The sequence below is a fragment of the Passer domesticus genome, chromosome 6 (assembly GCF_036417665.1).
Source record: "Passer domesticus isolate bPasDom1 chromosome 6, bPasDom1.hap1, whole genome shotgun sequence".
Lineage (NCBI taxonomy): Eukaryota > Metazoa > Chordata > Aves > Passeriformes > Passeridae > Passer > Passer domesticus.
Genome location: NC_087479.1, coordinates 55753579 through 55865607, shown reverse-complemented (window position 1 = coordinate 55865607; position 112029 = coordinate 55753579). Strand labels below are relative to the sequence as shown.

Below are 112029 nucleotides of genomic sequence, written 5' to 3'. Positions count from 1 at the left end.
TTGTCCTTTAATACTAGAAATTCCTTGTAACAGTCTGTCATCTTTTTCCCATTAACCAGTGGAGCAGTTGTTATCTTTGTTCTGTGCAGAGACTTTCATGGACCCCATCACTGCATTGAGTACCTCCCAAGCACTCTTCTGAAAACATCCTGCTGGGATAGGAAAATATTGCTATCCTTATTTTGTAGATGATCAGCTGAGATATTTGGTGATCTGCCCACAGCCGAGCTCTTGAAATCCGTGGGAGAGTTAAGAATAAAACCTGCAGTCCCTGCTCACTGCCTTTGCTAGCACACAATGCTGCCTTCTTTTTTTTTTCTTTTTTTTTTTTTTTTTTTTTTTTACCAGATGTGAGCTTCAATTTCGTGTTTAGGAGATGATGTTGACTTTTCTACATCAATGGGTTTATAATTTTGTTGCTGCTTATTCTTGTATATAACTTTTTTACTTTGTTTAAAAGTTACAAAAAATCCTGGAACCTCTAAACTTCTAAATCTACTTATTTCCTATCTTATCCAAAGAGGGGGGAGGACTATTGCTGGTTTGCCATCTTATTTATAAATATGTAGTAGGGATGAGCTGAGGCTAGCACATGTGCTGGAAGTTTGGTGAGTGTGAGGAAACTGATAGATTCTAGTTATTAAGTCACTACTTCAGCTGTACAAACGAGAAGAAAAATAGAGGATGACCACCCTAAGCAACAGCTCCAGCCTTCTGTCAGACCTGAAACATACTTCAAAAATGCTTTTAGCCTCATCTTCCTTTGTACTTCTTGTATTTTGTTCTTGGAGGTGAGTAAACAGTCTTTTTCAGAGCTGGTGAGCGCTTGTAACATAACACTGAATTTGGAAAATGGCCTAGGAGGCCAATTGCCCTGCAGAGTCTCACTGGCAAAGGATCATCAGCATTTAAGAGGGTGGAGATTCACGTCAAAAGAGAAAATTGAGTGCATTTTTAAGACCAAGTTCTGCTATCTATCAGGTGTGTGTGTCTGTGTAAGGTGAAATACAACCTCTAGTACAACCACAGGTTGCTGGGCTGGATGCAGAAATTACAATTTGATTTTAAGGACTGTGTTACACAGCCTGTCACATTAGGTAAGACCTGAAGGGATTTTGATTTTTATGCTTAAAATTAGGGTTATAGTGTAGGTTTCTGGCTAAAAGCAGACTGGATTTGTTAGCTCCCAGGAAAGAACTGCTGTTTTGTGTCTGCTGCAAAACTAACACTGTCACATTGAGCTGGGTGGTGGTGTAACCATGGCCTTGTACAAGGAGCATCCTTCTAGAGTGAGCTGGGAAGCCAGTCTGGCCCCTACTGCCTTATGTTAAGTCTCCTCGCCTTTAGGAGTGAATTGGTTCCTCACATGATATGCTGAGCTGCTGACAGTGCTCTTTTTTTCTTTTTTTCTTTTTTTTTTTTTAATAAGTACTGCTCTTAGAAAGTAAAACTTGAGTCTTCCCATACCTGTTCAATACCAGTGAGAGTAATCTTGTATTTCACCAAAACTACAAATGTTCAGTTCCCAGCATCCTGGATAATGGGTGGTTTCTCTGAAAAGACTTGGAAAATTGCAATAGGAAAATGCCTCCAAAGTTCCCTGTGAAGTCAAAGGTGAAGGTGTTAAGCTCAGAGAAAAAAACTTAGATCAAAGTAGCCAGCAGATGGGGCCATAGAGGAACAGGTTGTCCTTTAAGCTTCACTGCGTTGTGTGAGGTGTCACCCCTCTCTTTCTGTAGTCAGATTTCAAGAAGGAAACAAAGCTATTCTTCCCTAATACAATTCAATCAGAGCCCTCAGCTAGATAATCAGCAGGAAAAGCACCTGCCTTCCTTGCTTTAGATTTTGTGATAGACCCCAGTTTTTGATAGGAGTTGGTTAATCCATAATCCAAGCACGTGGCCCACGGCAACACCTGCCACGCAGGTGAGGTTTTAATCTTGTTAATATACAAATATAGATTTTTGTATTAACCTCACACACATACACACCCCATAGTAAATATCACGAGTAGGAAAATTTAATAAAATGAGATTATAAATGTCTAATGGACTTTTTGTTGGGCAATAAAGTTGCCCACATGTTGTAATTGAGGTCTGAAGTTAACTTGCTTGCTGAGGCCTCCCTGGGGTAGATTGCACAGACTAAGAGAGCATGTGAAAAAATGTTTCTAATGCTCTGCTTTTCTTCCTGTTTTGTCCACTAGCCTTTGCTCCTTAGCTCTGTCTTGGGTTGGTGCCCACTGTAATATCTACTGCCATCAAACTCAGCACTTTAAAATTAGGCACATGTTTGAAACATCTGCTTATTTGAGACCCTCCACAGTGACTATTAACTTTTGCCTCTGACATTTTCCAAAGCCCTTGGTTCTCTTCTCATCTCCTGAATGACCCTGATGCAGTCCTCTAGAGATCTGTAAGGCAGGATCCTCTACTTCCTAATTGTGTAGACATTGGAAAGTGAGGTATTGTCGCTCTAGGACATGAAATACAATGACGAGGACACTGGAATCTCCAAGGTAAAAAAGAGGGGAAGTTTAATTCTGACTCCAACATTTACAGATTTACAAAAGTGACAGTGGATTGGAGGATGACAGTGCCACCTCTCCAATGACACTGGACAAACCAACAGTCCATCAAATTTCTCCTCCTCCATAAAAGAGTGCAAAACACTAAGTTATTTACATAAAGCCTGTGAGAAAGTTCGTTACAAGAATGTAAACATCAGAAGGCTTAGAACTACTCAGAAGAACAGGGTGACAAGGTATGAGGAATGTTTGAGTTCAGGCTTAAATATCCTAAGGCTCATATGTGTGAGTACCCTGGGGAGGCATCCCCTAAGTTAGGGAGGCACAAGAAGCTCCCCTCAAAGCTGTTTGACCCCATTGGCTCCTTTCCCTCTTCTATGTCCCTGAGCCACTCCCTGTTCCCTGATTGACCCTCATCGTGGTCTGCCCTGAGACCAGGTTCACCACCCAACCCCTGGGGAGAGAGAAACGTGGACCATCCATGTGTATGTGCTCTGGACCTGAACATCTTACCAGGCATCTGTGGGTACCATGCAATGGCCCTTTTTGCTTCTTTACCCTGGACCCTACCAGCTGCTACTCAGGCTGCAACATCCCTGCATTGTATAGGTGGACCTTGCGAAATGCAGGTCTGAGGCACCTCACGTGCAGTTCTGCACTGAATTTTCATGTGTGTTGTTTCTGATCTGCACAGAGAGGTGCTACCTGGCTTTTCACCAGACGCTCGTGACCAGGTGTTTGGGGGAGGACCACATCCAGCGCATTAAATGAGGAAAAGCAGAATTAAATCCCAGTCCCACACAGATAAAATGGAGGTTTGGATTGAAAGGTTTGTGACCTGTCAATGTGTGTCTGAATCCCACTTGTGGTGGTGTTCTGGCTTAAGTAGAATAAGTGTTAAATACTACCATTTGAGCTGGGCTTACCAGTGGGGTTAATGGAGCCCTCTGACCAGCAAAGGCTGCTTTGCCACTTATGCTTCAGGTCATTTTGTAGGGTTGCTGTTACAGTCCTTCTGATACAGTATCTTCTTGTCTGCTTAATTGTGATGTAGGAATTAATACTCCCATGCAAGGAAGTGGTAGGTCAGACACAATGCTCTCAAAATAATTTTGGAAGAATTTTAAAAAACTGGATTATCTGACCTATTACAGAAAGCACAGAATCTGCTCTGTAGGCTCTTTGGGGCAGAAATCCTCTCTCAGAAAATTGAGATAGATAAAGAGAAGGAACACTTTCCAGTGAAGAAAATGAGCACAAAAATTCTCCTAGAACTGGGGACTGAACCCCATTTGCCACTCTGTTACCTCTAGTAGACCTTTCTCCTCAGTAAATTTGACCTAAAGTTGTAATTTTGGTCCTTCTCAAAATACATCTTAATTTGCTACTCTGATGGTGTATTTTTTCTAGAAGTTCTCCTTTTTGTACAGACTGATTAGTATTTGATCACAGTTACTGTCCTCTTTGTGATCTGTTGGCAGTGGTTAAGAAGGAAATTGTGCAGGACTCATTTGCAGAGCTTCCCAGGCACAGACCAGTGTTTCATGGGAGCAACAAACAGTGGAGGTCAGGAGTTTTCCTTTCAGGTACTGCAAGATCGCTTTGAGATGCCAACAACTAAAAAGATGAAAATCTCTAAATATGAGATAAAGATTATATTTATTTTATTTTTTAAAGTTTTTATGTACTTTTTTAGGATGTGAGAGGTTTTCTTAACTCTTTAGCTGTGGCTTTAGCCAGCAGAGGGAGTTCAAGCCCCCATCTTAGACTGACGGTGCAGGCTGGGCTGTGTGATCAGCACTTCTGGATGTACTTAATGGAACATTCTCAGCATAGTTAAGTGCTGGGGCCTGAATCAAGGGGGTTGGAATACATTCAGGTTTTGTTTTTTAATGGCAAAACATAAAAAGGTATGCTTTGAGGCAGAGAATTATCAGTAATACATATCTGTTTGTACCATAGATGTTTGTATCTGTAACACTTCTGCACTGTGCTTGGAGTATGAAAATGTAAGGGTAAGAAAGTGGCACTTCTTAGAAAGTGCCATATTCAGGGGGTTTTTGTCTCATAGTTAAATACCATTAACTGTTAATGAGCCTCAAAACAATCTCTGATCTTTTAGAATCCCAGAGAGCAGCAGTGGACAGAATGTTTTGGAAATAACTTCTATCTTTTAATGCAGTGATCAAATATTCTTGTAGATGCTTACTGGGAAAGAAGTTAGTACTTCCTTCCTTTCAGTTTTTAGTGTATTATTCTACAACCTGTATGTTCTGGTGAGAGGAACATCCTACTACATCTTGTGTGCCAAAACAAGAATAGTAATGAAATAGGTGAAAATAAACCAAGAACTGCTGGGCTTCCTTTAAAACTGTGCTTGTGGTTCCTCTGTGACAATAAACTCTTAACTGAGTGTTCACCCCTGAGCAGTCAGGGTCTTTTATATCAGCTCAAGTTGATAACTGATAATGTAAACTACATTTTAAAGTAAGTCATTGTATACTCTAGGCTGACAAATGTTAAATTATACTAATTTGAGCAGATGCACATGTTGTTGCCTAGAATTCTGGACAGGTTCTTCAGAACTGAGCAGCTTGTTCTTGTGTGCAAATACATATTGACAAAAATTGCTTGCCTAGTTTCTTGCATTTCCTTAAACTGGCACTATACAAATGTCTATTTTTACTGCAAGGAAAGCTGAAGTGTTCAAACTTTTGAGGACTTAATTAAATAGGTGGGGTGACCCTAAAGACCCACATTACAGCATTTCCCCTTTTTCACTTAAACCTGACAGGCTACCACTTGTGTTTATGCGGCATAGCAACCTAAATTTAGACGTAGTAGTGAGGACTAAAACAAATTGCGCTTTGTCAGGAGGGTGAAGAAAGGAACTGAGCAATGAAAACAGTGCGGGGAGTCAGCGTGTCTGGCACTGACACAGCGCTGCGAAATCAATGCTTTGATGGCCTATAAAGCGTAATAATAGCTGTGTGAAAGGTCTGCTGTGCTTAGCTGGAATTATCTCTTGTGCACAGGAAAGTACATTGTAAACCAGTAAAAATTAACTGCCACTGCACAACGATGGTTTTGTGACTGGGAATTCAGATAAAGTTTTGCCGCTGTTGGCGGAATGATGAAAAGGACTGGGGCCATTTGCATACAGGTGAGGAGAGGTGGTGATGTCCTGTGTTCCCAGAGGCCAAGGCGCCACAGGTATGCAAAGTGCTCCAGCTCTAAGTGCTGCCTTTAACTTAACCTGATTTTTTTTTAACCTTGTTGTAGAGTAGGAGAAAAGGGTCTTGGGAAAGGAACAGTCCCAGGAAACGTCATTGGGTGGCAGCAGAGCATTTACCACTTATCATGGCATCCCAGGAAAATAAAGCCAGAAAGACTTGCAGTATTCTGCATGTCTGTGGTAGAGGTAACTACAGATGAGATCTCAGAATGGTATTTATGGTGAGACAGCCTTTTGTGTTTGAGACACAAAATTTCTCTCCAAAAGTGTGTTTTCATGTGTCTATATGTCTGTATATATATAAAAATATATATATTTATATATAAACATGCATATGCATGTAAACATAAAAGCTATGTGTCTGCAGGTGAGGTTTGCTCTGTGATAGTGAGTGAGGAGCTTTAATGTGATGACTGCAACTACAAACTCCCAGATTAGATCCTATATCCCTGGCAGACCAAGCTTGTTCCCAAGAGATACTTCTTGGAGCTGGTGTGAATAAAGGATATAAAAGTTCTTAATTAATTATTCTACTGGAAAGAATCAAGTGGATCTGTGAATGTTGCCAGAACAAGTGATAGTTTTTATTAGTAATTTTTTGTTTTCTGTAGTAAAAATATTACAAACAGGACAGTATTTGTTATCCTTTTAAGAAGAAGCTAACCTCTCCTTATTTATTCTTCAGCGTGAGTTTGCCTTTTTGGATAATGTAGATAGTGCTTGAAAGGCTTCAAAAATCTGTCTTATATGTGGATCTAGGAGCTAAGAGTGTTTTGGGTGTGTTCATTTTGGTGAAGAGGTAGAGCATTTGGTTTTCTTCATTTTGTGTTTTCCTTTAACACCTCACCATGTAGCTCACACAAAGGATTGTGTCATGGCCTTAAGAGAACACAAACTGCAGCAGGCATACATACAAACGTGCCTGTTTCCTTTATGGACTTACATCTTTGTTTGCTAGCTTTTTAAAAATTGTTTGTGAGTTGCTGCTATTGTAAGTAAATCTCTTACTTTCCAACTGCCCATTCTGCTGTCACCACCATGGAAATGCCATCAATCTCCTACTTTATGGGCAATGTCGCTGCAAATGTGGAAACTCAGTGACTGGAAGGAATTTAACATCTTTCTTTTGCTACTTCTCCTGGGAATAAGAAAGTTAAAACTGTCCCCATGGACTTTCTTCAGGCATCAGGGACAGGCTGGCTTTGGGAATTGTTTGTCCCTGAAATAGGGAGGGACCTCTGTGGTTCACTGCTCATACTGAGCACTGGTACCAACCCTTGTCTGGCCTGAAGATCTTGCCTTAGTAATGCTGAGATTTTTCTGAACTACACTGATTTTTGTTTGGTTCAGTCCCAAGACCCACAATCCACAGAAACAAGAACAAGCTCTGAACAAGTGCTGTTCTGTTTTGAAGCTCTCACCGAGCTCAGGATTCAATACTTTCTTCTGTATCTCCAAAAGTTATGATCTTGCATGAATAAGAGGTGGGTTTTCTGGATCCCAGCTCCCTGGGAGCCCTAAACCTCTGTTTGCTGGTGGCATATGGCTTCTTCAAGGAATAAAGGCTTTTGGCTCCTGCGGAGCTTAATAAAGCCTATTTTTATACCACATGTGAGTACTGTTGGGAACTCTATGAAGAAAGGTATGTCTAAAATTATATTGCTATTTTGACTGTTCCAATTATTGCAAAAGGTTCTGGACTGATGTCTCAACTTGTAGTGACTAAGACATCAGATGTCCCTTGTCTTGAAAAGCTTGGAAAATTGGGCAAGAATCAATGTGAGAAAAGAAACCTATTCTGTCATAGGAAGGTTCTTTGTATTTGGACCGGATGTAATGAAATTATTACATTAGGTTATCTTGGTTCTGTCTGCAGTGATTTAACTACAGTGAATTGACTTAATTCCTGAATTTTTCTCTTATTAGTTATTCCCTTGTTAGTTGTTGCACCCACACAGCTCTGGGATTGTCTTTATTTGCTTATACGTGGGTGAAATGTCCCTTTGTGCAGTGTTCCATTATTTGCTTCCATGCTTTGTGTACCTTTTGCAGAACTTTAAGGTGGTAGACAGGAAATGATGGGAATTGTGGTACTGAAGGTCAAATGTACACACTCTTAGGATACCCCACTTTGGCACTAATGTCTAACCTAGGAATGCAGTCATCAGTGATAGTGTGATGGTAGAAATAACATCTGAGCTTTATATTTGTAGGGAATTGATTAGAAGCCACTTTGGGATTATGGTGGAGGAAAATGTTGGTGACTAATGGGAATGTTCTCATTTTTTCATCTGCAGTACATGTAGCAGAATTCTCTTATTTTCTTTTGGGCAAAGACACTGCTTGAGAAAAGATGCTGATACTGGAAAAACTTACTTTATTAGAGAAATACTGAAGTTCTAATACTGAAGTTTCATGTTCTGTTCAAGGCTCTGTGCTGCTTCTGTCTCTTTGAGGAGTCAGCTCTTTAAATCTCAGCTTTATAACCCTTAGTTAATTAATAGTTCCTTGGAACACACTGCCTCTGGCTTTCATTTTCTTCACATTCAAGGATTTGCCAACCTGACTGCAGAAAAATCATGGTGCTTGTTGTCCTGTGCCTATTTTGCATGTTGACAATGGGAAAACTTGGTTTTCCCACAAGTTTGCAATGACATCCTCATCTTCTCTAGAGGTTACTTCAAGAGGATAGCCACCATTTCCTCCCAGTTCAGCTTCCCCATGTCAAAGAAACTTGATCATTTCCAGTGGGCGGAGAAGGGCAGTTCGCAGGCTGATAATTCCACATGTACCTGTTTCAAAGGATGTATCTTAGGGCGAATCTCCAAGAGGCATGAAACCATCACATTAACAAAATAACACGAGGATCTGTAAGGTCAGCACTGACTGTACAGCCCTTACCCTCAGTGACTGCAACCAAAAGCCATTTCTGTTGGTAACACTGGCAGGAGTTTCTGGAGGTGTCTTTAGATCTGCTGTGGATTTCGCAAAAGTGCATCCAAATCTCACATGTTTAAAAGGCTGAATTTTGGGTTCAATGACTTGCCCATTTTAATGAAAGTTTGTTTTAGCTGGAAAGCTTCAGAATGTGCAATTAGGAAAGGCCCTATACAAATTCTTGAGCAAACAAAGAGGAGAGAAGCTACTGCCATTGTGAAGGAGGGCACCTCAAATCATCAAAACCTTCAATGCATTTTTTGGATGCTTTGTTACAAATTAGTGGTTTACCCTCATTTCCAGAGTACCAGAGACCTCTGGAATTTCATGTAGCCCTACATAAAAGGAAATCATTATGTATTGTTCATAAAATAGTGTTTCAATCATTTTGTCTGTTTCCCTCAATTCACCAGCAGAGGGCTGAAGGATTGATCACCTATTTAATTTAGCTTGAATTCACAGCTGAAGTACTCAAACTATGCTGTTCCTGCCACAAACCAGAATTTGTCACTCTGTGCTATCTGAATGCAAGTTATGGGCTGCAAGCCTTGCAGAGCCTGGAGGTCCATCCTCTCCAGAGCTGAGTAATGTTCACAGCAAAATTGTCAGATGTCCCTTCTCAAGGAAGTGTGGCATTTTGAAGCATTACTGCTTTACTGCAGAGCTGCCAAGTGGATGCCTTTCTGGAATGTGCAGTTTTGAGCTTTTTAGATCTGACTGATGGTTTCTGATCTGTGTGAGGGATGATGATTAGATAAGGTGGCTGTAATGGCCCATCTTGATCTGAAACTGATGTCTCCACAGAAGCCTTGGCTGACTGTTGGCTCCTAGATCCACCTCATTCCAAGCAGGGAGCTTGGAATGAGATGATTTTTAAGGTGCCTTCCAACCCAAACTATTCTGGGATTCTATGATAAACACAGATTTGCAACATACCTATAGCCTAACCTCTTGGATTTTCAAGAGCTTTGCCACTGAGAAAACGAAGTACGTGGTTGCTGTAAAATTATCAGTAAAAAAATATTTTGATGCCAAACATGTTCAGAATCAATTCTTTAATGTTTTTGTGGGTGTTTTCCTGAGTAGTTTGAAATATTTCTATATAAAATTATGGTCTTTCATAGGAAAATTTTTTGCAATTTGAATGTTCTTCTAATTGTATTCAGGTAGTTCAATAAAAAGAAATGGGTAATTCTGAATAGGTAAAATTTACGCCTAAGTACCCTGAAAAGATACATGAACAACACTCAAAAATAAAATTTCCACCTTGGTTTAATATTTCAGAGATGCACAGAATAAATGTAATTCCATTTCATGCTGTAGAAATTGTTTAAAATACATATTTTTCAAAAGAACTGGGGATATAGGTTCTATAATGTTTGGCATGTTTGTTATGTGCTTTCTGGGGTTCCTTTTGCAAAAATGGAAAAAATATGTTTGATATCACTCTGGAGAGCATTTACCTAGGGCAAAGGCAGTCTCTTTTTATTCTCAGTTTCTTATGGTAGTGCCTTGAGGCTGGTTAAGATCCAGCCTGTAGTGTGTGAGTACACAGAACAATAACTAATCCCTGTCATAAAGAAACTAACCTAAAAAGGCAGCATGAGGAGAGAGGCATAGAGAGAAGTAAAGATATAATAAAATAACATTAATTCCAGTGGATTTTTTTTTCCTGTTGAGATAAGGTATGTTCTGGGGGAAACTAAGAGGATAGGTGGAGGAAAGGATCTGGCTGAACCTTCACAGGAGATAAAGGATGTTGGAAGGAAGCTGAGGTAAAAGACTGAGAAAGGAGGGGAGAAAAGTGGCTCTAAACTGGATGCACTGGGATGAGTCTGAGCCTCTGGATAAGCCCTGATCAGGAATGATTTCCTTCCTGTTGAGAAGCATAGGATGTTTTGCACATATATTTATGTGTACTCAAGAGCAGACATCTGCATGAGCTTCACTTGTGGTTTCTCAGGAAGAATACCTGTTTAAATATTTAGCAACATTCTTATCACTAGGTTTTGATGCAAAAGTTATAAAGCCTCTTCAGGTTCTCTCTGTTCCACAGAGCATAAGGACACATAGAAGCATAAGGAAACATTTGGGTATTAAGCATTTTTCCCACAGCAATGAAACAATGTACATTTCCCTTCCAAAGATCACATTCACTTATATCCTCTTCATTCCTGTAGCTGGAAGGTGAAGCTTGGAACTTTTCCAGTAGCCTGGCTGCCAATTTGCCACCATTGATCATTATCAGGAGCCATTTGGCTGGGGTGTCTCAGGTGTAGCAAAGCATGTTCTTGCTGTGTGTGATGTATTTATTACCTGGGTCAGGTCTTGGGGTCCTGCTTGCACTGGTTTTTGGAAGGATTTTTCACTCCATACCTGGCTGTAGTTTGCTAAGAGGTGGCTCCTATGAAATAATTAAGTGCTAGTGCAATGACTGGTTAGGGGGGTGTGTGTGATGAAGCACAAAGAGTTTGCTGGCACCCACACCATAAGCAGGCCTAATTCAATCCCTTGGCACTCCGTGGAAGTTCAGCTGTTGAATTCAATGAGAGGAGGTTCCTGCCCAGTCTCTTCTGACTTAATATGCAGTTCTGCACCCCCAAAGTGTTGCAATGTCTGTTAAGAAAGTGATGAGATTTTCATTCACATAGATTCGGTATAATCCTCAGTTAAGTAGGAACAAAAAAAAAGGGAGGGAGGTGAGGGTGTAAGAAAGAAAAACCTATCAACAGCTATAACTTCAGTTGCAGAGAAATCAGATTTTTACCATGTGAAGGTACCTGACAGTATTTACTGCTTTAGGGTTTACCAGTAAGTGACACTGCAAGAGCTCATCATATCTTGATATTACACAAAATGCTGTAAATGCTTTGCATGCTGATTTATTTCTAAACCCAAAATATCATCCCAAGTGTGATTTAATTTTTTTTTTCTGTGACAGCTAAACACTTAGACTCAGCATCATGCTTTTCATCAGTGCCTTGTTTTAGCAGTGTAGCTATTAAGCTGAGATACAGGAAAAGAAGGAGTTTTAAAAAGTCAATTGATCTTCGTACTTTGTGATCCATCTAGTGATGCTTGTTGCATGCATTTTGAGTTTTTCAATTCTGTGTTATTAGCATTACATATAACATATGAGAAATTGTGTAAAGATAATTTTTATTGAAAGTAAAATAAAAACTGGAAATTTTTCTGTTAGTCTAAGGTTTTATAACAGCTTGTTTATTCAAAGTATAAATTCAGAGACAGATTTGTCTTGTACTTTAATAATAGCCTGAGAATACTGCTAATAAGTGCTGGAGAACTTGTCAATACTCAAACAAGCTTGAAGATATTTGAATTATCTGCCAGACTTGGCAATCACACTGATGGAGTTTGGGCTAGAATGTATGTTCTAGATGGCTGATCAGTTATTGGGTGCCAAACAGCTCTTCTTAGTGTTTATAGTTGTCTATGCTTCTTTGACATTTTCATAATCTATTAATCATTATTAACCCTTTATAAACCATTTATAAACATACCCTGAATTAAAAAGTGTGACCATTCAGGATTTTTTTCTCAAGTTTAATATTAAAGGCAAGTCCAAGGTCAAGATGGGCACAGGGAGGCTTTAGGGAGCTGGTGTAGTTTATATTTTGGCCAGTCAGCTGAGGAACCACGTGGAACTAAAATTAGTAAAGTGTGGGCAGTGAAGAAAGTTCACACGGTGTAATATGCTGTGGGCAGTATTAATGTTGATTTACCCAATCTGTTAATGGCATGGTCTGTCTAGACCTTTGGAACATTCCTCAGCTCCTTATTTAATGTAGGAGGAATCATTTCTGAAATTAGCATGTAAATTGTCCAGAGTCAGCAGCCCTTTAAAGCAGTGTTCTACCCTTGTGTCATGGCACAGTAACTGTTCTGAAAAAAAAAATAAGTTTCCCAGTCAGGCATGTTCTCAGGAAGAAGCTCTTGACTTTACATTGCATGCTGAAAAAAATGCATAAATCTGAGAAAGTTCATTAAGTTTAAAATGGGGAAATGGTCGGGATTTGATTTGGTTAAGTTAGTAATGTTAACAGGGTGAAGTGGATTATGATAAGGAAACACCTGGCAAGGTTTGTCCGTGTAGAAACCTATGTGTATGTAGTTGAAACTGCAGGCTTTTCTGACTTTGACATCAATTTCTTTTTCCTTTCCTTGGTCTTCCACATGACTTACATACAAGCCATGCTTTAGGGTGCACTCGTCCCAGGGTTCACTCTGACAGGCACTCATGTGAGAACAAGTCTGCTCCTGGTACCTGGCACTGGGATGCTGCCAAAATAAGGTGCCAGGAACTTGATGGAGGCAAAGCCTCCTCCCTGGCTCTTGTTCTTTTGTTGCATCTTCTGAAATCATCTACTTACTCCTTTCTACTTTAGTTGCCAGGAGTAACATGCAGCACTGTCTTCTAGGTTATCATTTTCAAGGGAAGATAATAAAACATGCATTCAGCCTGGGAAATCCTGCAGGAGCTGGGAACTTGATTTTTAGAAAAAGTAGGTGTAGCCAGAGATGAAAAATAAAATGTCAATATGATGTGGAAGGTTTATTTGGCATGAATCTGAGATGATCACACTGAGCAGTGAAGCCAATAAATCCTTGTACTAGGAAATCATGTGTTCTGAACATGCCATGCACTTTACAGAAGAACTATTCCAGGAATGTTGCTTGAGATTTTTATATGTTTATTTGGTACTTACTTTTTGTCTCCCTTGCTCCAAAAGCCAGGTGCTTTAATCATAATGAAATTCACTGCCCAGGTCATGGGGGAAAAAAAAAAAAGGGAAAATAATGCAATTACAGCAAGTCCTAAAAATTATCTAAAATAACATTTTTATATGCAACAGAATAATAACTTTAAGTTGGAGTATTTCCTTACCTCCCCAGGGTTAAATGGTGAATTTCTTACTGAAAATGCCTTATTAAAAAGCTTTTTTCCATTCCAGAAAAGTATGGCTTGTGGCCAGGAAAACCTCCAAGATGCTGGATCTTAAATTTGTCATAGTCCCAGTGTCCATCCTGCATGTTGCCCTAGTATTCTGAAGAAAACATGTATCACAGGAGAGGGGGAGAGAAGTTGTTTTGTTTTTTTTCCTGATTGAATAGTGAAGAACTGTTCAAGAAGGTTAAAAAAACCCAACAAAACAACAAAAATCGGCTCCCTCAAAACAGTTTTAAAAAAATTTACTTTAGAAAAGCAAAGCTCATGTGGGTAAACACAGGAGTACTGATAGATACATACTACGTGCAGCCAGCAGGGTTTGTGTTCTGTGCTAGAACAGGGAGGCCTTGGCTGGTGTGTGTGGGCCCTGAGCTTGACACAAAGCAAAAATCACAGTACAAGGTGACAGGCAGAGGGTATGGCTTGAGGGGGACACGGGGGTTGTGGCCTGTGTGTGGATGTTCCAGCTGGGGTGGGATGGGCACGCGGAGCCTTCCCTCCAGAGCGGGTGATAGCAGCTATTTTGTGGTGTGAGCTTAGCAGCCCAAGGCTTGCGTGTGTTTCACAGGCTTCAGGGTGTCTGACCCAAAGATAACCGTGCTCAAAGGTGTCAGAATGTACCAGAAGAACCAGTGCAGGCTCATGGGGGTAGTGCTTGGGACAGGCAGGGATTTGGGGAGGTGCTCTGCAACATCTCAACGCACTTCTCTGCTGTAGCTCCCGGGAGCTGCCTCTGCCAAGCTTGGGGTGGTAGCTGTGCTTTTGAGCAGTACCACTGAGGGACCAGACTTGGGAGTATTTCAATAAATTTGTGCCCAAGTCAGCCCCAATTCTGTGACGCAAAAATGTGGTGTTTGTTGGGTACAGTGTCACATTCTTATGGTCTGCATTTGTTTGAATGTCCCCAGAGGAAAAAGGGTTTTGAGTTTTCTTATCTGTGCTCCTCTGATATTTTGTAGCTTGTGGTAAAGCATGTATGCTTGTTTTTATGTTTTCCCCTAAAATATTTCTGCTTCAGTGGCACTTTAAATGTTTGAAGGGTTTCCCCCTCCCTTATTACTCAATTTAATTGGAATTATGGTGCCTATCAAAAAGTATTACTGCAAGGTGACGTGGAAATAATAATTTCCTTTCATCTATACCAAACATTTGAAGATCATTAAAATGTCACAAATAAAAAGAGTCTTAGTCACAAAGAAATGGTTTTATATGAGCACAGTAAAATATGAGATTTCATTATATACAAAAGGGCTATGTTTTGTATTCCTTGTTCACAGAGGAAACCTCCAACACATGTGGAATGCATGGCAGGATGTAGGACCCTCTAAGGGCTGTATACAGATATGCGAAGGGAAAGAGGAGGGGGGAGAGAGGGGAGAAAAAGAAGCCCAACAAAAAAAAGAAGGCACAGTGGTTCTAAGGAAACGACCCCTTCCAGTAAAAAATGGAGCATGTGCTCTGGGTCTGCGGGAGGATTTGTGCAGGGATCTCACTTTGCATGTGCGCACATTCCTCTGAATCAGACAGGTGTTAAAGTGAAATGGTGCCCAGGGGACCCAGCACCCTCCCGTGCTATCAGCAGCCCAAGCACATGACGGATCCAAAGGCAGCCAAGCACAACTGCTGAGGGCTTTGCCAAGGGGTTTAGATGCCAAATGCTGAGAGAGAGTATCCTTGCCAGCCTGCCACCTTTAGGCCATGTGGCTGCTGCTGGCATGGAGTTGTCATTGTAATGTGCTGGAAGGAATGGAACCAGAAACTGTCTTAATAGTTCCGTGTGAATGAAGCTCTCTTATTGTTGTGAATATAAAATATTAATTACCTTACAAATGTGTTTGAGTGGTTGTACATGACTTTGGCACCTGGCCAGACTGGCAGTGGTGAAATCAGAGGATTGCCTCCTGGCAGCCAAATTTATTTATCCCCCTGCCCCTCCCCAGCATCACACTGTAAATAAGAGGGGAACTATTTGAAAACAGTTGACATCTGGGGGAAGATGTTCATTGGCTCCTGGGATTTGGATCAGTCCCTGAGCTGGTGCCTGAAGAGTGGATTTAACCCATGCTGTAATCTTCTGGCACCTGTTGCAGTTTTTGGCAGTGGCACAGGACAGCTTTGATTGCACTGAGACTGAAGCAGTGAACATATGCCTAATGCCCATCCCAGAAAGAATGACTTAGTGCCCTTAATGCCTTTCCTATTGTTTTCTTTTCCACTTTCTCTTCTCTTATTCATCAAGCTGCTGTTAATAGTTATCATTACATGCAGGCAAGCACCCACCAGCATCTTCAAACAAATCAAGGATAAAGCAAGAGGCAGGAGCAGGAAGAGTTCCATCCTATCAGAATCCAGCTACTTTCTACATTTCATTTTCAGGTGTTTGTCTGGCCTTGAATCTTTAAGAAGCATGGTAAATTAATGACTCCAGGAAAAATTACACATATGCCAGTGTCTGAGATGTAATCAGAAGAAGAGTATTTGGTTTTCTAAACATGCTAATTGAAATAACCAAGTATGTGTCTTCAGGAAGAGAATTCAGATGACCCATGAAAGGAAGTCTCTGCCTCCATGTCTCTGTACTGATTGTACATCTGTAAATGGCTGCCATCCAGCAAAGCTCTTAAGTGCATGCTTAGCTCCAGCACAGCTTGGCTACGGCAATGTTGCTAGCTTTGGCATGTTTGCGACATTCACATGCCTGCTGAGAGGCACACGCTCGTGTGCCCTTCTGGATAACTAACTATTCCTTGTGTCCTACAGGCCTGTGGCCAGGAGTGTGGGTCCAGTGTCCAGTTCCCATAGGAGGTATTGAAGATGGCAATAAGGTTGCACTTCATCTGCAGCTCCAGGGTTTTTATCCTTCTCTTGGAGAACACTGGAATACAGAGGTACAGAGTGCTGAAAAAATGGTCTGAAGCCTACCAGCAACATGTGTAACTTTACCTTGCCTGGTCCTTGTGTAGAATTTAGTGGTGTTTATTTAAAGTGACTCCATACAAAGCTGCAGCAAAGACTGAGAGCACAGAGGAAAAAGGTCACACTCAGGTATCAGACAGTTAATTAAAATCCATGCTGCTGCATCACAGTTATGGGTGTCTGTACAGAGGGATAGCTCAAGGGGTGTGTGTGTTAAAATTTATCACTGTGTTTGGTATCTTGTGAAAAGTCAGTGTTGAGAGCTGGGGTGATTGATTAGGTTTGAAGAGAAAGTCCTTGTATACTTTTGGTGGTTCTTGGAATTACAACATGGCTTGTTTATCCAGGGAGCCAACAGAAGACCTTGGGCTTCTTATCTACCCACAGATAAACACTGGTAAAGGCTCTTGAGTTATAATAAATGCAGATGATTTAATTAAATATAATCTGACCACTCACTGAGTACCTCTGAGTACATCTCATTAAGCACCTCTGCCAAAATACCTGATTTAGGGGAAAAAATATAAAGGGACAGGAAAAATTCCATCAGTAACAAACAACTGTACCCATAAAGTGCAACTCATACAGTAAAGTCCAAGCAAGCAAACTCAGTGAAATAGTCTTGTGTGTGCAGTTCATAGTCCACTCAGATATTTTCCAGACTGTCATCTGCATCAGAAATTTGCTGGACAAATAACTCTGATTCTCTCCAGTAGCTTCTTGGTATGTCTGAGGTGGAATTCCGAAAGAGGAATAGCTGGCAAGTTGTGTTTTGTTTTTACCTTCACCAAAGCCTGTTTGAATTACAGGGATCATAGTGCATCTCTGGTCATTGGAACCTGCACTCTTTTATTTTAAGAATGTTAATTTCTTCAGGATCAAAAAAAAAAAAAAAAAAAAAAGGATGGAGAGAAGCTATCCTGTTGTGAGAAAGTTCTTATCTGCTTCATTGCAATAATTGAAAATGGCTTTTTAAATAGTCTAAAGGAGTTCACTTGTGACTAAGACCCAAATTTCTTGGGGAAAAGAAAAGAAGCAAATGTGAGAAATATTTTACGAGATCTTAGTCCAACTTTTTACCCCTGGAGGAGGGAGATATTGAGAAAGCAGCACATGTGACAGATGCTGCTCAAGATGCTCAGCACATTACTTAAAGATGCTCTGTGACCATCATGTTGTGAGTACTAAAAGAATGTGACTGGGATGGAACAGTCCACATGTACTGTAACCACATCTGTAGCCTCACCACTCTCACGTGGTGGCCAACAAATTCCTGCCAGTTTCTGGAGTATCCCTAAATACATCTGGGCAGTGCAAAACAGCACTGGGCTGGGGAGCCCTCTGGTTACCTCCAAGTGAGTTGGCATATCTGTAGCAGTTTGCCACACAGGGACAGCAGCGTCAGAGCCAGAAGCAGTAATGCTCTGTTACTGCCATACATAGTTAATTAGCTCGGGTGTCACAGCAAACAAACACGGCTATATTGCTCCTGGTTCTGCAGCAAAGTTAATTGAGACTGGCTTGGGGATCTTTGCCCCAGTGTGTGGTGCAGACATACCCAGGAATGCACTCCTCTTGTTGACTGAATACTGTATTTTCACATAAATGTGGCAGGAATATAATTGCAGGGTGTAAAGAGAAGACCAGTATACATTCACTTCACTTTAGGAACCAAATTAAACCTTTGACTTAACTCACTTCTATACCAGCTCCCTGCAGGCATTTCTACAGGCTTTGTTAGAGCCAACCTAGAGGCCATGGAAAAGGTCTTACAAAAGACTAGCCAGGAAGCCAGTCACAGACCCAGATCCTGCTGCTACAGAACACAATCTGCCTCTTGGCACCTCGGGCTTGCAGCTGCCAGGCACTCTCCTTATGTGGTCACTGGTATTGGCTCAGAGGCTGGGGCAGATAGATGAGGAGAGCTGAAGGGGAAACACATTCATCACTGCCAGCAGCGAGAGGAGGCAGTGCCAAGTCACTATGTAACCAGGCACATGTGCCAATTTGCTCAGTAATTGGATTGCTATTTGAAAAATTAAAGTGCTGTCTAGAAAATTCTAACCTCTGCATTTATGAAGCTTGCGACTGAGAGGCTGAACAGGAAGAGTGGAGGGGGACCAAGCAGAGGTGTTTAAGGAGAGCAAATGTAGGAAGTAATTTGATTACTTTCCAAAGTGTTTCAGCAGCTTCAGAAGCAGCCTGTCTGTACCAGAGAGACAAAGAGCAAGACACAGTGCAGTGGAAAGCTGTGACATTATGGACAAGCTGTAACCCATTGCTGACTATGGAAAATCAGCAAGGACTAGTCAGCTGAAAGCAAATTTTATAAAGGACACATCATTGGAAGACAAGGCTTGATACACTTCTGTCACTAATCACTAATTTTTCCTTGAAAAGAAAAGAGTTCTTAAAAGGGATTATTTTGTATTTTCAGGGTTTTCTCAGAGCCTGTGAATAGTTGCTTCTGTCTACTGTATATATTGCTCTCAAATACATTTGGTGAACAAATTCCATTAATCATAAATGATACTGAATTATGCAGCTAGAGGGAGAATTTGTGATTCAGAAATACACCTCTGCCATTAATTATTTCTGCTCTCATTGCACTCAAATTCAGACTTTGCTTTGACTCCAGCAGAAGTACAATTACAAAAATATGGTTACACAAGTAGTCCTTCAAGCATTTCAGTAGTCTTTTTAGTTGAGCTCACTGGCCACCCTTATTCAGCTGAAAACTTCGAGCATATGGGGATAATTGATTATAAATTGTTCCTAAGATAATATCTGTAATTTAAAGTATAGTCCAGTTTCCAGTAGGTGCATAAAAGTGGTGCCTGTGTTCTTCATCACTGTTTAGCGGAAACTCAAGCTGGAAGCTCTGTATTTAAAATAATAAAAAAAGGAAAAATCTATGGACTCATACTGAGGAAGAGCTATTTGGAACCTCTGTGAAATGTCTGAATATTTCTCGTGCACTCAGACCTGGTACAATGAGGTTAACACATGTCAAAGCAAAGGCTAAGGAAATTTTGAGTCACATTTCTGCCCCTAGATGGAGTATTCTGCACAGTGGGTTGATTTTTTTATATATATATTGGGAGAATGGAGCTGTGTTAGAAGACTTGAAATGCCTCTTGTTCTGAATTCCCTTTACAGTGTATCAAGTGCTGCCCGTTGGGACTAGACTAACTGGGTCCCAGAGACCATTTAAAAGAGAAAAATCAAAATAAGGTTTGTTTGTATAATTGATTGAACACTATAAAGGCCACTGCACTTTCTTAGTGTCTCCTAGTTGTACGTGATAGAGATGTGTGTTAAAATGCAAGAAGCCTCTGCTTTACAAAGTGTCACTAATTACTATGAAACATCTGATATTTGCAGCTCGCAGTGCTGGATGTTTCTGTGATTTTCATGGTATTGCCTTCTAGGAGTACACTGTGAATGCCATGGTAACCTTAGCTGCTTGTAAAACATTTTAATAGTGACCACTGTATTACAGTGGTTGTGTGCAAACAGCATGCACCACTGCTTCAGAGGTGTTTGGAACACTTTGTTTGGGTCACAATTGGAGTAAAATGTTGCCAGACTTCAAGAACTGAATCCTAAACTTGCCAAGCAGGGAGCTGAAAGTAAGGTCTCCTGTTCTCCAGCTCCTGTCTGATAATCTCTGGAGTTTCATTGATACATTCCTGCCCAGCACTCACATGCTTAGTGAACCATGGCTCCAGAAAGCTCAGAGTTGCTTGGGAAAAGCACTTGGCTGCAGGCACTGGATTTGAAGGGGGTGGGTGTCAGATTAGAAGCCAGCTTTTGAAAAAGCTCGCTTGTTTTGTGTGTGTGAGTGAGAATTCAGCTGCAGGCTCCTGGCTCAGGTATGTTCTCATTTGGGCTTCTGGTTTAGGCCACTCTTAACAGGAGGGACCAGAGTTTGTCCGTGGGAGCTGAATTCCTGCAGAATCTGAGATTTTCATTGGGACCTTTTTAGATATGATGTAAATGCCAGCAGCTTCCTAACAACTGTTCTTGAAGCTCAGAGCAGAATTTAGAACAGACTCTTGTGAGTTAGGGAATTGCACAAGATATCCCTTCTCAGAAGGGAAAGAAAAGGCCCAACAAAACCTAAGCCATCTGACTGGAGTCCTGAGAAATGCTTTCCAGCTTTCAAAGAAAGAAAGGGTTTTAATTCAGAATGCCAGAATTGTCTAATTAGTCCCTTTAATGCCATGCACCTTTATAGTCTGTGCCACCGGATTCGTCCTATAAATGAGACGATGGGCTAATTCATCTTGGCAGCAGTAAACAGACCTTGTGATTGTCCTCCTTACAAACACCGGCCTGATTTTAGGAGAACGCTTTGACCAAGCCTGTGTCCCTGCTCCCTCCCCCGCGACGCCCCCCTCTTTTTCTGAGCGCTGCCTGTGCTTCTTGCCCTCCTTCTTCCCCGGCAGCCCAGCCCAGCCCGTCTCACACACAGTGACATACCTCACACATTTGCCACTGCTAACAACAACCTGTCAACTCTTTCTTTGCACCGTGCTAGGCGCCTTTTGTTTCTGCAGCCCAGCAAGCCTTGCAGCTGTTGTCCAAGGCCTGCTCCGACAGCCTGTGATCAGTCAGCTGCAAAATCCTCCCTGAACAACTCGGTATTCACAGCTCTAATCGGGCCAGCGGACTGTTTCCTCCTCTCTCGCAGTAAATCTTTATCACTTGCGCTCTGCTCGTCAGTTCGTGGCGCCAGCTCTTTGGGCTGGCTCTTCGATCCCTTTCCCATACTCTGCTGGGCTGTGTGCTCTGAATGCTAACTCCAGCCTTGTTTAGGCTCGGGGCTTGCCTGGCTGCTGCAATCCACATGTTGGGAAGGTCCGAATTCCGGCTCCCCCCCACCTCTCGGTTTTTAAGCTGCTTGTGCATTAAGTTTGCATCGCTCCAAAGGTGAAGCTGTCAAAGGCTCCCTTCCTCTTTCCCCTCCCTCGGCCCGTTTCATACTTTGTCCATATAAGTTAGTTGTGTGATTATCTTTGTGTTTCCTCCCAGCAGACTGTCGTGCTTCTGTTTAAGAGCTGTCTTTGGGGAGGAGATGGGGGTGAGCTGCCCAGCCTGGGGAAGCTGCTGATGGCAGGGGAAAGCCTGGGGGAGCTGGCACAAACCTTAATTTGCTCGCATGCCCAGGGCTATTAACCCTCCTCCTAATGGTCCCCCCACAGAGGAGTCGGAAACACGTTTTCCTTCATCCTGTTCCTTACTTGATGCCATCACAGTCTTTTAAAAGATTTACATCAAAGATGTTGAATTGTGAAGCAGATTTCTAGGAAAAAAAGAGGATCAGAGTTTGCTTCCTTAGTATCCTCAGCTGAGCTGAGGAACGTCCTTTGAGAGTTTAGGGTGGAGGTTTCTGTCAACGTGGAGTTCCTGAGGATTTATTCTGGTGGAGCTGAAAGCACCACTTTATCTGTGCCTGTTGCCTCTTAGGATTCAGCGTGTAAACTCCTTCTGCCTCCTTTGGGAAAACGTTGTGGATTTTATTTCCCTGTATTTGGGCGTGGGATTGTAGATGATAGTCTAGTTAAACCTCAGTTAAACAGCACATTTTGCAAGGAGACTCAGCTAGCTCTTTTAGGTAAAGCTTGCTGGAGACCATTTTTGAAAAAAAAAAAATTATTCAGGAGGGTTATTTCAGTTTATAAGGAACCTGGGAAACTCGTGTCTCAGCACTTGCATGAGGGACAAAAACTGATAGGCTTTAATGTTCTCTGAAATGGAGTCCATCTTTGGCACTGGAAAACCCATTTCTCTTTCTTCATCAGTTTTCCCCACCTTTAAGTCTTTGTTTTAGCCGTTCCAGGTGTGTGCATGTGCACGTGTAAGCAGGGGTGAAAATTAACCAAATACAGAAAGTCCTTCAAGAATACATGAACTGGCTTGTAAAATGTTGCTTCTCTTAGCTTTTTGAGGCAACTGTGACATAGATGCCCCTTGGAAAATCTAGGTTCATTTCTATTCAGACTTTCCACACCTCAATTTCTCATCAATACAGTATTTGCTTAGTCAAAGATAAGCACGTGGTTATGAGATCCTTAAAATTTTGGCATTGGTGGTCAGTTTGAGTCAGTAGAGAGATGCCATTGTTGTAGGGCTCTGTTGGCTCCCACTGATGTTTCCAGGTGGGACATGTTTTGTCTCTGTGTAAACAAACAGACCTGTAAACACCCTTTAGGCTTCATTTGGGAAAAATGGCTCAGATTTTGCTGATATCTGCTATCAAAGTGCCCTTCTGGGTATGTTCTTTGGTGAAACTGAATGTGTGTGAACAGGATCTGAATATTGGCTCTTTTTCTGTAGGCTGTCCACAAGGGCAGCAGTCAAAATCTTCAATAGTATGGAGCATCCTACGAATAAGCTGATTGTACCAGTTCATAGAATGGAATCATAAAGCAGATTGCAAGAGACTTTTAAAGCCATTTTTTTTCTGTTGAATAGGAAGCTACTGGACATAGTTATTTTGTGATATGATTGACTTCTATTTTGTGAAACACTGGTGCTTCACCATGCTTGGGGAGAGTGTGATGGGCAATCCACCTGCTGTCCCCTGCACAAAAAGCAGTTGATTTTTAATTGTTCTGAAAGAACTTGATATCCTTTAAACATCCTTGTATATCCTAATTTTTTATTTATTTGTTTACTTTTCAGAAAACTCATTGATAGCTAGAATTTACATGTTGCCTGATAAGGTGGAAGGAAATATTTTGGCTTTAAACTACAACGGAAGATTCTGGGAGTCTGAACTGAAAGTGAATGGAACAGGGAGAGAAGACTTTCTCAAAATTATTATTTTTTTAATGAAAGCAACTCAAAACACAAAATACAAACAGTATTTTGAGTCTCTTCATGCAGAAGTAAGCAAGGATGTGCACGGCTTGTCTCAACTTTCCATAGCAGGTTGCCACTGTCCACATGTCCTGATTCTCCTCACTTGCTGAGGTTGTGCCCTGAAGTGAGGAGTTTTTCTGAAGGATGCAGTGGGTGCTCACCTTGGTATGGTTGTAATTCTGTGGTGGTTGGTGATGTGGGCTTAGAGTGGTTAATTGGGAAAATGTCTGGAAGTTGTGATGTGAAGTTTTTATCTGTTCTTTTCCTCAGAACTTTGTACCATAGGGGAAGACTGACAGGAGGCAAATATTCCTAATGGGGAATGTATTGTTGTTTTGAGAGGTAAGTTCAATCCTCATTTTTACCCAGACCACAATGAAGGCTCTGTTCCTTTTTCTGCTGGGTGGCTGCTAGGAGAGGGCTCGTTCATGGCTCTCAGTTTCAGATTGAAACTGGACTTGACTCACTTTTCCTGATGCATATATTGGAGCAGAATTTTTATTGCTCTGCTTCTTTATTTTTAAGGAGCAATGTCAACTGTTTTTTCCTAGCTCCTCCCATATCTGTCTTCTAAGAAGATCTCAGGTGCCAACAACTTTCTGTTGTTTGATTTTTTTTTTTTACAGAGTTGTTGATAGTATACTTGCACAGTAATTCCATTTGAAAATAGTATTTTAGACTAGGAATTTTCTTGTCTGATTTGCCTCAGACTTGCCAGAAAAATTCTACCTTGACAAAACGTTTGCACCTGTGGAAGTTCCAGGAAATCTGTTTACCTTTTGCTTTGTGAGGGAGGGATTCTGCCAAAATTGAGTTTCTGATGAAAGACTAGTGTAAACATGGATAGACTGCTTCCTTAATTATTAGGTAGTATTAATGTATAATCAGTCTCATCAAGAAAAAATATGACTGTGTGGATTTTATATTCCTTATAAAAATGATTTTTTTCTTTCTTCTTTGGCTACTCAAGGTAAAATATTTACAACTAACCTATCATGTTTAATTTTGTGGGTCGCTTTTAGTGTGCGCGTTTCCTGTATATCTTGAACAAAACTGAGCAAAAGATGAGTAGGGAATAAGGGGGAAAATTATAAATAGATCCATGTGACTGCCTCTTCTACAGACATTTTTTTCTCCCCTTACTTGAGAAGTTAAGAGGGAATGCAGGGCCATGCAGTGTTTGTTAGCGCTGATGGAATATCTTTCTCCCTCTGGGTATCTCTTTAATCAATGTTTCTTTATATCATTAGGTCATCTCCTCTTTTTCCATGGCTTTTTTTTAATTCTGAAGAAGCCTTGTTTTGTACATTTCCGTACATCTTGACGTTTATTCTAAGAATTATGGCCTGATCACTTCCTCTCTTTTCCTCAAAATTTCTGCCATTTTATCTATTTTAAGTGCCAGAGCACAAAGATAACCCCATCATAGTTCTCTCATTTTCCCCAGCAGTTCCCCCCCACTGTCCCTCCCTGCAATGAAAAAATGAAAGGTCTCATGGTCTTACAGATTTTCTTTATGCTTATTTTGGCCCACTTGCAACCCAAATACATCATCACACTATAAGACGGCTCTCTAAGGCTCTTGGATCAATTAAAGTTAGCCCTATTCATTGCCAGTACAAACCTTTGCCTATTAACTCTTTCAAAGGGCATTTGTCATCACAAAAAGCTGTGGAAGCTGTCTGGGTTCACTGATAAAAAAAAGGTATTGTTTTAAGGCTGCTGAATATCTTAATTAGTTGTAATCAGAGAGGAGCTTGTGTCTGTAAAGTGATACAGTTACCTTTCACCTACTTGCTTTATTTTCTGAATTGTTTTTTGTTTTTTTTAATCTCAGAGGTACCTCAACATGCTGTTTTCAGGGTACAAGAGGAGTGCACTTGCTGATCAAGCTGTAACTTACAACATTATTTTGTAAAGCTAAATATTTAACCCAGAATGCATCTCCTTGGCCTGCGACCAGCCAAGAGAGTCAGTGGAGAAGCATTGCTCCTTGCCAGCAGCTATTCTCCTTCTCTTCCCTCAGAAATCCTGGTCTGTATCCTGGAAATGCAGAAATCCACCCCAAACCTTCAAGCACTTGCATGTGTGCTCAGCTCAAGCCCATGAAGTATCTCTTAATGCAGAGTGTACACAGCCCTGTTTGGCAGGTCAAGGTAGAACAAGGTAATATTTTTTAGACCAGTAGTTCATTTGCCACAATTGTTGTCTCAAATGATTTGAAACAGTTTATTGATGTGCTCTAAATCTCTGGGAAAATGTCCTTTTCTGCTGTTCCCTGAATCAAAACTTGCAATAGTTAATCATAAAAATTTGTTTTTTATTCAAGGAGACTCTTTTGAAAATGAAAATCAGCACTTCTCCTTGGTATTCATGCAAGGTTTTTCGTTGTGCTTAGTGTTTTCTTGGTTTATTTTTCTGAGCAAACAGCATAGTTTATATTTAATTTAAATTATTTTGTGCAGATCAAACATTTTTTTAATGTGCATTTAATGGAGGCATTGAGATATAGACAGAACCCTTCCAGTCACATGGCTTGATGGTACAGCAATGGCTTTCATCATCTGACCCTCACTCTCAGAAGGTGCAATTCCAGAGAAGAGGATTTGGGAATATATTCTTTTCTTTCCATATTTATGCAAATATTTTCTTACAGGGAGGAGGAAACACTTGACAAAAAAATAAGTGTAAGTCACACTTGATAAAACACATGCTTTTTTGCTTTAATAAAATACTAGATACAGTGGTGATAATAAAAATAGCATTTAATTTGTTTCATCATGGGAAGGGGAGGGGATGCAACTGGTGTCTAACAGGGACTCCTTTTCTGGGAGAAAAATTTTGTAGAAAACACCTTGTATACCAACCATGGATATGAAATGGCCCAAGCAGTTTGATCACTTGGAAAGCAGGACAGTGCCGTGGCGGGGAACCACCAGGCAAATGAATCCCCAACACTCACACTCAGCTGCTGGTTTGCTTGATGAATTTTGCTATAGGAAATGCCTGCATGCACAGATTCTCAGAGAAATATGGCAGAGTCTTGTAAATGCAAGTGGTACTGTCCTCAGTCTCTTATTTTCCAGTGAATAAGTGTACTGGACAATGTATGGCTTGAAGTGAGAATATGTTTGTGATTTACCTAATTTTCTCAGAATCTAAGATGGTACATGCACTTCTATCACAGGATGATATTTCTCTATGTGTCTAGATCCTGCATGAAGTACTTCTTGTGAGTATTTTATCTCATTTTTAAAATTTTATTGTTACAAAAATGCTTCAAAAATTTAGGTCTGTCTGTCTCCAAACTGCTGGGCAGTAGGAGCCTAATATTATCTCCATTTCACAGACGAGGAAAACCAGCCTGAAAAAGATTAAAGTTCCAATTCAAGGAGAAGCAGAAGCTTAAGCACATCTTTTAATGTTCCTGTGATTTTGGCATAAGCTATTATGAAGAGTTTCTCTGGGATGCTGTCAGAGGTGAAAACAACAAATGCTCAGAGTTGCAGACAGTACCTCAGCCACAGTACTGCAAATTTTCCTTGTTATACTTGATAAAAAACATGATGCAATGGGATTGTCATAGAGGAGAGAGATTTATTTTTGTGGTTAGTTTTTCAATATATATACTATGGTATTGAACCTCATTTTAGCATGGAGGTCAGTGAAATTCTAACCTTTTCCTTCAGCTTTGTAGATTTTCACAGAAGTGTGTAGCATCTTTTCTTTGGTCAGGTGCCTCAGAAGTCTGAGAAATAAATCTGCACATTTCTCCTGTGGCCGTGATAAGCATATGTATTTACATAGAATGGTATTGTGTGTCTTGCTCTCTGTAACATTTTTAGGTGTCTGTACAAGTGGGAGATTTATGAAGTGTAACTTATTTTTCCTTCTTCGCACTGTTCCAGTGGAAGAGCTCAGACTGCGATGAGAAAAAGTAGTACACATTATTAAGAATTCTGATAAAGTAGGCTGAATAAATTTGTTTTCTTTGTCAGCCTTAATCCTGTGTTGTATTGGCTTCTTGGACATGGCTAATTTATTTGGAATTCCATTCTGTTCCCGACAGCATTCCTGATTAGCAGTTTGATCACCCGGAGCAAAGTTACATACCAGCTTTCAACTCTTGTAATCTAGCAGTGTAATTTTTTCAAATGGACTCTTTTCTTTCCTTCTTTGCCCCAGCTCCCCTTCTTTTTGTGTGCAAAGAGACTTTAAAAGTAAGTAGGATAACCTGTTAGTAGAATGATAAAACTTCTTCAAAACACAATGTAGTTTGCTGAAAGCCCGACTTTCATTTTTGAATAGAAAAAATGAGGTTTGGAGCAGTGTCAGTGCAACATGTGAAATGTTTGCCTTCCATCACTTGTAAAGGGTAACAGTTCTTTTCAATAACTGCATTTTATGAGTGGGTGATATAATCTTCAAGTCGTTTCCAAGGTCTGTAGTTCGCCAAAGCACATTTTGCTTACGGTTAGTTTTAAAAAGTTTGAATTTTTCTTTAGTCGTTAAGTTTGTCACATGGTGGACCTTGCAGGAAAATGGCAGCTTGTGGAGGCCCAGGGGTCTACCACTGGAACTGTAACCTCAGGGCAAAGGTGACAAGGTCAAAGAGAGACACCCCTCTGAATGCCATGGGCATTTGCAGGCTCATGTTAATGCAGCAGGTTTTGTTGGTATCATCCAGTTCCACTGCTGCTTTTTCCTTGTGTGTACTCCCCCGAGAATGTTCTCCCCTCTTTTGTTCCCTATTGGTCCTGGCCTACTGTATCGCTCCACCATATAAAACCCCGTGTCCTCAGCCCCATTTTGTCTCTGTCCCTGGACCCCTGAACCCTTTGGAGTTCCACACAAGTTTCCCTCTTTGTGTGGAACTCCAAACGATAAACCGCGTTTATCGCAAAGACCCGTCCCTCGCCTCATTCGTCAGCAGTTTCAGCAAGCTTTAAGCAACTGTGCTCTGGGTCATTGTGTGTCACTGTTTGCTTCTATCTGTACTGGCTCGTGCAGTCAAACAAAGGATGACCAGGACACCCAAATTTAATTGTAAACCAGAGGCACGTTTGGGTCTGAGCTGTTTTTGGTACAGCACAGGCAGAGCATAATCCAAGTGATCTGGTCTGCCAAAGACATGGAGCTGCAGGTGAGAGGGAAGTGAGTTTTCCATCCTGTGACATTTCTGAAAGTCCCAGTCTGGTTTTTGTACCGTGAAAAGGAAACAAGGATCTTGAGTGAAGGGAGGCTTGGAAATAGCCCAGAGACAGGTGACCACAGCACTCGTCAAAAGGCTCAAACTGTGGTTTTGTGCATGAGTGCCTTGACTGCATAATGGTTGAAGACTGTGATCTGTCTGGTTTGTACTGATCTTGAATTGTAGGGCTCTGGAAAGCAGCTCTTGACAAATACTTTGTCAAAACTGAAGCATGTTATGCCAGTTTTCTGTGTTTGAAAAACTAGCATTTTGTTGAAACGTTGTTTTGTCAAAAACAGTACTCATTACTCTGCTGTATTGATGTGAATTCTGTTAATTCAGTGGGGGAAAAAAAATCTACTGATGGAAGCAGAGCACCAGAAAAGATTGGTTTAGGGCTAGATCATTGTGCCTGGTGAAATTTGGTGATAATTCCTTAATTTCCTCAGCAAAAATCCCTCAGGTTCTTTCTACTCCAAAAATTAGGCATCTAGCTGAGTGTGAAAACTTAGCAAATTGTGTATGGTTTCTCTGATCACTAAGGAGATAATAATTACTTGATAACATGCTGCTCTGAACTTTATAAAGTAAATTTAAATATGTATCCCTGTTTTTTTTCTGATGAGACATGAAGTATTTTTGTATTTTTTTATTTATTCACAATTGTGTGGACGTTTTGGACATTGCTAATCTTTTAATTGTTGGGTGCCATTAATGTGATCTATTCTGCTACTGCTGGGTCATGTTCTGATCACATTCCTAGTAAGACATTCCCCTAAATGAAAGGGAACCAAGATGTCTCCAGCTGACCATTGCCCCATCCAGCAGCACATGGAGGTTGTCATGGAGTGACAGCAGAGGTCTCATCAAGTATTTTTGGAAATACTGATGTCTTCGTGTAATCATTTTAAAGACTGATTTATAAGGTTTAGTTTCATTTCCTTCTAGTCCTTTCCCTTCACTTTTTATTGCTGTTTCCTGTGATTTGTGCTCTCTTGCTGCATTCACTTTTGACACCTTTGAGGCTGAGCTGGGGTTTTACTAATACTTCTGGTTTTATGGAGGCTGAAGTTAGTCTTAGGGGATGAAACATGTAATAAATGAAGTATCTTCTGTCTGTCCTTGTTGTTCTTGATCATGGAAATGGGCATACCAAGCTGACTGCAGTGGGAGGAGTGTGTTTGCTGGGGATTTTCCAGGAGAAAACCCGTGGGGCAGGTGTTGACTTTGCTTTGACTCAATACAGGGTTTAATGATTTTGATATGTGCATGTTATCACAACTTAGGTGGAGCAATAATTGACTCTGAATGTCAGATTTTGTCCTCTAAAGTGGTGACGTCTTGATCTGGCTCTTTTAAGTGGTATTTTGTTTTCAGTGTGATGTGGAATGCTTGCTCAGGAGGTTTCACATATGTAACCTGGAGCAAGGTGCCTTTTTGACTTTGATAACTGTAGAAGGAACGTGATTCTGACAGATAAGTGCTGGTCTTGAATTTTTCCTTTTTTTTTTTTTTTAACAAAGAAATCAGAACTTATTAGCCCTGCCAACACCTGCAACTCTTTGCTGCTTCCTTTGGTAGTTATCCCGACTTTTGAATGTGTGGAAAATGCCGTAAGTCAAATATCCTACTTTTTAATTCTAATTTACTTATATTTTGGGATATATTTCAAACTGATGATAACAGTGGGTGTTTTAGGATTATTGTTGTATTGTCTGCTTTGCCACTTGTAAGTTTACTTGATATTTTAAAATTTTGGAAGGCAGTGATATTTTAGGAGATTGCTTTATTAGAGAATTAGAAAATGAGATGTGAAATCTGTTGCCTTACATTTCAAAAGTCAACAAGATTGTGTAATATGTACTTTTTCCCCCCTAAACTACCCTTCAATGGGCATTTACCAGGACAATTAATTATGTGATAATTTAAATGCAAAATATGAAATTTGTCTTGGAAATAGTTTGACATTAGAGGATTTTAATAAATATTTATAGCAGAATAGTGTAGTAATATTAGTTGTGTGAAGAAAGCACATGTTAGTAATAAAATACCACCCGTCAGAAATACTGTTCTATCATGTCATTGTTCCCTAGAGAGATGACTAGTTGAAAAATGAGTTTAACAAAATAAGCTTTGAACAGAGAGGATGCTTTTATGGGTGATACAGAACACATTCTTCAAAAAAGGCACATCATTAAAAATGGTGCCAGACATTAGGAACATCTGTTGTGTGAAAAAGTAAATTTGGGAAAATCCAAATAATAATGCTCAATGTATAGGCTTTACACAGTGCTTTTTCTCACTTATTTCAAAATACTTTGCGAAGGGGAAGAACAACTACTCATGTTAAACTTCATTTTCTAAAATCCAGCCACGCCAGTTTTCATCTGGCATTTAAATTCGTCTTGCTCATGCTGTGCCATTAATTTTCCGTGGGAGGAAATCTGTCCCAAGGAGTGAAATACAAGCAGGAAAGCATGTCCTTCCATTTTGGGCAGCATTCCTGTGTGTGAATAAAAGCGGGGTGCCAAGCTGACAGCCGTGGCATGTGGAGCCAGGGAGCTGCCATTGCCCAGGCAGCTGGCGTGGAAGCTGCCCTGGCTTTGTGTCAGCCTGTCCCGGGCACATCCTGGTGCCAGGCGCCGGGGATGTGCCGCCTCTGTTCCGGCTTTGACACCTCGCGGGGACCGCCGGAGCCGCCGGAGCTGAGAACCGCTTGTGAGCCCAGGCAGGGAGAGGCACCTGCTCCCTTGGCACTGGAATGAACCCCCAGCTCATCCCTGGGGTGTGCCCTTAAGTAGCCACCAGGCTCCTCAGTGCTAGCAGAGTGAGCTGGAGCTGGGGGCCAAGGCATGGGACGTGCTGGATTACGGCTAATGCTGAATTCGGTGGTTTTCAGCAATGCTGCTGGACTACAGACAGCTGCATTGCACCACGCTGGAGGAAGAGGGTTGTCACAAAAGATGCACCTTCCTTGGAGCCATCCAGATGGGCTGGTACAAAGACATTGCTTCTCTGAAAAAAAAAAAAAAAAATCAGGTATCATCACCTCAATCAATAATTAATTGTACAGCTACCAAATGAGCCAGTTGCCCAAGTGAGTGTGTACTGTGGAGCCCCCGTCTTGCAGGGGTTGTGTTGCAACACCTAGAGGCACTGAACAGTTTGTCAAACTGTTTTTCTTGCTGAAATCCCTTTCAGAGGAGATGATGATTTCCTTTCTTCTCATCTCTGTGTGTGTGTAGGTCTTTTAAAAGAAAAGAGCAGGTTAGAGAAACAGCTGTCAGGAATGATGTAGTTGATTTTGCTTTAGGGCAAGCTGGTAGACCTTTTGGGCCCCTTTTATCCTTTTTCCTGTAGCTGTAGGTGACCCTAGTAACATATGCATGTGTATTTATCTGTTCTCTCCAGCCTGCTGCATTTTTTCAGCAAAGTCTTTGCTAGTTGAAAGGAGCAGTCCCTTTAAACTCAGCAGCTTTTGGAATCTGTTGGTATAAAAAGACATTGTTTGGTGTGCCTCCTCAAAGATTCTTCCTTAATCCTGATTTTGTGTACTCATCCCTTGGTTGAGCCTTCCTGTCTAGAGGAATTTGAGTTGATTCCCATTCCTTCACAAATGCATGCAGGACAATATGTCAGACTTTCTTGCCTTTTAAGCAATCTGATCAGTTCTGACACTTTCCACCTCCATTAAAGAATCCATGTGGTAGTTGAGAACACCCATTAGTGTGAACGAACTCCTGAAACCCCTGAAAGTATTTGCTTTGCTCTGCCATTTATCTGTTTACAAAGCCCAGGGCTTTGCTTCTGATACACATTCAATAAAAGGGAACAGAATATTTTATTTAATTTTTTTCATTGCAGTGTAAATGTGGTTTTGTTGGCTGTGTAGTAGGCAACATATTGACTTTCATGAGGTTACCCCAATCAAGGACAAATTTGACCAGAAAGTGATACTTCAAGAGGATACAGACAGTCAGTATTTTGGTATGACATTTGGTTTAATGCAGAATTTTTAAAAATCAAGGAAGCAGCTCTCACACAGGGCTATTAATCAAACCATATCCAAGTCATTTCACTTACTGCTGATCCTTCCCAATTTTGCCTTCATAACTCCACATGTCCAGGCCCAGGCAAGGAATTGCTTAAACATCAATAAAAGTTCCTTGTTTTCTTCTGAAGTGAGTCCTGGAGTTTGTGCTAGTTTTAATGAAGACTTGTCATCTCCAAGGATATTATTGTATCCTGTAATCTCAAGGTATTACTGTACCCTGAATTTAAGGGAAAAAGAATGTAGAATTCCCAAAGCCTTATATCTCTGAATCAGGCTTTAATTTCTTTTTAGACAGAAAGTGTGGTTTCTGGGGAAAGGGATTTGCTAGTTAGTAAGTCTGAAAAGATCTTAACAGTTCCAGTAATTACTCATTTCATCAATCCATCCATATTTAAAGTGAGCTAAAGCGAGTTCTTTCCTATAGTGTCTACTTCAAATAATGCTGCTTTACATTTGGAGAGCCAAATAAGGAAACAGAGCATAATCTTACAGGAGTTTCATTCCCTTTCATTTTGCATGGCTCAGACTTGCTGTAACAAGAGCACTTCTTTCTATGGAACCTTTTTAACATATTCGACTAAACAAACTATCTCCTAAAGAAAGTAGGAGCATTTTTTTTGTGTTTGTGTGTGTGTATGCCTTGGCTCTTGAGGACATTTCTGCATTTGTCGATGTACTAAATGAGCGATGCATTTTGGACAGCTTCTGTGTTCTGATTTGTTTTCTTGTGCTTTTTTTGTGTCCCCCTCTTCCCCCTCCCCTTCTTCCCCTTTTCATTTGTCTAGGGGAAAAGAAAAAAGCTCCTCCAGTGTTGTTTCCTGCAAAGACCATTCTTAAGAGCTCGTTGGACAGCGCAGGACTCTTGAAGTGATAGCTAATTGGTGAAAGAAAGGCCTTGATTGTCTTGAGGGAGCTGGAAAGTGCTGCGTGTGCTGCTGAAAGGGACTAGGAAGAAGGTGCCTGGTTTCGCTGAGCAGCTGCTGCTGGAGATGTTTGGAGATTACATCAGCATTGGAAAAGAGGGGCCAAAAAAAAAAGTCCAACTTCACAGAGATCGAGTTTATGGAGGTTTTTTTCCCCCTTCCAAAGGTCTTCTGACAATGCTGTCATTGTCAATATAAGAGTTGTTAATTCTTTATGAATAGCACATGGGGCCTCTTGACTAAATAGTACATTACATGTCCCAAATCTGTCAGCTGGACTCTTCTCTCACATGCTAGTGAGATCACTTTGATTGGAATGTTAGAGGAATTGCTGGGCTGGCTGTACAGAACTGAATACTGCATTATATAATTAGATCTCCCAGAGGTTGTTTTTTTTTTTTTTTCACATTACCTCATTATTCTAGCTTAAGTATGGAATCAGTCCTTTTGATGGTTTTACTGGTTGTAATTATATTAATACGATTCATTTTGTGGTCCTGTCTTAGTGCTTATATAGATTATAAACTGTCCCAAAGGTTTCCTGACACAAAAAAAGAGGACTAAGAGACTTCAAAAGGCTCATTCAGGTTTGAATTGACAATGGGGAGAGCTGGGTAAGGTAAATGGAGCTAGAGCAGCTTTTACCTTGGGATCTGATGAGAGAGAAATGACCTGTTGAGACTGCAGCTGAGTGAAGATCCTTCAGAAAGCCTCATGCTGACAACTGATTGAGTCAAATGACTTCCTGTCCAACTTGGGCATGAATTTGCTGTTGGGAACAGACTTGTGGACTTCTGCCAATTAAATGATGTGGACAGTCTGGAAGGAACCCTCTTGCTGGGCAGTCCAAGAGTGCTTAGTGTCCACATGCCATGCTGTGGGCTGGCAGGAGTGGATTTTTACCTGACTGTTTGATTTGTTACCAAATTCCTCATGGCTCTTCCCAGCCAGTCAGATCTAAAACTGAACTAATGATTTTAGCTGACCATAACCTGCCAAATATTCACATTTCTTAGCAAGTGATGTATATGAGTGCCAGTACAAGGTGGATTCCACTGGAATAATCTCTTCCATGGAAGACAGATTTGTGTCTCAGAGATTGTGTGATGGACCCTGGCTGTGCTTCAGCACCAACAACGGGTGGGGTGGCACCACAAGTGAGTTTTGATACCAAAGCCCTGCAAGTGACCTTCATGTCTAGCCTGAAACAAGCACCCTACTAGGACACTGGAGGATTTGAGTACTTGCCCAAGGACAAAGTGACTTGGGATTTCTTGGTTAATTTACCTGGCAAAACGAAGTAATTTTTTTCAAAGGAACTGTCTTCTTTAAAATAGGTGTTAATACAACAGTCAAACAACCTAAATCTTACTGCAACTCAGCGTAATACTGTCTTTTAAGAACTGAATTTTTCTACAGTAACGATAGGAAAATTGTATCACCTTGCCCAAGAAATGCACTATCCTTGGCCTAGTCACTCTTTAAAAAAAGGTTTTTTAAAAATCCTTTTTTTTCATCATTTTCTATCTCATGAAAGAGAAGGTTACCACTTCATGTACTTATTTTTATATCTCTTGGTAGCTCACATAATGATATCAGAGTCCAGCTAGGTAAAAGCCTACATTATTCCCATACAGAGTTTCTGGCCCATTCATGACTCACACACTCCTACAGGCTTGTCATTAGTAACTGCTCATCAGCCCTTGTAATTTTGTCTTTTAGACTCTCCTAAAAGTCAGACATGAGAGCTGGTATGTGCTTAGGCAGGGAAGCAGGGTAAATGTCAGGTCAATTGATTTCAGCATCAGATTTTATTTATGGTGGATGACCAATCTACAAAACAGCTTGTAATGCTTGAAGGTGCATGTCATGGGCTTGAAATCCTGCCAGACAGCAATAAATTATATGCAGATGTAACTAACTCCTTGTCTGTTTCTCTGATTCTTAATTTTAATGATAGTTCTGTCCTTTTTTTGTTTTCCCAACCCCAGCAAGCCACAAAAGGAAAGTGAAATGTTCTTGATGTGCAGACATACCTTTTATAATGAGTAACTGGAAAAATAGTGATAGTGATCCATTTTTCTTCTTTCAGTTAATCATCACTATTCTGAGCTGTTGTGTGCAAAACAAAGCTTGTGGAAAATTTGATAGTGCCTTTAAGAAATAAATCTTCTAATTCTTTATTTCAGTCCTATTGAAATTGCATTTGACAGTATGCTGTTTGTATTAATTGTTTAAAAGTGTGGATGTAATGAGAAGACATACAGGTGAACTTGTGGTTTACTGCCTTTAACATTTGGGGATATTGGAACTGACACCAGTGTGGAATTCACAACTTTCATTTTTTTATCCCCGCAGGGCAGCGTTTCAAGTTTTCCCTGTAAATCAGAGCTTGTAGTCTTGTTATGGACCATACCCTATGGACTGGATCCCTTGGTATTTATGTACCTAAAACATTTGATTTGGACCTTATTTTAGTCACGTGAGTTGCACTCTGATTATAAGAGTGGTCTGGCCAAATATTTTTTGGCATAATATTGCTCTTTGTCCTACAATGGTAAAACTGGCTGCAAAACCAAGCAGTTTATTAGAACATCCATGTTTTGAGACACATTTAATTAATTTAATAATAATAAAAAATTTGACTGAAGAGTTAATTTAGATCTTGTTGCCTACTAAACTCCTTAAGCATTCAAAGTGGTTTTAATTTTGGTTAATTTCTCATTGCATTCATATTGTTGTTATCCGATGCTGCAGGATGTGGGAAGCCATCCTCTTTATCCTGCAATACAAAATTAGGACTATCACACTTTCAGGAGTGCAAAATATAAAGGAGATTGAGATCTTCCTCTTTACCCCCATAGGTATTTTCCCTCTCTCTTTTCATGGAGATAAGAAAAATCTAAGCCCCTTAAGTGTGGTATGATGTGAAAGTATCCACTGGTATTTCCTGGTATTTCCTATGGAGCAGTGTGCTGACATTTACATATTTAAAAGGTATTTGTACCCTCTTGGTTTTTTTGCATTTAAGGGTGTATTTAAAATTAAACAAGTGCTTAATGTCACTTTTGAGCTGTGGACAGAGTGAATAAAGATTATGGGGTGGAGCCCCCTTTCAAGACATGAAACAAAGGTTTGTGTAAAGAAAGAGAAAAATAAAAGTGAAATAGTGTTATATTAATATCCTTTCTAATGTAAAGTCATTTTATTTTTTATATATTGATTAAAATCTACTGTATATAAATATATTTGGTACTAATTTATATAATTTACATGCTAAGCAGTGGCCAAAATTACCATGTAACCTACTGAGAAGAAACCCCACTCTTTGCCTGAAGACATTATTGTAAAGAACATGTGAGATGGGGGGAGATATATAGATATCTATATCTATCTATATGAATATCTAGATTAAATAGATCCTATTTATACATCTAAACCAAAAATAAAACGGTATGAGGTATGGATGCAGAACTGGTCTGTGTTAGGACTGTGCTAATTTATGGTGACCTTTTTTCTGGTACCAATAGTACCAATAAAACCAAATTTACTCCCAAAACAAATAGCCATTTTCAAGTTCTACAACTGACACTTTTTTTTTTTTTGTTGGTTTTTTTTTGGACCAGGGATAAAACATCTTTCTGAGCTGTAAAAACTCAATTGTTTAGAAATATCCCAATCACCTGCAAATGCAATTCCCATCCCACATCATGTAACGTGCAAAAAGTTGGCATTTTACAGACTGCATTATGGTATGGGGAACTAATTACAACAACTCACAGTCATCTGAACATATAATTATATTTATTGATTAAAATAATGCCACGATTTCACTTTGCAGTGCCATTACACTGGTACCCACTTAAACAATTCCTGTCAAACCATGTAAACCGGATTGCTGAACAACTCCCTTAAACGGATTTGGCGATGCAACAGGTGGCCTAATTACTTTAGGTGGGCCCATTACAGCCAGATTCGGGGAGGAGAGGCTGAAGTCACAAGCAGGGCTATGACTGACTCTTGCAGGGGGAATCGGGACAGCTGGGGGCCCAGTCCCAGCTGTTTGCCATGAACTGCTTCCTCATGAACTGGGGCTCGGGGGAAATCTCACAACACGCGTTCCTGTTCCCCTGGAGAGTGGGGAAGCGGTGAGAGGGTCGCGCTGTCAGGGTTCATGTAGGCACCAAATTGTTGGACAATTAAATGGCAGAAGTGGTGTCTCGGTTGGTTGGCAGGGACGGGGAGTTACTCCAGAAATGCAGTGGGGTTATGCTTGATTGTCACCAAGGCGGGTGACCTGATAGGGTGGCCCTTTCACTGCAGGCAGGGCTTGTGACAGCATCCACTGCTGAGGCTGCCAGGCACTTCCTGCCCTTAAGGCCTATTTTCAGCTGTTCACAGCTTTGTCAAAGTAGCTTTTCAAAGTAAATTTTTCCATGTTTCATTTGGTGTTCTGCCTCCGTCTGAATTCTCTTCAGAAGGTTCCAGCCAGAACAGTTTAATGTCTTCCAAGAACAAGACTAGAAAAAAATACATTGTTTTTCCCATGCTACAAAAATGTTGGATTTTTTTTTTTTTCTGAAAAGATGTAGTTGTCCCACTCTGGGAGATAATTTTTACTCAGCCTTGTCAGGGATATGTAATTTTGTTCACATCAAGAAAATTATGTAGCTACCTACCACAGATTCAAGGGGTACAAGATGAGATGTGATGTGAGGAAATGAGGATAAGGAAACTGGCGGAGAAATAAATTATGGTGAGGTTTTAGTTAAAAGAGGATAAGTGGGCCATGCATAGTTAATGAAAAGCAAGCTGGACTGCACCATGTAAGAAAGGGAATTGGCTCCAGGTGTGAGTGAGAGTGGAGAAACTGATGAAATTAGGATGGTTTGACTATCAGCAGATAGGACAAAAGTGGAGTTGGAAATATATGACCTACAACATTCTATGATTCTGTGACTCAGGAGGCTAAGACTTATTTAGCAAACTGCTTTGAACTTGGAATAAAGAGTCCAGGGAACTGTCAAAGGGATAAGAACTGGATAAAACATTTGCTGGATCACTATCCTTTTAGAATATTGGTATAAATCCTGGAACCTAAGTAACATCCTTTTTTTGGCTGTCAGCAAATTTCTGGTTTTGCTGGTGGAGCATTGTAGGCTGAGCATTTACTGGGCTCTATTAACCAGATGTGACAAAGTTAATACATTAAGAAAGTAATAGAATCATCGATTTATATGCAATTTTTGCTTTGTTCCCTGAGTATCATGACAGCTTCTTTTGCTCATTTGTTGCACAGGACAAAGTGCTGTGGGACTGAGGCTTGCAGGAGCAATGCTTTAAACGTCCCAGAAACTGAGTGATAGTCTATGAAATGCAGAGCTCCAGGAAGACTGCGTGCACTGATGAGGAAATTAATTCTTTGTCAGTCATGGAGTCTAAGTGAAAACACGTAGAAATACTTATTCTTTGCTTTGTGGCTGTTTACCTGAAGATCCTGGGCCTAATTTGCTTATTTGCTAAATTTGCTATTTGCCTTTGCCAATCACCATAAACTCCAGATTGTCAGTTTAACTAATAAATTAGTACCAGTTTAACAAATTAACAAGTACACTGAAAAATCAAATTCTAAGAATCTGAAGTACGATGTGTAAAATAAGTAGATTCAAAAGGAGGAATTCTTCTATAGTTTGTTTTTTTAATTACAAAATGAGATAATGCAGATATATGCAAAAATGTTAATCAACATCTGCAAAACACACACGTTATGGAGGAAAATTAGGAGAAAATTAATAATTCCTACAATTCAGACAAAGTGCTGGTAATGAAGAAAACATTACAATTTATAAAGCAACCACTGTCCATCCTGTCCAGCAAATATGGCAGGAACATCTGGGAAAAATAATCTGCTTGGCAAATGAGTATAACAAAATGGAGGAAAAGTACCTTTACCTCCATGAATGAGAAGAAACTAGTAGTTCCTTCTCTCTAAGGTGCTGATGAGTGCCCAGATATGTGTAATTAATGTCCAGGCTCTTTTCACAGTTGACTATCCCACAGATGTGGAGCTTCCAGCTCGGAGATGTGAGTGCTCTGGGTATATGAAGAAATTAAAAAAAAAAAAAATTAGAATGAAAACATTCACAGCATTTAGGTATGTATGGGAGACTTTTAATTTTGCGTGTTGACCTTAGATCCCCAGACTGCATATCAGTGGCACATATCTAAATTATTTTTTTTAAAGGCCCAGGTGAGTTTGAAACCTGGATCCTGTATTTAAAGGAATACTTGAACCTCCATCTATAGCATGTGAGTTTAAACCCATTTCCTGACTGCCTCCCCTTTGAGAACTGGCAGCCTTAAAACTCTTCATCCAAGTTTCTAACTGTTACTTGTGAGGTGGAGAGTCCCTATTTTGCTTTTTCAAGAATACCTTTTTCTTTGCTGTAGGTTTTTAAAAAACTCCATATAATTGGTGCTCTTTTCTGAGAATTATTACCAAATCATAAAATGTAGAATTAGTTGTTTCTCCTCCATAGTCATTGTATGAAGACAAATTCATGGAAGAAGGATTCATCAAGGGCTATAAAGCGCAGGAAATCCTTGTGCTACAGAATGCTGAGAGCTGAAAAGGGTATTAAAGAAGCATCACTAAATGCTTGTCCTATTCTTAGTCTCTTTGAAGACATGCCCTCTCATTATGATGGGAAAAGGTGCAGAGTTAGCTGATTCTGCAGGGTTCTTCTCTACTGGTCCAGGACACAGTATTTCTCTTTGCATTTGAAAAATAAGAATCTGTCCGTGATGGTACTTAGAAGAAATCACTGGGACAGATGTTTTGAGAGGTCTGGAAGAACTGGCTTCAACTGTCTGTGTCCTGGACAAAGCAGTGCCATACAGAAAGGGTGGAGAGGAGGATGGCAGGGAGAACTGGGAGCTGCCTGCAGACACGTGACTTCCACACTGTCTGTGCTGATCCCAGAGCAGGTACTTCCAGGAGCATTCCTGGTGGTGAGATATCTGGTTTTGTGTCTTGCTCCCTTGTCTCTTTCCTTAGATTTTCTTTCCTTGGCGGGTGCCTCAGACTGAACGCAGCGACTTCCAGTTTTTCATTCCCTGCAAAATGTCTCCCACCACACCTACATTTAAAAGGGCACAGGATCCAGCCAGCTAATTTGTTCCTAGGCAGTTAAACTACTTCACATGAGCTCCAGACCCTGGCCCTTGACATACTATTTAAAGAATAGGTGAGCAGTGCTGTGTACAGGGACGGATCTGTATCTGTCTTAGAGCGATAATCTAATTGGAGGTAGTCATTTGTGTAACCCTGTTAACATTTTAGACTATTCTGGGAAGCCCCATGGCCCAAGTACTATGGAATGTAGTTAGGAAAAACAGTGTTTTCTCAAATATTTCACATGTGGAATATTTATTTTGTAGCCAGAGAAACTTGTCACCAAGCAACTGACCTTGAGTAGGATCCACTGCCAACTTGAAAAAAAAGGAAAAAAAAAACCTGCTTGCCTCTCCTCAGGCTGCATGTGAGAATTACAATGCAAGGAGGAGAAATGTATTACAAAATATCCATCTGACAGGATTCATCGTTAGCCTGCCCCTGAGTCATATAATTGACAGAAGCAACTAGTGAAGGTATTGGGGCAGGAAGCCAGTGATTTCAAATCCATCCCATTTTGAAGACTGTGATTTCAAAGCCCCGCATATTGGGGTTTGATTGTGCATTCTTTGCTGGCCCAAAACCAGACGAGGACGCAGCTCAGAATTCTGCTGAGATTATTTTATTAACTGAATATATTTGCCTGAGCAGGCTTCCAGGTATTATTAGCTTTTAGAGTTCAGGTACCCAAGCTGTTTTTTAGGAGGAGGTAAAGGCACTCAGCCTGCACACAGTGGATGAAGCCCAAAATGGGACATAAATTGCTTTGAAGGAGACTTGGAGCAATGTGGTGGTAAGTGCTCCACACAAGCAAAGTATTCCCTACTGCACAGATTTGTTGAATGGGGAGTGTCTGACTGGGGAGATCTTGGTAACTAAGCTGCCCATTTCACTGGATGCATCTGGAGCAAAAAGTCATTCTGGACTAATTCCGATGTCATGGAGATTCATTCTCTGCAGTGGGAAGGGCTGTGATCAGTGCTTCCACCTCTGCTTCTGGACTGAGACCTTACCAGCCATACTAATGGGGGAGAATGTTCATTAACTGCTCTTTTGAAAGATGAATGGCCTGTTTTGCCACAAGTGGGCACAACAGAAAATATAAAGAAGAGGATATAAAGAAGAAGAGGAGAACATTGATGTTGCTTGATACAAGAATCAGGCTTGTAGTGAAGTTTTATAGGGAAGTGAGTCACAAAACTCTAAAAAGAACTGTGAATTTGGAGGGTTTTAGAGCAGTCTCTGTGGTGTTTCAGAACTTTTCACAAGATATCTGAGCACTGCTTTTCAAAGCATGGCTCTTCAGGGGTTTCCCTGAAGCAGGAAGGAAGCCCCTGTTTATCTGTTTATCCAGTGTGTCTTGGTTTCTCTGCTCTTTGCTGTGTGGACAGTGCACTTCCATGCTTCACTGCCAGCTCTGGAGATGCCTCTTGGGTTTTTCTCCTAGGAGGGGTCAGATATCAAATTCTTTCTGTTTCTGAGCACAAGAGGAGCTTGCCTGTGAGGCTGCTGCTCAGCCTCCCAAAGCTTCCTCTCCAGCCTTGGCTCTTCTTTCCATGTTGTCCCCCTCCTCCTGTCAGTTGACCTCATTTAGCAGGCAAGGCCCCACATGGTGGCATCACCTGTTCTGCAGCTTGGTCTTCAACTGCTGGGGGAGATCATGTGCACACATGGTGGCTTGGTCAGCTTCAGTGACCACAGATCATTTTAAAATTGCAGTGTTGCATCAGGCATTTTCCTGGCTCCTGAACTGGAAAGTTCAAGCTATTTAAAATATATTTCCATCACGCAAGAGTTTTTATTCTTCAGTAAGACAGGAAAAGATTTACTGGATGTGAAGATGAAGATTCTTACCAATTTTCTGGTGTGCTTGGGGGAATTAGTCTCCCCAAATTCTACTCATGATATTTTTCTCTAGCTAAGAGTATGTGTAACTTCTGTGCTGATTAGTTTGAGATTTTTATTAACATACTTGAATTTTGGGAAAAAATTTGAGGTTTCAGGCTGGATTCCAAAAATGTTAATCAAAGTATTGTTCTCTACCTTAAATCCAGATAAATTTACCTTTGGTGCAAAATAGTGCATGATTATTAGTGATTAATTCAGTTTCTGTCATCTGCATGTTACAGTAATATTATTAACAATAAAATAAACTCTACTGATAATATATACTGAAATATATAACCATTTTGATATAATTATATGTAGAAATGGATATGTTCTGAGTAATCTGTGTCTCTATCAGTGTCTCTAGATCAAGACTGTAAAGACATGTTTGGGAAGTAAAAGAATTTTTTTTCCTCATAAATATTAACATTTTTTCAGCAGAACTGGGGTCATTGTTCTTTCCAAGTTCTCCCTCAGCCCATTCTCTGGGAATTTTGTCTCCCAGAAATTCCTCACTGGCTAGGATCAATGCTGCTTGTGTTGTGTGTGAAAGGGAGAAACCTTTCCTGGATGTATTTGTTTCCCTGTCTTCAGATCACCCTGATTTAATTTATAAAAGAGCTGGAAATCCTGACAGTTCTTACTCAAATCATAGCTCACTGCAATCCATAGGTGAGCAAAATTACTAAAATATGTGGTCTCCTCAGTTGTCAGTTACTTCTCAATATTTATTTCCACCAGTGGAAAGCTTTTTTTTTTTGTTTGTTTTGTAGTACAGGGGACATAATTTCCCAGATTTAGTCAGGTGTTGACATGCCTATGGTTTGTAGTAAGTATCAGAATTTCAGCTTAGCCATTTAGCACCTTGACCTCAACAGAGTGGATGCCACTTTGCACTTTTTTTATCTATTAGTTAATGGACCTGCTTTCTCCTTTTGCATAGAATTTAAAGTTAAAAGAATGCTAAAGAATACAAAACCTTTTTTTTTTTGATGACACAGGATGTCAGTTTATTTCCTGCAAACATTTTTTTTTAATCACTAAGAATGGCAGAAATCTTAAAAATAATCTTCAGATTTTGCCTGCTTAAAGATCCACTGTGGAAATACTGTTCTGTCATCTTGTTGGCATCACCGAATAGTGTGAGGAGGGAGCAGAGGCAATAAGATCTGGTTTTGCTGTCCAGTCATAAACAAGGGTAACAGCTGATGAAAGTATGACCCAGTCCAGTGCTTTGCCCAAATCCATGGTCAGAAACACAGTTGCACGTTTGTTTTATTTTAACAGATAATTTTGAATAACAGATAGGACAGGTTTTTGTAAGACTGGGAGCTACACATTCCCTCTTTGATCCCAACAGCTACTGCAAACAGTACCAGCTGAAGCTTTCCCAGCTCTAACACAGGCACGGTGGCCCTGGTCCTTTGTGCATTATTTTGTTTGCAAACCCTGTGTACTTTGTGCTCTCACTACGTGCAGTGGCTGCACAGAAGGTCCTCATTACTCATCCTGGCCGGGGCTCCTGGCTGTGCTGTCGGAGGTTTTGCTCTGGGTTTGCACCACACAGAAGTCACTCTGTGAGAAAGGCAACCCTCTGCTGCTGCTCTCTTCCTGTGCTCCACAGGCTGCAAAGCCATAAGTGTGGCCAAAACATCCCAACAATGCCTGAAACCTGTGCCAGCTCTGAGCCCCTGACAGCTGATGGGAAGCAGAGCAGCTCTGAAGATGCTCTGCTTTCCCCTGGGGTGTGACCTGGAGGAGCCTGGCAGTGTGTACCTGCCCTGCCTCCACTCTGGGATATTTTTGCGTGGTTTGAATGCTGCTCAGAGCCTGGCTCAGTGGGTGTGTGCTGCCTGTGGCAAGGCTCATGTTTTCTGAGTGCTTTCTGAGTGCTGGATGCACTTGGCCTGTGACTGGGGCTGCAGTGGATATATGTATAAGCCACAGCTGGTAAACAGAAAAAATAGAAGTGAGTCAATTAGCAGAAATGTCTTTTCATGCTTCTCATGATTTGCAGTTAAATTTTATTTATTTGCAATAAAATACCTTGATGCAAAATACCTAATGCAAAACAAATATATACTGCTGAAATGCTGCTTCTGCTTTTTCCAGGGTCAGAAAGTACTCAAGTATTTTTTATTTTTCACAAAAGACAGTGTTTGAGGGTGGTGCTAGGTCATTGCCAGATACTTTTAGTTACTTTTTTTTGTTCCATTTTTACTTTTTCTGTCTTTCTTGAAAAAATGTGCTGTGCAGCCTTTGGTCACCTGTGGAATATTCAGAGCAAAGCGTAATATTCTAAGGCTCCACTTTCCCAAGGTTTCCTGAAGTTTATCATTCAGCCTGCAGCGCCTGTATTGGGTTATGCCAGGAATGTGGAAAGCTATATGGGAAAATCTGTCAGGCTGTGAAAAGGTCTCAAGCTTTGAAATTTTATGGAGCATGCTGGCTAATGCACATTCCATATTTCAGGGTGTCTGGCTCCCCTTGCTCTGGGTAAGGATGTGACGTGGAATATATGGGCATGTTTTCTTACAAGCACTGCTGAGCTGATAAACAAGACCATGGTGCTGGGGAAGTACCAGAGAGGAAATCCCATGAAGGAATAAATTACAGTGACACCTACTAGTGTTGGTACAGCTAAAGGTCAGTCCCCATTTACAAAATGTGATCTCTAATAAGGCAAGGAACACTGGTCCAACTCCTTTTCCACCACAGCTTTCCAGTAAAATCCCAGTTTAGGAGTGGGACCCACATTTTTCCTATAAACAAATATTTGAGAGACTGATCTACAGCTTAGAACTTTAGCTGCTGTAAATCAAAATCATGCTCATAAAGAGGGTTTCCTTTCAGATATTTCAGCAGGACCTAAATTTGCAAATTACCAAATGTAGTAAATGGGACTTGGATCAAGTGCCCTGAGCAGTGGTGTGTGTCAAGTACAGTGCATATTTCGTGTGCTTTGTGAAATAAAATAAAAAGAAAATTCTTTACCCTTTGCAGACATAGTTTCAAAAGTTTAAAACTGTGGACTGTACTGAAGTGACTTTTCCTTGAATTTTAACTTCAAAATGCCTTGTAAGGTTACCTGTGAACCCTGGTATGATAACTTAAAAATAAGACAAACAAGCCAAAATCTTGGGGAATGGAAGGAGCTTCCAAATTAAAAAGCTGCAATGAAAAACATTTAAACACTCTATTATTTTCCCCTCTCTGCTGAATGTAGTCGCCAAGCAAATCAACCCTCCTGACTACCTCTTAAAAAAGGTGGGATGTTAAGAAAAAATCTGTTGGAGTGTGGTTGACAGATTGAATTTTCTCTGTGCATGGGCTTAGAGAAAGTGAGGCACAAATTCCAAAACTGCGGGAGTTTGGCTACACAATCACATCCAATACTGGTTCTACAAAAAAAAGAGTCTAGGTTTAGAGGTGTGACATGCAGTCAAAGCCAGTCCCCCAAGTGGTGCATCCAAAGCCATTTCAGTATTTTATACATCAAATCAAAGGTGGCAAATCTGGCTTAAAAGGCAGCAGACACCCCATTCACATCCAATTAGTCCTGTAGGTTCAGGGAGAGACTCTGTGTAAAAAAATACTCCTCCTTACATGCAACAACAAAAAAAAAATCAGTTTGTCTGCTTGATGGAATTCTGTGGCCTGGTTTATGCAAATCAGACCGCAATGTTGTAATTTGACTGTAGAATGACTTGATACTTTTTTTGAGTAACTCTGTCTTCTTTGTCCAGCAGCTCCCTATTTCAAATACCAGTAGTTGTTTAGAAGCTACTGTGGCTTTATTAAAAAAAAATAAAAAAAAAAAATAAAAAAAACCAAAACAAAATAACAAAAAAAGTGCTTGTCTGGGCAGCCACTGCTTGCTTGGGAAGACCATCCTGTAGCAGACATGGCCTGGGTTAAACTTGATGAGAGTTATGAATCTGTGCTGCATCTGGGTGATTGTTGACCAGACTGAATCCCTACCCACACCTAAGCTTGTGCATATGGATCCATGGATGCACTAAGGGTGATGTGTTATGGACATCTTCCCCTAACATTTGTATTGTTTTGTCAGGCTTATGTCCAGACCTTAGCAATATTCAGAACTCATGCTTTTTTGTTTAAAATAAGAAGCAAATGCATTGTGAAACTGATGTATTTGCAAATAATTTTGTCACCAGGCAATTAAAATATCATGTGCTATAAACATCTCTAAGACATTTTGAATGGGAAAGTTGCCAGTTTCACAAGTCACATTGCTTTCAAATGTAAAATGAATGTACAGTTCTCTGAACAGTTCTGGAAAGAAAAGTCATTTTCCAGCTCTTAAAATCCTTTTATAGCTTTTTGCAGTCCTCTGAAGTCAAATTATGATGATTTTAAAGACAGAACTGTTAAGTGCCAATGATTTGTCAGTACTGGCACACTTAAATTCATAACATGGTTAGGCCCATGCTTAGTATCTTAATTGTGCATATGAAATTCCTTTAAAGTGAAGCTGGCCAGAAAATGCATGCTTCTTATATTAAAAAAAAATAATAATTCACTTTTTTATATTAGAAAAAAACCCCTTCAAATAGGTTACACCTTTTTATTTCAGTGTTGCTGTTTCTGCTTAAGAAATATGATTGTTTAGACTAGGATTTTAAAGAGGAGTCTGTAAGGGTTGACTCTTCTGCCATGATTAGGCACCAGACTATTTTCCTGGCCTTTGAAAATTGCATTTCTTGTGGCTTCATCAAATTGACTTCAATTTATAAAAAGTGAAAAAGCATCTCTTGAAATTGTTATCTTTAATATAAAATTCTGTGAACCTGATGGCTTGGAAATATAGTTGGAGTTCTGAATGTGATGTTGTTAACCAAGTTCATTAATCAAAATGTCATGAGCTAATTAATTGTAATCTTCACATGGTCAGGAAGATCTTCAGTGCAATGTAGTGGGGAAAAAAAAAGTAATAACACTTCATACCCTGTAATTGCTACCTGAAAAGAAGGAAAAACAATGTAATGACCAGCTGTAATGACCAGTCCCAAAGTAATATAATTTGCTTTAGTCTATTGTTGGTCATTAGGAACAAGAATTGCAATGGGAATACCCCAGAGGAGTGCTAACAATTGGAAAAATTTACCTAAACAATTAAGAAGGCTGTCTTGAGTAATGGAGTTACTTAGGAAGTCCAGCAGGCTACAGATGCTGTAGGCTGGTGCTTTGAAGACACACACTGGACAATGTGCAGGAGTCTGTCTCAGCCCAGGAAAGGGGAATAATTTCTTTCCCTACTTCTTCTTCTCTACTGATGTACGAACAGCAGAGCAGACATTCAGGCTGAGTTTCATTCAGGCTGAGTTTGCAATCCTGACTCAACTGCAGCCACAATCTCACCTGATGGGGCTGATTTGGGGCAGTGGATGAAGCAGGAAATTGCCTCTGGAGAGGCAGGGGCACAGTGAAAAATCCAGCAATGGGCATCCCTCCTCCCAGCCCTTGGTCCGTACAGCCATGCAGCATAACTGACTTTCAAGGCAAATTTTGAATGTTTTCTCAGTAAAATGTATGTATATAAAATGAGAGTATTTTCAAACACAGGAAAGACAGCTCCAAAGTCTTTGACAAGGAGATGCCTTCTGAAGATGCCTGTTTGAAAACAAAGACTTTGTCTCCTTTATCTTACCTAACCTCTCAGTTTACTCTGCTTTGGCAGTGAGAAAGGAGTGTCACAGTGAGGATGTGCTGTTTAATTTAATTTGATTTAATTTAATTTAATTTAATTTAATTTAATTTAATTTAATTTAATGCTGCTGCTCCTGGTACTACGTTGCACTTCAGGAATGATGTCAGGAGAGATAATAAAACTGAGAATCATGTAGGTATGGATGCATGCTGGAGGAGATTATTGTATCCTGATCTGCAGTATTTTTGGAAAATTCTCTCTCAAATCTTTGTTGGAAATTATATGTGGAAAAAACCCAAAGCAGTTATTTCTTCTTTTCTGATGCTTGGTAATGTGGTATATAAATATGACCAAAGCATGTGATTTCACTGGAAGTGCTGAAGGAGTAATAGATGGGAATTAGCAAAAGAATAGGAGGAATGAATGGGGATATGCACTGAGAGTTTATTCTCTTTGAAAGATGATCTCTTCCTGAATTACTGAATAGCTAATGGCTCATACAAATGGTTGCAGGTATAATAGATTGCCTCAAGATTGATGGCTGACTGTTGTTGGTCTATGTTTTTAATCCAGGCTTCTGCTGAAATGCAAAGTTCCTAGCTCAAGATCAATTATCCAAGGACATCAAGAAGAAAAAGACAGTCACAGTATTTGTCTGCTTCTCAAACTACCCAATATGTGAAACTAGTTTTGCTTGCAGTGACATGCCTGCTAATGCAATGTAATACTTTCTTATTACAACCCTGTGCTTGCAGTTAAATGTTAAAAAAAAGTTCTGAAACACAGCACCTTCCTTGCACTTTTTGATGCTTTTGGCGATGGTGTTGTCTACAAAGATAAATCCTGGGGACCTAGGAGGTCACAGCAACAAAGCTGAATGTGCCTGAGTCACTTGGGTTGGGCAGCCTGTCAGTAGCTGTGCTCTCCATCTGAATTCATTTCACCACACTGGAGAAAGGCCGGGGTACAACAGGGGACAAAGGAATTATACAGTAAGCAGAGATGGGCCTGAGTAGCTGTGAAGGAGGCACTTCCACAGAGTTTGTCTGAGACACATGCCTGGTCTCCACTGGCATTAATAAAACAGGCTGGGGCAGGGAATGGAGCTGGGTAAGAAGTCCAAACCCACAAGCCACAGAATGACCATGAAGCTGTTCTCTCAAGTGCAAGTGGTTTCTTACAACAACACCTGTTGAATTTCCTTTGATTTTCCATTAACTAAATACCAACCTGGAGGTACATGCGTAAGGAAGGCTGGGAAAAAGATAGAAATATAACATTTTATGGGGAATTTTAAAAAATGGCAACTCCAAAAGAATGCATGCTATTAATTCTATCTGCTTTTAGGTTCTCATAATTCCTCTAATATACAGAGCATGAAAATTAGATAAATGCTTTGTGCACAATTGTATGCATCTAATTTTGAAAATGTTTGCTTGTTTTTCTTCTGTGAAGAAGAAAACATTTCTACTTGGATTAAGTGAGACACAGAAAAAAGTTGATGCTGATCATGTTGTTTAAAATTATGAAATCAGCAATAGATACAAATCAGATTAAATTTCCACACAAAATAAGGACATTAATTTAATAACTTCCTGCCAATGATGAAAGTCAAAAGTAATTGAATCAGAGAAGTGAACTAGATTAATTGAGCACATAAATTCTTAACTACTGGGCCAATTTTAATTGAAATAAATGACAATGGTTGTTATTAATTTTAAATGAAAGCTTACATCCAAATATCAAGAGCTGTGACTTCCTGTACTTTCTTAGACAGCCTGTTGTGTTCAGAATTCTGTACAAGCGGGGAACTGAATTTTTAAAGATGAAAGTGAAAGGATTTAAAAAATTTTTGTTATTTATTCGTGGCTACTGAAGAATTCTCTAATACAGCTTATAGTGTTGATGTTTTTTCTGTTTTTCTAGTTGCCATTATGCTCAAATATGCCACCATAATAATCTTCTATGCAACGTGTGGCCATTGGACTTGGAGGTGATGTACAAAACTTTGGAGGCTATTCCTGTTGTCTTCTTGGAAATGAAAGGAACCACTAAAATAAAACCCCCTTCCTCTGCTCTGTCAGCCCCACGGAGGTTCCTTGACTCATGAGTTTGGCCTATGAGACAGGACATCCTGTGTGATTTCAGCAAGTCCATATGGTTCTCCAGAGCTTTTCCCAAGGTGAGCATTAGAGAACATCAAATGCCGCTCGAGAGAGAGAGGAAATCTTGTGTAATGCTTTTGTTCTGCTAACATCTATGTAAAGAGCTGCCTGGGAGTTTTGGAATGGAATCTGTCATCGCTGTAATCCTGTTCTGGAAAATTGGGATGGAGACAGCACAGGCAGTGATGTCATTGGTTGTCTGACACAGTCACTGCCCACAGCAAACTCATCTCCTCCCCAAACTTTCCTTTGTCTCCGACTTTTGAGTGCCCAGTTGGCAAAGCTTATTGGTGGGGATTTTTTTTTTTTTCTTTCACAGCTGTGTTAAAATTCAAAACACAGATATGTGAGAAAAAGGCTAATACAGAGGAGGGTCTGTTCAACATTCTCTGCAGACTTCAGAGGAATTTTTGTACACTCTGCCTTCAGTGTCATATGGCGGAAATTCTTCTTCAGTTCATACAGTGCAATAAACAAGCCTTCTGTGTATTAGTATTTTAATACTTCTACTCACAGTCTATGGCAAGTGGTGGAACTACAAGAAAGAAGCAATTTGCTTTGTAAGGGCTCTGGCCTGCCCCTCGTTGTCACAGACACCTATTTATTAACGACCTGTTGCCATGTAGGGCAGTGGTAGTTGTGTGACATCATGCAGAAATGCTATTTATACACTGTGTGCTAGCAATTGTGTTGGACAATCATTATTATTATTTCATGCTAGGAGTTGCTAAAGATGTACATAAAGTCAGGCAGCTGCAGGTATTTCTCAGTTCTCACAGCACTGTGTGTTCCCTGGCTCCATTACAGCTCCATACAAGGATGAGACCTGTACCTCTCCATCCACATTGTTCCCACTTGTCACTCTGCTTTCCATAAGCATGAGAGCTGGATGGGAATGGAGAAGGGATGTGCTGAAGCTGTGTCCTTGACCTGGGCCACAGGAGGCCTCCCATGCATCCCTCCAAGATACTTATTTGGCTGATGAGTTGGATTTTTTGCCTTTTGGACTTTATTTTAAGAGTGTCACTGAGAGGTATCACATTATTTTGTTTTCCAGCCTGATTCTTCTGTTGCTGGCATTATGTGTCTTTGATTAGACCATTGAGTGACAGTAGAGGTGTAAGGGAGAGAAGCAGGAGTGAAAGTATGACCCATTTGTTCAAAGGGCCTGCCTTTTTTCCACTGAAACAAATACTAGTAAATGGTCAAACTCTGTTCAGTGGCTGAAATGATGTGGCTCCTGTACACAATGCATAGTTTAACTGTGTTCAGAATCCACAGATAGTGGGTCTATTGTTTTGTTTTGTATTGTTTTGTTTTGTTTTGTTTTGCTTTAGAGAAAAAGTAACTAGGTGGATTGTTTGGATCCACCAGAGCTCCAACACAGAAGAGAGGGACAAATATTATCCTCATTGCTGCCAGCACCACCACCTGCAGGGGTTATTGCCAGAATCTGAGATACAGGCATGAGGACTTCATGTCACTGTTACTGTCCAGTGAGTCTGATCAAGTAAAGGAAGCGTATCTGTTCCTGAGAGATGTGTAGGTCAGTCCCAGAGACTTTTTGCTGGAGACTAGGAAAGTGTGGCTTTAACCCAGCTTCAGACAGCATCCCACACTGTGAATTGGAAAGTCCTCTTGGCTTTGGAATGAAGGCACAGGAAACTTTGTGGACCTGTGGATGAAAAATTCTGCATCAGTGTTTCCTGTGAGACAAATCTTGGTTATGTGCTCAGACCAGAAAATACCACATCACGTGCTGGCATTCTGTAAGTGATGGAATTTTTCCTGTCCACATTTTCCTGTCCACAGTATTTCTGTTCATGATAAACTGTTGAAGCAAGTTCCACAGAAGCAGCTGGAGGCTGAAAACTAAGGTGAATCTCATAGGAAGGATTTATCAAAAGCAGAACTGACTCTGTTTTTAGATGGAATGTGCAGAGAGCAACAGACAGCCATGTAGTCTGTTGGAAACACTCTACAAGATTTCAAATCTTTAACTTTTTAACCTTTGTATAATTCCTAATATCTTTTACGGTTTCACTAATTATTTGCTATAAGTGTCTGTGGGTAACAAATAGTTTTCTTAAACAGCTTTAACTCTGCCTCCACATGGACAGTGTGTTTTCCTGCTTGGGTTTTGATGCTCTTGGGTAATACTTCATCGTGGGGGGGAAGGGGAGTGGAGCTCCCAACTGGGAATCTTCAACACAAAAACTGTTAAGGGTTGATAAATCATTGGAGGCCCAGCATGTGATTCAAAGCTGTGGCCACCAGCAGTGACCCATGGGGCTGGAGATATCCGTGACAGAGAGCAGGGGGAGGTGTTTGGCATTCCTGATCAGAGGCCTATCCAGGGCACCGGTGTTTGTTTATGTTTCTGTCCCACCGACTCCTGTGAAATGCCCTCTGTCTGTACAGGGAACACACATCGAGTCAGGGAAAGTATCCCTGGTATTTCTTGAAACGTCAAGGCATGGATACTTGAAGGTAAAGTGTGAGGAAAATTTTCTGGGATTGCAGAGTGAAAACCAAACACTTGGTTCAGGGCTCTGTGATTCAACAGTCAGCCTCACATAGTTACTGCAGTTTTAGGTAAGCTTTGCACAGATGCACAGAATATTGTAAATATGACTCCTTTCCTCTAAGCTAAGTCCATCCTAGAAAAATAATTTTTGTTGGACCAGACATGGGGACATCCAACCTCAGGTTCTACTTTGTTCTTGGTTTAACAGCAGACTTTATAAAATAAGAGTTAAAAAAAAATTTGGGAAAACCCAATTATGATTTGACCTGATTTGATACACTTTTGGAGCAATAATGATATGTTTTGTTGCTGTGCACCAGACTGTGGAGATATGGGAATATGGTTCTAGGGACATTGTTTAGTAGTAAACATGGATGGTGCTGGGTTAAGGGTTGTAATCTCTGGTCTTAAAGGTCTTTTCAAACCTTAATGATTCTGTGAAATAATTTCTGTGTGATATTTTATATATCAGCTATTTCCCAACAAAAAGAGTTTTATCAGCAAGTGCAGAGAATTGTTCCTGTTGCAAAGTGCTGGCAAGACAGAGCAGCAGTGAATGAAAGGAGAGGTTTGGAAGGCAATGAAGGATGAGTGGGAGCTCCAAGGCCTTATGTGCTGAGGGTCTCTGAGCTATGTCAGTAGAGAACTGTAGGGAACACTCTTGGCTTGATAAGTGAAAAAGGTCACAAGAAAGGACTTGAACAGAGGGAAAATCACAACATTGTAACAGATGAGGTGCCTTTGGAAACAAAAGAGACTTACATTGGTAAAAGTGCAGCCAAAACATCTTTCTGAGTGCCATACTGTTTTGATAGACTGTAACTGTTCAGAGACGTCCTCTTTCCCCTGTCAATTTATCCTATAATGTGGGAAAGATGCTTCAAAGTATTTTAGGCATTCCTTTATGGACATGTTGTTGAATATGTTTTACAGCAGCAACATATGGATATGTTGGATATGTTTGACTGCTCCAGAGAAAGAGGCAAGAAACCTCATGTCAAGTAGATGTGAAAATACAAGAGTCTCCTTCCCATCCCTGCATGCAGAGCTTGGCTTAAGGCCTGACTCAGATTTTATGTTCCTTCCTGTGCTCCTTTTATTAGCTTGGACTGGATGTTTTCAGCTGCCATGTAATACTGAACAAGCAAAAGATATCTCACTGTAAACTTCTCGACTTTTCACCAGCACCAGGAATGTCTTAAAAGTTTCACTGTGCTACAGAAAAACGGGTGATTATTGTATAATTGATGCTGCTCAATTGGTGCTGCATGGGATAAATGTGGGTGAAGCAGGCCCACCTTGTAAAGAGAGAACATGACACAAGGAAGTTGGTAATAATTTGATGTAAAAGGACCCTTAGCAAGTTTGGAAACATTATGGTTGCCAGATGTGCTCTTCCAGATGTCAGGATTTCCTATTAAATGCTTCTTCCGGTCAGAAGGAGCGGTGCCTGTGATAGAGTGTTAGAGCCTTTGAGACATGAGGGTTACCTGACCCCGAAGATTAATTCTGTAACTTTTGCAACAAATTATGCCTGTTATTAGAAAATATTGTGATTAACTCCCAGCAGAACCCTTGGCTGTTCAGGAACACACTGTGCACAGAGCTGGAATTGTCCTGTCAGGATGCTGCTCAGTCAGTGACTTCCAACATTCCTCCTGCATTTGAGTAACCTTATAACATGATATAACCCCAGATGATTTCATACACTGCTGCCGCTTCAATTCCTTCTCCTTGGACTTCCCTGCAACTACAGCCAGATGTTTGTGAGCCAGTTATCACCTGCTGCAGAAGGGAGTTTGCTGATGTGGTGGAACTAAACTGAGTTTTTCTCATGATCTCGTAGCTCCTCCAGATCCTAAGCACAGAATTGGTTTCTAAACTTGCATTTCTGTGTGAGTTACCTCAAGTCATGTAACTTTGTAAGTCAGTGCTTCTCTCCATTAGTCTGCCTTGCCCTATCTGAATCCCTGGAGTAATCTTTGCCTTAAATTATTGACACTCATTCTCCTGTGAAGGCCTCAGGTCCCCAAATCCTGCATGGTAGGGAAGATCTGACAGGCCCTGTCCCTGCTTTAGATTTGGGGGTTTGCCTTAGTTTAACCTGTCTCAGGCTTCCATCAACCTGAGTTGAATCCCTGTTCCAGGACCAGCTCTGTTACCTGGGATGCAATGACAGCACAGAGGGAGCAGCCAGGTCTGAGATCTAAGAAAGGCCTTGAGAGACATAAGAGTCACATACAACCATTGTGTGTCTCAGCTCAGTGCTTTATCTGCATAACACATGAAATATTTATTTAAAATCTATTAAATGCTTTACTTAGTAAATAATGTATATTAAATTTTAGTTTATATTCCAGTACCTTGCATTTTTCTCCAGTTATTTTCAACTTATGATGGAGAAATAAGGCTGGAAGGGTCAAGAGATAGTCACACAACCCAGTACTTCCAGGAGCATCAGCCATCCTAATCCAATCCTAAAAGGTGCTTTTTCTCCTGAGACTAATTGCTGTGTGGACCATGTCCTTTGACAGAGCCACATGTTGCTACATGGAGCTCTCTGTGAGCACAGACTCTCATTAATTAATTGCAAAATAAGCCCTCCTGACAACTTGTGGGTGTTCTAGTAAGGCTTGAGCAATGTGGAGGAGTGTTTATGGGTTGGATGAAATACTATTATGAAAGATATTGATTATATGCTCTTAGCAGCAATCCAATTGCATATTTCAGATTTTGGCCTGGGCTACTGCTGGAAGCCCACGGTGCTATCTCTTTTTAGATGGTTATCTGTGGCCACTTCACAATTATTTGGCTTGATTATTTATGGAGAGGCTTCTTAAAACTCATCCATTTAAAAGATAGTCTGTGCTTATGTTAAATGGTCGTCTGGCTTTCTGTGCTCCCTCCAGCAAAGTGACTCAGCCTGATTATGGGTAAAAAGGCAATGGTGTCATGAAAATCAGCTTTTTGCAGACCCAGAGGGTCAGAGCAGCAGCCTGGAAATGCATCGAGGTCACCATGCAGAGAGGAGAGACCTTTAACAATTACATTTAATTTGACTTGCTATCAAACAGAAGTGGATGGCAAAGCAGGAAATCGTATCTTTAGGCACGACATGAAATAGTATTGCTGTCAACTTGAATAAGAAAATCTGACTTTTTAAAAGCAACTACATAGTTAAATAGCCTGTAGGGCCAAGCAGCCTTTCCTACAGCCTTCTGATAGCTGGCCTGATAACAGCATAAACTCTATAAATATCCTAAATCAATAATTCTGTATCAGTGCTGAAAGCAGGCGTGTTCACATATCACAGCAGATGGGAAGAAAGCAAATAATATTCGTCTTGCCTTTCAAATTGATTTCCCATTTTTAGTAAGCCAGAGTATGTCCATATGTTAATCAGATTGCTAAGAGAGATAGCTCAGGGCAGCAGACTTTTACTTGACCTGCTCACAGAAGGGGGCCAAGGAAGGGAGGACGAAGTCCTCCATGACCCTGAAAATATCTGTGGCAGGAGCTTCTGCAAATGTAATGCAAAGCCTGTGCTTCCCTGACTTCCCTGGAAATGCCCTCCTGTCCTTCCTCAGGCAGAGCAGCTTCACAGGGTTCAGCTTCACAGTAAGCAGCAGAATCAGACCTGTTCCATGAGCATTTCCTAATCCTCCTTTGCTTTCCTTTTGGAGAATGTTTGCCATGATGAAAATTCCAATATCCCGATGTCAGGCAAAGATCCAAGGTCTCTGGCAAGTGCAGAGGCTGCAGCCCCTCTCCCCTGCCTTCCCCTGCCCCTCTGCAGTGCCATGCCTCTCTCTGCTCCTCCACACTTGCACTGACACAGGGCTATTTCAGCTGTGATGTGCCCTTCCACAGAGTACAAAGGCTGTCCATAATGGCTTCCAAATGCACTCCTAGGTCCTATTATTTTTCCCTTCAGACAGGAGATTTTAATTAAATTTAACGACAAATAGTTCAGAGATCATTTGTGTGCACATAAACATCAATGATGTTTATGGGCAACGTGCAACTGCCTGAGAGGAAATGATGGCACCCTTGGTGTTCTGGGCATATTTTCTGTGGAAGGCATTTAGGTTCCTTCTACAGGCTTCAGTTTTATCCTGTTTATACAGTGTATAAAATGCTTGCTATGAGAGTGTGAAGAACATGATTTCAATGGGCACTTGGTTGATACCCCTGGCCTGCCAGAAGCTCACAGGGCAGCTGCAATCCTGCAGAAATTGGTTTTGTGTGTTCATGCCAGTGTGGCACACTGATGTTGTCCCAAATATGAAAATTAACCAAACCTAGGTAACATATTGCACTTCAAATGCAAAATAAATGTCACAACTAACTGGCAATGGCCCAGTCTTGTATCATTTAGTGTTTTATGTTTGGCTGATACGAGTTAATACAAGGTGGTACTGGCATCTACATTGAGTCCCAGTTACCTCCTTCAGGCTTTTGGGATACAGATGGATACAACAGGTGAAGCTCTAAGCTTTGAATTAGGAAACTACTTTCAAAAACCTACCCTCTGTCTGATTTTTAGCAACTTCCTACTCTAAACCTTTGTTCCTCTTCTTTTGATAAAGACCTGTGCTTCCTGCCTTGTTGATTTGAAAAATACACCAAAGACTGGGATGTGGTCAGATTCCACAGAGACACCTGAAAGAAAAGTGAGTATGCCAAGGATTTGTTTGTTTAATCCTGATTTAGATTGTTTGCTGTTGGGAGCATGAAGGGGAAGGAATGAGATGAGAATGAAGCTGTTCACTTTTTTCCTATGTTCAATGTGCATTGGCCACCCTCGGGAAGCATCTAGGAAGTCCAAATGCAGGCCAGGACCAGAGCTGATCATTCTTTATATTTCTGAACTTGAAAGACAAATACAGAAGACCACCCCTTCCTGTAGTTGCTTTTATTGTTAGAAAATACAAGTAATTTTTTTTTGGGAGGAAAGATGATTTTATGGAGCTGGAAGCCAGATGATCTCACTTCTAATCCTGGTGTTAACACACTCCTGTGTGACCTTGGAAAAATCTCTTGCTACATTCCAGTTTCCAATCAGTAAAATGCAACAATCATTCTTTGTTATCTCTAAGGAGCACTCTGCAGTTAATGTATAGTTGACAGATTTTGACACATCTATAGGTGCTCAAAGATGATATTTTCATATTCAGTAATTTTTTTGTGGTGTTGCTATATAAGCATTTAAACAAGTTAGGTCTTAACTCCTCTGGCACTTTGGGATCTCTCTTTCTGTTTTCCATGCACGTGTAGCTTAATCCCTTTCAAAATTCTGTCGTGGACTAATGTGCTGGCATAATAGAAGATCTCTAGAAATAAATTCAGCTCTCAAAGTGTATTTTAGCAATTCCATTAAAGAGAAATCAGTAGATGTAATCAAGTCAAACTTAAAATATTTTAAAGTCACTTTACCAAAATACAGAATAAACTGACCCTCTTGAGAACCAAGCTGCATCTCCGTGCTTGTGCTGCCCAATCCCCACATTGCTGCTGCTGCTACTCAGGAAAAGGACACACATTTTCTTCCCTCATAATTTCTGCCATCATCTGTCATTTTTTATATGCCATCATTTCATCAGTGCTGTGCTTTATAACACATCCTCTGCCATTTCTTCATACCCAAAAACGCCCTCAGCACAGTTTCCGTGTGTTGTTCTTTCTTCTGGCTAGGGTTCACAGGAACCAAGGAATCTGTCCTGCTCCCAGTATTTGTGCTCCCTACATCCTGCAGCTCCTGCCAGTTCAGCTGATCCATGGGAATCATGGATCATAGATGAGGCAGATATGTTGCTTCACTGCTACGTTAAGCAGGGTCATTCATGATGGTGTTCTCTGAGTACTTGGAGTGTGCCGTGTCCAAAGAGAATTTTTTGATACCTGCCTTTTTATTTTGCAAGATGTGGGAAATGTTTGCAGTGGATCTGAAGGGGCTCTCACCACTGAACCCTATATTGGTGACTCTTTCATGTTAATTTAATGGGCAGAGCCTGAACAAAGATCAGAGCATTTTGTAGAGGCCACTAAAAGCAGTCTAAGGGAGAAGCTAGAGACAAAGTCACCTGTGTAAAGTTATGGAGCAGTTCAGCACCTGAATCAGGAGCAGACTGCAGTCTCCTGAGAATAACTGAGATCTTTATTCTTTGGCCACCAATTTATATCAGCTTCAAAATATCCTAAGTCTTTATCCAGATCTTTATTGTATGTATAGCTGAGCCATAGAGGACTTTTCCTTTTTGTTCTTTTTCCAAATAAACACCATTTAAAATTCATCACCAGCATTTTTTTGTTGTTGTTCCTTTCATTTACTTGGAATCTTCTTAGCTGCACATCTGATTCTTGATAGAGACAGCTACTGTAATTTCTATGATTTTATCTAATCCATTTGTTAGTGTGTGTGGCTGGTTTTGAAAGCAAATAAAAAGTAATCCGGTTGGTTTTTATTTAAATCCACCCACTAAGAACAATTATCTCAAGTGCTACAACTTCTGACATTCTTCAATCAAAAAGAATACAAAGACGTGTACAAAAATATGACCATTGAACTCAAGTGGTGCTTCAAGGGCATAAGAATAGACTCATTCTAGTGTATTAAATAATATTATGTGGTTTAAATGTGACTAGCAGGTCTTGATTATGGCCGTTAATATTTGTGTTTAATAAAGAAGGTCTAATAAAGGCACTCTACAAAGGTTACCAAATATTGCAGAGAGTTGCTTTGCTGTTTGCATCAGCAACTATTTTAGGTAGAGGGAGAAAACTGTGAAGTGTTGGCTGTTAATCTTGGGTAAATGTAATAGATTCAATTATGTAATGTGACAATGAGGTTGTTCTGCTTTGCCTTGGGTTAGTTAGAATTTAAGCGTTTCCCCTTTAGGTTTATTCAGATTGTTAAGTGGCTGCTGAGAAGCTGGAATCTTGTCAAACAAACTTGGCTTTAAATTTTAAATTATTTTTAATCAATATGTGAAGAGGCCAAGCTCTGCCATATGTTACTCACCATCCATTAGTTGGTAGCTGGTCATTAAACTCTCACTAAGGTTTCCTAACTGTGACTATTGTGGAGATTTTTTTCTCTCTTTCTCTCTCTCTCTGTAGAGTATGGGCAAAGGGGAGCAATCGTGGCAGATTGCCTTGAGGACAATAAAAACTCTCATGTAGTATGGTTGTTTGTTCAGACACAAACAATAGAGACATTTTGCTATTACCATTTGCCAGCTATCAAGGGGTTTCGAGCCCCCTCCCCCTTGGTGCCTACAACTCAAAACAGATGCAAAATCTTTCTTTTCAGTCCCCTTGAAATGACCTGTGGTGGTGCAGTGTCATTTAGAGGAGAAATTATTGGAGTGAGAGTGGCTGGTAACAATAGCGGCCTTGTGCCAGGCACATGACAGAACAGTGAGGGGGCTGTTGGTGACTTTACTGGGGAGGGGAGCAGCGATCTGGCAGGTGCTGCCATTGTTGAAGGTCTCTGCTCCTAGACAGCGGTGCAGATGAGTTCATGGCACTTTGTTCCAGCTCTTTGCACGGGTTCAGTGAAGTGACACTGGTCAAGTAGCCGATCCAGCTTTTTTGATCTCCTGGGCATGGTCCCTTCTGTAACACAGCCTTTTATTGCTGAGATATGTCAACATGCTTCTGGGCCATATGGCTTCAAGCTAGAGTAACTTTTATGCTCTCTGAAAGGGGCATAATAACTTCATGTTTGCTCTGCTGCTGCAGCCCTGGTCCTCAGCACCGACCCTGGCATTGTTCTGTGGCAATGCCATCCAGAAAACCAATTCCAGTGTGTTGATACAAAATAGATCCATGGGTTTGCTGCTGAATTCGACAGCCACACAGGTTGTTGGCCACCAGCTGAAAGCACTGGCTATATTTAGGTCTCTGAGTGTTTTCCTTTTGATCCACAGAACCAGGATTCTGGTGGTGGGATTGCAGCAAACTGGGGTGAAGAATTTTAAATTTCCCTGCACTCACAAGAATAATGTGAATGATGTCAAGTAGGAAAGGTTAAACATACTGAAGTAAATGGTGTTAAGTAGGAGAGGTTAAACACATTGAAGTAAATGTATTAATGCATTAATTTTACCCATGCTGTCCTTTTGCTCAAAGCACCAGGCCACACCATAATGGCTACATCTGCTTCTGTTGTACATATTGTTTAGTTCTAGTTTCTTTGGCTCAGAGAATAGAAACTGGTCTTTCTGTGGGGAAACAAAGAATTTGTTTTTGTAAATTGCCTTTTTTTTCCCCCGAATAAATAATGAAAAACCTGGCAGATTGAACAGATCAGCCATATGGAAACTGGCAAATTTTAGTCCGCTAAGGATAATCGAACAGGGATGTTATGTGGTCTAATGAGATACATGTTTGTGGTACAGGGGAGGACCAGAGACACACAAAATGAGGAGATAGTGCTCAGAAGAGAAATTACATCTTTAAGTTTTGAACTGCTGTCAGAAGAAAGATCTGAAGTGGTTTTGAAAGTGGCTAATAGACTTGGGGTAGGCAAGTCTCATCAAAACAGTGGTTGTACATCCAAAACTGGAAGACAATTGATAAAATTCCAAATAAGGGATAGTTGGTTTCTTAATGAACACCCCAGAGCAGTGCTGATACATTAAGAGATTGAGCAAAGATTTAATATGTGGAGGAGCTCTGACCATGTGAGACCATTTGCTTTGTGGATAAATATTCTAATTAGGCAAGTTTGCCTACCAGTTGATTGTCAGTAACATAAAATAAAAGATAAATCAGTTTGCAAGTAAAGGTCTTGAAAATTTGACACTAAAATGGACCTGTAGATGTCTTTTTAAAAAATACCATATATAAATTACTGTAATTGCAAAGTGATCTATTGTGATCAGACAGAGAACCAAACTCTAAAAATAACCACTGAAGATAATTTTGCAGGGAAAGAAAACTATGTAACTCTTGTTAGGAACGATGCTAAATCAAATGTTGCAGATATGCCTCTGTCACCCTGTTCTTTTGAGTTCCTCTAAGCCTTCTGACGTTTACATTCTTGTAACAAACTTTCTCACGCACTTTATGTAAATAACTTATGGTTTTGCACTCTTTATGGAGGAGGAGAAATTTGATGGACTGTTGGTTTTCCAGTGTCATTGGAGAGGTGGCACTGTCACCCTCCAATCCACTGTCACTTTTGGAAATCTATAAATGTTGGAGTGAGAACTTAAACGCTCTCTTTTTTACCTTGGAGATTCCAGTGTCCGCGTCTTTCTGTTTCGTGTCCTAGAGTGACATGCCTCCTCATAAAACACCGTGGTGAAAAGCCTTCCAAATTCCATTTATTTTCTGGGAACTCTATAACTGTACCACATTTTATAATATATTTTAAATGCCTACCTACAGAGTCGTCTTAAAAGCTGATGAAGTCTTCCATTAGGATGAACAGGTAGCACAAAAAGGAAGCAGTTACTAGAGTAAAACCTGGAGTATGGGCCAGGAATGTGTTAGGAAAAGGCCATAGGATTTATAGGAATGTTCAATATCAGTGTAATGGGAAAGGGCTCAAGGATGCAACCAACCTTGCCAAACATTCCATAAACAAACATGTGTTTCTCACCTCTGCCCCCAGAAATAACACGCAGAAAATCAAACTGAAAACAAACTTAAGGGAGAGCAGAGGAGGGTGTGGCGAAATGTTAACTGCTGAAGAATATCCCTAAACCTCCCAAACTGAACTACTTGGAGTTCTTGGGTGAGGGCAAAGTCCCTTCTCTGCATGTGCTGCTTGCTCACAATCTGACCTGTTGATGGAGTAAAATTCTCCTTTCTCATCTGTGTTAGAAGCAGTAGAAGGAGAGGGATCGCTGCCCAGGTGTGGGGAGGTTTTCATCCAGTTTAAGAGTGCACTCTGATCCTACAGATGGCAGAGCCAAAAACACAGAGGAAAATGAGGGCACACTGAACCCAAAACTCCTCACATTCAATTAAGGTTGTGTGGCCAACCTTAAGTCTGACTTTTGAGGCCTTCTGAATTTTGATGACTTGATCTTGCCATCTTTTTCACGTCTCTGTGTTTAGCCATTTCCATAAGCTGATTTCTATCTCTGGATCCTTAAATATTCTCAGGACTGTCTGTAAGCTTTCTAATAAATAACATGCAAAATAATGATAAATGATAGACTGAGCTTTATAATGTTTTTACCAGCAAGAATTTGGAAACAGGTTGTCTTAGGGTTTTGTTTTTTTTTCCACAAGAGGGTTGTGTATCTCAGAGGTAACAATGGCAGATTAAGGTCCATCTCACCAGGATGAGTGCACAGGAATCATTCCCAAGGCTTATGAAGCTGAGAGTATTTTGACAGTACTCAATAACCACTCCTCATTTTAAGCTGGGAAGTAGTAATGAAGCTGAATAACACAGTTTACTTTAAGGGCTTCAAACTTAAGTTTTTTTTTGTTAATTACATTCTGAGAATTTTCCCTGAAACAGAGATTTATGTTCATGAGATGGGCTTAGCAGTGATTTCCTCTTTCTCATTAAGTAGACTTGGCTACTGTGAGTAAACAATATAGGAATATATAAGGAATACATCATTATGCAACTATGAAATTATTTCTCTCCATTTTTGTAATACGAAATCTTGCAATGGTTATGAGTTTTGCTTTTTTTTGTTTGGGGTGGGTTTTTTTTTTCTTTAGGATTTATTGAAAAGGTAACATCACTTAAATGACATTTGGTGTAATAATCCATTGTGATGTTGTATTTGAACTGTTGTGTTTGATACAGCAGAAACTACAATTAACTTATTAACTGTAAACAGTAACTACCAGCTATACAATCTAGTTGTTATATAAATATTATCAATTTTTTTGTATCTTTGCAGAGTTCTTAATTTTCTTTCTTGGAAGAAACAAAGATGTTCTTCCAACACCTGTGTGCATAATTAACTCAAGACGAGACATTAATGTAAAAATAAGTTACTTAAATTATTTATTCCTAGGTATATTAGCCTAATTCTTTTGCCTCACCTATATCTCTGGGACTGAAGCCAGAAATTATACGTGTGGTAGTATGTATTGTTTTTTCAAAATTGTGTTTGTAAATTTTGTTTTGGTAGACCACAGTTCACTCAGGACACTCAAGTTTACCTCAATGGAACAAACAAAATGAGAAAATACATAAAAACTTTAAATCTCTCTCTTAAAAATACCTAACCTGGAAATGGCTATCCTAGAAGTTATCTTTTAGGAACATGGCGTAAGAAGTCTGAAAATTATCCCAGTATAACTTTATCTCCAGGATAAGAAAGTGTGATCAAACCCAAGCATGTTAGCAGCCTGCACAGGATGGTGCAAGGCACTGAGGACATACTCAAAGAGTGCTTTGTACAGCAAGAACCATCAGGCTTTTCATGTGGTAGGCAGGAATCTGTATTGAAGAGGATAAAATTGTAGGGTTTTTTTGCAATCCAGCTTGCTTTCTTAAACATACACCCTCCAAAATGGAAAATACATAATGGTAAGCACCAGCAGAATTTCTTGTGTAGAAAAGCAGAACTGTGCTCGATCATGTTTGACAAAAGTGCTGATGTGTGACTGGGTGGGTAGGGTAGGTACCTGATGGGAGCCATGGGTGGGAACAGCCCCCAGGGATCTGCTTTCACACAAGGGCCATCACGGGTACCTTGCTGGAGAGAGAATCAGGTGTCTCACCTGCAACGCGTTTGTTCAAAAAGGAGAGTTAGAAATACAGAGTAGTCATGAAAGCAATACATAGAACATGGGAAATAAACACTGAGGAAGGTCATCAAAGCTTCTTGCTAATAGAGCTGAAAGTGTTCTACAAATTTCTTTGGGTTTTTTTGCGAATTCACTGCAGGTTCTCTGTCTTCTGTTGACAATGGCAAGGGTTTAAGTGGTTCCCCTGCCTGTGAAATCAAATGCTCGTAGGGGATTTTCCCCTGCATCTGCATCTTGTTTTGCTGAGGAATAAAACTGTACAAATGAAACTGAGGGGACAAAAAGAAATCAGGCCCCAGCCAAAGCACCAGGAAAAGCATTCATGAGTCAATTAAAACTACTGTTGGGATGTAAGGCAGATATTTAAAATGGTTTGATTTATTAAAAAAAAAATCCTAAGGAATTACTGTTAATACAACCAATCAACTATTTTTAAAGACTGTTTTTGTAGCTGAAGGGGAAGAACAGTAGCTCTTTTATTATGGCAGGCTAGCAGTCCTGGGAATACCCTCTCCCTCTTCTGCTGGGTACAGAGTATGTCTGAAGAGATGATAACAGCAAGGAGCGTATCATAGCTTTATGATCACTCATTAGCTTTGGGGAGCCTGTGAAATGAAAGGCCCCCAGACCAGCCAGGGTTGAAAGGTTGAGGCTATAACCAGACTTTTTGTTCCTGAGACGGCCAGAGCCCTTAGTGAACAACAGACAACTGTGAATAGATGATGGGCATATTTGCTTTGTTGCTGCTCCCTGGTTTAAGGATACTCTTGTCCTCCTTCTGCCCCTTCTACATTTGACAAGTTTGCTTTCAGCAGATATGACAGGCACTGGTGGGGGTCACTGGCCCAATTCCACATTTCCACACTTGGCTTGCTCCAAGTTCACTGGCCTGAACTAATGTCTCCAATGGAGGTCGTTCTACAGAACATTATGAGTTTTTATATATTAAACATGCATTAGTGGGTTTACCCTGCTTATCTGACAGCTGTAGAAAAATAAAGAAAATTCAGTTTGAACTTTAAAAAGCAGGGCTTAATTTATGTCTGCTACTTTTGTTCCTCCCCTTTTTTCAATTGCCAATTGCAAAGCTCAAGGGAGATAATAAAATGGAGGAGCTGCTACTTTATACTTCCACGTGCTTCCTAGTGCCTGTGCCTTACTGGGTGAGCTAAATCTAAAACTAGGAAAAGAGTTTTCAGATGGAAATTTGATTAAACAATGCAATCATCTGTCTCACAATCTGTTTTTTTATAAGGAGAGTATTTTTTTTTTCCAGGGGGAATTTTCTTTCAGAGGGTTTTGTATGAAAAGGCAGACGTCATGAATACTGATGGGAAGGGCTCAGTGTTTTGTTATTTCTGTTTAACAAAGACAAAATGCTTTAATAAAATCAGAAAACACAGATGTTACTTTGAGTATATTTTGCATTTTCTACTTTTTTTTTTAAGGTTGGGAATAATCCCTCCCTCGGACTGACAATAGCAGCTCATGACAGGCAAAATTAGCAGCTGGAAACTTAGACAAAAGTTTAGGCTCTTTACTATGTTGTTATTGTTTGGGATTTTCTTAGATGTTGAAAGGCACACTTGAAGGAAGAGGCACGGATGAATTGAAAGCCCTTGTTTCTCACTCTCAGTACAGTTTGACTGGGTTTTAGTTTTTATAAACAGTTTAAAATGGGAAAATGCACAACTCTTTGTTTAGAAATTAGCCCATTGTGTTTTTCTCTTTTTTGTGTGTGGGGACTTCTGAGGGGAGTTCATGTGGTTTGATAATATATACTTTTCATAGTCATTTAAAAGAACTGTATTTTTATTAAATAAAAAATCAGTTCCTCTATGTCATTGAAAAAACAACACCTATCCATTTCTCCTAAATATTATCTTTTTCTTGGAAGGAACGAAGAGATACTGGAGATATATTTTCACCCAGACACATAATTAAACAAATAAAGTAAAATAATTTCCTGTTTGCCCAGGAATTCTGAGGTATCACAGTTGTATAAAATTCTGTGCATTTTAGAGTGGCAAAGATGGTTATTAGAACCTTTCCAGAGCCCAGAAAAAAATCTTCTGTCATGACAGTGCCACTTCTATCTTCTGTGCTTCTCTTCACTCTGTGCTCATAAAGAAGGACACTTGATTGCCCTTGGAGTGCCTGGAAATGGGAAGGGACCATGGCTGGAGATTCTCTCCAAGGCCACCTTGAGCTCCACTGGCCAGGAAACCACATCCCCTGAGTTTACACTTTGTGTGATTTTCAAATGCTTCTGAACACAGTGGAGGAGCAAACCTTCAGAAGGTCACTTTACATGCGATTTACCCTAGATCTGTTCAGTGCTGGTTTCAGGGGAAACATGGGGTTTTTTTTGTTTTTATGTTGTACCTTTACTGCATCTTGGATCTCTGTCTTGATGGGACTGTACTTTGGAACAGTGGCTGCTTCAGAGCTGAGCTATGTTTTACCTTAAGAAATGAGATTTTCTGTTAAAGAACAATGGATTCAGAGGCAGGATTTTACTGTTTTCCTGGTTTTCCACAGGTATGTCTCTCCTTTGTTCAAGTGCCTGGGAATTTCCTAATAAAACTCAACTTCCCAGCATTGCTGGGTAGCCAATCAGTACCTGTGCAATGTATTGGTAAGTGGATCTTTTCCCTATGCTCACTGTTGTTCTTTCAGGGTATAATCCCTTCAAAGAACATACTTCTGGATTCATTGTGCCTCTAAGAAATTGGAGAGAGTACCAGGAAAATCCACCCATCTGCCAACACTGCAATGTAATATGATCAAATGAAAGTATTAGGATTTGGGAGGTTTGCCTTCTCTTTTTTTGATGTCATGTGGGGTTCAAATGTTCTCCAAGTATGTGGCAATAGAAGGGAACACGTTGTAAGGATTTAGCTTTATTGCATGACAGCTGTAACACCTACTGGATAGAGCTAAACAAAACACGTGAATAAGAAATTATGTTGTCATGGGAAGGGATCACAGAGAAAAAGAGGAAACACCGCTGTCCTCATTCCATTGAAAAGGTAAACCAATGTCAGATTCCTATGACAAACAGCCTAGCTTGTAAACATTCCTTCTTAGAGATTTGTTATCTGAGATAGATATAAATCAACAAAACAACTGGATCTGATTTCTAAGAATGTTCCCTGAAATACTTGGATTCCTAGTGTGCAGCTGCTGGAATAACAGGGAGCTGTTTGCAGTGGTAGAAAATATTATATCCTCTGTCTCTACCCACCAGATTTTGTAAAGGATCACTTTAACAAGGTACAATGATTTCTAACTCTGAAAATTGTGGCATTTACTTATTTCAGTGTAATTTTCTTGTTTGGACCTTGTGGAAACTTGCTTTCAAAAACGTCCCCAAGTGCTGCTTCATATGTACACATAATTGCTCCCTACCTGTATTGGTGCTTCTGATGCAGGAGAATCTTTCTATTTCAAGGTTTTCATCCAAGTCTAAATATGCAATAGAGTAGTGTTAGAGACCCAGACTCCATGGTGAAAATAAGGTGAGCTGTGTGGTCTATATCTATGGCTGAAAACTGAATTTTCAAGGAATTGACCACTTTTCCTGGGCCTCTGAGAGTGTTTGGAATATGATTGTCCACAGACTAGCAGAATTCAGGAATGGTAGAGAGAGAGAAGGGGGCTTTGATGGAAACACAAGACAAGGAAAATATTTTGCAGAGGAAAGCATTTCATATGCAGGAAGGATAGTACTTGGTGCTGTAAAACACTCAGCACTCACTGGGGTTTCTGGCTTTTCACCCAGCTTATTTGTTCAAGGCCATTCCCTGCCACTTCCATGTGGGAGCGTTGCTCCGCACTCACGCCTGAGCGAGGGCAAATGGAGCAGCAGAGCCTAATTAAAGTTCCAGGGACTAACAGAGCAAATGTTAGTTTAATGATACAATTACAGGTCACAAAGAAATTGGAGCAGACGCCCCAAGTTTTCTACGTTTTTGGCAAAGTGAGTGGGAAACTATGTGCTGAAGTGAGGTCAACAGATGGAGGAAGAGAGGTGCTGGAGGGGAAGAAAGCTACACGCCCATGGACAAAATAAAAAAAGCCCCCCAAACCCCAATCAAACAAACAAAAAGAACTAAAGAGACAAACCTTGGAAGAAACAGATTTTTAAACAAAGTTTGCCAAATAAGCAAACTTTTTTTTTCCCCCTTAGAGCAGATGTGAAGTGCCTTTTCAGTTCATTTTGGATAAAAATAAGTGAACACATGCTGTGCTTTAATAAATCTTGGCGCAACCACAATAGGGAAACTCAGACCTTGGTGAACAATTCTGTCTTGGAGTTTGGTGACACTCACCAAGCCTCTCTGTGCTCTTTGCTCTCCTTTCCTCTGTGTTCTTTCTCCTGTGCAGAAGCCTATTTCCACCTCCTACACAAGGACACAGCCAGGGCAGGTAGATGATGCTCATGTCATCTGGGGAGTACCTGGTGTTTCAAAACCTCCTATTCTGAATGTGGGGCTGGGAGTCAGAACTCAGCAGCTCAAAATCCTCACCCTATCATAGAAAATGGTTCTGCTGACTGACACTGGGCAAAAAGTTTGTATTTTCAAAATTCTTACCTAGCCTTCCTTAAATTCCTGCTCAGAAATTCAGCTTCTAAGTTTCCTTCTTAAATTCCTTCTTCAGCTGCAAAGTAATCTGGTTTTCATAAAAACAAGAACTGGTGCAAACCTCTGTGAATCTCTGTGTTCCCTTTTATGAAACAGGGTAATACAGTCACTGACACTTTATTCCACTCCTTCTATTTTGGTTTTTTTTTTTTTTTTTTGCTTTGAAAAAGCATGGTGATGTTTCATAATATGTTTGCATAACCATGGAGTTCTGTCTCTGGATTTGCTATCCCCTCTTCTCAACCTCCCAGCATTGTGCTGTCTATTCTGATTATTACTATTTGTTGTTGTTGTTGTTTTTATGACAGGATCAGGAGTGAAATCTTACCTCTGTAAAGACCAGTGAAAAAATCCCAGACTTCAGGAGAATCAGGAGTTTTTCCTAAATCCTTTTATTTTCCTGACACCCTTGAATGATTATTATTATTATTATTATTATTAATAATAATAATAATAATAATAATAATAATAATAATAATAATAATAATACGGTATCATGCTCAGATCCCTGCCAAGCATTCTGGATAAGGGCTTAATAGATTGGGTAAATCTGGGGTGTGTTGTTTTCAGGCTCATAACAAGGACAGAATGCACAGGGGAAAATTATCCTGACTGTAGATGTGTTGACACTGGTGAGCCTTGCACCACCTCGCACATTTACACAAAGCTCTAAAGTTTAGTAAAACATACAGTTGGCAAATTCCTCACAGTCTTTTTTTTTTTTTTTTTTTTTTTTTTCTGAGCTGCCACAATCTTTTTGGAGAGAAGCTTTAACACAGAGAAGAGATTTAATGTATAAGTTTCATTATGCTTGCAGCAGCTGGATTCTGTACAAATCCTGTGGTTCATGAATCAAAGCCATCCAGATATCCAGACAGCACAAACAGAATGTCTGATCCATGAATCTTCCAGGTGCACTACTGTGCTTTCCAGAAAAGGCTTGAAAAATTCTGTTGTGTGAATACCCTGTAGGTGGTGCTGAAAGAGGAGTTGCCTTACTTGAAGGGAGGATTTTTTTCTGAGCTAAACATTCTGCTTTGCTGTGTGGTTGTAGCTCAGGTTTTCCTTAATGCTATTTTTGTATGAGATCATAGTTTACTCTGTTCAAACACCTATGGAAAATGTTCAGACACCTCTTCTTTTGGAGTAACTTGGAACACCCCTGTAGATGTCAATGGTTGTGTTTGTTGGGGATGAACGCTTTGATCTGGATGTAAATGAATAAAAAAGTATGGGCTGCCACAGGCACTGTGGCACAGACAGAGCATACTCTCAAATGGAACATGTTTTTCCACCCCCAGAATCCTTGGAAAGCTCCATGAAATTCATGCCCCTGGAAACTATTTGGTTAATGTGCACTGTAAATTTACAAATGTGAGCTTGTGTCATGGAAAGACCAGTCCTCTCAGTCAGTGCAGGTAACCAAACCTGCTTAATTTTGTTACTTTAGATTAAATTGGTCTTGAACATTTTTCTACACATGGTACACACAGCACCTGACCATAAATGTGGTGTCAAAATAAAGCATTTCCTGTAATTAGGATCATACCAGGACCTTGATGAGAACTGAGAGGAAAAATTGCCTCTTGATTTCTCCCTATTTTAAAGCCGTCAGAGTGCAAAACTGATTTGTGGGTCTTTGTCTGTGAATGGTTATTAAGTTGTGATGGAGAATGGTGATCTGAAGGCTGTTTAGATTTAGAAACAAAGTCAGATGTAGTTTTAGAGGCCTGAGTTCTTTCTTTCCTTTTTTAGTTTGAAAAAGGGTAATAATTGTAAAATACTCTTTGCAAGCAGAAAAATACCTCCAGTCCATTCTCCTGTACTCACATCAGACCATGTGTTCCTGAAACGGCCCTTGGCCCTCGTAAATTTCCTACTGAGATTAGTCACAAACAAGATAATTACTCATTTCTAGGCCAAAAATGCATGAATTGCCTGGAACTTAAAATAGTTGTGTTAACTTTAATTAATAGATTGAGTCAACAGAAATGAAATGCTTCCTTCTCTGACTGTGATTTTTTTTGCATTGGCTAAAACCCCAGCTGTACTCGACTATCTGCACTACTTTCAACATGTAATCAATTTTCTATATATGGGCATTATCTGTTCAATGTGAGCAACTGCTTGTTTGGTTTCCATTGAAATAGTTCACTTAAGACTGGTTTTCACGCTGCATTTCAGACACACTGACACAGAGGTCAGAGATTCACTCCCATGAAATACTGGCAACCGATGGAATGAAATGCAAACTGGATTTGACAATGATTTGTGCCCACAGTGAACAAATGGGAGGATATTGAGAGGGATTCAGATCACAGTGAACAAATGGGAGGATATTGAGAGGGATTCAGATCACAGTTCTGATAGTCATGGGAACAATGTCGTGTTTTTACTCTCGGTTGTCCATGACTGAACCAGGCACAAGTGGATGCTGCCTCAGAGATGGATTTAAAAAGCACTCAGGCTGTGGCAGCGCTGTATGGAAGTTATGTTTTTATTTACATGCTCCTGATAGTCCTGTCTGGGAACATTCATGTGTCTTGCCAGCTACTCTGGTACCCGGTAGCTATTCTGTCTTTCCACCAATGTTTTTTGCAGACTTCTGCCAAGTTGTTTCTCTTGTGTTATGAAAGAGATAAAAATAAAATGGGCTGGACCTTGATCAAAAAATGATTTTAGATAGAGCTTGGCAACAGAAGCAGACCCTCTGCAACATTTTCCATTGTACAGGCTCTCCTTTTTTGTTAACTGGACAGTATTATGAATTGCTAGTTTCACTTCTTAAAGCGCAAGAGCAAAGACAATGACACTATGGAAAATAAAAAGGATGTCCAGAGTATTGAGTTTAAATTTAAATCTGTCTCTCACAGAAAGCCAACTTTAGCTACAAAGATGGAAACACACCTCAGAGGGATATGGCTGAAGACAAAGGAACAGGGATATCTTTAAAATTAATTGAGATAAGTGGACTAAATTATTTTTATCCAGTTTCTGAGGGAGATACCAGCATTGTTTCAAAGATATTATTGTCATGTCATATTTGTCACATGAATGCTATTAATCTGTGTTAATTATATTAAATTATTTATCCTCAGTGATTTTGCTCTTTGAAAATTGGGAGATGTGGATACAACACAGTTTTAAACAAAATGGGATTAATATAAATTTTTCAATAATTAGGAATTTACCGAATCAAGTTATGTAATATTGAGACCTCTCCTATGAAACCAAATTAATTCTGATTTTGCTTGCACTTCTCAGTGATTTTTTTGTTGGTGTCAAAATGTATAAAAGTCATTACAAAATTTAAATGTTTCTTCATGACAGCCCTGTGGTGGCTGTTAAACCCCTGCTCTGTGGTGTAATAAAACATCTTCCTGCCTGGGTAGGTATCAAAAAGTCTTTGTCCCTTTTCCTGCACTTTATCCTGTGGCAGACTACCGTCGAATTTGCAGCTCATAAGAGATTTTCTAGGTTTTTGGTTCTAATTGAATAAGGGAGTTTTAGGCAATTTCCTGGAGTTAGAGGAGTTGGAATGACCATCTGTGGCACTGAAAGAGTCATTAACTTTCCACGGCCATTTCAACCCATTGTCTTCCTTTTAGGCTATGCATAAGGATTCCAGTTAGCAAACCAAATGGGACTGATGGGTTGGGTTTTTGTGTCAGGGGAACACCTGTCCATTAGGAAGAAAACTGAGGCTTCCCACTTTTTCTTTTCAAGTGGATCAGTGCAGGACTGTCAGTTGGGAGCAACATTTGGTCAGGGGCAATCTGGTCCGGGCTGCTCTGAATCCATGACCCCAAACTGGAAGGTGGTGTTTCCTGATCAATCTACTTCTTCAGGGAGGTAGTTTAGGCTGCAACATAATTTTGGGCCGTGAAGCAGCACTTGTATAACTTTAGTTATGCTTGGCTATAGTTTCAGCAGCCTTTTACTAACAGAATTCTCACCTACAAATGATTGTGGGGTTTTTTTAAATAAGTGCTTCTATCTGGTGTGGAATTAGGGTGTTATCAAGCAGAGAGAGCCTACATCCTGATTTATTAAATGGTTTAACAACTGGCAAATTCAAAGTGGAAGATAACTTTATTTTTTATAAGATTTTTTGCACTGCCTATTATAAAGCTATTTGCTTTTCTTCTTAAGGGTCAGACAAGTACTTTGCATTCACTACCTCTATAGATGATCTTTTTCCCTCAGGAGCTAGTGTATCATTAGTCAATTTCTGCCACATTAACAAATTCTTCTTCTCAATTAATCCTTGTGTGTTTTTTATGTGATTGTTCTAATCTTTACTTTTGTCCTAAAATGTTGTTTGGTGTCCTGGGTTTGTAGTAGCTGTCATTCCTGTGACAACTGTATTTCAGGAACAGGATTTCCTGTTCTTTCTGGGGTAAAATTTCCCAAGTGGGCTTGGAAAGTGAAATACAATTGTCACGTTCTCTCTACACCACCTACATGGTTACAAGCTCTCTATGGAAGTGGTACAAATCCTTTCCTCCTACACAACGGATTTTTCTTTTTTTTTTTTTTTTTTTTTTTTTTTTGATTTGAAGTAATTCAGCAACAGGAATCAAAAACCAGTATGGAAGTATGGAAAACATGGAGATGAAGTATTCTGTAGCAGTTATTTGCTTGAAGGACCAGTTTGGATGCACACACATCTTGGCAATAGAAGGATTTTTTTTCAGGAATAATGATTTTTATTCGACAACTTCAGTGAATATTGTGGAAATGAATGGTAGTTGAAGTAAGGAACCAAGTAATGGCTTTTTGCAGCAACAAAAAAGCAAAAGGAGAAGAAAAAATTACCCCTATTTTATCAAATTGATTTTGTATCTATCTGTGTTCTGGATATTTGGCTAAATTAATGAATTAATACTCTGGGACTTTCAGAACATTACACTTTAGTTAAAGGCTTCTGGTGAAGATGTGATTCCCTGTACTAAGGCTCAGAGAGGAACAAGATATTATAGTTCATGATTATCACATCCTGCACATGGAAAAGAAAATACTGATTGAGTTTTTTTAATTTACATTTGGTCTGTTTTTTTAGGTCCCTCATGATAGACTGCCTCTCTTTTGTGTTAAAATATTGTAAAGGTGGTGCTTTTTTGATTGATCCATCTCCCTAAGTGGCTGTAATTTCATCGCAAGTGCTCTGAAAACTTTTCTGGCCTAGACTGGAAGAAATCGGACCTAGAAATTCAGAATAAATGAAGACACAATTTCATTCAGCTCTTTTTGGTGTTGGAACCAAACACAAGTGTCTCATTATTGAAATATTATTTTTAAACAATGTTAATAATACTATCCTCCTTTCTTCCAGCTGTAACTTGTGGTAATTGGTCTCTGAACAGATTTTCTGTGGTGGACAGAATTTGACCCTTAATGCCAGCATTAGATGGACAGTGAAAAGCTTGTGAATTTTCAAGGTCTTCAGCCCTCTGTTGTTACAAGGCATCAAGTTCCTTTCCACCTTTGCAATTCTTCTTCTTCTTCTTCTTTGTCTTCATCTTCTTCTTCTTCATCTTTGTGTTCTTCTTCGTCTTCTTCATCTTTTTCTTTGTCTTCATTTTCTTCTGCTTCTTCTTCTTTTTTGTTTGATCCATGTCTGCTGTAATTTGGCAGACAGCTTTGGATTTCCTTCTCTTTTCTAGAATCTGTGGCCACATAAGTTATCAGCTATAAAAAGGCCAGAGACTATTGTATTTGTGGAGACCCCCGTGGCAGGGAGGAATGATGCGTCTGACTCCATGTTCTCAGAAGGCTAATTTATTACTTCATAATACTATGTTATATTAAAGGGTACTACACTATACTAAACTAAAGAATACAGAAAGGATACTTACTGAATGCTAAAAAGATAATAATGAAAACTCGTGACTCTTTCCAGAGTCCCGACACAGCTTGGCACTGATTGGTGAAAGAGTGAAAACACTCACACCAGAGTCCAATGAAACAATCACTTGTGGGTAAACAATCTCCAAACACATTCCACACAGGAGAAGCAAATGAGATAAGAATTGTTTTCCTTTTTCTCTAAGTCTTCTCACCTTCCCAGGAGAAAAATCCTGGGTGAAGGGATTTTTCAGAGAATGTGAATGCCACAAGAGATGGAAAGCTTGTCCTTGACATACCCTGTGGAATCAAAAACCAAAAAGCAAACCATTTCCTATGGCTTTGTCCTGTTGGTAACTGCTGTTGGAGCATGCCAGGAGGAACAAGGCCTGTCTTCAGGTCAGGATGGTAAATTCCACTGTCCTGCCATACTAAAGAAAGCTCAGTTTTTGTTTCCTGCAGAGTCTGAGAGCCAAACTTGGGAGCAGGGGAAGAGCAGAAGAGTGGGCAGGGTCTGTGTCCAAAACAGAGAAGTGCATCAACCAAGAGGGAGCAGCAAGATGAGGAGTGGTTTCTGGACTTATTTCATGATTTAGAGATTTGCAGCTTAAAACTGCAGGTGTGAACTAGTTAACTGATATTGTGCTGCTGTGAGGAAGTGACAGAATCACTATCAGAGGATCAGGAATAACTTAAATACAACAATTTATGAATAGTTTATTTTTGGATAGTGTGAATCATTCTTTAGAAACACTCCTTCCCTTGTACAATCATGGAGTTATTTAGATTGGAAAAGACCCCCAAGATCACCAAGTCCAATCTTTCCCCCACCATGTTCACCACTAAACCATGTCTCCAGGTGACACATTTTCATGGCTTTTAAATACTTCCAGCAATGGTGACTCCACCACCCTGAACAGCCTGTTCCAGTGCTTGACAACCCTTTTGGTGAAGAAATTTTTCCTAATATCCAATGTAGACCTCCCCTGGTGCAACTCGAGACCATTTCCTATTGTCCTTTCACTTGCTAACCTGGGAGAAGAGATCTTCACTGTCCACGGAGGAACCTTTCCTGGAAGCTCTGAGCTTTTGGGATAATATGTACAGCAGTTAAAGCTAGGGCAGACACATTTCAGGCATCCCCTTTTTCCAAACCATGGTGAATTTTTCTATACTGTAGATTTGTAATACATATCAAACCAAAATAGGTCATTGGTGTGGCTTTTACTACAGGAAGTTAAGAATAACTAATATCATAACTAATAAAATATTGGTCATTATATATGAGTACTTTAAGGAATTCTCAACTAATATTATAAAACCACCAACTTGTAAAGGCTTTTGATTTAAAGAAAAGGCTCACTAAAACTCAGTTTGGACCAAAGAACATCAGCTGGTGTTTGGTTGGATGTCACAAACACAAGGAGGTCAAAACTTGAGAGTTAGACCTTCAGAAAGGATGAGACTGACTCAGAAATAAAAAGACTGTATTGTGAATCAGCCATTTTTTTTTTTGGTTTGAATGTTTTCCAGGCTTGGAAACTTGTAAGGGGTAGTTATTGTTGAACAAAAGGCTATCACCAGGAGCTCTCAGAAAACACCAATAGCCTCCAACAGAGCTGTGAGTGTTGGTGTCAGTTATAGCTCTGAGTGACTTCTGCAGAAGCAGGGACCCTCCAGGGGGACACTTGGATGACCAGGCTCACAGGAGTGGCTGCATGGAAAAGGGTCACAAAATTACGCTGTAATTCCCAGCTCTGGGAACCCTAACTCTGTCCATCCAGAGGGACAGGAAAAGTGACTGAATGTGAGTGATTCTTTCACCTTAGATGGTGACCTCAGGGACAAGAGGATTGTGCCATGTACATACAGAACTAAGTTTACCTTAATGTTTGGATAATAAAATTAGTAAACTCTGATGGATTAAAGCAAGAGGAATGGGGAGAGGTGATAACAATCTTCTCTCCTGCCTGGTTTATACAAGAAGCACTTCCTTCTGTGCTTCCCTGTTTTCTCAAGGCACTTTGTTTCAGTCTTCTTTGATCACTGCTAATGAGGAAATTGCTTCCACTGCCTGCATTGCATTTACACTTTGAATACAGAGCACCCAGCTAATCTTCAGTGGTTGATCAGCCCTGTAGCTTTAAGGGAGAATTTGAACTTGCTGGGTTACATTTCTTCCCTCTGCAGGTAATGGAGAGAATACGATGAAGAAATTGAAAGAATACAATGAAGGCCTTTATCTTCATGTGAGAATAAAAAGGTATTTCCAAATTTATCAACTATGTTCTTTGCTACAGCAAAGTTACTAAACTGGTGCCCAGTCATGCTGGTGGGTTTTTTCCTGTGTTTTTTGAACACAACTTTGATATGTTGTTTCACTTCAGCTCTACAAGTGGGGATGATTTTCAAAGAGAAGATTCAGTAGCCTTTGAGGGAAATGAATATCAATTTAGGTCACAGTCACACTGATGATTCTGTGGTTTGTAGCCTGTTCTCAGCCTCCAGGACTTTATGCCAAATTCAGGGACTCTTGCACAGATATTTCTCTGCACAGACTTTTTTTTTCCTTTTTAGCAAACTTTTTTTTCAATACTCCTTTTGGTTCAAAGAGCTCCAGTTTTGTCTGTTCCTAAATGAGTTTGTAAATGAGCAGAAAGATCTGAGAGGTTTGGATTGAGTGTGTTCACTCTAGTTCAAGCACAAGATTAGCTTTAAGCATGACACCAATCTCAATAATATCAGTAGGGTTGCCCATGTGCCCGTGTTTAAGAGCTCAGGAGTATCTGAACTCTGAGCTTGAGATCTTATATATTTCAGAAGAAACAAGAATTTCCTGGCTGAGGTACTGCAAATTCAAACTAGAAACCTGCCAGGTTCCTTTCTAATAACCCGGAGAGTTTCAGATTTTTAATATGTTACATGGTTACTTTATTTTGCTGGTCATGTTTTACTGATGGGAAGCCCAAGGCTTAGCTCCTAAAAAAAATGAAATTCCTCTTGCATTGCCTGTTGCTGTTCATTTAGGCTCTGTTATCTGTGGGTGTTTTGGTGTTAGAAGTATGGCATCACTGTGGGTCTACAGTGGCTCCCCTGTGCTGGATCAAGTCTCTTTTTTTTTTCTTTCTTTCTTTTTTTTCTTTTATAATGGGTGAGATGTGTTTAATTTATTGTAGGAAACTCTTAAAGATGCAAGATCCTTTTTAGAGGCTTCTACAATAGCCGTGAAGCACTTATTTAATCCCATTGAATGGAGGGTAGATTTACTGGCTGGGCTAGACATGATTTTTGTTCAGGAGTCATCTTGGAGTACATCGAAGTTTAAAGATCTTTGCAGAAAACCCAAGGAGAAACAAAAGGAGTAAATTTTAAAAGGAACTTTGTCAAGGAGTTTTAGATGTTAAACAGATAGAAAAACCATGGTGGCTTGACTGAGATGAGTGTTGGGTTTGCAGAATCAGTACTGATCTGGTGAGACATGCTAATGAGGCACTTTAAATGCAAGTTTGATGGAAAAAGGGGCAATTTCATACCAAAGTGCAGCAAGGTTACTGAATCAAAGAAGGTACACTTCAGTTCTGCTAAAGGGGACAATGGTCCATTGTCAGGTCCTTTTTCTTTTGACTTTAAACATATTTTAACTACCCTACTTACGAAATTGTACAATGTGGCTTGCACACTGATTGAAAATTTATGGCCAGAAACAAACCTGTTAGGGGAAAAAAGGAAAACTGAGTGTGATCCATGCTGTAGCTGCAGAAATAGTTTGAATGAACTTAACCTGAGCACGGTGGGGGGTGCACAATATGGTTTTCAAACCCAGGGGCCTGGGATCTGAGTTCAAATAGAATTTCGTCTTTCAATAACAATATTAAAAACAAGGGAGAGTGCTTAGAGACATCTGTGGCCTCTCAACCTGTGATAATATAGATGTCTCAGTTTTGTCTTGAAAGGCCTCCTTCAGAATTGTGCCTTGTCAACCCATCCACCGTGCCAAATTCCTCAAATTGCATCATGCCTGAAGCTCACAAACATCTTGCTTTACTTCCAGTCATTAAAGCTGTTTTGGTAAAAATAAAGACCAACAACATCAGTATACTTGGTCTTGCTGCCACGAAATATTGCCACACAAATCTGTCACTTCCATGAAGGAGAATCCAGGCTTCTTTAGGAGATTTATGGAGTGGCTTTTGTGCGTGATTGCTGCACACAAACACAATGAAATGGCCTAATTTTTGCCATGTGGTTTTTTAAAAGAATGGACAAAATTCAGTTGCAGCAAAGAGCAGACTTCCTTCTCTTCATCTGGTTCAGTAGAATTGCACTGGATAAACTATAAAACATGTTACTCTGTCTTGGTGTAACAGAGCCCCCACTCTAACAGTTAAATTTCACTTATGAGCCATTTTTAATTTTTTGTTTTCAAAACTGGAACCTGCCTGTGGCAATATATTTACCATTTCACATCTTGTGAAAGGTTGCTCAGCTGGGTCCTGAATTTAACCTCCCATTTGTATGGGTTCCCACAGGCACTCCTAGTCAGAGGCAGAAACCACAGAACTAGCATAAAAGCAAAGAGGTCACTGGAATGGAGAATCCCAACAGTTCCTTTCTCAGACCTCAAAATGGAATTTATATGAGGTTTCAAAAATTGCTTTAATTGTTCTTGGTGTTTCTCTGGGGTTTTTCTTGGGTTTTTTGTTTTTTTTTTATTTCTTCCCCTAAGCTTTTAGTTCATATCTTGGTCTAAAAAGGACTATCCCAGTGTGAAAGTTATCTATTTACACTTCAAAATGAAAAATATGTGGTACCTCCATGAGGAGTCCTGTATTGCAAGGCCTTTCTGCAAGACTTTGGTATAGCACCTATATTAAACAGGAAGGTGGTATTTGACCATTGCACTGAAAAAAGATCCATAATAAAGATTATTAGATTCTGTGTAAGCTGTCAAAGATCAACTATAGATCTACAAACTCCTACAATGTGGCAAAACTGGCTCTTGTTTTGATCCTGCATAGCCAATTTTAGTTGGATTTCACACTCTGTTTAAATTTGGGATTAGTAATCTCTTCCCTAAATAGGAATGTCAAGATTGCATTTAGATGCATGCAGATTTTATTCAGTAATAGTTTATCACTGGTCAATTTTCCACTATTTCAAGCCATCACAGGAGATAGATATGTAGACATATATATATGACTAAAATTAAAATTGTCTGGTTTTATAGATGTACTTTTTTTTTACCGTAGAAAATGCCAAAGTCCAGATAATAATAATAAAAGTTGGAAACTAGGTGGCAGTAATACCCAACTGTACAGCCCTCCTGTAAGCAATGATGGGATGACTCAGTTTTCTGAGGAATTCTGAGGGTGCTGTAGTCCCATACTGAATGGCTAAGCTATTAACAGACAGGAAAAATACAGGACCAAGTGTTCAAATGAGTTCATTTACTTAAAACCACAGAGTTACTTACAGTCTAAAATGGAATAACAAGAAGAACTGAGGTGAATGTCATAGGACAACGAATTAATGCAACCAAACTTGTTTAATTTTATATGTTAAAAGCAATTTCCTTTCTGCTTGCAGTGTGTGGCAGAAGAGGAGGAGCTGTGATTAATTCTGAAACTCTTGTTTCTCATGGTTGAGGCCAGAGTAATATTCTAAAAATTCCAAAGTCCATGAGCAGATTGCTGTTCATGTCAATAGGATGGGCATTCCACTCACGTCAGAATAAGCTAAAAGTAACATGACATGACTAAAATCAGTGAGATCACTCTGTAGAAGGATCATTATTTGCTGTGGTTGCAGGAGTTGGTGGTGAACATCCTCATTTATCTTGGAGGTATGGGCTGAGGCTGCAGCCCTGGAAGAATTAGACAGCAGTGAGATTTATTGGCTGACTTCATTGTTTAAATGCAGCACGCTTGCCTTAGATTCACACAATTTAATTGCATGTGCAGAGAAGAATGTGATGCCCTTTTCTGGTGAGCTGAGCTGCCTGTGTGGCAGGGCTGTGCAGGAAGCTTTGGGAAGTCCTCTTCTTCTCTGCCTGACACCACTGGAAATACCTGATATTAGCTTTATTCCTATAAACTAGAGTTTTTTGAAAAAAACAGAGCTGTCTGAGCTACCATGCTGGCAGACATTGTAGAGGTTTGTTCCATATTTGATTTCAATTTATGTAGGTCTGTCTCTGACGAATATATGTCTGCTCCTTTTCCAAAGAAATGGTTTTGCACTTTGCATAATCTTGATGTCCTGTGTTAAAATCAGGATAAATCAATGGAACTCCTGCCCCTAATATAATCCTGCTTCCTTTTGTACTCCAAAGAGAAATATTAAATATATAATGACTCTTTCTTTTGTGCCACGTGTTGAGTCTAAGTGGGATATAGCAGTGATCAAGTGTCAAGAAATATATTTTCCCAAACCAAGCAATAACAGGAAGGCAATTCATCTTAGCTGTAGAGTTACTGGCCTACCTAGGTATCAGTCACTGAGTGACTTGCTAACTAACAGGTAACAATTAATAGTGACATTTTCCTTAAAACGAATAGCTCATTTAACTTTCTAAACAACTCTTGTTTTCCCCAACCTGTGTTTTCATTCCTCCTGACCCAGTCTTCCTCTGCATAGGCCTATCAGCCCAGTTTTTCTAGTGCTTTTTGAAAGGTGTGATAAGATTATTTTATCTGCTCTTTTTTTTTTTTTTTTTAATATATATTCAGGTTTTCATTGTATTAGGAAATAAGTGCTGTGTCTTTTGTACCTAAGCCAAACTGACTCCAGCCTCTCCCAAACCAGGGGTCCTGCAGGGATGGTAGGAATTTTGACCTACTCCTAAGGACATGGGGAATATGATCTGGGGTAACTTAGTAAAATTCTGGGGGTTGTATAAGCAAGCACAAGCTGTCTTGGGTGCAGGCACTCTTTAGTGATTTTCCCCACCTTTTCAAGTATGAAGCCCACTATACACACCTCCCCTCTGCCAGCTGGGAGCTTGCTCGTAAACACCAAAGCCATCCCTGTGAATTTTTCTCTGTATGTAATTTGTAGGGTTAGAGTGCTCCTGATGATAGGCTTGTCCTTGCTCTCCTACAGGAAAACCTTTTGCATGCACTTGGAAACACGGCATTAAAACTAAGGCACACATTTGTGGACTTTTGCCCCAGCAACTGTTGTTTTGATGAACAAAGCTAAGGGCCTGTTGGATATGATTCAATATTTTAAACTAAAAAAAAAAAAAAATATCTATAGCTCTGTATTGTCAAGTGTTCCTGTTGCTTCTAAGAATGCAACTTAAAGCAAACAAACCAAGCCATGATAGATAGAGTTATCAGCAATTCAGAAGAGATCTCAGCAATTACTTTTGTAACATCAGAGATCTGCTGAGGGTAATTCACATTGCCTTAAGCACACTTTGCATTCAAATCATAAATAGTAGGATATCTCTGATGGCTTTCATGCCTGACTCTGCTTTTGCTTTTACTTGGGCGTTAACCAGATGACACTTCCGTCCCTTCATTTATTCCAACAGCCTCTCTAATGCCAAAGTTCCTGGTGATGGAAACTTTGTCTAAGAAAGGAGAAAAAGAGTAGATGTAAAATTGGATGTGTTTACAGGATTGTGTTCCCTCCCATGCCCCATGTGATTATGCCTTGCAGAAGGTGATGCTACATTTTCCTGCAGAATGTTGCATAACAAAAGGCAATCTTTATTCTTCCTGGAAAAGGCAGCCAGATCTTCCATATTTAAAGGTAACTAGAAGCAAATAATTAACATAAAAAATTTTGAAGTCAAAATACTACTTGGATCTATATATGCTGAGGTACAAGAACCCAAGTATGTAGGAAGGAAGATATTTTTCTGTGCGCTGTTTTCCCAGTCACCCTGCATAAATCAGTAAAGAAAGGTGTCTCTGTTTCAGTTAGTTGCACATGTCTGAAGAAAATTAATATGCCTGCCTTAAAATGCAACATATATCTTCACTTTTTGAACCTTCCAATGAGCCCAGAAAAGTAATTTCTATGTCTGGAACTCAAAGACAATTTTGCCTTTTATCTTGGTGGCATCAGGACCGAGCCTCAGCATTACATTTCCATGGCAGTCACTTATGCATTACATCAAAAAGAGAAATGGAAGTTTTCCAGCAAAAAAAATATTCGTTCCTAAAGGAGTCTTTTTTTGGCCTTGGCTCTATGAACATGTACGACCGTTTTCTGTGTGCACCCAAATCTTCAGCATAATAAGCCTGTAAAAGCTTTTTTTTTTTTTTACATATGGCATAGTGCTAAGGTAATAAACCAGTCAATGCTATGAACAGAATATACTAATTGCAATTGAAAGCCTTAAATATCCCAGGCAGAATTCTATTTACAGAAATGTTCCATGTTGAATAGCTTGTGGGACACATTCCTTTTTTTGTGGTCACTGAACAACTGCTGTCACTGACCCTTTTTTCTTTTCAAGGGCTAGACACAGGTACAGCAATTGTAGAGATCTAAAGTTATTCAGACCCACATGAGCCCTATGTAAACTATTTTCTTTTTTGACTGGATTTGCCAGTAACCTGCCCAAAGTATCTTTACAGCACTATAACAAAGGTATAAGCACGCTGTGCTGAGATGCAATGTTTTGTACCCATCTCTTTCCCTTTACTAGCATTCATTTGTAAACAAACTACAATCTGATCCTAAAAACCTTCCTCACTCCTGCTGGAATCTGGATTTTCAGGCTGGAGCATTACCTTTATTTAAAAACCTACAGATAATGTCAAGGAAGTCTTCCTTACTCATTCCATGTAGGAAATGATTTTTTACTTTCCTTCTTTTTTAAAAAATATTTATTTATTTACATTCATAGCACAACTAGATTTTCTTTTCTTAGACAACGGTGTCATTTAGCTTGTAGACCAGTTATGAGTGTTATGAGAAAGTTATGAGAAAGTGCTAAAGACAACCAAAATCTCTCCTCTCCTCTCCTCTCCTCTCCTCTCCTCTCCTCTCCTCTCCTCTCCTCTCCTCTCCTCTCCTCTCCTCTCCTCTCCTCTCCTCTCCTCTCCTCTCCTCTCCTCTCCTCTCCTCTCCTCTCCTCTCCTCTCCTCTCCTCTCCTCTCCTCTCCTCTCCTCTCCTCTCCTCTCCTCTCCTCTCCTCTCCTCTCCTCTCCTCTCCTCTCCTCTCCTCTCCTCTCCTCCTTCCTTCTCCTTCTTCCACTAGGAAGAAATCCCTTTCTCCCCCACAATCCAGTCACATTGAGACCACCAGTTCCCTGAATCTCCAGCCCTGTAGTGCTGCATGTTCTTACATGGCTCACTGGAACCCATTCAGCGAGTGTGTCACATATCAAACCAATCTACTGTTGTCAATATCCTTTTAGAGGTGAATACTTGGGCAAAGAACTCTTCCTTAGGAATGTGATGCCTTTCTCCAGCAGTCTGTCTTCCCTATCTGCAGCCACACAACCCTGTCCTGTCCTGCCTTCACACCACCACAAACTGCCTCTAACTTTAATTCCTGGGTGCTGCTGCTCCTTTGGGGCCTGGAACAGCAGGTCCCTGCCAGAGCCATCATGAAAGCAAGCGCCTCTCCTGCCCACACAGCCCTCACCACTGTTCCTACAGGTGGAAAGGCAGCCTTGTATGGATTTACCATCAGCTCATTGCCTCACAGGGTGAGGTGGGTGGGGGCGAAAGTGGACATGGAGCAAAGTTCTTGCAGTGACTCCTTTCTGCACTGTGCTTCCTCTTTGGTGTCAATTTTCAAATGGAAAATATTTCACGTGTCACCACAAAGGAGAGATACTGCAGGGCTGCAGAACATTGCTCCTGAAAGCTGTCGTGAAATAATTGTGTGTAATGAGGTTATAAAAATGGGGTTTGTATAAACTGCCCTCTTCTAGCAAACACTTGGCTTCCTATAATTGTGTGCGCTTTTGTTTGAACTTATCAAATATGTGATTGTTCTGCTTCTCCTTCAGGGAGATAAGAAATCCACCCTCCGGATATGCAGAATGATGTTGTTGTAATCACCCTTCAAAGGGAGATCCACAGTAAACAAATGTTGTTAGCCTGTTGCTCTGCAGCTTCTTTCAGTGAGCAGTAGAACTTCCATAAAAAGGCCAGGATTGAGAGCAGAGGAGAAATTTAGCTTAAGAACAAGTAGGCAATTTTCCTTTCCTCAGTCTCAGAAAGATCACAATTTAGAGGTCTGTGTAAGAACACCTCAAAAATACTTGCAGATAATACTTTTTTCTAAGCAGAATGTGCTTTGCCTCAGAATAGGTTGACACTCTAATGTTTGTCAGTGTTGCTATGAACCACCTAAACTTGGATAGAAAATTATGCCTTAAGGAAAATCACTTGGACCAGATAATGCTGTATTAGAGCAACAGGGTTTCAGTGCACGAGGTACATAAGAATTTTACTGCTGCAGTTACACCTGCCAGAATCACATGGCCTCACTGAATCTGATATACTGGCCAAGCTTTGAATGGCAGACTACAATTTATAGCTGTGTGTTTTAGAAGTTTTTGGGGTTTTGTGAGGTTATATGGGCTTTTGGTTTTTTTGGGGCTTTTTTTCCTCAAAGATAAAATTCCTAAATGTGATGGGATCATCACTATAGATACAAATTTCCAGCCCAGTTGAACAGCACTAGCCTGCAAATTTTCCCAGCCTGCCTGGTGTTTCCCCTTTGCTGCAAGGAGTCCATCTCTCAGTGGCACACCTGCCTCTCTCCTCCCTAAGCTTTCTGCAGTGGGGACTCCTAACAAAGCCACCGAGCGTTAATGGAGGTGTGGTCACTTCCTCGACACAGAAAGTGAAACAGGGCAGGGCAGGGCAGGGCTGGTGCTTTAAGGGGCTGAGGGTTTGATTCCTTCAGAGGGCTGATGCAGAATGCTCCTAGGCAAGGTCAAGGATGATATTCAGGCTCCTCATGTACCCATGTTCTCTCATGTGACTACACACAACTACTGTGGAAAGAGTCATCTTGTTCATAATTTTCCCCTCAGATTTATTTGAGCTCTTTCTTACAAGAGTAGCTAAAAAGTGTTGTATATTAAATAGGGGAGAGGCAAACATTCAGTGCTATTGTCAGCTCTTAATCTCAGTTAGAAAAGTGCTTCTCTAATTGCTAATTGCTATTCATAGCGATGTATTCATGGATTGCCATTCTGGATGTGCTTAATCTTAGCCACCATTTTGCAGACTGATTGTATTGCACTTTAATTTTATTATTTGTGCTCTACTCTTGGTTACAAATCTTACCTGTGACCAAAACCTGTCAGCTAATACTAAAGGTCTCCTATTCTAAATGACTGTCACTGCCCTCATGCACAGATCAAACAAACCCATTCAAAAACCTAAATCCAAGCTGATTTTTCTTGCCTTGAAAACAAAGGCTCACTTGTCAGAATTGTCTATTATCTCAGCATTTTTGCAGAATCTGCATGGATTCCTGTCCCTCAACATAGTGCATCCTTTGTTTGATTTGCTTTCAGCTTTTTGATGTAGGTGACTTTCTTCTTTTCTGTCCTAAAAAAAGTATTTTGATTTTTCACCACTTTTTTTCCAGAGAATAAAATGCTCATCTTTAAATGATAACCTGTAGCATATTAACTGTTAATGTGTTGGAAGTTTTGCAATTTTTGATAGATTGTTGGAGATCATCTGCACTCTGAAAGTCTGTAAAAATCTATAAAAGTCTATAAAAATGCTGTTACTGTTTTTCTTCCCACTGGTACTTCTAGACACAGAATGCCTTCAAGTAGCTCCACTTTCCACTGAAGTTTACTTGCATGAAGGAGCATATGTGCAAATATCCATCCTCACAGAAATTCCCTAGCACATCTGTAACCTCACCTGTTGCATTTAAAATTTTCCTGAGAATCCCTTTCTTTCCTTGCTCACACTTTCTTCAAATATTTCATGTCTATATTTGCAAAACAAACCTGCATAAATGCTTTATTCAGCATGATGATCACAGCTTCCTTGTATCAAAATTCTTCAATTTTCTTCATTAGAGCAAGAGGATTTTTTTCACATCTTGAATTTCACATACCTTTTATGGTTAGGTTTACAGTGCCTTGTTTTCCTGACTACTGGCTGATACTGACAAAAAAAAAAAAAAAAAAGACAAAACCAAACACAAAACTTTGTGAGTACAGGTTGAATAAAATCCAAAGTATGTGGGAATAACCAGCTGGAGTGAAAATCAAATTGGCAAGTCATACTTAAGAAACAATCAGTAGAAAGAATACAAGTACACTTTGCACAGGGACGTGGTTCTGTTCCAGGAATTCAGCATGCAAATATTTCTATCGCTGTTTCTTGCTAGTGCCCATTTTCTTCAGCTGTTCCCTAAGTGAGCAATGCCTGAGGAGCAATCCATGCTTAGAGAAGTTTTTGGATGTTTCCATGCATGTAAGAAAGGAGAAAATTGCAGGTGTACACATCTTACCAAAGCATGGCCAGGAATATTTGTCTGTGGCAGCTCAAAATTCCCAATCTGGTTGCAGTACCTGGCTTCACCTGCTGTAGCTGAATTATCACCTGTATCAGTTACACTCTGGGGTGTTCTGGGAGTTCTCCCATCCTCAGAGGCAGTTAAGTGAAATGATTAATTTTCCCTCTGGGAAATAGGGTTTAGTTGATATAAGCAGTAACAAGGACGGACAGCACATTGTTACACGCAGAAACCACAATCACCAGAAGGACTTTCTGTTTCATTTACTGACCCGAACCACAGCGATCCTTTCATTATTTCTTTCTATTCATACAGGTGCAATCCTGAGCCATCCTGAGCTGAGAAAAATAACCTGTGGGGAAACAAAAAAATGCAAGTTAAAACTTTCTAAATTTTAGCTGATGAAAATGAGTTTCAGACCCAAGGTTGTGATTTATGTCAATTAAAAGTAACCCTTCAATATCAGAAGATATTCCATTTGGGACACTTAAGGATTAAAACAGGGGTAAAATACATGCTAATGGTCCATGCCATAACATGGGATTATGGCTGTTATTGTGGGAGAAATAAGCAAATAATAATAATTTAGGAAGTGTCTCTGTCCTCCATCTCTTACTTGAAATTAGAAGAAACAAAGATTCTAGGGCAAGGATTTCTCTCCTTCCTTTCACAGAGGTAGCTTGAAACAGCCTCTTGCCACTCAATTTTATTACTCTCTTGGACTTTAAATTGGTTTCTTGTGAGTGAACCAAAGATTACACTGACCTAAATGTCACTTGAATTAATGTATTCTTGTTCCAGTCTTTATTTTTTCTCTTGGAGCCACTTCGACCTTAAATTACCTTGTATTTCAAGGCTGGAAGACAAGGTCACAGTCATGCAAAGAATTGAAAGTATGGGATGCTCCAAGTTTGCTTTCAGTGTTTTGAGAGAAACAAGTCTGAGCACAGTTATCCCTGAGTTTGTGGAATAAAGTAACTCCGATGCAACTAATTGCTGTTATTATTCCATGAACCCACTTGCTTGGTGGTGGATCCTTCAGAAAAAGAGAAGGGGAGTTATGAGCCAAGAGCAGCGAGTAAATCAGAGCTGGAAAACTCCTTGACCGCTTTCTGCTGATGATTTTAATCTAATTTTCCTGGTGAACTTTCCCTTTGCAGAGACCACAACCACCCCCAGCCCAACACTGTGGCTGCACAGGCTCCACGCAGAACACTTGGGCTGTCAGGGGCTCCTGAGTGATGCATTGTACCAGCTCAGGAGTGGGAGAACCATGGCTCTCCTGGCCTGGCTGGGAATTGCCAACCAGAAAAGCAAAACAGTGGTGTCCTCTATCCAGAAATATTCCCCAGGGAGAATAAGCACCATTATTAAAGCTCACTTTCTCTGAGAATAACCATTCTGCTGGTTACATAGTCATGGCAATTTGCCTGGAAAATGAAGGCTAGAGGCACTATTCTAGAAGAAGCAGAGCATTTCTAAGAAGTGGACTCTGATATTTTGTGGGATCCCTTTAATCCTGGTAGTCTTTTGTGTGCTCTCTGCTTTTTCAAAGTGTGTTTCTACTTCTTGCCTTGTTCTCGTAGCAGAGTGGCGTGGAGGGTTTTAAGCAGGATGGAGAAATATTTGTCTGTGTATAAACTAGTTCTCAGTCACTCCTGGATATGCCAGTGACTAGAAAATTAGGGAAACTGGAAGCAGGAAAGGGTGTATATAACATGGGATAGCCATGGTGGGGGTTAAATTAATGTAATCAACTGCTGTGGTACAGAAGATCAGAGAGGTCTGAAGAGACAATGAACAATACTCAGATAAGCTAGAGAAAAAAAGAGCAGAAAGTAAGACCAGACTTGTCAAGAGTGGCCAACTCCATCAGAACACCAAAAAAAATATTGATGTTTGGGATTTTGGCAGCAACAAATAAAATCCTCTTGCACAATTTTCATGAACAGAAGCAGCAAGATGTGAAATTCAGAAGGACAAAACAAAGGGGGGGAAATTGGTTCCATTTGGTTTCTATATTTAATTTCTGTTAATAGCTGTCCAATATAGTGTGCAAAAGATAAAATTATCCTAAAATCTCTATTTTAAATGCAGTCACCCTCCTTAAATTTAATCATATAATGTCATGGTTGCTGCTCATTAAACTTCCAAATAGCAGTGTGTGCAGCTTCAGGAATGTAGAAATGTATTGTAATATTAAAGCAGAAACTGTTATTCCACAATTCTCTCATAGCTGGGTTTTTTTCCTCTATTGTCCTTCCATAGACCAGAGTATATGTCCTTTTTATTTTTAACAGCTGCTAATAACTTCTTATGGCCATTATTAAAGTAGAACATTAAGTGGAAAATTTGAAGTCAAGAGATGCCCACTTTTATCTTAATATTTTCCTTCTTAGATACTGATAAAACCCGGGAAATTGTTTGAAAAATTACCAAAAATCAATTCAATCATTTGCATATGGTGATAGAAGATTATTTGCATAACTGTTTTGAATGGAAAATACTGCAGTGCTGATAATTCTGGGTGCATTAGGAGAATTGGCTAGACCTATGCTGCTTTTTAATTTGCTGCAAGCCTGAGATCAGGGTCAGAAGGAAGTTGGAGGAAATTGCTCCCTTTAAAAGTCCTGTTTCTTTAGAAGTTGGGTGGCTCCAACATCTACCAGCCTCAGCTCTAAAGGGAAGTTATGTGATGTGCAGCAAATCCTAAGCTTCATCTAAAAAGCTGTGGCTCATCAAACTCATGAGCACAGCATGCAGGGAAATATGATGTTGCAATGCACATTACATCAGTGCTGCAGATACAGTACATTTGGTGCTGCTGCTGCTGCTTCAAATTGCTGACTAGTGATTTTTAATTTTTTTTCTAGACCAACTGAGTCATCAAGTTCAGTGTATTTGGAGTTGCTTTATTTCCACAGCAATTCTGCTTTCAAGTGGTTGCAGTGAAAATACATCACAACATTTCCTGCATTCCTTAGTGAAAGTCATTGTTTCTAATTTTAGTTTTTACTTTATGTACAGCTGCGACCCCTGGTAAAGGAGAAACCTTCTTTATTCATATCTGACAAACACTTGAGCCTAAAAGTTAACAAACACCAGGACTACACTTGACTGCACTAAATACAATTGACAGAAGCAATTGCAGGGTCCTTTCCTGTCAGTTCTTGGATGTGAGGTTTTGAACAGAGTCAACCTCCTGCAACTGAGCAACACCTGGTCTGGCTTCATCTTCTTTCAAACTCCATCTTTGTTATCAAATGTTGCTTAAATCCAGAGTGGAGGGCTTGCAGCTCACTCTGTAACTCAAATCTGTTTGTAACATGAAGGATGAGGAGGGATGAGGTCAGGGCATGGCCAGAAGATCATCAGGGTCAGGTGCTGATGGCAGAGTTCCCACCTCCACAGAGCCACCTGCGGATTCAGTCTGGTCCTGTGTCCTTGCCACCTCTCCAGGCTTTTGGAGCCTAATCCAACCTTTCCTCTTGGACAGCAGAAGCTGGGGAAATGTAAAAGAATTGTGTATAACATCAAAAGGGGTACAGCAGAAAAAAACAGGCCTAGCTTCTGGAAGTCCCTGCTGATGCAGGCACAGACTGTGGCAGCTTCGTGGGAGGAAAAAGGATCACTCTGGACAAAAGATCACAGAGGGGAAGTGGAGAAGAAACTCATTGTTTCAAGAGTAATGCAGTAGAGCGGACAAGTCTGCCAAACTGCAGAGCTGAAACACCACTGATCACTGAAGCATTTTTAGGCAGTTTTGTTGGTCTTTTTGTAAAGCATACATACAAAGTAAATATGAAAAAAAAAAATGCTTGTTTTGCCAAAAAGAGAAAGCACTAAAGTTTGGTAGACACCAAACAAGTATTTGAGAATATTCAGAAGTAATTGCAACCTTGGAAATCACTAAGTTTAATAAGAGCAACACCAGATACCAACGTGAGGGGAAAAAGACTGTACATTCCCTTGGCAAAAGATGGGAACATATTTGTAAAGATGGTTTAAAAGCTTCTGGCATGGAGCAGAGCATGGGCTCAGAGCAAATATATTCCATACATCACTGGAGCCTAACTCACAGGCTGGAAAGTGTCCTGAAGACTTGGAGTTTTAAGTTTGGTTTTTTGCTTCAATATTACCTGTTTTCATACAGCTGTCTCCCTGCTTTTGAGCATTTCCTGGCTTGTGTGATCTCAGCCTGTCATCTCTCTTCCTGTGGGCTACAAGCACATCCCAATTTCAAGTGTCTTAAATTTTTAGGGCAAGTCACAGAGCTCTTCCTATTTAGTAAACAGGCTTAGAGGCTGAGAGCCTGGTCAGTGAAGGATATTCAGAGAGAAGAAATAGCCTTCAGACTTTTTTTTTTTTGTATGAAATGAGTCTGAATTCTCATCTATTTGAAATCTATAATATTTAAGATGGAAAATGCTCAGCTTAGCCAAGGTGGCTATCACTAGAAAAAAATCAGATAACACTTGATGTGTTACATGTAACTAGTGGAAATTAAAGGCCAGCTGCAGTAACTTATGTCTTGGCTTTTGTGGTGTTGATGTTGCATGTTCGGGCTGTTGTCTGTTGCAGAGCAGTGGCCCGGGGGTGAGACAAAGAGACAGGGGGTGAGAGATACCTGGGGAAGAAAGGGTGGGGACAGTTTGTGCACCCAAAATGGTTTTCTGCCCATGTTTGGGCCAAGCCACTTATCATTGCTGAAGTGAGAAAACAAAGTTCCCCTAGAAGGACAGCAGGGACCGTGGGGTGACTTGCCTTTCTCCGGTTCTCCCGGCTCCCAGGAGGGACAACAGTGACGTTCACTCTTGCTCACAGTTTACAACCTTCTGTGTTTTCTTTGCAAAGTATCAGCTAAGGTTTGGGTCAGGAAGATGCGGGAAAAGGGCTCTGGACAGAATTCCTTTAGTGGGAGCTAGATGGCGCAATGGAATAATGCTCCAGCCCTTTACCCGGTGCGGCCAGGTAACCACTGGGCAATTAGTGTGCTGTGGGAGTATAAATCCAGACCGACGGGAATATCCATGTCCTGGTGTCCTCCTGAGCGCCCAGCCTCCGCTGGACGTCAGCAAGGACGCGAAGCTGGAATTGTGCTGCTGCTAATGGGATCAGAATCCTTGGCTGGACACTGGGAGGTGCAATGTGCTTGCTCCAATGGTGGGCTCTGAAAAGGCAGGTGGCTGGGACAGCAGAAATCCTGCACTTGCATTAATACATCCAGGTGGAGAGAAGCACAGCTGCTGGTGCTACCAATGAAAGTTGGCTTTTTTTTTTTTTTTTTTTTTTTTTTTGATATTGTATATTAAATAAAGCAAAAGCAAGGAACCTACAACCCATACATAACTGCTCTTACAACACTGATATGTATTTGTATTTCCAATTTTTCAGGCTATTTCTCTGGTGGTGTTAAAGGATACTCCCCTGGAATCATCCAAACTTTCCACTGAACTACTTTTAAAAGAAGAAAAAAAAAAAAAAAAAAGCACACAATAGAATAAACTGGAAAGCTCATCTCTGTGCACAAATGTCAGCACACTGCCGGGTATGGGATTTGTATTCAGACAAAGTTTTGCTCTTTCTTTTTGTGAGGGAAAAAACGAGTCTTACTTAAAAACAAATGGCTTATAAAACAATGCAAAGAGAGTGGGGAAGACCACTTTATTGTGAAAAACTGAAAATTCAAAGAGCAGCACCATGTGAGAATTCAAACAGCAGTCAGCAATGGGAGCAGCCATGGGACAATTTGGAGGATGATCAGTGGAGGCTGGAAAATGTTTAATGGGGGCTCGATACCCAGCTCAAGCAGATTCACTGAATTGTTCTGTGGCTCCTGTGAAGCAAACTGAGTGATAACCAGCTTCAAACTCTCCATCCCCAGCACTTCATCACTGTCATTGGCCCCAGCTGCTAGGAGAAGGATGGATGAATAGCTGGCCTAGGAAATGGGTGATCCTTTGGCCTCTAGGAAGGTTGGAACACCATGACTCTGTCTCTAGTCTCAGCAGGGCTCAGAGCTGTGTGGGGTGTCCAGACCAGAGGGGTTGTCTGCCTTCTTCTCTAGTATCATTTGTGACTAGAAGTGTCACTGGTGGCAGACCCAGGTCCCACCATCCCTGGGGAGAGGATGCTCTGCCCTGGCCATGCTGGGTCCCTTCCCACCCTGTGTCTTCTGCCCATTTGAAATGCTCAGCACTAGGCAAAGAGGGGCTCCCCTCCACCCTGTGCAGCCCTGACAGGAATAAATGCTTTCAACCTTCTAAAACAAAACAAAGAAAACCTTCCTCCAAGAAAACAAACCAAAAATAAAACTCACAAAAAAACCCAAAAGACAAAAGAAGAAACCCACAGGGGAAAAAAAAAAAAAGTAGAACTTAGACAAAATACCTTGGGAAGACACTCCCAAGGTTTTCTCCGGAAAAGATTGGAGGTGCACGGGTCTCTGAGTCTCCTTGTTGACTGTGTGAAAGGACAGACATTCACAAACATTCTTAAAGCTTTACTTCTTCTTCCTATTCTTTTCCTGACATTTGCTGGTTTATGCTCTCTGGCAACCAGCAGAGTTCCACCGATGCTGACTTGCAGAGCCCACAGAGATACTAAGGAAATATTTTTCCTAGCAACAAGCGGCACACGAAAACACCGAGAGTCGCTTCTCCTGCTCATATTTCCCTTTGGTTTTTTTGGTCATCTGGTGCTGAGATAAGAACTGCATGGTGAAACCTGCAACTGGCTTGTGTTTTCTGAGTCACTCTGGAATGCAGGAATGCGTGGAAGCGTTCTGTGTGCAGAGCCATGGTGCTGAGTGGGAATGCTGCCCACCATGCCCAGCTGTGTCAATCCCTGGCTGCTCATCCCTGGCTGGTCCTGAGGGACCCTCAGGTGGCTCTCCAGTACCCTCAGGTGTCTTTCCAGCCAGGAAAGAGGAGCATGGCATCACCCGAAGGTGGCATCTACATCCAGGCTGTGTGGGGCAGGTCCTTTGGGAGCGCTGCTGCTGCCTGAGGCACCTCTTCCCAGAGAATCCTTCGCAGGTGAGGCTCTTGGACATTGCTCTAATGAGAATGTAACCATTAATGAGGGATAATGGGAGCATCCCCAGCTGCCAGGGCAGTGAGGATCCCTCTCAAGTAGAAGTGGTACTTGAGTTCCTGAGCAAGCAGGAGAAGCCTGGGGACTATTCCTTTTATGTCTGTGGAAACCTGATGAGGAAGCTAGGGATGGTGCTTCCTCCCTGGGGAAGGATTTTCTATTTATTCTCTGCTGGTGAGGCAGGGATAAGGTATTAACATTATTTTACCAAAAAATGTAGTTTCCTGGGATTTAATTATTAGCCATGTGGTGTCCTAGTGTCTGCTTGTGAGTAACTCTCCCATCTTCCCTGTCCTTGCTTAGCCATCCTGAAACAGCATCCACAGCTGGGATGTGCAGAAGGGCTTTGTTAACACCAGCCAGTCACTGTTCCTGCCTCTGCAAGGTCAGGTGCTGAAGACAATGTGTCCAAGACCACAACTGCCACCAGTGAGGAGCATGGAGAGTCAGGAAGGAGTTGTAAATTGCATAAATTAGTGGGTAGAGTTGAAAGCATTCTCAAGGCAGAGCCAGCCTCTGAATTTAGGGCCAGCCTCACACCTACAGGGTGACTATTTTGTGAGTAACTTCAGCAGGGTTAGGATGGAGCCCAGGAACTTCTTACTCATCACTTCATGGGCTACTGACAAGAACAACAGCTGCAGAACATGGTCCTGTGTCATCAGTGTGTTTCCTGAATTTGTCCTCTAGTGTTTAAGAAGAATTTACCCCCTGGAAAAGCTCAATAGAGCAAACTGAAAAGCTTTGTCTGCAGTGGAACACTTCTGTTGTTGTTTAGAAATAGCTTGCATGAAGATAAGAGCAAGTTTGTGAAACTGGTTTGAAAGCAGCATGTAGGCAACAAAATACACACTTCAGGCAGACATACATGTCCCAAGATAAGAAACTGTCCTGCAGGCTGAAAGTGGAGATCAAAATCTTATATTTTGCCTGAATATATATCTACATTACAGTACGATTCTTACAAACTCTGCTTAGCACTTCCATGGTTCCTGTGTGTGGACATGGAGCTGGTTTGTTTGCAGTGAAACTGCAAATATGGCCCAATGATGATGATGATTTTACATGCTTCAAAAGAATACTGAATACTGAAGGATAAAGTTTTAAAAATAACCCTTCAGGGTTTTTTTTTAACTGAACTTGAATTCTTAAGGGGTTTCAGATTTGCCAGTTGCTCATTACAATTTATCCGGGAATTGTATTGCAGTGAACATCCTAACGTGTAGGGACCAGATAGAAGACCTAAAGGCTCCATTGTGTGAGGAAGGACAAATTTTCTGGTTTATCCTTCACTTTGGAGAGGAAAACAATGTGAGGAAATGGTGTGTTGATCAGTATGTTGCACACATCGTGCTCTATAGAATGAGAAACACAGGGCAGTTGCCTTCTATCCATTCAAATAATGTTCTGCTGGTAAGGTACATACCCTGCTCCATACAGTGCTTAATGGCTTTTTATTATTTATGTTCTGAAGTGTAGCTGAAAGATTATAAATATAAATCAGAGTAAATTCAAAAGCATCTATTTATTTCAAGACAGAAGTGGAAACATCCCCTCCTTGCAGCTAATAATAGGATCGGCAAATTGTTAAACAATTAAATTGAAAAATATTAATAATAGGTGCTTTATGCATGTTAAACAAAACCTCAATAAGCTTTCTGTTTTATTGTTTAACTGTATGTGTGAGTCATAAGGAAAGTGTTAATGCCCAGGATCGGATATGAATCATGTATTTGTGAACAATCTTGCAAGGGCACCAAAACCCCAAACACATTTATTCTTCGTTGTTAAGTCAGCTCTGCACTTGGAAACTGAAAGTATAATCAAAGTGAGAGTTTGTTTATTAACCAGTGGATGCTGTGCATCTTATTTACACGGGTTGATAAAAACAAGGGAAGAAGCTGGTAGTACATGGGGCTCTGTGTCCCTGGGGTACAAATCACAAAAGGAACCTGAGCAGCACCAGCACCAGCCAGTGAATGCTGCAAGTGTTCTGTGACTTTAAAAGGAAATCCCCTATTCATGAAGGGAATCCAAATGGCACCCTATTTGTGAGGAGAGATGCCCCATTTCCCTTAGAAGCTGACTCGAAGCATTTATTGTTTTGACTGCTTTAGCATCAAAAAGGGTGAGAGAATTCACCTCCAGGGGAACACACAAAACCAGTGGAGTGCATGGGAATAACTTGGGTGTTAATGATATACTATATTGATTTCCATCACAGATAGAAAATTGCCATCACTGAACTACAAGCTCTTTGTGCTGGCTGGTTTTGGGCTTGCTAAGGAGACCAGGTTCTCTGTAGGAAGTAATCTCACCTGGTAGTTATTTCAAATCACTGGTAGTATGTGTGTTTCCCCTTACCTCTTCTCTGAAAAGGAAGGCTGAGTTGCCTGTTCTGGAGGAGGTTTGCAGGCAATTGCCAGAAGCCACGCCCAGAGTTTTAGGCTACAGGAGTTTTTTGAATTTTAGCTGTGGTTTAGGAGAAATATAGGTCAGCCTCTGATGCTGCCTGACCTTGAAAAAACCAAATTTTTCTTGTCTGTTTTCCCTGCTGTGAAATAGATCCTGCAAAGCATTTGGCTAAGTAGCCATGGGGATTGTCCACTGCACATCCCATCCTTTACTAAGCAAGTTGCTGTTGAATTTAGCTGTGCTGGGAGTGCATGATTAATGCCATTATGGCATATAGCACAGAGCTGCTTTGGAACATGTCTGAATTGGTGTGGATTTGCAAAGGTATGTGCTCTCCTGCCTAGCTCATTGTTGGCTTCCTTGTAATTTTAAAATATACTTAAGTTTTAGCAATGACTGAAGTTTTTGTACTTTTGTGCATCTAAGATTAGTTTAACACTGCCATTCTAATCTTACAAAGCTATAAAAATCTGGCTATCAATGATAATGTTAAAAAGAAGCAAGAAGTAGAACAAATAACTTGGCAAGGCTTTGACCTGAGCCTGTGTTTGGATGGGGAATTCCTGGCCCTGTACTCCTAGTGCCAAACCTCACCTGCAGGTAAGAAATGACACATATTTGCAAAATGTGTTCATACACAAACTTCCCTGCTGGAGAATCTGAACAACTGGTTTTGCCACACATGGAAACATGGCTTGTGCTCTCAGGTGACAGTGTTATATATATGTATTTTGTGCTGTTTAGAATATAAAATAGATACAGGTTATAATGTTTAGAAGAAATATATAAGGATGATTTAAACTCACATGCGGAGTCTGGGGAATTCTGCATGCTAGAGATAGACCACATACCATTACAAAGTTGCAGCCTATGGCAGGAAGGGAACTAATTTACAGACCTAGCTGGGGTGGAGGCCAACCGCACCTAAACAATCATTACTTGAGATCAAGACAGTGGGAGCCAGGGAAAGAATTGCATTCAAATGTCGGCTCTGTAACCTCGTCACCGCCATCGCTGCCTGCCCGGAATTCATTGTCAGACACAACCTGGAGGAAGGGCACGACAGGAATGCGCCTGACCAGCGCTCATCGCTGGCCAGGAACTGCCTTCTGCACTTCAGCTCAGAGAAAGGAAACAACATGAATGTGATCGACTGTGAGAAGAACAAGAGGAGACCCTGCCTCGGGCCAGAAAAACAGTGTAAAAACAGCCTGTACCAGACCACACTCGTGAGCACAGGGGATCCAATGCCACAGAGATCGGAGCGCGGCTCACCCAGCGGCGAATCCCGAGGTCCACGCTGGCCCTTTTCTTGTGGCTCTCGAGATTGCATATTGATCATGCAATAAATTCTATTTTTATTTTTATAAAATTGGCCTAATTGATTTTTATTTATGACAACAGGATGCTTGGAGTCGCAGCTGGCACACTCTTGGCTTTTTTGGGAGGTTGCTGCAGCCACCTCCAGGTTGCCCCATGGCATGGCTTTGAAATGTTGTGGGTGTAAATATGTGTGTGTGGGCTAATTTTAAAGAAAGTAACCATTAGTGTTTTACTCAAAGGAGATTTAATTAAAATGAGCTTTGGTGGTCTACAGTGTAAAATTTACAGTCATTTGACACGTAAACTTCATTTCTCAGCAACTTCCTAGTCTATCCAGATCCTCAAACTAAAATTTTTCTTTTTGACTTGTAATACTCACATGTTTAAAGCTAGGCAGATGCACAAGGTTTGCAATAATAAAACCAAATATATAAATAATTAGAAGTAGTTCACTTTGCTGTTTTGGTCAGTGTTAATGTTCTGATTGAGCAGATGTGTTTTTTCTCAGGGGGTCAGACCTAAAAATCACTGAGACCTTTTGCTGTTGTAGAAACATGAATTGGCAATGATTAGGAATGCTTTCTCCTTCAGCCTCATTTGGTGTTTTCTTTCTGTCTCCAAGTGGGATGTCCCACCTGCTCTGTTTAAGTAGAAGTAGGAATGTCTACCTTTAATATATAACCTTTTTCACATCATCAAATTTGGCTTATTTTTAAATTTTGTTACACTCTGTAGGTCTCATCTGCTTTGAGCAACTTCAGTGGGAGTACAAATCCAGCTGTACAAAGCAATGCCATGTTGATGCTTTATGGCAAAGTCCTTTCTGGATGCTGAAATGTAAATATTGGAATGCACCATTGGAATAACCATCTTATTGCAGACACGTGGATTGGTCTGTCTTGCTGTTCTGACCACATTTATGTTGTTGCTTGGTGTCAAATAATGTCTCTGGGTTACATCCTTTGGACATTTATGTCTCCAGCTGGGATCAGACAGGGATGTGCTGTAGGTCCCGTTAGGAAGATGCGCTCAAAGAGCACTTGCACTGCAGCCTAGTGGGAGCTGATACCTCTTTTTCTCTCACTTTTGTATTTGTCACTCTCTGGAGTGAGAATAAAAATAAAGGAACCTCCCTGCAGTGCAAAGCAGTTTGACTTACTCTTGTCTTTATCCCTATCCTTGTTGCTGAAGCATTCCCAAAAAAGGGGATGAAGCTGATGCCCGTTGGTGTTGTAGTTTTGATGGAGTTTAAAGATACCTTACAACCTTTCCTGTTATCTCTGTGTTCAGTCCATATCTGTAATTTTCGGTGCAGCCTGATGATTCTCCTTATTTGTAGCTTCAGCAGTGGGTCAGATTTGTTGAATTTTTTTCTCATTAGAAGATAAAGTGCATCTCCACCCCTTGTCTACAAGAAGTCTCCCTGGCTTCTGCCTGCCCTCAGCAGAGTCAGCTCACAGAGCTCGCTGCCTTCTCAAGGTTGAAAATTTAGGCTTTGCTGCCATGCATTGTCTGTGGGTTGAATAATTACTGTACTGAGCTGATTACCAGAGAACATTCAGTTTCCTTATTGCTGATGAGAGGGCTGGAATATGTGTCCAAATCCCATTAGTGGAAATCTACTCACTGCAGAACTATGCAAGATTTTTCAGAACTCATGTAGTATAATTGTGCAAATATGAGGTATGAAAGGGAATAAACCTAATTTTATGAGCTGTTTCTGTGCTATTGCAGTGTTGGTTTTTGGTTGTGGTGTGTTGGGGGTTTTTTTGTTTTGTTTTTTTGGGTTTTTTTTGTTTTGTGTTTTTTTGTTGTTGTTGTTTGGGGTTTTTTGTTGTTGTTTTGTTTTTTTGGGGGGTTTTTTGTTTGTTTTTGTTTGTTTGTTTTTTGGTTTTTGGTTTTGGTTTTTTTTGTTTTTGTTTTTTGTTTTTTTTTTTTTTATATATATATAGGCCACAATCTGTGCTGGTATAGGGTCAAAAATTGTTCCTTAACATTTTATAGTTTGGAGGTGCAAGAAGTATCTCTGTTACATGGTAGTTACACATTTCTCAGTCTCCAGACCCTCACAACCAATATTCTGCAGAAGCCCAGAGCAGCTGCCAAGCTCTCCGTGGTGGGACTGCGAGTGAAGGTGAACTAGAAATGGTCCCATCTGAGCTGCACTTTTAAGATGCTTGTGTTTAGTGGTGCTTGGCTGCTTGTAGGAATTGTGGAACACGTGACTTTATCAGACCCTCTGCTATTGAGAGAACAGAGTATGACCTGAGGGGTTTTTGTCCTCCTCTACCTATTGAAAGATCCCATGTGAAAAATTCCCAAGTCCCAAAGGAGGGTTGAACACTTGTGCTTCTCTGTGGTTACCCAGGAAGAGGAGGAAAGGTTCTCATGTCTAGAATGTTCTTAAAGGTGCTCCAGCCAGTTTATAAATGTCTTCATCTCTGCATCAAGACCTCAAGGGAGGCCTAGATTAGAAGTGTGTGGGGTTTTATCCCAAAATAAAAACATTACTGTTAAATGCAATTATTGGGGGTTATTTAATATTCAATTAATTGAATATTAAATATCATATTTAATGTTCAATTACAAAAAAAACCAAAAAAACAACTAGCTGAACTACCATAGTCTGAGTTAAAAAAAATAGAGGACAGAATTAGATATAAATTAGCAGAAATGGAAAGATGCTTATCTGAGTTTAAGCTTTTGTACACTGTTCTCTATGTATAATGAGGAAATACTGCACATTAGAAGCATTTATTGCTAGGTTAAGTTAAAAGCTGTCCACAGTGTGCTGATCACAAAGTCCATTTAACTGCCTAAGTATTGGCACTGGCTTTTAGGTATGAAAATATGTATATTTTATTCTGATAGTAACATTTTATGGGGACAAATACAGACCAGAAGGAAGATTTCCCCTGTAACAGGCGTGTTCCAGTTAACCTCTAAGCAGTGACAACATTTTGAAATATGATTAGGATAACAAGTGGATTGTATTTTTTATTTCCATGTCCTCCGTGTTCCTAACAACAACAAAAAAATCCCGAGTAGGCTTTCAACCCAAATATTTTAGACACTGGAATTAGCACACTTGGGTTTACATTCCCATGATTCCCTGTGGTTGATACCTTTCACTGGACTATTGATAATCACTGGTTTTTGTTTGCTTCTTCCATTTTAGGAGCTCTGTGGGCTGTTTGTACAGTATTATTAACAAATATGCCACTAGTATGCCACTGTGAACAATTATTTTGTGTTTATTATCAGTCCTTTACAGCCTGCTTGTCACTTTTTGGGCAGGTAACTCTGCTGTGCTGAGCTGCCAGGAGAGGTACTGATCCTAGGAAAGAGCTCAGGGAGACTTCATAGCTTAGAGGGGTTTACAGAGGCAGGTGTAAGAGATAAAGGAATAGTGTAATATTTATTGGTTTAGAAGATTCTAGTGAGGGCCATAAAATCCAGGCCAGGGCATTAGAACAGAAAGTAAGTGGTGTTATTTTTGGAGTTCTTTTTTTTTTTTGATTTGGTGTTTTTCTTTGAGCTTGCTACCCCTAACATTGTAACACTTTGAAGTAGGCTTGTCTGCTTTCTGCTTTTGTTACCTTTGGATTAACTCAGCCATAACATTCTTTCTTTAAAAGCTAGAAACACAAGCAAACTGCGGATTACTCAGAGTAGGAAGTTAAAAAAAAAAACCAAACAAACCCACACAAATATTGTGAGATCAATTTAGAACGCATTTTGAGCCAACCTCTTCTTAAACAATGAAAGGTCTCCGGTTAAGATTTATGATAAATTAAGGGATTCAGAACCATTACAGGGTAGGAAATTGAATTCCAAATTGGAGGTCTGGAAGTGTCTGACAGCTGTTTTTATTAGAGCTGTGGAAATCTGGTCTGCCCAGAAAAAAAACCTCAGGTGGCCAAGTTTAGGACAATCTTTCTTCCTTTAACTGAAACTGAGGTTTGCACGAAGGCCCTGCAATGAGGCATTCAGCTCCTGAATGGGCATTCCATTTGTGTGTCCCAAAATTGGAAGGGATTCCTAACAAATACCCTGGGTTTGGCTCATTTATATTGGAAAGGGTTCCTTAGAGGGTTTGCTGCCTTTGAGTCCTCTCTGGTTGCAGTGGGAAATATTTACAAGCCACTCTTCCTCACACTTGGAAGTACAAAGGCAAGACTTCCACTCTGCAAATAGTTTGTGTCCAGTCCTTCATCCCCTGGGCTGGGTGGGTGATATTTGTCATGCCTCTAGAAACTCTTAGGCACCCAGGCACCTGTTTATCTGAAAGGCACGGAGCAGATGCCTCTGTTTTTTGCGCCTGTTCTATTCAGGTTATTTCCTCATTGCACCATGACTGTGCTGGCTCAGACCTACCATTGTGTTAAACAGAACATGTAATAATCCACTTAAAATGTAACATATTTATCACTTGCCTCAGATCAAAGGTGCGTGGCTTCAAAGGCTCTAATGAAACTGTGATGATGTAGAACACTGGCTTTATCTGTGTGTATTACACTCTGATGGTTGGATGGTTTCATTTGGATTTTACTTTAAAACACATTGAGTTCAATATTGCAAGACTCTTCCGAGATGTTTCCCATCCCTGCTGTCAGTCAAAGTGTCTAAATACATCCAGGGTTTACCCTGGATAAGATTATTTCCTTTTTCCTACCTAGAAAAAGTGTTTAAGCTGCTCTGTTTAGCTGTGTCATGGTTGTGTGTCATTCCTGTTCTTCCTTGCTGTTCCTGTGTTCCATGTCCCTTTTTTGCTGTCCAATTCCCACAGATTTCTTTCTCTGGCATTGCTAGTGCTGTTACTACACTCACCAGTTGTAAACCCTTTTTGAAGATGCCAAAGATGAGAAATGTTTGTGTTTTTGGCTCAATTTTGAAATTCAAGCCGTTCTTAAAAGCTTGTAAACCATTTAGGTCCAAACGAGATTGTGTGCAGGATCTCATGGGGTACATAGGACATTACCTGGCACTGTGTTTCTTTGAAACATCTGGACTAAACCTGGTTTAATGGTTAGCAAGGCCTCAGGCAGCCAGTTTTAGAGATGCTTAGGAATGGTTGTGGGACAGTAGAAGTCTTTCCAGAAAATAAGGTGCCCAAGATTTCAGCTCTACCATCTAATAATAATAATTGGTAATAAGCTCACTATTGGGTGCTTTTATGGCCAGTAGTTTGGAAATAATGGAAAGGATAAAGCAAAGATGGAAATGCTCATTTCTGTAAATAAAATGTCATTTTGATTTCATACTCTGCTGTTTTGTCAGTGTTGGTGAAACTCTCCTAAATAAAAAGAGGCAAGTCTCGCTCTCCAGTTCCTTTTTCCCTGTGACTAGCCAGGCCCATATGTTTCATGTGTCTGTGATGAATGAATAATCACTTGCTTCAGATACCCCTGTAAATTGATATTTTCAGATAAGTCTTTTGCATAAAATCTTGAAGCTCCAGTTTAGTAAGCTTGTGTGAACAAGAAGAGAAGGGTCTCATTTAATTCAGTGGAAATGCTCATGTGTGTTTTTTGTGAGATCAGGCTCACCAGATGATAAGCTGTGTTTTATTATAGCATGCTCCATGCTTTGGCCTGTAAAAATCAATGATGTTTTGTGATTTTTTTTTTATTACTATTTATTGGCAAAAACCTTAACTGATATTCAAAAATCTGGAAAGCAGATACTGCATAAATAATTCACTATCTTGTTACATAAAGGGGAGGGAGGGGAAGCAAACTAATTATATTCTTCTTCACAACACACTGAAATTTGGTATGCAGAGTCTTAAAAGGAGCATAAGTGAGAGCCAACTGCCTACAGAGAACTCTCTTTTTTTTTTCCCCCAGTCTTTTCTTTCAGTGCAGCCAAGTCATCTCTTGCAGTAAACTGCTGAGTCAATACTTTTAAAACTCACCAACTGTTTCTTATTTCTGTATAGTTAACTGATAAGAGCCTGTTAAGGGTTACACCCTTCCTTATTTACAGTGTTAAGGCAAATACAGGTATAAGAAGCAATTCCATTTAAAATTTAAGGTGCATATTATGTGGTATCACAGTGTTCCTTTGGCATATTTAATTTCATTTCATCTGTGTGCTTGTGCAAATGAGGCTGGAAGCTGGAGAGCTGCATTCCTGATGATGGATGCAGCAGGCAGCTCCCCCACAGAACCTTCTCTCAGCCTTTCAAGTGACCTAATCCTTGATGCTTCTAGAAATAGACAAGTCCTTCAGTCCCCTTTGCCAGCTGAAATTGTAGCCGCAGCAAGAAGTTGCTGTTTACTGGAATGGAGAGACAAATCATAGCAGAAATGGCACTCCCAGCCCTGGGAAACAATTCCTTTGCCCTCTTTATGTATTAGAGTCCCCTTTACCTCTCTGAGGGAAGTTTTTAGATGACAGAGGAACACGGAGAGGTGTTATGGATTCCAGGTATAGCAAAAGATCCGTGCAGTCAGGGGGGAGTTCTGCTGAAATAGCAGGAATGAGCATCTGTAAAGCTTATAAAAACCCGTCCATAAATGTACACAATTAAATGGCAAGGTGTTCCTTCCAACAGCTTTTAAAACATTTTGCAGGTTTTAATAGCTTTTTGATAGAGCTGTCAGCATGAACACGTTTGGAGCAAGGTAATTCCTTTTTTTTTACATGAGAACTGTAAACCATAATTCAGTGCCATATAAAAATGTTTCTGAGAGCTCTATTTTGGATTCCTAAAATTTGCACGTCAAAGACACAATAGTAAATATCTTGTGGTTTCGGTGTTTAATTGTAAACAGTCAAGAACCTTCACTCCATCATGTCTTTTCATTTCCAACTTCCATGGATGATGTTTGGCCAAAGCCAAAAGACAGTCCTAAATAGCCCCTTTTCCACGCTCCCTCTGTCTCCTCCTTTCACCTTTTGGATAAGTTAAGAAAAAACAGATGTTGTGAAGGGTGACAAAACTCAAGAACTGTCTCTGGGACAGGGCAGGGTTAAACAGTGGAAACATGTGATTTCTGCTTAGGATGAACTGCTGAAGGGAGAACTTAGGACCAGGATTGTAGTTAGGACAAAATGTTTAAGGGGTTTTTTTCCTAGTGGATAAAATAGAAGATTGGAATTTGTGTTTTTTTTTTTCCTTGTCTTCCATCTTGTGTGGTTTCTTCTGTCTTTTTACCTTTGATACAAATATTACAGCAAATAAACTAATTTATAAAATATACCCATGACATCGGTCCTGCAGTTTCTCTTGCTTTACAAAAAAATCCTAAGAGGTAACCAGTGCAAATGAGCTTTATGAGACAATCTGAGGAAATCCACCAAATGGGAGATTCTCAGTACAGATGGGAAAATAAAAAAGACAATGTTTGGACTCAAGCCAGGCTTGCCTGTGACACATGGGCTGAAATCCCTGTCAAGACTGAGGTCTTTGGTGGATGTTGGTGCAGAGAAGGATTTTGGATTGATGGCACGTATCCTACCCACATTTATGAACCAGCAGTGAGATGACAGCTCAGATAAGGCTTTCCAAGATTCCCAATTCTGCTCTCATAAACTCACTCAAATTCTTGCAGTATTTACATTTTTCCTGTGAATAACTCCTTTCATTCCACTGGATTTCATAGGGAACTGGGTACTCTGATAGCCTTTATGCCCTTGCAAACCTCCACCAATATTTATTTGATGTATAATAAGTTCCAAGGCCATTATGAAATTTGACTTGACTGTCTTTAGGGCTTCTGAAAAACGTGGATTATAGAAAAGTTAGTAACATTTTGCTGTTAGCTCATTTGCAATTTTTTTGCCTGGGCAAAGGGCCGTGTGTTTTTGTGTTGCCTGTGGTTTCTTCTTGGAGTAACAAACTTAGGCTGAATTTTAGGCATGTTACAGTAATAATCCAGATGTTTCTCAGAATGAGAAATACAAAATCAGAATGAGAAATCAAAATACATTTGGTTATCCGTGTCAAAAATACTCTGATCATCTTATTTTGGCACTTTAAGCATGTTGGTGCTTGAAACTTAGGTTGAATTTAGTATCTAAAATTTGGAAGGATTGCAGACTCACTGTGAGATATTATTTTTTCTTTTCTGCTATTCCTGTGTATGGAACACATTTTTTAACTGCAGAAATAAAAATCTAGTCATAATTTGGATGTGTTTATTAGGGATTTGTGATATTGCCATTAGTTCATTCCTTGAAGTACATGAAGTGGTTTTGGACTCTCAAGTCAAGAGCTGAATGGGATTTTCCTAGATTTAATTGCAGTTAAACATGGATAACGGCATGGGGAGACTTAGTTCTTGCTCTAAAAGAGGTGTCCCTGCACAGCAGTAAGGAACAGACTGGCTGGGCAGCAGATTGGTCACAGAGACTGGGAATACACATGGAAACTAGGGTCTGGATGTTAGGTTAGCAGATTACAGTTTCAGTTAAGGAAAGAGAGCAATGTTTTGTGGTAGGATGTTGAACAGTGTGATAAAAAACCAATGGGATGATTGATATGAAAGGTCTGAGGAAGGATGTGGGCTGGAGGAGAGTAGGACTGCAAGAAGGAGCCTGGTAGCTGGGGACAGTTGGATACAAAAGCTAGAGAGGAGTTAAAAGATGGCACAAGAGGAACTGAGAAAGAGCTTTGTGACTGCAAAGAGAGTTGGAGTTCTGCCAGGGTGAGGCTTCTGCATTCCTAAGTAGAGAGACTGGGATATGGCTGAAGAGGAGAGGCAGAATAGGAACTGGGGTATGTTACTATTAGATGAGCTGATGAATTTTGCGTTAAACCCCCAGCAGTAATTCCCTTGATCAAGGAGCCTCGAGATTTAGTTTCCATATCTTAAGCTTGCACTGGGTGTAGTTCTGCAGGAGGATCAAGCCCAGCATTCCAAATGTAGCAGGAGCAGGTGTAGATACTGAGAACCCCATTGCTGCTGGAACTGTACTCATCCCTTTGTAACCAAGTTTGCCATTCAGCTGCAAATTGCATCTCCTTCCCAGATCCTTGCTCTGGTAGAGAAGGTGATGATTTGTGTAATGGCTCGATTGAAATGGATAAAGGGAAATCTTTCCATTTGCTTAACAATTGTGGAGGATACTCCCAGGGTCTCTGACTGCTGCTTACAGATGCAGAATGATGCTCCACTGAGCCTGGCTCTGTGTGTGCCACTTCTGAGCTGAATCATCAGTGTTAAAAACCACAATCAATGCTTTACTCCAGCGCCTGTGGTATTTCTACAAGGGAAGTTACAGTCACACTGGGTGGAGGAACCTCCCTGTCTGGCTATGGGAATAGTGAATACAAGGAAATGCTTGCGGTTCTGGACATGATGGCATCGTTTGGTATTTCTCTGCTATTTTTTGCACTGATGCATTTCATTTGGCAGTTGAGAATTTCATAGCAAACACTCTGTAAGATGCAACACTCTGTTCCAATGTTTAATGTTTTTGAACGCTAATGGATTTTACTTCTTTTCCCCCTCCGTGCTGAATGTTTCTTTCTCTTGTGGAGGTAAAGCTGTATGTGAACTGCATACTGAGGGGGCTGCTGCCCGATGGAGGCAGCCACACAGATGCTTTTAGTGTTCCTGAGCACCATGAGTGGGCTTTTCGGGAGCCACTCACAAGCCCTCCTGTCCAAGGCTGGAGGGTGCTTTCCTCTTGCCTCTCTCTAAACATTGTGCAACATGCATGTGATCCCCAATGTGTTTCTTAAGATTCAGATGAGGAAAATCATTATTTATTCTGGTCAGCAGCCATGTAGCACTGGAGAACAGACAGTGCTCTGCTTTACATTCTGCTACAATTGCCATCTCCTTTTTTTCCCATCCCAGCATTTTCAGCCAAGGGTGAGAAATACTTGATGCCCACAGTCTCTGTTCATGTTCTCTTTAACAAGACCTTTGGGATCTGTAAGGAGTATTTTGTGGGACTCAGTAAGTGTAAGTTCCCGTGTATTGTGATGAGAAGTGCATATTACTCAAATTTTTGTGGGCTTAATTGTATTGGCCTAAACTTTGCCTCTGTACCACTGTGACCCAGCTTCCTGGCAACTTCTGAATCGAGGCCCTTTCATCCCAGCTGTGTGATAGATCCCAAGCAGGACCGTGGAGTAAATGTGGTTTCTTATTCATGAATTAAGCCTTAAATGAATTGAGCAACACTGGTGTATTGTAAAAGGCAAGGAAAGATTGAAAAGGTCTTTTTAGAGGACCAGTGTTGAAGGTGTTTGGATTGAGACAGAATAACTTGGAGGAGTTACAGCTGGGCGGATCAGTTTATTATTTCTTCAGATTTTTAAGGCCTTCTTTGACTTATTAATAAGTTCTAGTCTGCTATCTTTACCTGTCTAACTTTGAAGAAAAACAAAAGTCATCTGTGCTATAATTCTCCTTTCTTCAGTCTCTGTTGATGAAAGAAGTGCTTACATGCAACTTAAATAATGAAGGCTTCCAATGTGCGCTATTTATATTCCCACTTGTCTATGCTTATGATTTTGTGAATATGAAACCTGACTATATATTTTTCATTTCCTCTTCAATATTTTGTTAATATACAACTACAATTTACTGAATTTTGCACAGAACAAAAATGCAACCCTGTAATGAAATTAGGCCCTTTTGAATGTGGAATATTAAGACATAATAATTTTTGTTTTCTGCATCATGAAGTCTGAGACTAGACAGATAATCTGACTTTTAAAATATTTACGTAGAGTTTGAGAAGTGCTCCATTTATCTTTGAGAAATAATGAACAGCCATGATAATTTTCCCTGTCTTCAGCTGGAATTTTGGTGTGTCTGTTGCTTGGGATAACCAGGTCTCTCTCAAGAGAAAGACATTTATATGCTGACATGTAAGCTGGAGAAACTTGGGATAGTTAAGACACAAGTGGAAATACAAGAGCAAATGAACCTCTGCAGTTGTTCCTGTGCCTGTTGCTGGTACTTACATGTTCCAGAAGGCTGTGGAAGTGTTTCAGCTACTGTTCAGCCCTGGCAAATGGATATCTCTAAAAAAAATTCCATAAATTCACTGCTTGTATCTAGGAATTTCATATGGTTGATCAATGGGTCATGTCTGTGGTACTACCAAGGGGGAATGAATGAATGAATGAATGTGGGGTAGGACTGGAAGATCTCAAGAGGTCCCTTCTAATAAAAAAAAAATTATCTGTGTGGAAGTGTCTGTGCAGGCAGAGCAGGGCCCCTGTACTTGTGCTGCTCTACCTGACCTCTCCTCTCTGAGTGCACCAGAGCTGCATGAGCAAACGTGGGGTCAGGGGGCTCATGCAGGGAGATTTTGGCTTTAGGCTTTCACTCTTGAGGAGCTTTAATCAAAATATCTTCTCTTTTCATATATTATAGCAAATAGTTAAATGATGTGAGAGTTCTTCCCTTGGTTCAGTGTCTCAGCTGAGTTACTGATGTAATACCCTGGGGAACCCTGAGTTTAAAATACACTATTGCTGTCATTAGAGCCTTATATTCCATGTATTTTCATGCTGTTTTTAATCTGTGCCTTTCCAGCCATTAATGCCACACAAAGCTTTCCCTTGGGAAAGTGACCAGAAGCAGCCTGTAGCTGACATTAGTGACCTCTGGGGAGAAAAACAGAGAAATGGGAACTGACTGTAGCATGAACAACTTCTAGATGAAACACATATCTCATGGAAAGTGGATTATATTTTTTTCCCCAAGTAAACCTTCCCCTCTATTGCTACTGCTGTAGCAAATCTTTTCGCTAGTGGTACAAAGAAAATAAAATTAATTTAATTCACACAAACCTGACTCAGAGCTTCACAGGCCTTCCTGTGGCTTTTGCTTTTGCCAAGTGAAAACATAAAGATCTGAAGATGTGGCTATGTGAAAACATATGATGGTAATAAACCAATAAAACTCATTAGATTGACAGCAGTAACTGTCCTGAGTGGACTTTGATGGGACTATTGTTTAACCAGGGGTTAATTCCACCTGCACCACCTTGACTTTTGCCAAGCAAAGTGCCATTACCTCTGCCTGTTCGTGCAGTGGTCACCCTGCTTGCTGGTGCTGGTACATACATCCAGGGAAGGAATGCTTCCCGTGCAGTTCATTTCAATAAACCATTGTGTATCAGAATAGATGCCTGCATTCCATGGCAATTTAGTTTTCAGCAGTTTGTCCTAAGAAAAATAGAAGATGAAATAGCGGAAATATCCAGCTTCCATGTATCAGGAAATCATATGTAAAAGTGTTGTTATTGCTGGCTTAGCCCAATCTGCTGTTAGCCCTGGATCCTTGTAAGTGACCTGATGAGACCGGATTTCATCTCATCTACCTGCTGGGTGGAAATTCATGTCACAGCAGCAAAAGCATCTGCTTCCTCTAGTTCAAAGCTTTGGCACTGCTGTGTTTCATTCTTAAATTGGTCTCAGAAGTGTTTGGCAAGGGTGTGCTTAGTCATTTGTATTTTTATTTTTGGTTCATGTCACTCAGTAGCAGCTCTTGGTTACATTCTTCCATTCAAAATGCACAGGTTTGCTTTCTTTTAAAGTTTTGGTTATCTGGTTCACACCCTGAACATCTGGGTGGCAATAAGAATTGAAGAAGCTTTTCATTGATAAAGATGGAATGATTGATACATGCACCAATAACTTCCCTGCCTTCTCAAAGCAAAGAAACTTTATGAATGGGTGAGTCAGGTTGATGCAGATGGCGATATCGAAAATAATACCTAATCGAGAACAAATATTTGAAATTACTTTCACCTGTGAATAAACACACCAGGTGTCTTCCAGCAAACTGGGTGCTGTGACAGCCAGGAAGACATGCAGCTGAGTGATATCTGCTCACTTTCTCAATCTTGCCAAGTTTCAGAGCTGTGTGCAAACAAAATACCTCACCTTCCTTCTGGTTATGGTGATGATACAGTCTCTGACTCTTTAGTATTTGGGCTGTGTGTTCTAGCTGATGGGCAAGGCTCTCTTGAGCAGTATTTGTGCCTCTGGAAGAAGCTGTTTCTGGTCTTCTAGGCTTGCAAGGGTTCTTTAACTCCAAGTGCCTGGTACATTACAAAGGATTTATAGTAAATTTTATGTGAAAAATAATGCATGACCATTTTGAAGAGAGACATCAAAACTAACCAAGTCAGTAATGGAAAAAAAAATCTAGCCCAAACCTATCATGTGTTACGCAACTAATGTATTCTTCTGTGGCCATAGATAAAATTCAGAATTAATTGGAAGCATTTCTGAAATGTGCTATTTTGTAGCTAGGAACCATCTGACACTGACATGACACTACACTGTAAAAATATTTGTAGTAGTTTAAAAGAACTAGTACCTTTTGTGAAAATATTATTTGCCCTCTCTTTTGCCTTGTACCATCACCCTATTTCCCTGAGCCATCCTCCAAAGGAAAAAAAAAAAAAAATTAGAGTGATGGGGTAAACTCACTGGGTGTAGATAACTGACCTCCCTTTGATTCTGCTGTCATA

General features: G+C 40.3%; 1 protein-coding gene and 3 long non-coding RNA genes across 6 annotated transcripts; 3 read left to right on the top strand and 1 right to left on the bottom strand.

Annotated features, from left to right (window-relative positions):
* The first annotated feature begins 16562 nt into the window (after nt 1–16562).
* Nucleotides 16563–35805, top strand: SMIM38 (small integral membrane protein 38). 3 transcript variants are annotated; one of them, XR_010365184.1, is made up of 4 exons: nt 16563–19818; nt 23275–23796; nt 25481–25620; nt 33485–34053. XR_010365184.1 is itself a non-coding variant. In XM_064425967.1 (3 exons), the coding sequence occupies exon 3, from the start codon at nt 34055–34057 to the stop codon at nt 34184–34186; it is 132 nt and encodes a 43-aa protein (XP_064282037.1). In that variant the 5' UTR covers nt 16563–23796; nt 25481–25620; nt 33485–34054; the 3' UTR covers nt 34187–35805. The 3 variants fall into 3 exon arrangements, 2 of the variants coding, with proteins under 2 accessions (XP_064282037.1, XP_064282038.1); XM_064425967.1 differs by having other exon boundaries at nt 16563–23796; nt 33485–35805; XM_064425968.1 differs by lacking the exons at nt 16563–19818; nt 23275–23796; nt 25481–25620 and adding an exon at nt 28610–30258 and having other exon boundaries at nt 33485–35805.
* Nucleotides 35806–45098: 9293 nt separating this feature from the next.
* On the top strand, nt 45099–52379 carry LOC135302181 (uncharacterized). Its single transcript, XR_010363874.1, has 3 exons — nt 45099–45329; nt 50281–50536; nt 51857–52379. It is a non-coding gene; the product is annotated as an uncharacterized LOC135302181 (long non-coding RNA).
* On the bottom strand, nt 51813–55155 carry LOC135302182 (uncharacterized). Its single transcript, XR_010363875.1, has 2 exons — nt 54951–55155; nt 51813–52194 (listed from the first exon to the last, which is right to left on the bottom strand). It is a non-coding gene; the product is annotated as an uncharacterized LOC135302182 (long non-coding RNA).
* A 22251-nt stretch (nt 55156–77406) lies between these two features.
* On the top strand, nt 77407–100193 carry LOC135302180 (uncharacterized). The gene is made up of 4 exons (XR_010363873.1): nt 77407–77538; nt 93136–94778; nt 95140–97575; nt 99310–100193. It is a non-coding gene; the product is annotated as an uncharacterized LOC135302180 (long non-coding RNA).
* Nucleotides 100194–112029: the final 11836 nt, after the last annotated feature.

Bases quoted from the DNA above. Each gene is read 5' to 3' on its own strand.
- SMIM38 (XM_064425967.1), top strand. From the start codon at position 34,055: ATGGAATCAGTCCTTTTGATGGTTTTACTGGTTGTAATTATATTAATA.